Here is a 142,091-nt window from a genome sequence, read left to right on the forward strand (position 1 = left end):
ATCCCTCAGATCGCTCTTGAGGCTGGAAGACGGGAGGGGCAGCGGTGGGGTGGTGGCCTCCATTACCATAGCAACAGGTCTCCATGTGGTACCGTGTTATGGTGTTTTTGGCCCTGTGCCCAACAGCCCCCCCCCCCCCCTTCTTTATGTCTCGTCTTTCACTTTCTGCCGTGTTCCCTGTAAAGCTGCTCACTATGTGAATCTGATTACACGATGACGAACAAAACACTCGGGGTCCAGGGCGACCGAGGAAGCTCTCTGATTGGTTGACGGGACTCAACCTTGTAAGTGTCTTACATAAGAGGTAAGGTCTCCTTCACTAGAGAAGAAAGAAGTGAAGGCCCCCTTCAGGGGGATCTATGTTTTTGTTTGAAGCCACATGCCCCTCCTGTGCCTCTTCTTGGAAAGCCTCGAGACGCACAAACGGTCTGAAAGTTTTGGACACGTTCTCATCTAGTCATTCATTCACGTGCGTAAACGCGAATGAAAAAAAACAGACAAACAAACTATTGCATTTCATTAGGATTTTCACCAGATCCCAAAATATGTTTCATATATTTATTTGAAGTGAAATAGACATGATCCCCAGATTCGAATTTAAGCTTCAAAAAGTCAGTGTTGACAAGTTTGATTAAGGTACTTTGAGTCCTTTTCCGTGCGGTGGTGTAATGTTCTCCTCGTACGAGCGAGCTAAACAAAGATAAGAGATTTGTAATTTTTCCCTCCGGCTGGAGCGAAAAAGAAGAAAAAAAAACAGCTGCACATTTCACATTCAGAGAGGCGAGCGTGCTCCTCGGTCCCGGCGTCTCACCTTACTCAACACTGAATTCAGCTGAATCAAACAAACTGGGCCCGTACCCCTCGCCCCTCTAAGCTGCCTCTCTGCTGGACCGCAAAACAACAACAACAAAAAAAACCTCACAAGGTCACCCAGCTGAAATTACTGACACAGAAAAATGGAGGAAAGGCTGCCATGCATGCGGAGGAAAATGCTGCTCTCTGGGTTCCAATTTATGATCCCATTTGGTTTCGATAACGCAGCAGCTGTGCTTTAGTGCCTGTATTGATGTGCTGAGACATTTCTCTTGTCTCGGCTTTGCGCGTAAATGTTCTCGCTGCGTTTTTCTGCATTAGAAACTGAAACATATATTCGATCATTTCAGGTTAAATACTTATAAACATGCATCAATTAGAGGTAAAAAGAGCCCCCTTCAAAAAAAAAAAAAATGCAGCTCATTCTCATTCACAACTGTACAAAATGGTTCCTCATACGTCAGCTCACTCTTTTCTCCTTTTTCCATGTCATGTGATCCTACTTGGGCTTTTTACATGATTCTCCAGCACACACCCAAATAAGGATATGTTTAGCAAATCTTTTTTTTTTTTAATTTGCACCAATTATGGACAAAATTATCCATTTCTTTTCATCTAAAGTTCTATTTTACCACATAGAAATCGCCTTGCCAGCGCCGGCTCTGGCTCCTAGTTCAGACAGCACAGTGTCAGCGGATGAAGACATTCTCATATTTCTCTTTTCAGCATTGAGACCATGGGGGTTTCAGCTTGTTCAGAACAGAACGCAACCCGACACTCCATAAAGGTCAAATTTAACATTTCTATTTGGAGGTCAATTCTGCAAATTACAAACTTTACAGAACGCACACACACCCCCCCCCCCCCCCATCACTGTAAGACAGACTGCTTATGTAAATGACAACTCAATAAGACTCACTGCTGTTGCTTTGACAACAGGGCCGATCAATCCCTTCACCATTGGCTCTTTACAGTAAACCAAACTCAGGATCAAAGAGTTCACAGCGGAACTATAGGACGTGTTGCTCGTCCAAGAGCTATAGTTTCATACCTTAATCCCAAAAATAAAAAGGTCAGGCAGATGTATGTGGAAAAAAAAAGTTTTTATTTTCAAAGCTGAGATTGTAACAGCACAGAATGAATCACCCGATGCGTCGCTTTTATAGAACGTTGAAACACGGAAAAACCACCGAACGTGGTTAAAAGTACCCTACATGTGGCGAACGGTGTCACATTTCCCCTTTTTATGCATTACAAATAAATCCCATGAAGTTGATGAAAAAAAAAAAAAATCTTAACAAAAACCCAAACAAAACACTGAAGTTTTTAATGCTTTCACGTGAATAGACAGAATAAATAAAGCTGTGGAATAAACAGAAGAACAATTCTTTGAGATGTATTGTGACGTTATCACCCCCCCCCCCTCCAACAACGTAAAGTGATTAGGGTTGTTTCCATGTCAGTAATTTTAAATAGAAATTCATCTAAAGTGCATCAAAAAGAACACAATTTATTTTTCCATACTCCCAAATCCAAAGTCAATAGTCTCAGGAGCTTTAAAGGCCCTGAATTTAGAAAATCCTTTGCAAAAAGAACCTGGATAGATTTAGATTTCCAAAGACAAAAAGCAGTAGAAAGGTTTTGCAGAGTCACAATCCTAAATTCCCCCCGCCTGTTTCACTTTTGTTTGCTCAGAAATTTGGTGTGGAATTCAGCAACATGCAAGTCATCTTCCCTTTCAACAGCCACATCGAGACACATAGACGTATATCCCTGATAACGACCTTCCACTAACAGACTGCTGCTCTTCACCTAAATCCCCCCCCCCCCCACTAGCAGAAAAAGGCCAGGAGAGTAAAGCCGGGTTGATTAGACAGGAGCAGGGAGGGATTGTCTAGCCCGCGTTGACCGTTTACGTCCTTGCACACGCAGGGCAAGCAGAGCCCTTCGGGTTTACAGAGAGAACGACTATGTACAGACCGTGTTCCTCTATTCTCTTTGGTCAGTCTTTACATTATGTACAAAGAAGAAGTGGCTTGTGCCGACTCAGTTAGCTCGGGCCATGAGCGTCTCTGTGCTCAAGTAGTTCAGCATGGTCTGGACGAGCTCTGGGAGATCGTAATCGTGCTTCCAGCCCCAGTCGTTCCTCGCGTTGGAGTCGTCGAAGTTCATTGGCCAACTGTCGGCTGGAAGAAACACATACGAAGACTTGGCTTCAGCTTAAACGCCCCCACCGCTAGCCTGTTCTTTTGAAACGACTGTTCTCCTAAAAACTTACCGATGGCCTGTCGGACGGGGTCGACGTCATACGTGACATCCACTTCGGGCATCTGCTTCTGGAGCTCCTGAGCCAGTTCCTGGGGAGTGAAGCTCATGGCGTTGATGTTGTACGTCCTCATGCTCAGCGTGTCGGCCGGCGCCTCCATCACCTCCAGTGTGGCGCGCAAACAGTCGTCGATGTACATCATTGGGAGCCGTGTGTCGGGTCTCAGGTTGCATTCAAACTTTCCAGTCTTGATTGCATCGTGGAAAATCTGGACGGCATAATCTGGACGGAGAAAATTAAGGATGAGCAAGTCCAAAATTAAAATCGTGTAAAAAAAAAAAAAAAAAAGTTACACAACAAGTGTGCAACATGACAGGACAGCTACGGGAATAGATGTGTATTAATGCTGGAACCTGGTGTGTGTGATATCAGCATGTAATCCCTCTCACCTGTTGTGCCCCCACCAGGCATGGAGTCAGCAGAGATGATTCCTGGGTAACGGAGACAACGGAAATCCAGGCCGTATCGGTGGTGGTAGTACTGCGAGAGGAATTTATCCTTGTTATAAATGCGGAGGTGTCATTTTTGGAGGGACGACAGAAAGAAGTTGAGATCTCACCTCTCCCATGAGCTCGGCGTGGACTTTGGAGACGCCATAGATAGTCCGAGGTCTCTGCACACAGAGGTCTGGTGTTGGGTTACGAGGAGACGTGGGTCCGAAGGCGCCGATGGTGCTGGGGACGAAGAGCCGCAAGCCGTGCTCAGCTGCGATGTCCAGGATGTTGTGAAGCCCTGAGGGACGGAATGGAAGAACCGCACACTTCAGAAACTCTTCATCTCTTTCCCTGCCAATCAACCTCAGCACAAATGCTGCCAGACTCTGGAAACCCCCCCCCCTCACACACACACACACACGTGCACACCCGTACGCTGAGCTCTTGTTACATAACTCAAAACCCATCTGTTTAAACTTGCCTACTCACTTTAACTGTAGGTTGTTGTTTTTTTTTTTCAATAGATCTTTGAATTTTACCTCATTTGCTGAACTTTAATTCTTTGTCGTGACGTCATTTAAATAGATAAAATGACTTACTCGTAAACGCGCTCTTTTGTGTGTGTGTGTGTGTGTAAGCAATCAATAACCCACTCACCGGTGATGTTCACAGAGCGCGCCAGGGCCACGTTAGCTTCTCCGACAGCACTGAGGAGGGCGCTGTAGTGAACCAGCCAAGTAATGCGGTTGTTCACCACAATCTCCCGCAGGTTTTTGTAGTCCAGGATGTCGGAGTAGATAAAGGGGCCTGATAGAGATAAGGAGAATTAAAATCTATTGGTACAGGTCAAGTCAAATTTATTTATACAGCGCCAAATCGAACAAAAGTTCTCTCATGACACTTTACAAGGAGAGCAGGTCCAGCACCACGCTCCTTCAATGAATCTACACCCAACAATTCTCCATGAGCGAGCGCATCCTGCAACAGCGGCGACGACAACCTTCCTTTTAACAGGCAGGAACGAGTCCAACAAAAATTAACTTTGGATAATGGTTCTTTTTTCTTTGATTTGCAGTATAATTGTAAAGAAGAAATCTGGCTGACACAAAGGTTCATTTTAGGCAAAGATGGTTAAAAAAAAAAAAAAGGAACAAGGAACAAGTTAACCATTCACACTGCCAAATACTGGAGTTTCAAAAGTGATTATTAGTCACAGCTGCGCTAAGGGAGAAAACTTTGTTCCTAAGAGTGTAATCAGGTAACTCCCCATCATGAAAGCTGCCGCCAGAAACTTGACTCACCACTGTGGAAGACATTGCTCGGTGGCTTCCTGATGTCAGACAGAATGACATTGTTCTTTCCGAACCTCTTCCTGTAAAGCGGGAAGTCAGTATTACATAAGGTGAGAAAAAGAAAAAGAAAAAAAAAGAAGAAGAAGAAATGAACCCAGCAAAGAAGGTCACAGGAACATATTAGAACCTGCAGGCGCATCAGGGGTGAAGAATTCTTACCTCAACAATTTGGCGAGCCCCACCCCGAGCTGGCCCAGGCCGCCTGGAATAGATAAAGCACACGTTTGAAAGAAGCAGGAGATAATGATCATCAGTGCTAGTCGCCATGGAAACTGAAGTTAGTCTTAAGGAAAATGGGCCCCAAGAAGAAGAAAAGAAAAAAAAAGGTCAAAACATTTTTCGCCTACACTTGTTTTAATGGCAATCTGATAGCTGGAAGAGCTGCCTATGTGGTTCATCCCATCTTAACCAGCAGGAATGTGAACTATGCTTCCTACAGCCGCAAAACAGGTGCTGCTTACCTGTAATGAGCACCTTAGGGTGGTCTGTTTCTGAGAACGACACAGAGTGGAAGCTGGCGTCGGATGTCACCTGACGAGGGGAGAAGCTGATGTTTCGTACGGCAACGGTGAGAGGTTGACAGCTGCACCCCGGAGCGCTGAGCAGAGCCTGCTTGGCCACCTTGCTGAGGGTTCTGATGACAGGCATGTTGGTACCTGTGGGTGGGAACAGGGCACCAGAGTTGGTGGAATTCAGTGTTGTTTATAATCAATGGAGCATTGGAGTGGAATCAGGCAGGTTTAAGTCAGCCAGACTAAGACTAATATTTGCCTGCCATCATCTACATTTTTTTTAGGGGGGGGGGGGGGGCGGCGGCGGCAGAAAACAAGTTTTGTGTCAAGAAATTCCAACTCTTTTCCAGACCTCTGACGCCAGACAGACAGACAAAACTGGCCATTCATGAGAGTTAAGATTTAATTTGGGCCTGCAACCAAGTAAAACTGGGAATAGTGACCAATCCAGAGAGTGATTACAGAATGAACTAACGTGTCAGCAGGGAAGACACGTAGGCGCAACAACAAGAAGCTCCGCAGCCCCAACAACCAAAAATCACAATGGAACGTTACTAAAAAAACCTGTTTACATCCTGTTTTTCTCCCTTAAAAAACAACAACAACCATACAAACACAACACGGAACACACACAGCCTGAAGGCTCTTAAAATAAGTCCTTTTATGCACCCGCATCTTTAGCTATTCCTACAAAAATGACAGCTTTAAGACGACATTTTAAATCAGAGGAGCTGCCACGACTTTTACACTTTTCTTCTTCTTCTTGCATTTCATCACTTTAGAAGCGTACTTACCGAGTGCTACAAGCTTCCCTAAAAAGGAAGGATCGAAGTAACTTGAGGGTACTTATACTGCCCTGCCTTCAGCTAGAGCCAATCAGAGAGAGGGCGTACTGACGTGCAGCCGCAGACGAAAACACTGCCAACAATGCTAACAAGATTGGAGACCTTTTGCGTTTAAAAATGATATACATTTTAAAGATGATATCTATATATATCTATATATATCTCTATATATCTATATATATCTATATATATCTATATCTATATATATAGTTGGACAATTTTAAGTTAAGTGCATATTAGTCGAATTTGTGTAATAAAATGCAAATTCATCGTGCTTTTTAGATAATTGTGTTATTTCATTGTAGACACCATCCAAGTTTACATAAGCAGAAACAAAATAACTTGCGTAAATCCCCTTTTCAACATTTCAAGCCCCCCCCGCCATGTGCTCGCCAATGTTATGCCAACATGGCTAAACGTATACAGAAGTCAGTTGTGTAACAGGGGGGCTCGGGCTGCTCCCCTCTCCGTGCGTCACAGTGGGTCTTATGTCTTAACTGTCGCCTCCGTAAATACCCGCCGGGCAGCGCCCCTGGACTCAACGTCCTCCAAGCCTCACGGACGACGAATGATTGAATCGATATTTGACTTATTTCACAATCTGAGGGAAGCGAACGGACATCCGTGTCAGCAGGCCAGTGTGCTTGAGCGAGGCTCTCTTGGCGCCCCGCCTGACACGTTCACAAGCGCCCGTCTGATAACTAGGCGCCCCCACGCGACGTTAACTGAAATCCGCCCGACCAAAAAGGCGAGAAAACGTGCGAGAAAACGGCTCCTCCTTTCCCTGAGAGTGAGAAATGTGTCGCCGTTTGATTGTGTGTGCGTGTGTGTGTGTGTGTGTGTGAGAGAGAGAGCAGCGCTTCATGAATGCAAGCAGGATACTACGGAGGTGAACGATATCTTAAAGAGCTAGCATCTACAAGGCTAGAAACATGTTAGCTTACTTACCGGTAGATTTAGTGTTTTACGCAGAAAAAACTAAATCCGTTAATGAATAAATAAGAAGCGGATCCAGTCGCCTTCAGCTCCGTGGAGTGATGCTTGTGTTATCTCCGGTAAGTGTTGCATCAGCTGCGTCTTCAAGTTATATATCAGCGGCCATCTGGCTGCTAGAGGAGCCGGCTTTCCTCGGATTGGCCGAGCCCCGGAGGTGCGGTGCTCCTCCACAGACCACGCCCACACGACGTCACCGCTTGCCGTCGCACGGCAGCTCACTGCATCCATTCACCCATGGCTTTTACTTGTTTACTCCCCTTAAGAAGTTGTTTTAGGCAGAAGTCGACCGAACCATGTGATTAATACTGCGTTTCGCCAGGGTGTTGAAATAAAGTACTCACCACGCTGATGAGATCATTCTGGGAAGAACTTTGCAGTTTCATTATCCGTGAGATTTTAAGATATGCAGAGTTAAGTAAGAACGGGTTATATATTGATAAATTACATTCTATGTGTCGGTTATTCTTCATAAATTGTACTGCAAAGTACAAACAAAATCCAGTTTGGTTGAGTTTCTGAAATACGTGAACACTGTTTGAAACTGTTAAAAGCATACATAACTGTATTCAGCGTAACTTTGTTGTACACATTGTATCTTTGGCTGTTGGTGGTTTATATTCTGTTTAAATACTGCTTACATTTATACATGTATGTTCGTTCATTAATAAAATACCAAAAATTCCTTTAAAAAATTATATGATATATAAATTATATATCACTGATCTCTCTCTCTCTCTCTCTCTCTCTCTCTATATATATATATATATATATATATAAATTAGAACTATTTTCTGCATTTGTAAGAGGCCAAAGGGTTGCTAGCTTTTTTTTTTTTTTTTTTTAAATCAGGCACTAATTCTAGCTTCAAACAGTGATGACCAGGACCCCCCGAGAGAGGGAGGTGAAACCAGATTATTTAAGAATTTAACATGTCGTGCAGATTAATATTTATACACCTCTGTGCAAGTATCACCTCTTGTTGCCACCAGTTGGTGCTGGCGAACACAAGCTTACGATATACTTCCCTTTTTTCTTTTTTCTTTTTTTTTTAAAAAAAAAAAAGAAAAACCCAAAAGAAAAACCTCAGTCTTCACAGTAACCCGCCACCTAATTATTAAGACATTTCTCACCAAATTTGAGCCGGTCACCTGGAGGGAGGAGCACATCAAAGTGTTACAAAAGTGTCGTTTCCTGTGGCCACTAGGAGGCACTGTGTCGAATCTGATCTGCGGTGTAACAGGTTCTTCTTTGACCCATTTGAAACCCCTCTACCATGTTTGGTGAAAATCAGCCTCATAGCTTTTGTGTAATCTTGCTAAAAGATAGTCAAAGGAAAAACAGGAACTCTTTGGTGGAGATACTACTCCCTCAGATTTTCTAAACTTGTGAAATGTTTAGGATGTTAAATATGGCTCTTGAGCAACCACAACCGTACCCACATTCAACTGGACATATGTAGAATGTATTCTGTTGCTGGTACTCTGTCCGTGTCCTCTTCACTTTTGCACCTGCTAACGGCGCCTAGCTTCTAAACTAGCATTCTTGCTAACTCCAGCATGTTTACACTGATATTAATTCATGTGTTCTTATGTGCCCCATTCAAATGCATTAAAAATCTAAATCGGCAGTGAGTAACTGAAGCTTAGCAGTTGATAAGCATTCGTGTAACCAAAACTAGTTCCGTGATTTGATGAGTATCTTTTCACACACTGGAACCATTGTGTCGACACAGTAAAGGGCGGTGAAACACTGCCTCTGATTTCAGTTTAAACAAGTATGGATAGCTGTGACTGGAACAGAGGGCTCAAGGTTGTCTTCGCCGTTGTCATCGCGATAATGCATCAACGAGCTTGGAATGTGTAGATAAAAGTATGTGATAAAACTGAGTGTGCTCGTGCAACTTTGCCAGACTTCCTGCAGTGCATCATTCTGAGTTCCCAGACTTAATTAAACTGTATGAACATAAATTGACAGCCTGTCTGTCCTTGTCTCTGCCCTGCTCTCTCGCTCTCTTTCTCCCCAACGGGTAAAAGCAGACGTCGGTTCCCATCGCGCCCCGATCTGCTCGACGTTCCTGCCTGTTAAGAGACAGTTTTCGTCGCCGCTCATGGAGAATTGTTGGGTGTAAATTCATTGAAGGAGTGTGGTGCTAAACCTGCTCTACTTGTAAAATGTCATGAGAGAACTTTTGTTGTGTTTTGGCACTGTACAAATAAAACTGACTTGACAGCCTGACAAACTCCACTCAACAAAGACATCCTGATGAGGAAGTTAGCTTCTTTTCTGTGATCACATGGTTGACACTCAAGAGCTGAGATGCTAACTCTGTAATGGCGTGGAGTTTGCCTGGCGGTCAGGCTATGTTCATTTCATTTGGAGGACAGGGCTGTGAAAAAAAAAAAAAAACGACAACGTTGCTTTCTAAAAGGGATAGTTCACTCAAAAATGAAAATCCAGTGAAAACATTGTGTCCCGGTTGGGCGCAACAAGCCACAGTGATTCTAAAAACATGGCATCAGGGACATTTGTTCAAAACAACCTGGCATGTTGAAGCTTCAGGTGAGCCTTACGGAAGCATTTTATGGTTTTAGTAAGTAAAGTGACGTTTGAACAGTAGGACGTTATTGCAAAATAAAAGAAACTAATATGTTCCTTTGATAAAGGATATTTATCAAAGGAACAAGTATATATACGCCTTCTGTTTGACTTTGATGGTTTGTTTGCAGTAGATAGAGGAAGGCCGTATAGGCTGACAATGTGTACAGCAGAGGGTGGGCTTCAGGTCCGTGCTGGTGTGTGAGTGGTAGACTGGAGCACACCCCTACATCTGTCGTCACTGGGAAGGGTACGACTTCCTCAAAAACAAGTTAATGTGTAATCTGACACACTTTAACTTAATAACAAAGCAATGATCTATCGGGGAACGGCTCCATATCTTGTGTGTGAGCGTTTGTTTGTGTTCTCGTTCAATGTCAGTTATTTAACAGGGATAAAATACATGAGTTTGATTCAACAGTGTTGTAACCTTCATCGCCACTAGGTACTTAAGCAAAGGAACACACAGTTCTTCATTGTCTCCCGAGGCTTTCATGGCATTTAGTGTGATTAGTGTGAGCACAGCTGACTGCCAAGAATCAGACGAGTGACAGACAACGCTGCATTAATATGGGGACAAAAGAGAGGCTGCACTGTAACACCGCGCGCTATCACGTTTCCTGGTAGCAGCTGATGCTTGGCTATATATGACACAGTCAGATGGTCGGACGCTCGCTTACATTCCTTGTCCGGTTATCTTTTGCGTCACAGCATTGACTTTATGAGGTGGCTGGCTGCTAATCGCTGGGCGAGCCTTATGAGGACACCGCCACCGGCCACCGCAGAGGAGAGCCGCTTCTAAATCACATGCAAAGAAAACCTAGTTTGTTTTGGTTGTTTTTTTTTAAGTAGTTACACTTGAGGGTTAGCTCATGACAGAACAGTCGAGCAGTTTAAGTCAGCACATTTTCACATTTGATTGAAAAAAAAAAAAGCACAGACATTAAAGCTGCATGAGTTTACTTTTTAAAATGAAACATTCTCATTTTTCTTTTGATGAGTTTATGACGTCTTTCCAAGAACCCCCCCCCCCCCCAAAAAAAAACCCATCGATTGCAGCTTTAACATTTAGATTGAGAGCCAACCCAGAGTTACACTGCATCATATACCGTATCATTCTGGTTATCGTGTCACTTTTATTTATGACACATTAACATTAGAAACATTAATCTGATGAAGTGTTACAACACGAAGACAGGGACTGATCCCTTCGATCAGAGCTGCCCAAAGTGGTGCTGGGGGACCAGATCAGGCCCACAACAGTTCAAAAAATAAATACCCAATTAAAACTATTATTTTAAATACAGGTGTAATAATAATGAAAAAAAAAAAAACTTTTTGTGCGGTAACAAATGCTCTTTGAATATGAAGGATCCCTAATAATCTATTATTTCTGTATAATCTGATCAGGCAGCAGAGGGACACTTTGCACAGGACATCAGTTTTGCATGCATACTGTTTGGCGACAGTGGCGTTATTATTATTAAAACAATACAATTAATTTTTTAAAAATTAAAAAGTGTTTGCTATTACACTGCCACAGCACACACAACCCCCCCCCCCCCCTCCATTTTTGGCCCTGTCTTTAGACACACTTGAAATAACTACTCAAACATCATTTTGGGTTTTACAGATTATTTTTAATGCCTTTTGAACTTAAAAAAAACAGCAATGATTGATATATGATATATCTTTACAGATATCTGGTGAGTACTTACAACTTGTCATTTTAACATACAAAAAAGATCAATTTTCTTCAGTGCCAACAAGCGTTAACATTGACAAGAGATTGAAAGACGACGCTGCCTAATGCAAGAAGAGGAAGGCTGTACAATTACACCACTACCTTGATGTAACTGGCTTCTAGTCATGCAGAAACACAGAAGTGAAGTAAAGTGCCTTATTTGGGCCAAACAATGTATTTAGTGCATAATTGACATATTAAAATTTCCCTTTCTCATGCAGTTTAATGTAGTGGTGAGATTATTACATCATTCGTGAAGCAGAATTGGCGAGGAGTTCTAAGAAAATGAGGTGACGAACGGATCAAAGCGTTGAAATGTGGCCGAACATTGTAGAACGCCACCATTCAGCATAAAGTGTCGAGATTTCCTCGGAGCGTGATTCCACAGTGAGCACGCTTGCGAGATGATCCACGCGTCTCTGCGTCGGGATCGTTTTGATTGTGTTGAGTTTAGCGTCTGTGGCTCATTCTTCAAGGAAAGAACATTCAAGCGTTAAGTAACACCATGAATGATTCCACCTGCTTCTCCTGGCTGAGCTAATGGCTGAAAAATTGACGGTGATGGAAGATTAAAAAAAAAAAGCAACAACCCTCAAATGAAAAGTATTTCACCTGGATATATTGGCAAATATTCACATATACATTAAGGCATTTATTGTCCAATATGGCAGCAACTGGTGAGTACGAATAACAAGAAGCTAATTACAAGAATATTTTAATCGCATATAGATTTGCTGAAATGCCTGTCATTTAATCTTTAACAACAAAAGAGCAGACGATCAGTTTGTTCAACATGTAAACACACTAAAAAGGGCTTTTAGTGCTGTATGTATTTTCTTGAAGAAGACAACATGGCCAGCATAACCATGGCAACAAAACGCTCAGCACTGACCCTACTCTTTCCCCTGCATCACAATCACATTTCAGACTCCTCCACGATTATGAAAAAGCAAACATAACCCGGCGAGATGATGGGTGTTCCCGTTTGAAATGAATGTGTGATGTCATCTCGCCACGAGACTTCCTGGAATGTCAAGTAATGTTCAGATAAATGTAGCAACATGTCAGTTTATTTGGTCCGATCGCAACCTTGATCAAGCCTCCTCTCTCATTGTACTTGACCCCTACCTACGCTTATTATGTCACCTCAACATGGAGCGGAGTCACATGCTACCGTCCAGCCCCCCCACCCCCCCACCCCCATACGTTACCATAGTTACTCCGCAGTGCTTCAGCAGCCTATATGTTCAGTATAGCCTGTAGGAAGTGAACAACACTTCTCCAGAACAAGATCAACGTCCACAAACGCTCAGGCCTTTTAGCATCAGTTTGACAATCAGCTGATCACATTTGTTTGGTTTGAATGACGCATGGCAAAATAAGTAGGAATGTGTGTATGTGTGTGTGTGTTTGTGTTTCCCACCAGCATGTAAAGCTTTATTTTTCTATGTTTTGAGGTCAAAATAAGGGAGAACGCTGTGTCTGACAAGAGCAAGACCACTGCAACAGTTCAAGAAAAACAAAAAAGGCATGTTTTGGCCACCAACAGGCTCAGTTTGTTATTCTAAGTGTCTGACGTGATGGAGAGGATCCTTGCTTGGACAGACGTTTATTTAACATGTAACAGAAATCTGGCTCAAGATGAAGGTCTGGCTGCGAAACCTGGTAGGAGGTGAGTTTACGCTGACGTCCCATTTACTGAAAGACGAGATGGGAGTGAGTGTGCGAGGGAGCCGTACGAGTCAAGAGTACAGTTGAAGCTTTTACTGAGCGGTTTAGGTATTTCCAAACTGTTGCAACAAAATGATGTGTCACACGTTGCAATGCTTTCCTTGACTATCTTTAGGGAACGGGGCCATGCTCCGCTAGTTGTACTGCACAAGAATGAAGATCATGGTGTCAGAGACCCATGAGACTGTACAAAAAAAATTAAACCCTTCATTCCTGGAGAAATAAATACTCCAAACAGGAGCGGAACATGAAGGTTGTGTTATTAACTAAAGTTAGCATGTTGGCCTGCCACAAAAACATGACCAGATAGCAAGAAAAACTATCACTCTGTGTACAAAAACGCTGACCTGGAAAAAGGAAAACAAAAAAAAAAACAAAAAATCTCTGTCCATAAATGTTGTCAGACATTTATAAAAACGTTGAGCCAGTAAATGTCAAACCCGAAAGAGTTTGACAGACTCCTAACAAAAGCCATTTCGGCCACATGAATACACAATGTCTTTCAATATAGAACCGACTCCTATAATTGTTGTCCCTTTTCATCTTTAAGACCTCAATACATAGCAAAATCGTTGAAAAACAGCATCAGTAGTATCCTTGAAGTACTTCTGGACATGTAAACTGTGAGAGTAACTGCACGAGAGCAGTCCAGTGAGTGATTTTCAATTTCATTTTCTTCTGAAACAAAACACGTAGTAACAATCGTGTTTACAATCTTTTTCTTTTTTACAACATTTAATATCAAGTGACAATGATTTGCTCAACTAAAGCTTGAAAGATGTTCTACCTCCTTCCCCCGCAGCTCCCTAGGGTGCTTGCAGCAGCGGGTCTTCTGTTTCCAGCTGGGCTAGCTGCCTACGCAGGACGTTGACTTTGTTCTGAAGCTCCTTGTTGTACTCAATTATATGCACCATTTCCTCATAGGCCTCATCCAAACACTTTGAGGAGCGATTCCAGCGCAGGAAAACTCCTGTAGCAGAAGAGGGGAGAATTCAGTTAAGAGCATATCGCAAGGAAGTGGCTTCCTTTGGTCCCGATCCGTTCCAAATACAACACCGAGGACATCTTCCCGATGGAGGTGGAAAATACAGGGCTTTCATATTAAATACAGTGGAAGAGAACAGAGGAAATACCAGCAAGTTGGACTGGATCAACAATGTACGTGGCTCTTTGATTCAGTTTCAACATCAGGAGATGACAAGATGATGATGATGTTGAAAAGACAGTAGCGACTATCAAACTCTCCCTGATTGGGATGGTTGGGGGATTTTAAAAGAGGAACCTGTGGGTCTGGTAGACTGGATATACCCATATGTCACAGGAATATGTGACAAATACAGAGTTGATGTACAGGTCACAGCTGGAACAACTATGAAATAACCAGAACGCTGATTCATCGAAGACCGAGAAACATTCGTTGATGTCTAGAATTGCACTTAGTGTCCTGTGCTTTTCTTTTTGTTCGGATCATTATGTACCATTTTTGGATGTTTGGGCTCAAATGTACTTAAATAATAAAGCTCAAATTCAACTACAGTGGGCAGCAAAGTAGATTAAAAAGCCTTTTTGTTGCTGGGTGACATAGATATGATCACACAGAGGTCGCAGTGAGTGCCCCTAAACAACAAAGACAACACTCATGGGATCGAAGCATCTTTGTCTCTGGATTACACAGTAAATACCCAGCAACTGAGAGCACCGAAGCTCTCATCACCAGGCATGGAAACTTGTCCTGCAGTGACTTCAAGCACACATCTGTAGTTGTAGTCAGTGTCAACAGCAGCAGGTTGGGATGTCTGTGGGGTCCTTCAGGTCAAGTCAGGAGTGCGCGTCATTCGCGACGTCGTATTTCACGTGCCGCTGCCCAAGTCTGTTTAAATATGTTTCTGTTCATGTAGATGGAGGCGAGGGGGAGGGCACTGAACTGCATGACCCCTGAGCAGTCTTCACACCTTCACTCTTTTTTTAACATTTCTTTATATTTTAGTTTTTTGTTCTTTTTTTTCCAACCACATTCCAAAAAACTGACTTTGAGGAGATACTGGGTGAGGGAAGGGTCTTGGAAATCTGTCCCTAACCAACAGCGCTAATAGAGTCAAGTTATTCTATTATCTTAGCCACGTCCTGCCAATGTCTGCTACATCATCCTTTATCCTTATTTGTCTTTGTCTTGAATTGTGTAAATGTGTGTTTAAAATTAACATTTAAATTATTACCCGTGTGCCTCGATAAATACAAGAAGGAAAATGTAATGTAACTGATTGAATGTAACCTCTTTTTTTTTTTTTTTTTAAATGACTCCAATTATTTTAATATCCAGAAACAAGGGGCAAAATTTAAATATGTTTTCTATGACTGACTAACAGAAGTGTGCCACAGGTCTAAGATTAGCATGCATATGACTCTTAACTCATCTAGTAGTAAACAGTCCTACATGCCCCCGTGTCAGGGGGCTCAGGTGTCCTGGAGGTTGAGTGGTGGTGGTTGGCGGGGGGGGAGCCTATAATAAGTCTTGCATGCCAGCTGAACACATGACCGACAGGGAAGAGAGAGGCAATCCAGCAATGCCAGAGAGGCAATCTGAGCTATTCTGAAAATGAAAGCCAAAAAGTCATATGAACTGAATGGTCACAGGCAGAATTAGACCTCCATGTTATGTAGTTGATGAGAGTTAGCGCGCAAAGAGAGGACATAGTCGATGAGAGTTAGCACGCTATGAGAGGATATAGTAGATAAGATTTAGCACAATATGAGAGGATATAGTCCATGAGAGTTAGCACGCTATGAGAGGATATAGTCCATGAGAGTTAGCACGCTATGAGAGGATATAGTAGATAAGATTTAGCACAATATGAGAGGATATAGTCGATGAGTTAGCAAGCTATGAGCAAAGGCGTCATCGTCCTGTTAACTTCCCTGTGTTCGGGACTTTGAACTTTCATTGTTCTTTACCAGTAAAAAAGAGAAATCCAGAGTGGCGTTAGCTTGAAAGGTTATTGAGCAAAGGCATGAGTCAATGCAGCACCGCCACACGGAGGCCATGTACACAAACAGTGTTACTCAGCGAAAATGAAAAAAACAACAACAGACAAATGGACTACCAGTTAAGCCTAGGTTCATTGAGTCTACTGTATATATCCCCACACACACACACACACACACACACACACACACACACACACACACACACACACAACAAACCAGCAGCACCAATCACAAAGCCCTTCTTGATGCTGTATCACATAAAGTAAGAACATTCATTCCTGCTGTCTCACTTGCAGCCACATTGACACAAACATCCATCAGCAGGGGCAGGATAGGCCAACTTTTTGGCAAACATGCTTCAAGTATTTCTTATTTGCAGTCCTCCCCAAAGCCACTTACAGATACACGTCTATCCTCTGTGCATTCATTAGGGAGCCGACACCCACAGACACCAACTGAGCGCTAGATAGCTTAGCGCAATGAATGGCAGTGGATGAGCAAATGTAAAAAAAAGTCAAAATTCATCAAATATACTTTTTTTTCCCTCCACACTAACAGTCACTTTGAATAAAAAAGCAACAACATGTAATTACAAGACATTATAATTTGAAAGGCGTCAGGTTCATAGTGGGACGACTGTCCTGAGTGGGTGCAGTGATTCAATGTAAAACTTCAGAAAAAAATAAAAAGCAGCAACCTCTACTACTAATAATGACTGTCTTTGTAGAGAGGATAAGGAGGATTACCTTCGTAGCAAGATCCTGAACCTTCTTGAACCAGAATAAACACTAGGAACTACAGGATTTAGAAGCTTCTTTTCTGGCTCTGGGGAGGAAGGCAAATACACTTCCATCATGCTACAGAACGTTTATGCTAACTGAAGGTGGTGACATCTGTGTTTAGGGTACGTTGGCTCTCACCAGGTTGTGTTCGTGGGACGAGGGGAGGGAATTGAAAGGCAGGAAATTGTATCGCAAAAGGTTTTTGTTTTTTTTTGTTTCGTTCTTCATGTTTCCTTTTAAAACAAAACGGATACAGTTTAGAACACGGCGGATGTAGCTTTGAAGTTGTTCTATATATAGAGATAGAGATACATGAGAGCAGTGAAAGCCACTGGTGACCTCTTCTGGTAGAGGTTCACAATGTCAGTCAGAAGTCAAAGGCTTGCACTTGATAACTAACAACTGCTTTAGACATTAGTGCTGCGCCTCAGGCGTTACCACACTCAAACCCAAAATATCAGACCAACTCTGCCATAAAAATACAGTCTGGCATCTAACTGGCTGATACACAGACACAGGTTTTTGAAAGTGGCTGCCAGTCTTCTGATCCCAGTCTGCTTGGTGTTTACTCCGACCCACAAAACACAGTCATCATGCGCTATTTTGACATTTAATGATATGTTTTGCTCCTCTTTACGTGTGGAAACATTCCATGTAAACCCTGGAATTATATGATATAGGCACTTTATTTTGGAAATAAAGGACACCTCAAAATACAGCTGGAAGAGGGAGCGACTTTGACCTAACCCTGTTTTTTCATCCAGTCCGACGATTTAAAGAAAAATACAGTTTACTGACACGAAACATTATTTCAACCTACTCGTACTCACTTCTTGCCTGAAACCTGCATCAATTTATTAGTCAGTAAGTCTTATTTGTAGTCTTTTTCCAACAGGATGAAATAAATACAGGTTGTGCACTTCCACGCTCGTTTTCAGTTTCTTACCTTCCCACAGCAGCAGGCTCTGAGGGGCCACGGAGGGCCAGATAACCAGGCTATTGGACTCGTACAGCGGGTTTGTCAGACGTTCCAGCTCCTGTGGCCGATTCACCCAAGACCACAGCGACACCGTCTTCTCGGGTAGGGACAGTTTAGCTCTGTGACGGGGTGAGAGGGTGTCAGGGTTCTTCAGGAGGGCAGCGGTAACCTACAGCTTGTCTGAGCGTCTCTTGTAGGACCAGATAATGTTTCTCTACCTAGTTGATTGTTTACATGATTACAGCGAGCAACGTCAACATTACCAACGAAAACAACTAGCTTGCGTTATGAAGATGAATTTACCGGGAGGTATCATTTCATGTCACAATAATCTGTGACCAGATTAACAATGAAGTGACATCTTAGGTGCAACTAGCTGAAGAAGCTTGATGAAATATATGTTTACATAGTGGAATGAAAATATCAAACGGACAATAACGTGTGATTCATTTTGTTCAAGCATTTTGCTGAGTGGTAACTGCATTTAACTGTATTGGCAAATGCAAGTGGACGTTAAATGGTGTTTCCAAGATGCTTTCAAAAGAAAATGCCATATTTCTGACAGAAATACTTCAGGTTTACCTCTCAGCAGCGCTGTTGCCCAAGAAAGTTCCAAACTGAGAAGCATACGCGTGCTCAAAGAGCAGCACCAGGAAGCTCTCGTTGAATTCAAAGGAACATGGAAACTGGCGAAGAATCTGCCACACGCAGTCCAAGAAAAGCAGGAAGACTGGAGCCTCTTGGCGAGGTTTGTTGTTTGAGTAGGCTGACTGGGCGCAGCGCTGCTGGAACTGGTGACCAGCCTAGAAAGATGGCAATTACAAAGGGAGAAGGAACCGTGAGGACACCCCACACATAAAAAAAAAATAAAATCTAATGGGCATCAGCTCAAGGGAGGTGAAGAATACTTGCAGAATTAACTTATAAATACAAACAACTTCTACTGTTTGAAGGAAAAAAAATAAAGTGCCTTATCTTTTAATCGTGTAAAATCAGATCTACTCATAAAGTTCCGTAACCGAGGCAATCAAAATGAGAAACAAGTCTGCTTCAAAGGTCAGAGAGGCTCACCTGGAGCCACTCTCGCTCCACAAGACCCTGGAATCCTCTGATGGTCCTGCAGGCTGGATCAAGGATGATCTGAGCCAAGGAGGTCACCTGCAGGGTGGAGTCTGTCCCCTCCGTACCGTGAACGAGAACAGACGCTCCCTCCCTGACACAGACATGATAGTGGTGAAAATGATATCTAAGGGAAGGCGGTACCGCGCTAACAGGCTGATGATCAACCTAGCGGGAGATGAAGTGTAAAGCAGATACAGTGGATATTCATGAGCTGCAACATCCTACACGCTGCATTTACATCGTTTAATCCACGACCACAGCAAAGGTCTTTTCCTGACCTGTCGATACACTGAGCAGCCAGGCAGGCTGTGGTGAGGATCTCCTTGACATGAGTCTGCCAGCTGGAAGCTTCAAGCTTGCTTAGCCAGCGGTCCATGCTGTGGGACTGGTCGTTACACGCCTCCACCAGTTTAATTAGGCTCTCCTGCAAGACACTGGACCTGGAAATGACACCAGTGTTAATAATCAGTCTTAGCAAAAGAAAGAGGTGAAAGGAAAGGCACCACAGCCCACCTCTCAATGGCCTTGTGGATCCTCCTCCACTGGGGGTAGTTCGCCTCCGATTCAAATCCTCCTCCTCGTGCTTTGGCCTGCTGGGCTATGTTGATGGTGCGTGTGTCAATGATGTAGCCACGTTTGCCTGGCCGCAGGGTGGCATTGATCAACTTCTCATCTTCCTTGCACCGCCGCCCGTTGGTGCCCGTGAGAGGCTGTCCTGCTCGCATCATGACCTGAGAATGGATGACTTTTCAAGTGTCTGTAGTGCTGTATTATATCACCAAAAACTACCAGCCAGTTAATAGAACAATAACAGAGAACACAAGGTACTCACCATGCCATTCTTCTTGTGGTAGTAGCTAAGTACGGGGAAATGACCACCATGACGGAAGGTAGCTATTTTCCTCAGTGTGTCATCATCAATACCTTTTGGCACTGCCACCAGGGGAGGATACGTCGGACACACGCTGAAGTCCTTGTTGACTTCACTCAGCCTCCACTCATCTGTCTGAGAGAAGGTACAGAGGAGATGGGTGAATTCCTGACTGCTATACAGTACACAGATGTCAGACACTCATTGTTACATCTGAGGCTTCATCTTTCAAAATCACAGCCTAACTATTGTATGACCAGTAAAACAACATTCGTGTTCATTAATTTCACACCATAGACTCCAAGTCTTTAAAGGCATCTTCTGGGCGGAAGGAATTCCATCCATCTTCTATGACTTCAAACATGGGTCGGTAGAAGAAAGGGTACATCAGGGAGACTGAATCAAGAGTGGACAAAGCCTAGAGAGACAAGAATAATACCTGAGATGTATACAGTCTTGAATTTCATCTGCAATTACAACCATTAGTGTGGCCCCTGTCATTTTGGGGCGGGGCCACATGTGCAATCTCATAAAACTTGACCGTCATCTTGACTTGTCACTTAGAATCGTTACTGTCATTATCCCTGCCGCATTTTGCCATCTACCATCTTGACTTTCATCTCAGTCATATAGACTGTCACTCAGACTGTCATATCAGACTGCCATCCGTCATCTGCCACCTTGACTTTCACTCAAAATCATGGCTGTCATCTCAGTCAGACACCTGTCCTCTGAATCGTCATTTCTTCTTGGCTGTTATCTCAGATTGCCAACCTTCTCTCATCTTAGTCATCCTCTCACTCAGAATCTAAACAGCCATCTCAGTTTGTCATCCCTCTGTCTTGTGACTACCACGCAAACCTTGCGACTATCATCTGCCTGTCATTTTCCTGTCATCTTACCTGCCAATCAAGGCTCTATGATATCCTTCATATCATAGCAGTAAACATCCATCCATCCATTTCCTTCTGCTTATCCTGTTAAGGGTCATGGGGGGCTGGAGCCTATCCCAGCAGCCTTCGGGCAAGAGGTGGGGGTCACCCTGGACGGGTCACCAGTCCATCACAGGGCCAACACATAGAGACAGACAACCATTCACACTCACAGTCACACCTACAGTCAATTTAGAGTATCAATCAGCCTCGTCCTCTCTTGATGTCTTTGGGTTGTAGGAGGAAGCTGGAGTACCAGAGAGAACCCACACAGGTACAGGGAGAACATGCAGACTCCACACAGAAAGATCCCGTGCCTAAGCTGGGGCTTGAACCCGGAACTTCATTGCTTCTTGTTGTGAGGCAACAGTGCTAACCACCGCACCACCATGCCGCCCTGCAGTAAACAATTTTCAGTAAATATATTTTAATTGTATTCTTACCTCAATCGAGCTGGCAATGTTGAGACACTCCTCCATACCAGGAATGTCTAGTTGGATCACTCTCAGGTCTTTGCATTTGACTATGATACTACCTATAGACCCCACAAATCTGAAAAACATTGGCAAAAAGATTTGATTCAAAAACTATGCTTGGTAGACCTCAACAATCCCTGGCTGTTGGAGCAGACATTGCATATTCATCTGAAAAAATCTACATGGACACGCAGCAGGCGACCATTTGTTTGCATATAAATGGAGCAACTGTTTTTTTTTAAATCTGCTCTGCATAATGTTTGAGCAGATTTCTAGTCCCTTGCACATCTCTGGGAAGATCTCAGCAAAAAAAAAAAAAAAAAAAAACCCAAAAAACCCACTACATTATCTTGCCAAGAATACATAACCAAATGGGTAACATTTTGGATACATAAAATGCAAAGCAACTGTGAAACAAGAAAAAAATTGCAGGATTATTTATTAAGAGTCTTATCACCTTTTCTCAATAGAGTCAATATTTGAATGAAGCAACCACAGCTCCTCTGTGTTGTCCTGTCTGGAGGAGAGGATGAGGTGATGACCAGTTAAACACAAAGTCCCTTCTACAGTGGGCATGAAAGGTCGATGCAGGACAACCCCATCCACCCTGGGTGTCTTTATCAGCTCGGCGAACTCCATGGTGAGACCTGAGTGAAGGCAGCACATAAAACAAATGCAAAGGCGACAAAACAATGACAGTGCGGTTTACATTTAATGTGGACAGGCTGATAGCTACTGCTATAAAAGACTCACCCAGGCCTCACTGTGGTGAATTTGTTTTACAAAGCTACACCCAATTCTGAGCTAGCTACACTTCCCTAAATCCTTGAAATGAAGTGGCTAATGTTAGCTGGCTACCTACCAGAGGCGGAAACAGGAAATTAGTAGCGCGTCATTAAAAAAAAATTCATAAGAATGTTAAAATAACAAACACTATAAATCTGCAATACACAAATACATAGGTTTATTCGATAGTAGAACGATTTTTTATGCAATTACCTGCCCGTTTTCGATTATTGCTTTGCTGGGTGAGTCAAGTACGTCCACAAAAACACGCCGACTGGAAACAACTGACTTGCGAAATGAATATATCCGGGCGTTGGCAGAAAATTCCCAACTTTAATTTTTACTTACACCGTAAAATAAAAAGGAAATTATCCATTGGATTAAAGAAGTTGAAGACATTTTATCCAACATCCACAGAATGACATGAACTTCATGAAAATATGTTCAAAGGTTGTGCTGTATATATTTTTCTCTTCGCAGAACAACAGTGTAGGATTAATGATTTATAATTAAGCCACTGCTCACATGAATTATTTCGCGATAAGCGAAGGCTACATGAAGTATTTGGATACTTTTACTGTTTGTCTCTATCTGCTTTTTTTGTTTTTTGTTTTTTTTTTGTTTTTTGTTTCTTAACTTAACAGTGCTTTCAATCCATCTTTAATCACGTTACGGTAAATGAAAACTAACCATATCTCAGTAATACCAAAAATGACCACTAGGTGGTAACATTGCAATTATTCAAAGATTTGTGCTGTTGTGAGACGAAACCGTGTGGATCCGAGTTTCAATATCTCTTTGATTTCCGTGGTCTGGAAAGTTCTGAGTCATGGCGGAAAACAAGTCACTTTGATGGTCATGCAAAAGAAACTGTGTATGTAAAATGAAAAGAAAGTGGGAGACTCTAATGCAAGTAAAAGGGACTGGGAAGTAGAAAGCAGTGATCAGGAAGTCATGCACCCGATAACAAAATGAGGGAAGGGAAATGCATTGGTGTGTCCTACAGAATTCCAGGACTGATGTACGTTTGCAGAACAACAGAAAGACATCGTGGAGTAGAAAATCCTTGATTCCTTCCTTGAATTGAGTTTAGGAAAAAACAAACATATATACATATAGTTAGAGGTAATTAAAAACTGCAATGTTGTTAAAGTTATTTGCAACATTATCCAATTCATTCCAAGACATTTTGGTGTTGAAAGAAGAGGTCAATGGAGGGTGTAGCTTAGAGGATGAGGAGTGTGAACGATGTCAAGGTAGGGTAGTGAGTGGAGGACAGGGTAACTTGAAAGATGAAGGACTTGGGGGGGGGGGGCTGAGAAGATGTGAGGATAAGGAGCAAGTAATGCACACAGTGGCTAAAGGGAAAGACCATAACAGAGAAGACTAACCAGCGTTGTAAATACTCTTATTAAAAAACATGAAAACGACGCACACTGGAGATAATTAGGATGTTTTGTGTCTAGATTTAGAGATCAGAGGAGCGCCTGCCTCCCTAACAGCAGCTGGGAGTTTTTCCAAAAAACAAAAAAAGGCACTCCTATAGAAAAAAAAGGAAAACATTCTGTTGCCTGAGGGTTCTGTCTTAGTTTTCAGCATAGCAAGGAAACCTGCCTGCCGAGATCTTAGAGCACGCAACGGAACAAACGCTCACGATGGCTCTAAACAGGAGATTCCCTAAAGACCTGAACACTTTTGGAGAGAGCAAAGAAAGAAATAGGTGTGATGAAGGCAAGAGTGGACATATATTTGTGTTTAGTGTGTGTGTATATATGTGGACCTGTGTGAGCTCAATATTTGCTTCAGTTGCAGTGAGTGTGCACTTCACAGTAGATGATATGCTCATGTTCTTTCCAGCTCACATCGCGTATCGATGGCAGAGCTCATGGTTGAAATCCGCCGTTGCTTTACAAACCAAATAACTGTCTCTCGTCTGAGGGAAAGATGCTTACAGTGCAAATATTCATGTCACTGCCCCATGCGGGGTGCAACAGTAACCAAGATGTTTTATTTAACAGGATACTTATGTGTGTGTGCCGGGGGATTATTTTGATTTGGATTCAGAAAGAAAGGAAATGTCGTGACAGTTGTTAAATGATGTTAAAAGTCACTGAAATAAACTTTGCCAGAGAGTCTTGCGGAAGTCTGGAGGATGAAAACAAACGTGAAGTGGCTCAGAATGACAGAAGTCTCTGGAGCTCCACTGGAGGGATGAACAACATTCCTCCTGGAGGTATTTGATGATGCTGGTGGAGAGAGCTGGGACACATTTGGTCCTAAATCTCCCGCATGCTCGCTTGGATTGAGATTGTGACGATAATATGACTCATATCGTCTTCATAAATTTATGATTCACACCGTTTTCATCCTCAGTGGGATCTCACATCCCGCGTCTGGAGCTTGTTTCTTCTGCGCTGAAGCATGTGTTGGGGGGGGGGGGGGGGGGGGCAAATACCTCCGTCACTCACACTAATTTGATTTTTTTTATGTTTAAAAGGACTGACAGTTTGTTCACACACCTACAGAATTCTTACTCACCCGCGCCATTCATTCACTTTCAATAAATATCATCCATGATTCATTTCTTTCCTTTAACGTTCCCTTCTGTTTCTGTTTTGACAAAATAACAAGTCAGTGTTTATTTTTGTGCTGCCGAATTACAACAAAAGATATCTGGTGACACATCTCAGACCAAACATTTCACTCACCAGCAAAGACACGGTGACAGCGGCCTGACGAAAAACTGCCTTTAATGAGAGGAAACATGGGTGCGGACCCCAGTTGTACGTGGGTGGCCATCTGCCTTGATCAGCTGAAACAGGGAGAGAGGGAGGGAGAGAGAGAGGGAGAAAGAGAGAGAGGGATAAGGAGCGACAGTGGAAGAAAGAGGCAGGCAGGGGACAGGCGGAGAGAGGGACAGCGACAGAGAGAGACAGAGGGACAGCGACAGAGAGAGACAGAGAGACAGCCAATGGGATAGAGACAGACAGATCGATAGAGAAGGATGAAGATAAAGAAGGACGAAGGAAGAGATAGATAAAGAGACAGAGAGAGACGAAGAAAGAGACAGAGAGAGACGAAGAAAGAGACAGCGTGAGATGGACTGAGAGGAGCAGCAGAGGAAAAGGGCATGCAGAAGGAAAGAGGGACAGCAACAGAGAGAGAGATAGAGAGACAACAAAGGGACAGAGATGGATTGAGAGAGAAGGATAGAGATAAAGAAGGAGAGAGAGAGAGACAAAGGGACAGACACAGAGAGAGAGACAGAGACAAATTGACAGATAAAGGACAGAGAACATGATACACAACAACAAATGCCTATAGAAGCTAATAAATTATAGTTTGACATTTTTTTTGGACATTTCTTTACTTCATACAGCAGCATTATAACACTAATCTTCATAATACTGATGCTAATAGAAATAGCACTAAAAATGCTAATCATACTACAAATAATAGTAATGGTAGCGTGGTCATCCTCTGAGGGTGGCAGCCCAGGCAGGAAAATCTTTGGGTCTAAATGCTGGGGAAGTGGAGAAGTCAGTAACATGCGTTTGGATATGGATTCATACCAAAGGAAGGAATCAGAGCAGGCAGTTGTGGCAGATAATGAGAGGAGCATCTAATAGAAAATACGTCGCGTAATCTGTCCCAGAAAATGTCATTATTTCTATTCTTAAAGCTCCATCAGGTGCGTTAATGACACATCCAGCAGATGAATTCATTTCTTTCGAGAACGTAGCCTAGTTGACTAATCCTGGGAAAAAAACAACCAAAAAAACCCACATTTCATGTGTTGTATTACTGTTTATTGTCTGGACACACACACACACACACACACGTATATACGCACTTCTCACAGTCAGTGTGAGAGTAATGTGAAACACTAGGAAATAGAATAAAGACTCCTGAAGGATTTGTCGCTAATTGCATTTGTTGCATTATTTAGTGCCGCGCCAACACGCGTGTGCTCCTGTGAACTGCGTAAGCCTGAGAATTATGCTTCCCTATTTGTTTTCATAAATGTTTTATACGTCTTCAGAACTGGTTTCTTGTGTGTGGTGGTGATGGGAGGATTGCTGGGTGACGGTATTTTATGTAAATGCCGAAGAACATAAACTAAGCAGGGTTAATAGACTTGGTCTCATCGCATATATTTTTATTGCCGTATATCATGTTGTCATGTGGCTCATGAAATGTTACTTCATATGTTACATTTTCCAAAGCGTCCGTCATTAGTCTTCATCAACACAGCCAGGAAAACCAATGTAGGGCACCTATTTGTTGCTTGAATTTCCATTTGATTAGTCAGCATTTGTGTTGCTCAGAATATTCAACAGATTTAATCCCTCTCTGCATGTTAATTGTAATTTATTGGTTAAATCTGAACGTATTTTAGATTATTAGAAAGTCTGTAAGAAAATGTTTAGTAATTACTGGCTTGTCACTTGCGGTATTCTCACTCATACCTCATCTTGAGGTTAAACTCATGAATTTTGGCACAAGATTTTATTTGATTAATATTTCTGCGCTATCACCACTGATGTTGGACGTACTTCTACAGCTCAGTTATTCTAATAATCTCAAGTGATTTCTGTGTTTCCAGTGTTTGATATGCAGCCAGTTACTTTTCAGCTTCACTTTAAAAATCAACCGACATGGGATTAAGTGTGCGCGCGTGCACACACACACACACACACACACAGATTGTTTTTTCTTCCACCATCACACCTTGTTGTTGCTCTTTCTCCTGCTGTAATACCGTTAGCCATATTGACAAATGGTGGCAGCACAAAAATCTAACACAAACTGGCTTTATTACTTTCTCGTGTATTTGCACAAACTTACACCACAACCTTACCTAAAATGCAGTATCAACTCGCTTCGTAAAAGCAAGGAAAGGCTTGAGGGAATGCCTTCAACTTTCCACTGGGATTCAAGGATGAACCGACAAGATGTTGGTGGTCAGAGGTCAAAGGGAAAGGTCACTATTCCTCCATATGTAGGGGCGGCAACACAACCAAGTCCAGTCCTCCTTCATTGGGTATCATGGAAGCCAGAGAAACCCCACCCCCTCCACCCCCATCCCCCTGCAGCTTCCTGTCACTGCCTGGAAATCACAGGCTGACTATCAGATTTATTTAGCCTACATTCCCCTAAAAAGCCTCGCTTCCCTTCCCTTGTATTCTTTTAGAGCTGAGTTTAACATCCGCCCCCCCCCCCCAGTCTCACGTACACTTGAGTCACATATAATGACCGCCATTTATTTTTCTTTTGTTTGAAATGACTAATTCCCATTTATTCCTCATTAAAGCAGTTAGCGGCCAATTGCTTAAAAGTACCGTATAATTCAAAAGGATGTGCTGTGATTTGATTTGTTTTCATTGCTGTGAGGCCTTTTCCGCATTATCGTCTCCGGTGAACATTAGAGCTGAGTGTGCATCCAGTGTGCCACTCAAAGGGCATTGTGGAGGCCGAACAGCCCCGAGGAGGGAGAGAAAATGAAGGCCACTCAGATGAAGCAGGTTTTATGATGCGCCAACCCCGTACACACACTCTCTGGTGGGCATTCGATCACATTTAAATAATCTGGCCCAGAGGAGTGGCCGTGCCCTGATTCTTTTCACCCAGCATCGGTGTGACTTTTCCTGCTATTCCATCCTCCTGCTCTCCCTCCCTGATATTAACCCGGACGGATAAAAGAAGCAGCAGTTCAAGACGAAGCAGCACTAAAAGCAAACTTCATCTCACATGATGCAGAGACGTGAAGGGATACAGATCATTTTTGCGCTACAGTTTTTTTCTGATAGTTTCATTTCGAAGTGGCGGAACAGAAGCTTTACATGTGGGGTGGCCAAAGCTTACGTCAGGGGAATCCTGGACTTGGACTCCAAATATCTTCAGAAATCTTGTCTTAGAAGCGTGAAATAAAGGAGTGAAAAAAACAGTGTGTCTGCCATCATGAATCAGCTAAATTAAAAAGAAACATATTTACTCCAGAAGCCGTATGTTCTGTCAACTGGCTGAGTCCGTTTGACGTTTGCTCATCTTGATATAGATGTTAAACATTTTGATACAATGTGGATTTTCAGATGTTGGAAAGTGTCGGTCAGCTGAGGTTCGGCCTTGAACTGACCAGGAGAGGGGTTCTGTTTGTTTCTGGTGCAGCAGTACATTCCCAAGTTCAACTCAAGGTTCCAGCAGTCTTTGTTAGTCAAACCGAGCAGGGTTCTTCCAAAGTTAGTACAACTCTTTATGTATTCAGCCTGAGTTTCCTCCCTCCGCTGCTGCTGGGGAGGAACAGGAACACAAAGAGGTGCAAAACTTGTTCTAGTCAGACTCCTCATACTTCAAAATGAAATTAAGAGAGGTGTGTTTTTTTTGGGGGGGGGGGTCCTCCATAACTTGGGGATGGAGGGGTCAATCAAGAACAAAAGCCATGCCCCCACCCTCAGCCCCATTATCAAAACGTCAATTTGGAGGTTATTAGGTGATAGACACAACAATAATTCCCCTAAGAGAGGGAACTATGATGCACTTGCTATCGTTGCTCCTTTATTTTCTGTTCATAATTTCAACTTTTGATTACATAACACAACAAAAAAGAAGGGGGGAAAACACAGGTTAGTAGCAATACATGCAAATACCCCAAAAGTGACTGACCTAAATGTAATGTGTACTTGTACTGCTGTTCTGGCAGGGCATTCTGGAATAAAAAGAACACTTTGACTGGTCCTCACCTTCTGAGAGACATCTTAAAGGGCAGTTTGAGACGTAATTTAGGAGTTAAGGTTAGAACTGGATTTAGGCTGGGCTTATAGGGTAAAGGGCATGGGACTACACAATGTCAATGTGTGTCCTCACTAAGAGAACTGCACCCCTTATCAGGACCCTTAGTCCTGATGGGGACCAAAGATGTGTCAAAAGGTAATGTCTGAGCTCCCGGATGAGATTAGCATAAAAGTTTAATTGAGATCAGGTCAAGCTTAAGGTTGGGCATGCATTGGTTTGGTTGGGATTAGGATTAGAGATTAGTTTAGGCTGTCCATATGAATGGAGCTCTACAAGGATAGCTGCTCTGACCTGCATGTTTGTGTGTGTGTGTGTGTGTGTGTGTGTGTGTGTGTGTGTGTGTGTTCTTATGCTTACTACATACTGAGGACTGAGAGTGAGGACATTATTTTAGAATGTAATTGTAAAATGACATTTTATTTGGTCCTCACAGCATTGAAGAGTTGTTTTGTAGGTCAAGACTTGGTTTTAGGGTCAGGTTTAGGATCAGGTGATGTTAGATTTGGAGTCAGTGTGATGGTAACCGCTAGGGTAAGGGGCTAAGGCATGCGTTCTGCCTATGAAGGTCCTCACAAAAGCTATAAGTACAGTGTGTGTGAGAGAGAGTGATTGATAGAGAGAGAGAGAGCGATTGATAGCGAGAGAGAGAGAGAGAGAGAGAGAGAGAGAGAGAGAGAGAGATGCTGACGGGTTCAGCACCATTTCAGCACCGGACAGCTCCCATCCCATCGGGCGGTCCGGGCATGGGGAGCAGCAGCGGGGTGACGCTGACATGATCCAATCAATCTCTCGCTGGAAATGACCCTGCTCGCCTCTGCCTGCAGCGGATTCACCAGCTCTTTGCTCGCATATGCTACCAGAGGCGAAAGCGTCACTTTCAGCAAATGTTTAACCCCTTGATTGCTGCTGAAAAAATGCGGCAGAAAGGAGAGAAAGCCCAACACGTTCCTTAGCAACCAATCTAGACAGAGGTCTATAGATTCGCCTATAGATCCGGTCTGTCTATACCAGGAGGGCAAAGTGTGTAGAACATGCCTATAGCCGGTCGTGTGTGTGTGTGTGTGTGTGTGTGTGTGTGTAAGGGTGAAATTGTTGTGAGAAATTACTATCTCACAAAAAGAATCAGTTTTCTCAAACGTTCCTGTTAATAGAGGCATTACACTCACAGCAGAAGAGAAACACCAAAAGCACAGTCGGGTCAGATTAACAGCGTTCAACCTGCAGGATACTTTCCTTCATCAGAGGGAGCGTTTGTTCCGCCTCCCTCCGTCTAAAGGGTCCTCACACTGAGACAGATTGTGTTCAAACAGCGGGAATTTGTTCCTTTGCTGCTCTGGAAAAAAAAAGCATGTTGCATTACATCATGTGGTCCTGTATGTTTTGGGGGGAGGGGAAGGGGGGGCTTGAAAACAAGACACTAGATGGCAACCACGTTGAGCCGGAGAGGCAGTAAACAGTGAGTGAGAAGGGAGGGAGTGAGGGAGGGAGGGATGAGAAGGAGGAGGAGGGGGTGAATTACGTCGGCATGGGACAGTGAAGGGACGGTCTGCTCATGGCTTGCAGCTGGAGGAGAGCTGCAGAGAGGGATAACAACTGAGCAGCGGGAGGGGGATTGTAGTACAGGTAAAGAAAATGTCTGCTCAACGTTAGATGCGCTAGTTAGTATTAAATTGTTGGTAGCGCAGGTATAGATTAGGTTGTCAAGTGAAAAGAGATCTGCAGAGGAGAGAACGAAGGAGACAGACAGACAGAGAGAGAGAGAGAGAGAGAGAGAAAGAGAAAGAGAGAGAGAGAGAGAGATGTGCTGCGTCCGTGGTGCCAGTGGCGCGCTGCCTGGACACAGAGTGAGCAACGGCGACGCGCTGACACCCCGCTTTTAGATGGCTCCAACATTTGGGGTGCAAAACAGGTGTCAGGGAAGTGTCGTCACGAACCGCGGAAGCCGGAGGAGGTGGGAACATCAGAGGGAAAGATGGCAGCGAAATCCGATGGTCGCGGGGTCGTCACCGGTTTCGCCCAGCTGCGCAACCTGGACGAGGTGGTGGGGACGGGAGAGGACGACACACAGAACAGCAGCTCATTCCACATCTGCCACTGCTGCAACACCTCGTCGTGCTACTGGGGTTGCCGGAGCGCCTGCCTGCATTACCTCCGGGGGAAGGGGAGAGATGCGGCGCGGCCACCGCAGGAGGAGCGCCTCTGGCTGGACTGCCTGTGGATCATCCTGGCACTGCTGGTCTTCTTCTGGGACGTGGGGACCGATTTGTGGCTGGCCATCGATTACTACCACAAGCAGGACTTCCTGTGGTCAGGCCTGACCCTGTTCTTTGTTCTGGTGCCCTCGGTTCTGGTCCAGATCCTGAGCTTCAGGTGGTTTGTGCAGGATTACACTGGGGGCGGACTGGGCTCCGTGGAGGGGCTGAGTAGTCGTAGAGCTACAGCCAGTTTGCAAAGAGACAAGTGCTGCCGCCTGTCTGTCTGGGTCTGGCAGACCATCCTACACATCTTTCAGATGGGACAAGTTTGGAGGTAAGACAAACTTTGAGTTTAAAAGAGCCAGCTAGAGCTCCCTGAGCAGAGAGCAGCCAGCTCCGTTCACTCAGCCTTGTAACCTCTTCCTGACTGTCACCTGGTATAACCCGTCTGCGTGTACATGACTGGAGTGAAAATCAGCACCCTGGTGATGCCATCACCCGCCTCTCACTCTCCACTCTCAGCAATCGTAGCAAGTCTATTCGTTCTCGATTTATTCAAATAAACGTACAAAAAACAGCACCAAAAAAAAAAACTTTAACGAATGCTGCAGACAAACATGCACTCAGACACCTTGGAGTGTTTCATCACAGTGCGCCATTGCGCTTGTGTGGGGAAGGAAGAGGGCTATTTGTTCAAAGATGGACAGGTAGCTGCGAGCCTGTGCCTGTGTGTGTGTGTGTGTGTGTGTGTGTGTGTGTGTGTGTGTGTGTGTGTGTGTGTGTGTATGTGTGTGTGTGTGTCTGAGTGTGAGTCAGGCGCGCCGTCACATCACAGTGCACACGGTCGCCTCGATTCACCCTCTCCCTCCCCTTCATCAAATACTCCAACTCTGCAACTGGAGGCCAGACGAGCATCTGTTTTCACAGCTCACAAAACTACCCCCCCCCCCCCCCACAGACATGATGTCATCGATTCTTCTGCGACATCTTTGGTCCCGCAAATCGCTTCTTTTCTTTTCTTTTTTCCCCCTTTTCTTTGCCAAACAGATGGATGGACCGCGGCGGCTGGTATACCGGCGCACGTCTTTGCGCGTTATCTGCTGACATGTAGAATATGACTGTGGTAGTAAAATGTGAGTCTGATAGGGGCAGTTTGTCCTCCCCCAGGCAAGCGAATTGTTTTTAGCGCAGACGGACGCATTTGCTGGCATTTAATGGGGGGGGGGGGGGGGGTCACGCGTGACGGCTGTTGTGAGAGGACCGCCAACGGCTGAGAACATGTACAACAGCACTCTGAGATTCAGTGGACAGGGTCCAAAAAAATCTTGGATTTCTAGCTTCCAGCAGATGTCTTTGTGCTCACTGCTCACTGTGAATTGTGTTTGTGACTGACAGCTCTGACTTTGCCCCTGTATCAGTTTCATGGATTTTTCAGCCAATTTGTTGTCGAAGCTACATGCTACATCGGTCACAGGGAACTGACCACAAGGCTTCAAGCAGTACTTTAGCCAGAGTATTTTTTGCCTTTCAAGTACTAATGAAATAAAGGTAACCAAGATACCCCCCCCCCCACACACACACACACACACACAACCTTCATCACATCGATGGAACGCCAGCCATGCATCTAGCTTGAGACTCATGACGGTTAACCACACTAAGACTGTCATTTAAAAAAAAAAGCATTTACAAACTCTAAAGTGCATCTTTTGTTATAATTCTGTTGTTCTTTATCCAGCCAACATGTAACACAATTTGATTTGTGCTAAAAGTAAACACATAGCACAACACAGTGGCTGGAGCCAAAAGTGTTAGCTTGTTTTTAGCTCAAATCAAAGTGATTGTAGATTGGTGAGCATGATATTGGATAAGGAAGATTAAACCAGACCACACTCGTGAGAATTGGAATTTTTAAAATTTTTTTTAGCTAATTTCGCCGTTGTTAGCCGTCACTCACCATCGGTTTCAAGCTAAACATGCGTGGCTGGCTCTTTCTGCATTCTGGAGTCACACAGAGGCAGTGGAGAAGGAACAAAAAATGTTTTTGTGAGCTCAAGTCGCTCACTAAGGTGGAGTACACATTTTGGATGAAGTATCAGTTTTAATCCATCTATTGTGCTTCTCGGTTTATTCTCTGAAAAGAGGATCTTAAGTGTTTCGTTCACGTCTGTCAAGCTCACGTTTCGCCAGCGTGAGACGATCCACTCTGTATCACACTCATTTTGAGCCGCACTTGAAGGCTTTTTATTATTGATCAGCTGCAGTTGTATTGGCTCAACTTTATTTACTCTGGTGTGGTTGAGCTGATCGTTTGCTCATGTCTGTAGCGGAAACTGGCATAAAGAGTGCGGGTGAACCGGTGCACTGTAAACAACACTGCTGGCTACGGTGGTTTTACATCCTTCGTCTTATGGATGCAGCACTTCATGTGTCAAGGTGAAGAATCACAAGGTGCAGCTAATGTGATGCTGTGTGTGTGGTGTGTGTGTGTGGGGGGAGAGAGAGAGACAGACAGACAGACAGACAGACAGACAGAGAGAGCCTAATAATATTATGAGTTTGATTAACAACAGGTTGTTTGATGCTTTATTGGTTCCGGAGAAGCATTTTCAGATGTTTTCCGAGACAACAGACGGAGCCAGGAGAAAACCTTTGGACCAGATTCAGCTTGCATCAGATTTGACTTCACCTGAGATGAACTGCACTGAGCTGAAGGAGAACAATGAAATGTAGTTACAAGCAACACAAGGAAACACAATGTGTTCCTGTGGATGTTGTGACAGCCCACAGCCTGGGGTGAGGGATCATTGTCAGGCCACCATTTCCCCTCGGACATCATCCGCCTGGCGGCTGGTCTGGGGCGGGGGGTCAAAAGCTGCTCTTGTCAGCTTAGTACGGGTTCACAACCTCAGACCCGAAGGCTAACAGTTGATATGGAGATTATTAGCCTGTGTAAGAGGCCATCCTGCCAATATGCTGGTAGGATATTAAACTGTATTATGGGATGATTAATATATATTAAACAGTATTGTGGGGCTTTGAATTGAGATTTGAACTTTTCTAATCTTGCATCTTCGTCTGATATCTGTCTTAAACGGACGGTTACGGACGACTGGATTTCAAAGTATCACGGCCTTTCTTTAGCACCGTTAACAAGATGCCACTGTATCAGTTTGTGAAATATCTCTAACTCGTTATGGTGGGGACACAAGACAAAGTGCTGACAGGAGTCAAAAACACTGCCTGATCATGTCTCATTACTCAGTTCTAGCCTCAGATTCAATTAGCGGCTATCCCTGCATGCATCCGGTGAGGATTGCGCTGGCGACAGAATGGCCGAGCTTGTTTTGCAGTTATCTCCTTGTTAATTTTTGACAGAACGGGGAGGGTCCTCCTCCCATCTGTAATCTCAGTGTGTCATTGGCTCTCCACAGCTCTTTCATGTTGTCCTCCCGGTGAATCCCCGGCGCCGCCGACGGTGTCTCCTTAAGCTCAGGGATTCTGCTCAGGCACACAGTGGCTCACACATGCACAGAGGTCTCCCGGTGCTATGATGGACAACTTAATCAGTGTAAACCCAAATTAGTGTCTGGCTGAAAAAGAAATGCATCCATCTCTGCTCCCGCAATTAATTCCAAGTAGAAGTTTTGGAACCTCTTTGTTGTTGGAAAATCCCAGCAGAACTGGGTGTCATCCTTTTCTTCCCTATTAATTTCTCAGAACTGGTTGAAAACACTCCATAATTGGCAATTATAGGAAGATTCACATAAAGTGAACGAATCTTCATGACTAGAATGTCACTGAGCAGTGAATGCCCAACATCACATCTCTGCTGTAGACGGCTCCAAATGTTGCTAACACACACACACACACAAATATTTGCAGTTATTAAAATGTATACATGGTTAAATATAACACAATAACTGGGTTAACACCTGATCATTCCCTAAATGTGCGAGCGAGAACAGGTAGCTAGTCTGCAATGTCAGGTCGGCACATTAAAGCAGCTGCACTGGACCGTTTGTGTGTGTGCCAGCCTTGATTCAACTCCTGATTGTCGGTTTCACTTATTTGATTGGTTAAAATATGAAATTTGGTTATCATATATTTACATGTATGTATAAAAAGAACAAGGGGGCTGTTTTGAGTGACCTGAGTTCATTTTCTTTACATTTTTAACTCCATGTTGCCTATAATCAAACATAATGTGCGCAGGAGAGTGTGTTGATTTATTGGGTCGGACAGTCTCCGAGACAAATGCAAAAAAATGTTGAAGACTGTCATAACCACAGTAAAGATTATATCTAGATGGTTTGAAATGATGAATTATATATACTTATATTCAATATTTTATTCAGAGTGCATTTCAAATGCAACTCGCTTCAGTTTTGACAGTTAATTATTCAAGTGTCGTACAATGTGTTGAAGTGTTAGTAGGATTTGAGTAATTATTAACAGTGAAAAGGGGCTTCTTGTTGTTGTTTTTTTTGTTTTCTTTCATGATGCTGAATTAGAAAGTGTGTGGAAAATGGGAAATATTCAGCCATGAAATGAGCTCTGAAGATTAGAGGAAATATTTATAGGTGTCAGATCAGATGGGACCAGATTTAGGCTAAATTTACATTTATTTATATATGTATATATATACATATATATATATATACGTATATATATATATATATATATATATATATATATATATATACGCACATATATATATATATTATATACACATATAAATATAAATAAGCATCTTAGTTGTTGTTGGTGTGTTGTGCAAGAACAAGGAATTCCCCATTTCTCAAGAGGCCAAAGTCGGGACTCCCTCCTTGCAATTGTACAGCATGTTTTCACACCACAAATCTGATGCTTGGATTAGGCTTTAATCCAGTACAAGATTGGGCTCTCCACCGAGCAACACGGTTGACATCTGCCTGTGTTTCCCAGACTTGTAAATATTAATACAGACTGGAAGGAGTCGACAAAAGCCTCTCTTGGCTGACTGGGCTGCTTGTCGTTGCCAAAAAAGGTTTGTACATGCGGCGAAGCGAGACATTGAGATGATCCAATGCAACCAGCTGCCCTATCAACGAAAAAAAGAGCTGAGGAGGTGAAAGAGAGAAAAGATGAAGGCTTGGATGACAAACCATATAATCATGTATAGAGAGTTTAGAATAGTGAACGATTGGGACATCTTGTTCTCTGTACAGTGGAAGCAATTGGAGTATTTTTGGAGCGAAAGAAACAGCTGATAACAGCTGGATCATACTGGACTGCTTACACTTGCTATAGAACATGTCAGGGAATCTGCCTCAAATTGAATACCTGTAAAGGTAAAATATACATTTTGATTTTCATTTCCAAAAAGGGAAACCCATTTGAAGCTCTAGTGCATAACATGACTCTCTGGACTCCGCTGTAGGCTACTCTTTCGTTACTGTTGCGGCTTTTAAAACGGTGGTTAAGTTATGGTGACGGTCACGCAACCCTCATGAAATGAGAGAAGGTTGATTCATTTGGTCTGATAACTTTTGAAAAGTTTGAAAACCCCATAATTTTTCTACATTTAAATTAGCAAAGTGCCAACTACAAGTAGTCGCCCTGGGCCTGGCCTATTCTGCTGTTACTGTTTAACATGGTCTCACCCCTATTCGTCAAAGACCAACGATCGGTCAACTCCCCCTGATGTCCACAGCCGACGTCGAGGGTACCCCCCTCTGTGTCACATGTGTCGCTAACGTTCTCATCCATTTCAACCTGAAATGCAGGACTCAGTATTAATATTTTCTTTGACTAGTTAGGGTTAGGGAATAGGGCAGAGACCGTGTGGCCTGGATGGCTAATCCCCTTTCGTCAAACTCCAAAGTTGAGGGATTTGCATTCAAATTTATTGGATTGCCCTCTACATTGCCAAGTGACACAGAGGGGGTACCTTCAATGTTGGCTGTGGACGTCAGGGGGAGTTGACCTAACGTCGGCCTTTGACAAATAGGGGCGAGACCACGCTGTACTGTTGGTACTGTAAAACATTTGATAAATTGTTCTTAACTATCACAACCAGCACAAAATGACTTTTTACCACAGACGATTGTGTCCTACAACATTTGTGAACTCTTCAAAAGCCCCAGAAATTACATTCCACATTTATGTTAGCAGAGAGCCAACTGGAGGAATCATCATCCCAGCCTTAGCCTCCGCTTTTACTGTTTCTGCAGTAAAACTGAATGTAAAGTGTTCTGAGCATCATCTAACCGCTGTAAAATGACTGTTTTTACTATCCCAATTTAAGCAATTTAGTCCAATAATCTTTTTGAAGTCCATGAGAGCTGCATGATTAAAGTATTCAGCCATATTCAAGTTAGCACAGCGCTAACAGGAAGTAACCATTCCAGTTGTGGTCTGCTTCCTTGTTCAGACTTTCAGCTGTAAAACAGTGGATAAACTGTTCAAAGCTTGCAATGCAATCACCACACTGGCAGCAATGAGTTTCATGAGCATTGTGTGACCTTATTCATCAAGGATTTAAACGTGAGGGATGTTCTTTTCAACTTGAAAATGATGCACCAACATTCACCTAAGTACAGTCTATTTTCATATTACGGAAGATGAAAACTGCTACAAACAGGAACCACTTTATTAAGGTGCACATCTAACTGTGTTTACAGGCAGCGTCGCACCAGTCATTTTCTCATTACCACTGATAACAGGGGACAAAACTTTAACACCAGTGCACCAAGCAAACCCCCAATTATGTGACAGAGGAGCCTTTCAAAATGCAAGAAGAGGTGGCTTTCTTGGGAACGTGTCACCGCAGGGGGTAAAGACCCAGAAAGACATAAATGACAGCAAAATATGAGGCTCAGTTAGTATGAAGAGGAAGAGGAAGAGGAAGAGAGAGAGAGGGGAAAAAAGGGGGAGTCATTGAGTTCAAGATGGGTTATTGAATTAGAGTGAATTTGCAACATGTTTGATTTGAACAGACAGATGTACGATTAAACAGTTAATCAACGAGGTGGTAGACAAGAGGGGGATTTCTGACCTTGCCTTGATGGTAAAATCCTAAACAGATGAGTAGCTAACATGTTAGCTGATTGCAAACCTATTTCCACAGGCGATAACACCCGCCGTTACTGCAGAGAGCTCTTACATTCAGTGCAGCATGAATGAATGTGGATAAACAGCCTGTGATGATTCTTGATTTAACTGTCTTTGGCCTGCCTCCGGAGCAAAATGATATTTTGTAGTAGAAGCCTGAAGGCCCCTGATGTTACATCCATGCTGCCTCGCAACACCGGTCAACAGACAGAGACACGCCGGCGCACATGAGGGAATATTAAGCACAGAGGCAGATGGGTTACCAGAGACACATTTGCATGCATATCACATACAGAATGTGTGCAGGCGTACACATACACAAACCACACCTCAGGGGAGAAGAGAGTGGCTCCTTTTTTTTTTTTTTTTTTTAAGAATTACCTCCTTATATGCAGTCTCACATCGCAGCCCTTTTTTCTTGCTCACAGACACAGAAACACACACCTTGGCAGAATTCTACATTTCCATGTCCTGTTTCTTTAGGCGCTCAGATCAGAGAGAGGTGGTGCAGCAAATGGACAATGAACTCCCCTGCAGCCCCCCTCTCTCTCTCTCTCTCTCTCTCTCTTCCTCTCCCTCTCCCCCTCCTCTCTCTCTCTCTCTCTGCAAGAAGAAACTCCACCCCTGGAGTGCATAGGAATAAATATGCCTCATATTTCTTACTTTCATTTTTCAGTCGTGTGCAAGAGTTCGGACTGTGTCTATATGACGTTTGAATTGAAGTCACACCTTTCATTTACCGAAACTATGAGAACAAGCAGGGTAAAAGTCAGACTTAAATGATTCTTTAAAGTGTCAAGAAGAATCCCATGAGAACACCAAAAATGAGCCTAAAACCTGATATTGTTATGGTAATGTCCAAAGATGCATACTGAGAACAGTTTAACAAGTACATTTCCCATTCATTTCCCCCATTGATGTGTCAGGCATTCCTTTGATAAAAGGTTTTACGGCTAGTGCTAAGTTAACAGACGAGAGAGGGAACCCTCACCACAAGATATTTGATTCGGCACGTCAGGAAAACCAAGAAAAAGGCAAAAGGTACAAGACTGTGTACATAGGGAGTTAAGGAACTTCTCACCCGATAAGCCATTGCAAACTAGATTTCTTACCCTGCATTGTTTAGAATAAGCACAATTTTCTTATGTAGATTGAGTGCCACAGTCGGACTAAGTTAGAAAGCATTAGCAGGGAGGCTAATGCGTAATTGGATTTATCTTTTTGTTTTCATGGTACTTAAGCAAAAGCTGAAGTTAATCCAGTCTCATCCTAAAAAAATTGTGTACATCCATATTTTCCGTTTTCCTCTGTGTATCGTAGCATGTTTACATGCCTTGCTACAATTGTGCTGTAGCCGGCGAGCTTGTGGAACTTGTAATGATGGAGGATTTATTGACTTTGAAGTCTTGTTGTTTGCGCATTGGCACGTGTGTCTGTTGGCAATTAAAAAGTGGCTGCATGATTGAAACTCTCAAACCTCCCCAAAGCTGCCCACGCACTAAAATCTACGTCTGCCATTGAGCCGCTTTTTCCTTTGGAGCCGTCACAAGAAAAGTGACGCACATCACTAAGACTCATTACCTAAGCCCACTGTGGCTTAAAATGCGTGCACAAAAGGCTATTTTTCAGCTGGACTCCCTAGCCTAATAGCCATATCCCTAATATACACTTACATGTCGCTGTCTCCAGCATAAAGTGAGGCCTCCACTCCCAGTAGTCCTATTTGAGATCATCATGTGTTCTCCTTGTAGATTCTTTAGTACTCCTTATAAGCTCCAGCCACCATATTACCATCTGTCCTCCCTACAAAGTTAACATATGTTTTTATTTTTATCCCCCCCACCCCCTCCCCTCATCACTTACACATATTCATGTTCTTAGGCTCCTCACAAAGCCTTTTATCTCCCTCCATCCATCCTAATCTTACTCTACCCTGTCTTATCCTCTCCTTATTATCTAAAGTTTGAAGGACTGGGAACTCTCGGCCGTGCCAGCTCTAATGCCGTATCCCTCACTGCTAGTTAAAGTCATCATGGCACATCTTTGCCCTCCATCTTTCTCTTTATGTCTCTCCCTCTCCCTATGTTGCCTTCTCATAAAGCTGCACTTGACCTCCATTTCTGTCAAGGAAACTGGAGCATCTGGCTCCTGCCCCAGTACAACTGCACAGCTCCTCCTCCTCCTCCTCCTCTTCTTCTCTTCTATCCCTGGTTCCTTCATCCTGCCGTATCACCCATCTTTTTCTACTATGCTTTAGTTCATCTCTCTTTGACAAAATGTCCGCACGGGAAACCTGTCAATTGACTGTTATGCCCCTCCTTTCGATGCCTGGATCTGCAATTCATGCAGTTCGACACTCAAAATAAAGCAAACCAATATCAGATGCATCCAACAGTGAGAAGTTAGAAGTATTATTTAGAAATACAATCTTGATATTAGTGTTGAATTCAAGTCTTCCTGTGCTGTGAAAGGGTTTTCGGGCTGTTCAGCTCCTGGGTTAATATCTCAGCAGGATCTTTGAAACATGCACAGACAGCTGACGCCTGTTTAAAGCATGTGCACGCCTCAGAACACCGATCCCTACCTGCAGGATCTAAGTCTGTTAGTTGGACTTTGAAAACATTGATTTGTAAGATTTCAGTCAGACCAACGAGTTTATTTCTACAATTTTATTCTGCAGACACTTTTGCCCAAAGCGATGTACAACCCAAGCAAGAATTTAGACCGGAGGGAAAGCCTTTGTAAGGACGGCAAAGTGCTTCAAGTTTGAATCTTAAAAGTCCAGTTTTAATCAGACTGACAAATGAATCCAATCTATTCTGACACCATGCAAACATACTCACGGCTACATGTCCAGAGTGAAGTAGAAGAACACAGGTTTTCCCTCAAGAGCTGCGAGTCCTGAGATATGAGGTGACTGTTACAAAAATTAAAAATCGGATGTAGATTTAGAAGATAGAAAGGTCGAGAGTTTCAGGTGTTGCGACACCAAACTCAGGTGCAGGTCTTGAACATAAAGTGATAATTAACAACAAGGATCAAATCTGGTAGCGGCGACAGCCCAGGAGGTGAACAGGCAGTGTGAAATCCATGTAAAGGTCCAGGTTGAGAAAATATGGAAAATCCAGTGATGAGGCAACCAAAGAAAAATGAAATAGATATAAAATGAATAGTCGTAGGAAACACAATGAAACTCCAGGGAACAAACGGGAGGTTCATCACCAACAAGACACAGCTGAGACCCATTAAGGCCCGGCATGCAATCAAAAAAGAGCGGAAAAATCAAAGGAAGTCAAGCCAACGTCAACACAACCGGGGCAGAACTACAAAATAAAACAGGAAGAGATTAAAAAAAAGTCCAACACTGAAACATTAAAAATCAAGGTGTAAATATGCAATTATTTTCCAAGACACCGTCAGTAATACACTGCTCTATACATTAGTTTAAGTTTTTTTTAATTGGCCTACAAAAGTCAAAAGTTGCCATAATGAATTACTAAAAAAAATTTGTTTGCACTGACACCAGATCAGACTGTACACTCTGGTTGGTACAAGGGGTTAAAAAAAGAGCCCAGCATATATAAGAGCACTCATCTTAGAGGGCCTCTCAAACATCAGACAGCAGCAAGCAGCACATTGGTGATTGCAGGTAGGAAGCTAGCAAGCAATCTCATATTTGTTACTGTATCGTTGTCTCTTGACATTTTGTCAGGGCACCTTTGCTGAGGGTCTTGGTGTGGAAGCTTGAAATGCTGTATGTACTGCACTCTCACTCCTAGCTGTCACGAGAAAAACAGTAGTTGGCTGTTAGCACCGTTCACAGACCAGTAATAAGAGTTCAAAGTGACAGGGACCACAATGTGAGGGTAATTAGAAGGTGGGAGTTGGAGGAAAGGGGAGAATTCAGTTAAAATGCTCATAGTCTTTAGTATTATGGATGTATGTATTTTGGGGCACACCAGGAGAACTTAGAGTACATTAAGCTAATGACCATTATTGCCTCACTCATATCAATAAAAAATTTCAGCAGGCTAAAGCCTCTTTTACGCATAGTTCCCAGTAAATGCCAGGCATGCTTTTCACCACTCAAAGCTGCAGTGGAACTTTCCTGTCTCGTGTCTGTTCACACGTGACATGCCGGCACCGGTCCGGCGTCTCCTCATCCACCTCCAAACTGGTCACATGAGCCACGGGGCTTGTTGGACAGCTTTAGCCTCGAATTGATAAGCGTTTTTCAAAATGCTTCCCGCTGTCACTGTCCTCCCATAGTGGTTTGTTTTTGTTCTGTTATGATGGAGACCTTTGAGCTCGCTAATGCCAATCGTAATGATTCAAGCTGCATGAGCTTGAGTTAGTTTAGCAGTCGAACGAGATAAGAATCACACACACATGCACACACACGCGTGCACACACACACATACATGCACACAGGCTCTTAAACCTCAAGGTGCTAAAATAAGTCATTGATTAAAATATCGCAGTCTTTCATCACACAGGTTTAACCGTTTGCGCGCCCTTCCTATTAATTTAGCTGCTTTCATTCACGTCAGACTCACTGCGATCTAATGTTACATGGCGTTAAGGTGGCTCCCATTCACACGTGAATTCTCGTAAAAGATGCTGGAACATTTTTGGAAAAGGCTGCATTAATGAAGCTTAACTTTTAACGAATTCTAGTCATAGATCCATCAGAAATCTGAGCAAAAGTCAACTTTCTTACACTGAAATCAATCCGAACTGGCAAACCCTTTGAAGTTACTATCGAAAATATTGATGCAGAGGTTTCAGACTGGCACAAATTTGTACCATAAAGCCATTTCAGACCTTCAAACCCTTAACTTACCTGAAACCAAGATTTTGCCTTCAAGCAGCCTTTTGAAGACGTGAGGGCCAAAACCGAAATTGGTCCTAAGATGATAATTAAAGGCACAGAGCTCTATTTGATGGTATCTGTGTCTTCATCCTATCTATGTGGCGTCTTGGAAGCTGCATCAGCAGTGCTCAGAGAAGACTCCCATTGTTTGAGTCTAATCATAGTTGACGCTCCGAGCGTCAGTTTGATAAACAGACAATCTCTGCTCATAAATAATTAAACAGCCCCGTTAGTTCTCTCACTCTCACAGTGTCACACTCAAAGGGGTTTCACAGTTATCTCTTCTCATTCTCATATTTGCATGGTGATACCCTGTGTAGTGAGCTGTTACCCTCTCTGAGAAAATGAGGACTATGAAGATATGCTGCCTGCAGAGTCAGAAGAGCGCACTCCTTTCAAAAATGTAAGAGCTGTTGTGCAAAGTGTGCATTATGTCTAAGGTAACTAAGCGGGGTGTTAAATCCGACAATGAGAAAGAAATGACTCAAAAACCTTGCAAATGCTGACAAAGTCAAAACACAAGCTGTGGCTTTTCTCAGAAATAAAACATTAACTTGGAAGAAACAAACATAAATATTAACAAGGCAGAATGAAGCAGTAAATACCAGCAACACAACAGGCTCTTGTCGACTGTCTAGCTCCCTGATTTCTTTTTTTTTTTATTCAAATCTTACAGTTGTCTTCCTTTTTGATTACACAGTGAATCTCTTTAACAGTTTATGTAAGGTGGTTGGTGGGTAGTTGAATTCATTTAGTCAGTTGGTCAATTAACTATTGTTTCTTTTAATCCGTAGCCAACAGAGACAAACTGAGGATTTACATACAGTAGGAACTTAAAGTAGGCGATAACATTATTTAATTTTCTTTTTAAGGCGTTCGCATGTAAAAAAAAACAAAAAAACAAAACAAAAAAACAACTTTTTCTGTTGTCATAACTAGTTAATATTGCGTCAGGGCTTTATTTGTAGCGCAAGATTACACATAATGATTTAGCTTTTCTTGATCAGTAATCATAATCTAATTAAGTACTCATGATCTGATAAATTATATTGACATTTATATCAATTTCAATATTTAATATTCAGTAAAAACAAGTCCTATTTTACCAAAAACGCTCCTTTAAAAGAGGAGGAACACTTGTTCACCATTCTACCCAAAGCCTGACAAGAAGACTGTTATCTTTTTCTCTCCTCTCTCCTCTCCATTGGCTGGATGCTAGTTAGCTTGGCTCAATCAATGGTAGTGGATGGTAAGTCTTAGCATAAATCAGTCAAAGGGTTCCAGATCTTAGTTCCTCTCTTACAAAGTCAACTATGATTCGTAGTAGGAGCCACTTGCCTAATTTTGTTTTTTTGTTGTTTGGTTCTGAGGTTGCACCCAGTTAGGACAGCAATTCCAATTATGTGATCCTTAACTAACTGGCGACCTGTCCAGGGTGAACCCCGCCTCTTGCCTGAAGCCGCTGGGAGAGGCTCCAGCCCCCCCCCCCCCCCCCCCCCCCCCGCGGCCCTTAATAGGAATAAACAGAAGACAATGTATGGACGGATGGATGATCCTTAACTATATGTCTGGCAATTTTAAATTATTTCATGATAAATATTGTGCACAAATTTACTTGTATCAATACAGGCAAAGTTTATTAGATAACTTTTGACAGAAGCGTGCTTACCTTCCCCTCCACTACCATTCATGGTGCTAAGCGAACTAGTGGTCTGCTTGGATCTATCCTCTTGTGTGGTTCCTGGTAGGATGAAAAATCCTCAAAAGTTGCCATTATCGTTAAAAGTGTGCAGTACATGTGTGTATGTTATGAGTCTGGACAAAGATGAATGTCAACTGCAACTGAAGTGGCTGGCGGTGGCATAATAATTCTAGTTGAATGCATGTGTCCTGTTCCTTACAGTCTGATCCCTAACAGAGGAGAAAGCGATCTGTCCCACATAATGTGAAAGGCGTCCTCATATATTTAGGACAGCACATATTCAGGCCTCCCTCTCAGCAGTCCATCACTGCTTCGTCGGCGTCTCCATTCTTGATTGTATCCTGTACTCTTCAGGTAAATGTGTCAAGCCCCAGCTGCTAAAATGGGTTCTTGAGGGTGAACTTAAAGTATTGAGGTAGAGAGGTCATCAGCTACACATTGCTACTCCTTCAGGCCAGACAACGAGTGCGTCCAATGAAAAGTGGCCTTCAAAATGTTGAATCTTAGACAGTTCTTTTTTTTTTCCCCAGTTGCTCTTTTCACAACCCTTTACCTCCGTCTTCTTCTCCATTTTTTTGGCGACATGTCTCTTTCTTTGTTGAATTGTTTCTGCTGTGTTTGCGCTCCCGGTATATTTGCACACCGAGTGAAATTGCATACAGTGGCCTGTGAGGTGTCATTTTGCAAAGTTTGCATCAAAAGTAAAGTAAGCTCACTCACAACACTTGTCTGACATTCCCCCAGTTACTATTCATCATCGACCACCTGCCTCTAACTCATACTGTGCATGTGCAAATGTCAGTGTACAATCGCAAGTGCGTGTGTGAGCACATGCCTCGAAGGTGTGAATGTTCGTTTGCCTTATGTTGTGTCGAGAGGCTCTTGACTCATCTCATATGGTACAGTGTAAAACATGATGCGCTAACGTTCCACGACTGCAGGAGGACATGGCGCGGTGTTGCTGCCGTCGTAAAAAAAACTAAATCTGCTGCCTTGATGCAGTCATGCTAAGCCCTTGCCAAATGAGCTCACACAGTTTTCATCTTCTTGTCATGCAAGATGGTGGCAGTGCATGTGGTGACGTTTCTATACAAGCTACCCGCTAGCTGCTAATTCAACACTACCTAGCTCTAGCAAACTCCTCTGAGCGTTGCCAGTGCCAGATAGATTATATTTAAATAGTTATCCAGGTAATTTCACATGCTATGCTTCACACTCTGAACAATATGTCCCATTTTACGGGCAAAATTTGTGACAGCAGTTTAGGCGACTAATGTTGGTTAGCTCTCTGCTAGCTTGATGGGGGTAAATAATCTGTCTTGCTTTTTAAATGTTGTAGATTTCGAAACAGGAGTCACTTTGTTTGTTTTTTTGTGACTAAACACTAAAGTCAGACTCAATCTAATAATAATCACATTGACTAAAATCAAAATTGGGTAAAAACTTTAAAAGCTTTAAAAGATTTTGTTGACGACAACAAAACTCAAATGAATTAGCGATAATCCAAAACTATTCACAGTTTCACTCAGATGAGATCGGAGTGCTCAGACTTTTAGTCAAGTGAACCTTGACTGCACAAAAACAGGATGAGGACGGCTACATATGATGAAAATAATAACTTGACCAAGGAAAAGCAAAATGAAGAGCACCTGACAACATCAGATAAAAACACATATTTCAAGACAATTTAACTGCAATTCACCATGACAAAAATAAAAATGAAAAACATAGTGTGTCAGTGTGTTGATTTTGAATTGCAGAGGAATGCTATATATATTACAGTTTCAATTTTTTTTTTCCTGCCCTGATGTCAATTCGGGCTAAATTCTCATTGTGTACAACCATACATGATTCCGTATGGAAAGCAAATATATGTACAATATGATTAGCCGGTGTGGGTCCAGCGTGTGGATAAATATTGTTCCACTTGATAGTTCCTCCACTGTGGTGTCAGGATGAAATGGAGTCAGAGAGATATTTTCAGCCACCGTGTCTGAGTGGATTAGTCCAGTGTTCCTTTAAGGGACATAACAGTTCACAAACTGCTGCTGCGATTCCCTTGCCTCCGTATGGATCTGAGACGAACAACAAATAGAGCAGCATCTCGCTTGTTATTGCCGTATTTTATGTTGTTTCATTTGAAATTAAAAATGTGCATGGTGTGTTCTTGCGGACCTCTAGCGCATGGAATTTAACAGTCGTTACACTGTCTCTTTCTGTCATTGCCCGTACGGTATATTTACACATTTTAACCACAATGGGCTGTGACATGAGAAACACATTTCCTCATACGTCTTTTTTTTTTTTTTTTGACCCCAATATTGACAGCATCCCCGAAGTCTCTATTTGCCTCCGCTCACATTTTTTGCCACCAATGGATCTATGCTCGGTGGAATTTTATGTAGAACGGGCCAAGATTAGCGGGATGTTTAATCACAGAGCCTTTTGAAATAAGCTTAGCATTTATCTGAATGCCCCCCCCCCCCCCCCCCCCCACAACCCTTCCCAAAAACCTTTTTATTTGCAGTGAGGAGAAAGGAAGTTCCTGGGAGTACAAAATCAAACTATCTAAAAGGTCTGAGTGTCTCATCTTGGACTTATTTGAGTTTTTTTGATTTGTGTTTTCGACACAGGACTTTGAGGGTTTTCCCAAAACATTTATGACCAAGAAAGAGACAGAAGGTTTTTTTTGTTTGTTTTATTTTTGGTTTTTGTTTTTTTTTTGCGTTTGATTGTTTTTTTTCATCCCACGGGAGAGCCTACAATGGTCTTTGTCTGGTCTTTTTTTTTTTTCTTTTTTCTTGGCATTGCCAAGCTCTCCTCTCCCTTACCTCCCCACTGGGCACAAATCTCTGTTTTTTTTGAAGACAAGCAAATGTAACAAACAACAGCTCTGTCGTGCTCCACAGGCTGGCAGCATGCATAATACCCCCCCCCCCCTCCCCCTTGATCAGTTTATGCTTGTATCTTCAGTGGAAAGCTCAAATTTAAAGGATTTTAAGGTAGCTTCCTATCACTTCACATTCCCTCTTAAGTATTTATACCTAGGGAAGGTAATCCACTATAAACGATCACTTCTAAACGAAATAATTATGAACAAGGAGGCATCTATAACGATTCCCCTGGTGATTAAATTGATTTTAGCGAGACTTTTATTACTTTATTGACCAAAACCATGATCTCTTATTAACCCTGACTGAGTTTTTTTTTTTTTTGCCTAAACCCAACATTTTCCTCAAATTCTGTGTTACTGTATTCCCCAGTGGGAACAAAAGGAATGACGGGTACTTTTTGCTTCTCAAGTGCGCATAACTTTTCGTCCGATATCATACGAGTGTTTCATGAGAATATGTTGTCCTACCAAGCTTTCACACCAGAGGATTTTTATTTTATTTATTTTTTTGGACATGCGCTAACACAGACACGGATGTTTTCTTACTCTCGTAATATCATTTTCGAGTTTTGCAGAGCCGGAACCGAAAGAAGACATAAATCCTGGATGAAGATTTCTTTTGAGGATGATGCGAGCTTATATCCTCCACCAAAGAAGTCACATCTTCAAGGATGTATGTTAATCTGTTTGTACGTCCGTTGCCAGAATTATGCAACCAGTCCTTGGGCCTGCTGTCACGAATCTTGGTGGTGGGGTGGAGAGTGGACCGAGCAAGAATGCGTTTCATTTGGGGGGCAATTCAAGATGGGGGGGGGGTGGACGACTCCGGGCTATGATCATTGAAACTGCAGATCTGCATTTCTAAACAAGAAGCATTTTCATTCATTCGAGGGGAACGTTACATTGCATTCCTTGAAAATTTCAGGCGTGATAATAGTTACGGTGGATTTGAAGTATGAGGTTTCGTTTACAAATGTGCTCGCCCAAAGACGCTGAGAAATTAACTCACCCAAAAAAAATTATGAGCTGACCCATCCATCCATCGTCTTCCACTTATTCCTTACTAGTAAGGGTTGCGGGGGGGGGGGGGGGGGGGCTGGAGCCTGTCCCAGCATCTACAGGCGAGAGGCAGGGTTCACCCTGGACAGGTCGCCAGTCCATCACAGGGCCAACATACAGAGACGAACAACCATTCACACTCACAGTCACACCTACAGTCAATTTAGAGTATCAATCAGCCTCGTCCCCTCTTGATGTCTTTGGACGGTGGGAGGAAGCCGGAGTACCAGAGAGAACATGCAAACTCCACACAGAAAGATCCCACGCGCGAGACGGGACTCGAACCCAGAACCGAATGGCTGTGAGGCCACAGTGCTAACCACTGCATCACCGTGCAGCCCATGATGACTTGACATTTTCTGAAAATGTCCAACGACTTATCGACGTGCCTCATATAAAAGAGAAAGGTGGGTTTTCGTTGTCAGTTGTCAGTTTTAAAAAATATATGTATGGAAGATGTAGAATCTAATATCTACAAGATGTGAACATTTTCTTTTGTTTGGATGCTATTTAACACAACTTAAAACCAATCTCAGCTGCCATCAGCGCAGTACACTCACACCTACGGCCAGTTTAGAGTATCAATCAGCCTCGTCCCCTCTTGGTGCCTTTGGACTGTGGGAGGAAGCTGGAGTACCAGAGAGAACCCACACAGGAACAGGGAGAACATGGAGACTCTACACAGAGAGATCCAGTGCCTGAGCTGGGGCTCGAACCTGGAACCTTCTGGCTGTGTGGCGACAGTGCTGACCACTGCACCACCGTGCCGCCCACTGTTTTGTTTTGTTTTGTTTTGTTTTGTTTTATCTTAATTTATTTTGTGTGTGTGTGTGTGTGTGTGTGTGTGTGTGTGTGTGTGTGTGTGTGTGTGTGTTTGACTGAAGCAGAGAAAGACGAAGAGAGGACAAAGGGATCCTAAGAAAGTGCCGCTGTGTACATTGATTATGGAGTTGTGAAAACACCAGCAGCTCCGTCTTCTGCTTCTTCTTCTTTTTCCCAGAGACTTTTCAAATTAATTTGTTCTACAGTGACAATTATTAAGTAGATCATCTGGCGGTACAGTAATAATGCAATTAATTATTCCCCGCTGAACTCCGTCTGCAGTTTTAATTAGCTCTTTACACAACATCTGCCCATCAGAATTACACAAAAAAAAAAAATCTGACACGTCATTTTTCAAGAATTACTGAAATTTAACATAACCGCAGTGTAAAAGAAATTTTCAAAATAAACGTGAATGAACACTGTCTTTTGGAATGTAAAGTGGTTTTGTGTGTTTTTAACTCAATACTTCTGAATTTGATTTGACTCAAAACTTCAATAGTGAAAAATTACTAGACTCAATGAAGCTGCTGAAAAGATTCTGAGGGGATCTTTTTTTTCTGCAGAGTCAGCCGTCGGTTGGACGGAGATTGTGTCAGCGAAGGCTGAATCTGTTGTGTTGTAACTGAAGAACCATGGCTGTTCTTATAGATGACGTTTCTCCTCCCTCTACGCAGGATTTAACTTAAATAGGACTAAAAAAAAAATCTGGTAAACCGGAATGGACCTGGAAACACACTACCTGGATGTTGGACCAAACCTGTTCATCACCATGGACATTTATAATCCATTTATCATTCATAATGAAGCGCATGAAAGCTGTTTGCCAACTACAATTAAACATCTAAACAGAAAAACTACAAAAAAGAAGTGGTTCCATGTTAGAAGTAAGAAGAGGCAAGAACATGACTGCAATTCAGATGATCTGGGTGAGGTCGGAAGCACCTGCAATCTAACGGCGCCGTGAACGAGACACAGGAACCAAAGGAGGGAGACGATGCCGCTGCCGCCGTGGATGCTACAGCTCCGTAGTAGCAAGAACTTTTGCAAACTCCTTCTTGTGACCAACACGTCTGCTGAACTCCACACATCAACCTGATTTTAGTCATTGTCTTCCGGATGTTTAGCTGACGTTCAGCCCCAGCCGGGTTAATGAGGAAGAGCCCGGCTGACCCACTGGCAGCACTCTGCTCTCATTTAAACACAGTTCACACTCAGCTCCAGCCATGCATAGAACAGAGTGAACGCAATGCCTCCCCCCTTCTCTCTCCCCTCCCCTTAATCTCTCCTGCTCCCTCTACCTAATTTCACAAGTATGTATTATTCAAATACATACCATATACGTGACTAAACCAAGCGTTGCAAGAATCCAAGACGAACTCAGATAATGGGTTGCTAAAAGATAGATAGATCTATCTGCATGGGTATTTATAGCATCGGCGGTATTGATAGACTTCCTGCAATTAGGGCAGTGCAACAACGCAACACTTGATATTTACACGCACATCAGTAGACTCACAGCAACATTAGCATTCTTTTGAAGTTTTTTTGGTGACCTGATGAATTAAAAATGTTTCGAATTTCATCTAGTTTTGTTCTCCACCAGAACTTCAGGCTCTTTAGGCTGCTTTTAACTCACGTGTTAGTGCATGATGGCTGCCTTCTCCTTCCTCTGTGCACCTCCTCAGAAATAAATGCTAAACCCCTGCAAGATGTGATACTCAAACAAACGGTGGTGGCAGTGTGGACGTGACGGTAAATTAGTGAAAAACAGCGGAGGAAAGTTTTGAAATCAGCAGACAAAGTGTCTGTACTGTATATGTCATTTCTGTTTCACTGTGTCAGATATGCTTTTCAGAATAAGAGTCCCAATCCAAAAGGGCTATGCAACTGTTCCCTCTCGTAGAATCCTCCAGAAACACACAGCGCTTGACTGTAGTTACATTCGTACATCTGTTGCTTTGCTCTGGGACTCACAGTCTCCTATAGAAAATTGCAACTGCACATAGGTTTTGCTCATGAGGTAAATGTAATGCTGATATTTTCTACTAACGCCATGATGAAATGTTGCCCATAGTTGATACTGTGTCACCTGTCAAGGGCGGTTAGATTGAGATTGAAAAGTCGCAGTACTTTCTTCCAGGCAGTACACCGGACTGCCATTCCTACATGCAGTCAATGGTCAGACTTTGAACGGTCTTGATCCACATCGCTAAGAGGGAATGATGTAGTGAAGACAACATCAAACAGCGCGTTTGTTAAGGTGAAAATGGAGATATTTTAGAGAACGTCATGGCAAGGGCACCCGTGTGTCCCTTGTTCTGTCCGGTGAGGTAGAAAACATTGTCCGTTCACAGCCATCCACCTGTCTGACCTGCTGACCGTGATGCTACAGCGTGCAGCCTTGTCACTGGACGACCTCGGTGACTCACGCTAGTCTGAGCAGTCTGCCTCTGCAACACACTCAGCTCTGGCTCACCCACTGACATAAGTTCTGTCTCACTAGCCTTGTCTGCTATGCTACGGATCCCTCGGACGACCACTTTACCATCTTTTCCTTAAATTTTGGGCTTGAATTGTCCTTTTTTTTATTCTCTCTCTCTCTCTCCCCATCTTTGTCTCATTCCTCTGCTCGCTCTCACAGACCTACCCTGGTGGGCCTCCGAGGACTGCAGGCGATGACAGTTGTATTATCAGTCGATTGTGAGGTCACTTTCACTCAGCCCCACTGAGACGTAGCAGCACTGTCTGAGCCACAGAAACAAAAGAAGGAGGAGGAGGAGGAGGAGGGGGATGGAGGGCGAGGACATGCAAAATACTGGAGAAGGAATATAGAGAGGGAGGGGGGGAGCAGACCAGTAATGAGTGAAAATATTTTTAATAAAAAGGTAAAATAAATTGAACACAAAAATTCAAATGCTTTATTCCTGCGGTGTAAAATGAAAAAAAATCCATTTGGCTTGGATGATTTTTATGACCTGCTTCATGATCTCCACCTACATAATGTTTATGTTTATTTGCTGTTGTCCTTTCCCTTTGAATAAGGCGAGTGTGAGACTGAGCGCCAGCACATGTGGGTGTAAAATCTAATTCAGAGAACCCCGCCATCTCTTGATTGACGTTTAATCGCCATGGCAACGAGTGGGCTGAGAATGACTGCTCCCCTGAGAGATTTTAGTCACCAGGTTGCGAGAAAGAAGGAGACTGAGGACTTTCTAACTCAGCCTCGGCGCTGTCGTTCTTCAAGGCTTGTGCCAAAACCAAGCCCCCGTCCACCGTCGAAACTCACCCCAATGCAGATGTTAGTCCCCTCCCACACACACACACACACACACACACACACTCCCCTCCCTCATCCAGCTGTTGACCCAGTATTCAAACACAGCAGCAAGTCAAGATTAAGTGTTAGATGACAATCAGCACATGCTTGTTGGATTCTGGTGGTCTGGCTGCCGCGGAGTTTCGGTTGCTAAATCCCATCGCTCACTGTTTCCTTTCTGGATTGGAGTTCGGTTTCGAGCGACATCGTGTTGATTACAAGGTTCTGCGGTAGATTTCATAGACACCGATATAACATCCCCTGTCTTACAGATGGCGTCGTGGTCTGTATTCCCACAGTATCCCAACCTTTGTTACCATCTCATCTCAGAGGTACTCGCTGTTTCGCAGGCTTTGCATAAGGTGTAGAATCAGTGAGCCAACAGAGATATGAACGTTGTGCATGGAGAGATTGAGGTGGGAGGAGGGGAGTCCCTAAGAATCTAAAATGTAAGACAGTGCTTGTTTTGTAGATCTATTGCATGCAGACAACCGCCTCTCTCTTTGTCAGTGTTGTCACACACACACACACACACACACACACCTTGCATCTTGCCACTTAATTCCTCTCCAATGATCATTAGAAACAGACACACAAAACTCTAAAGAAAGTAGTAACCATAGCATCCCTTTGCAAGCACAAACCCTCCTGCTGAGGCCCAAGTGCGGGGGCATTCTGAGCCCTCTTCAGATGATGTCACTCCAACATGCCACCCAGCAGGTGTCCACTCAACTTACTGGAGAGTCACGGTGGGTGGATTCTAGGGTTGTATAAGATGTGTCTGATTATTTCTACCTTTAAGCAGAAGACAGAGAAACTTCTTTTCCAGACATAAGTGTCCTTGTGCGGCCCCCCCCCCCCCCGCCAAATGCTAATATCAGTATTTATATAAGATAACACTGTTGAACATCCAGTTGCTTTATGAGGTTGTTTATTTTAAAAGATTTTATGTTACACACCTAAAATAAGGTTAACACAAACTTAAGATTTTGTTTTTGTTCACATGTATAAAATAATAATTTCATGGCTCTTTATGTATCACTGATTGCTAACAGGGCAGCTAAACAACGTTACTGAGGTTATCAGGGACAAATGTCATTTTTAAGTATAATGTCAGCTTAATATTCCTAACAACTGGATTTTTCTGCTTTAAAAGTCAAAAAATGGTGTTCATTTGGTACCACAGAGCGGATTTTCAACAATAGTCCAATCCTTTTAGTTACGGAAATACGAAGTGATGCTAACTCCTGGGTTGGCCAACAACAAAATTCATCATACCTGTAGCACTCAATAGCCCACCGCCTATTAGCATGCTAAGTGCTAAGATATGCTAATTTGCACAAAGGCAGCTGTGGATGGTAGAGAGATCAATAGTTTGCTGGGTATTTAGTGATGAACTTGAGGGTTACACACATTTGAATATTGACCTGACACTGAAGTCATGAAGGCGTTTGCAGGAAAATAATTCCTGTCTGTCTGTCCTTTAGACAAATTAATCGAGTACGATTCGTATCCACGCAACTTTTTGTAGATTGGGTCACAAAGTAAAGCCTAAAAGTCAGTGGGATTCCTCCTCTGGGAACCATTTGAATCAAATATGCTTCTTTTTTTCATGGGTGACAAACCATTGGGTTGGTTGAAGTGATGGCTGAGAATGCAGCCCCTCAACATCCAGAAAAAAAAAGACAAAAAAAAAAACTATCAAGGAATTTCTGAGCAGAGCCCAGCACCAGTTCCAATACCAAGTGCCTTTGTCTCTTTAATTTAACCCCTACAGCTTTAGGAAAGAAATACTAAATTTATCAAACACATAGACTATACTTTGATGCTAGTTATTGCTCCCTTTGTTCCACTGAATCATGAAAGTGTGGGAAGTATTGCAACATTTATTGGCATAGTGCTTGAGACACTTGGTTTGAATAATTTTATCCATTTTGAGAGGTCCTATTAACACTGGGCATGCCCTGTATTAATGTAAGAGTAACAGGCATGCATGAGCTGTATGATTTATTTCCAAAAGTACTGTGAAACCAGAGCTAATAGGTGGAGGGTACACACGAATATCTTGCGACAGAACCACTTAGAGTATTTTTGGGCTCCTCCCTCCATTACCCACCCTCCCTTTTCCTTTTTGACTGTCAGGTGTGGTTAAGTTTACAGGCAGGTCCCCTGAGAACTGGGTAAAGGAGCCTATGGTGGAAGCACCAGGCTGCACCGCAACCGAGCCAATCCACTTCCTCTCCCTGGAAATTAGAGAATCTCTCACACGGCCTGGTGGAGACGGGAGACTGACAAGGGACGGAGGAATCCGGGGATAGAGGGAGGATGGTGGACTTATGGCACAAGCTCTGGAAGTAGTACACGCAGTACCTGGGAGGAAACGGTACACTGATCCAGGGAGATGCCATGATATGTAACACACTTGATAACTTTTTAATAATCCAACTTTAATTTTCTGGTTCACATTTTGTTGGATGAGACTCCGTTCTCGTAATGAAGCTGTAATTAACTTGCCAAAAAAAAGTTATAGATTAATGAATAATTTTCTCCTCTCCTTTTTTTCATTCCAATTTTGGGTTTTTTTGGTGTTTTTTTTTAAAGATTCGGCCACATTTCAGAGGGACCACATGCCCTTCATCTTCGTCTTCTACTACACACTTACTAACTGAAACGGCCTTGGCTCTGATCACCACCCGACGTGACCGGCTCCCAGTTTACTAGTTCTGCTCATTGTATAGTTTTGCTGTCCAATAATCATCAGTCTCCTGTAGCTTCCAGCACCAAATATGCCAATTAGCATTTTCTGATTCATCACGAAGTCAAGCACAAAAGAAAAATAATTTTCATGAACTCAAGATGTCTATGAGCAAGTACCCGAACCAAGTTCGAGTTTTGTGGTGAAATATTGCTTTTATAATCTTATCAGAAAAATATTCAAAAAAATATTTATCCACAGCCCAAAATGACATTTTCAAATAAGATTCAAGTCTTTATCTTCCAAAAATGTCACTTTCAATTCTGAAACGGAAGAGTTTTAGAGCATTCATAAAGCCAAAATTGTAACAGCGGCCAGCAGGTGGTGCTGTGCTGCGGACGTCGATGCAGATGCACGATGCCACTGCCCCTGGTTCTAGCCCTCTTTGTATGAGCATCAACTCTATTGTTGAACTCTCTACACAACGCATGATACAAAGTCACACAACAACAAAATAGGCACATTTTATAACATGAAAGGGAAATTAAAACCCTGTTAGTGAAATCTCCTCAAACCTATTCATGCAGGTCGCAAGAAGCTAAGGCTCCATTTCAGAGCTGAATCTTGTTAGATGCACAACACTACACCGCTGTTGCATTAATTGGAGAAAGTTTTAACTAATAAGCTGCTACTCGCAAAAATAAAGAATGAGTAAACATAACACCAGCATCACTCAACTTGGCTTAGCAACACTGAAGTTTAGTGGACTACAAACACGTCGTCTGTCAGCAGTCATCTGACTGCCAAGTTGTGGAGAGGTTCAAGCCAATGCTGCCTGTTATGATGAAAAAGGGCCACTAATGTGTTCCATTGTTGCATCATCCAATAGTAATTCATATTGGCAGAAGCAGCATTTAGTGAATTGCCTTATGTTTGAAGAGCTAATTAAATAAGATATGAAAGACACGGGTTCAGAACGTTCATTCATAAAGGACGCGACATGAATTCACCACAGCTTTGTCCGTGTTAGTAAATGCAAAAAAAAAAAAAACATGGCAAAATGTATCAGAGCTCTTAAAGAATGTGCACAAAACCTTCTTATAGAACATACTTCCTGAACAAAGTGTCTGGGCCATGGCTACAAGCTCCGATTTATATTTAATGTCCGTGTGTTCATCTACAATGCGCAGAATTTGTATGCTGTCACAAAGATGTTTCTCCTGTCTTTCTTTAAAGACCTTGACAAAAAAAAAAAGGGAATAGGAATGACGAGGAATGAGAGACTTAAGGAAAAAATAAATTACAGACATGTTCAGAGTGGGTAAGAACAAGGAGAGCCATAAAAGAGACTTCCTGAAGCGTCTCCCCATGCATAGTGCATGGGGGTTTTGATCTCCGGCTGCAGACCTTATAAACGCCTACTGATCTGGCTGTGAGTTTTACTTTTAAAACTTGCCTTCACATCGTTTTACAATGTCTACATATCTTTACTTGACCTGATTCAAGCTTTTCCCTTCTTGGTAGTAGAGTTGAGTTATTTATTCAGTCTGTGGCCTTCAGTTGCACTTGGAATTGTGAGGATTTCACAGGGGCAGACAGAAGGTTAGAAAAGATGGCCGTGTTCGTTAATGGATGCATCAGAGGTTTTTACATGAATGCTTCAGTGGGTTTATAGATATACAGTATATGTGTATATATGTGTTTATCCATCCATCCATTCTTTTTCTACCGCTTCTCCTGTTAAGGGTCATGAGAGTGGCACAGCCGTGCAGTGGTCAGCACTGGCGCCTCACAGCAAGAAGGTTCCAGTTTCGAGCCCTGGCTCCAGCACAGGATCTTTCTGTGTGGAGTCTGCATGTTCTCCCTGATCCTGCTGGGTTCTCTCTGGTACTCCAGCTTCCTCCCACAGTCCAAAGACATCAAGAGGGGACGAGGCTGATTGATACTCTAAATTGACCGTAGGTGTGAGTGTGAGTGTGAATGGTTGTCTGTCTCTATGTGTTGGCCCTGTGAGGGACTGGTGACCTGTCCAGGGTGAACCCCGCCTCTCACCTGAAGGCAGCTGGGATAGGCTCCAGCCCCCCCGCGACCCTTAACAGGATAAGCGGAAGAGATATAGAGATATAGATATACCAAATCTTGTCAGACCAAATGAATCAAATTATGATATCAAACCATGTAAAGCAAAACTATTTATTCATGTATTCAAGGACTAACAGCTGAGTTAGTGACAATGGAGAATAACTTGGCTACACTGGAGTCTGAACACACGATGACATTTTGTTTTTTTGTTTGTTTTTGTAACAGCAGTCACAGTCAGAAGATGGAGACTAAATGCAGCGCAATAGCGTTACATGCTAGGTGCGTACTTGTGAAACTTATTTTAGCCAGCTCTTAAATGTTGGCATGAGTGTTCCTGCAGCGTTCAACTGAATAAACCAACAATTAGCAGATGTCAACCCCTTATTTTTAAAATGACAGTAATGCACTTAAAACAACAGGTTAGACACCATTCTTCAACATATCTTCTTCAGCTCTGTCAGTCATACTCCGGGCAGTAAGCCGGTCGTCTTGCCTCTGACTCTGGGTCAGTGCACAGCCTCACAAGGTGAGCAACTGCCATTGAAGCCTCCACTAATGACTTATTGACCGGGCGCCACTGAGCATGCTCTATCCAGGATGCTTCAAAGGTAGAGCTGGCTCGCTGTGATGTGTTTTCAATGGGACAAGACCGTTTGAAGTCAACTCTGCGTTGTCTGCACTCTTGACACACACACAGATACTTTGCCAAGAAAGCAAATCTAAGAAAATAAGAAGAAGCTCTGTGAAATCCCTGAGCGTCATTTTCTCTCACGTAGCTGATGGAGGATATTCCTTCATAAAAGCCTCTATTTTGAGCTACATTTAGCCTCAGACTGTACGTGTTGTTTTGTGGCTTTTCTTTCAGAGTTTTTGTGTCACGGCATGCGCTTTATAGTCCTGCATATATCCAAGCCTGCTGTAGGAAGGCAACCCGACCGTAACATATTGAACCTTCTGAGGAGATCTCTCTCTCTCTCTCTCTCTTGTGTGCTGCCTTTGATGAAAGTGTGTCACAGATTTGAGATGCAACCATTTGATGTGGTCTGTTGTGAATTAGGGAGGTGACCTGGGTGAAAACACATAAGTATGCAAACACAAACTAAACTAAGCTAATTATCCTCTCCCAGATGTTTAGTTTTGCAATGCAAAGGTATCCATATAAAGAGACACTGGTGACAAAATAAGGCTGAAGAATCGTTCGAGAAAAAAGAAAAAAAAAGACACACGAGAAGAGGCTGACGAGAAATATAGTAAATAAAAGTCTGATTCGTATAACAGCCTCATTTAAACATTTTGTGTATGTAGAATGAATGACAGTCTTGATTCAGGCCTGATGAGTGTTTTCTCATTCAGAAGCTTTGCAGAATTTTCAGATATTCTCAGGGATGCGAACACGTGATCCAGAACATCCAGAAGACATTTCATAGGAAACATATCAAGGGAGATTTTAGCTTCCAGAAAAATAAGTGTGCGCAACCTAGCGACACGAGGCCGAGCGTTATTACGCTGTCAGACAAATGACACCACAACTGCTTCACATGCACGCTAATATTCCATTCCAGTATTATTTCAAGTTACGATATTGAATTGGATAAGGTTCGTGTAATGACTGAATATTCGGGTTGGATTTTTTGGAATCCAACCTCTGGTTGGTTCCTACGCTGGACAGCAGGCAGGCCTCTGATGAGCCAGCTTCACTCAGGGCGTTGTGAACCATCTGAGATTCTGTGCTTATTCAAACCTCTCTGCTTCATCGGAAGCACATGTGCACACAGTCGCACATGCAGCAGATGCAGCAGCTTCGACCGTCCCCATCCTGAACCAGCGCTGTGATTAGTCCTCTGCCAGCATGCAGTCGATTGGCTGCGGTGTCAAACTGCTGGAACCGTCGTATGAGGCGGCTTATTGTTGAAAAATGAACATTTACAGCTGCAGCAATCTGTCGATTTGACATGCCAGCTTGTGAGGCCACCACACGGAACACCTGTGTAGTGATGCTTCTCATCAGCATCTTGATATTCCGCACGTGTGCGAAGAGGTGGACTGTCACGACAAAGAGGAAAGGCTCACGAATCTTGACATTTTTATTGAATGTTGTTCATAAATATCATCCTCTTTACGATTAAAAAAAAACAATTTATCCGTAAAAATGTTTGGTGAGAAAGTAAAGTCATACTACAGGTTTGTATGACAACCAGCGAATGTAATCCTCCATAAATTAGAGAACATAACTCCTTCAGAACATCTGACACAAACAGTTGTCTGGTACATAACAGATGGTGAATGATGACTACATTCGGTGTGGTTCGTTCTTGGGCGTATCAGAACACACACTCCCGTAGGTTGTTTTCCTTTAACATGGGGGAAAGTGTCATTTTATCATATAGTCCAACTGAAAACTGAGTAAGTTGAAAACTTTGTAGTCAACCATTTTTGCACTATAAAAATATTTAAAATGGACTTCATTATTCATCCCCCACTAGGCACAATTTGTTATCATTTCTAGGAGGCATCTGCTGTTTTTTTTTGTTGTTTTTTTGGTTTTAATTTGCCAGAAATTAAATGAAATCAAATTCTGCACCAAACCACGACACAATTTGCTGGAGGGCCTTCACGATCTGTACCAGCATGACATGACACACTCTGTTCCTTAGACCGTTGATTCTGGAGCAGCTTGACTTTGCAACTAATAACCAGTTATGACTAATATGGTACTGGTTAGTGGTGGTTACAGCGACTTGGAGGATTTTATTTGGCGTGTGGAGAGTTTAAAGTCTTGTCTCCACACTGACTTAACTCAGTCAGACCCCGACTAAAATCTTTATTCTACAGGAGACAATTTGGGAACATTCTGTTTATCTCCCAAATGTGCCATCTGTAATGATGCAATGTCACCATAAAATAAGCAAAACGGTACCGCCCCCCCAACACCACCACCACCATTACATCTTCTGCAGCACTGTCACAGCCGAAAGAAATTCAGATTTTCTGTAAACCTTCTGGATGTTCATCACCTTTCCAGACAGTTTCGAGAACCTCACAAACATCCTGAAATTTTTATGATATGACAGTACGATTATCACGATAATTCCTTCTCATCAGTCTGTTCAGGTCTGTTCAGACATCCCATCGGGTTCGACATAAAAGGTATATCTTTGTCATCATTTTATCTCAGCAATGATGCAAATCAGTGGAAATCACTGTGAAACTGCTCATTGTTACCAGTGAGGAGACAAAGGAGGGACGGCCAGGTCTGTGAGACGGGAGGAAGGACAAGGGTTCAAAGGTGGATGCGTGTTGTCTAGTGGAGTACAACACTTTGGTGACCCCGGCATGTCCCCGGAACTATACTCATTCTATGCTGGAACTACGACTGGCACTACTGGCCACTTCCCTCCACAAAAGTCTGAGATTTCAGTTCAATTTAGGCTGAAAACAAAGGTTTAAAGTCACTCATGGGGCTCGTATCCGTCCCTAGTCGGCAGTAAAGGTGGGCTGGAGGCATGACGTTTTATCTCAGGAACACAAGATTCAAGATTCCTTTTATTGTCATTCAGCAAAGATGTCAGAGACGCGGAGCAGAACAAAAATACCAGCGTGGCCTTGTTTAAAACAGGGATAGAATACAGAAATATGTACTCACACTAGCACGTTCACTTTCTGTGTTTTTGTTGTAAGCCAGTGCGACCACTGCCAACACGGACGCCGCCATGCAATGTGCATTGATACACCTCAAGGAATTTCTTTAAATTTGGCACAAACATCCACTAAGACTTGAAGATGAACAGGGGCGATTCTATTTTTCAGAAGACCAAGGTCGCAAGGTCACTCTCCCCTGACATGTATGCAATTTCTGTAACATTCCCATGAATGTGATTTCTCAACTTCAGCAAAATTGTCTACTTAGACTAAAGGAGTATAGTTTATTGATCCTGGGTCAAAGGTCAAGGTCACCTCATATTAACATAATATCTGAGGAACACCTTGAGAAAAATGTCCTTTAATCTGCCCCAAATGGCTCACAAATTAAACTGAAAAAGATTTGAGTGGTCAAAGGTCACCGTCACCTCACGTGATCATGATATGTCAGGAGGGGCTTGGACGAAAAACAACTACCCGGATTTGAAAGCGAAGGGAAAAGTTTGGTTGGGGTCAAAGGTCACTGTGACAGGCACAGTCACGGAGTCATACAACTGCAATGTGATATTTCTTCTTTTCGATATATTTGAATGTCATCTCACTCTCTCATTTTCCAGTTGCTAGCTAGCCATTCTGTGGCTACTAGAAGGCAGCTGTTGATATGTGTGACGATGAGGGTGTAGGGCGGCGGTCAAATGGGATGGTTTTCCAAAGCATTTGCTGCCAGCGTGTGTTAGATTTCCCCCCTTGATGTTAAAGCATTAGTATGGTTTTGCTTGTCCTCCCTGAGAGAAAGCAGCTGCTCTCTTCTGATTAGAGCCATCGTCCTTCCAGAGTCAGGCCCACACATCTCTGTCCTACTTTCTCTCCCTGCTCTTCCCCTTTTTCTCCATACATCACCACCAACTCCTACAACTGTGCTCTAAGCTGCTGCTTAAGAATCACAAAATCCTGCAGTTTTGTTTTGTTTTTTTTTCCTCTATGCCTGTTCCTTTTTGGTTGTTCACCCACCCTTAACTTCTTATCCTGTGAGAAAATCTGTGACTACTTTTAGCTCTCACATTTAAAAAAAAAAAAATCACATTCATACGCATTTAAGAGATGCACAGCAGACTAAAGTCCAGTTAACTAGGGATGGTAGCATGGGGACAAAAACGGTTTCTCAGATTGTTAAAATGAGGAAATGCAGTTAAGTGAACATGTAGGCGTATGATAGGTATTTCTGCAATGTCTTTGGCGTATCTTTGGCATTTTATTCCCTCCTCTGAGTTGTGTTTCCTCGACCATTTTGCCGGTCCAGTCATGTCTCACGCTCTACGCTGTGCTTTGTAAGATGGAGAAGGCTGCATGGTGTTTGGGAGCAGAAGAAAGGTCATCTATGTCTCAGACAAAGAGCTGTAAGGTATAACTACGCTGGGTTGTTTTTTTTTTGTTTTTTTTTTCCTTTTGTTTGTTTGTTTGTTTGTTTTGTCAAACCAGACAGTTCGTCTGACTCAAACGACCCCAGCCAGCAATTTCAGCCAGATAGTGCATTGTTTGTCTGGAGCGGTTAATAACAATCCCAGGTAGCAGTCAAAATCTATAAAAGGGGCAGTTAGGGTTGAGGTACATGTACGTATATATTTTAATAAATTTCCTTGAAAAAAAAGCTTATTTTGCATTCTAAACTGTCATTCTCATTAGAACTGCCCATGGTTATTGAACGGGAGATACAAATGAGGGAACTATTTTATACTTTAATACAATAATACCACAAATACTACTGATGAGACAAAGATACTTGGGTATGGACAATAATTATCAGTGACACAAAATAATATTGGTACCATCCATCCATTTTCTACTGCTTATCCTGTTAAGGGTTGCGTGGGGGGGGGGGGGGCTGGAGCCTATCCCGCAGTTCATATTGGTACGTCATTGTTATATTGCTGGTTTTCTTAAATCACCATCGACTGGATGGCCGACATTTACATCAGCTCAGCTTTGCTCAAGTCGTCTTTTCTCATCATCGCTGATGAGAAACGATGACTAGATTAAAGAGAAACGTGACTTTTTCTCAGATTCACCACGTCTACGGGTGCTTCTGTCAAAATGGAATAAACTTGTTTTCAAACACAAAATACAAAGATATGTAAACAATTTTGTTGATTTCTGCCAAAACCATGAGCTCAAATACTGGCATATTGGGGAAAAATGTCGAATGTCTTTCAACTAAAATAATGAGGAGGAATGCAGGTATGTCATACTTCAATTATAATAATGAGAGTTGCAAATTAATTAATAAACACAAAAATGCTTTTAAATTTCGGATGGAAAAAAAACCAAACAATGTCCCCTTTTAAATAACCGATAATAATCACATTTTCATGAATATTCAATTATTACAGGGTATCCAATTTATTTGGAAGGTCCCCACATTTTTGCCTAGTTGCAACCCCCCCCCCCCCCAACTGTGCAAAAACCCGTAATACAAAACAACTTCACAATTATTCTAAAACACTGATATCATTGATATTCTCAGAAAGAGTAATCTTATAAAATGAATGGCACTGATGTTGAGAATATATAAATAGAAAGCTCGGGTATTGAAAGAGAGAGAGCGAGAGCGAGCGAGAGAGAGATGCTGTATTTAGCCTTCCATCCCCTCCTTTCCTGTGTTGGAGCACATTGTATAGCAGGGAGGGGGGTTGACATGCTTGGGGGTTTTGTGAATGAAATGGACCCCTTGGCACCCTGCCTGTACATTAGAGCTTGGTTTTCTCTCGTCTTTATTCCCATCCCTCTTCCTCCTCTTCCTCCTCCTCCTCCACTGCCCTCTCTCTCCTTCCAATTCATCAGGAGATTTCCCAGACTGCAACATGTTGGAGTCCAGTTACCATCACTTAGCATCTCCCAGGAGTCATCATCTACTCCCTCTCACTCCAGCTTCAAAGAATTGTTGTGGTGTTGTTGAAAGGGTACACCACGTATGCAGTTACATGAGGCCTGAAAGGAACGGGCCGAATTATCTCATTCATCTCGTAAATCTGTGAGATGTTATGAGGATTTACATGAGCCTCGTCTTTTCACCGTCTACTGTGGATTTATATGGAGAGTCACATATTTAATGTAGCTTGAGTGAGAGAACCACATGTTTTTGTTAAAGGGCCACCACACAAAAGACATATATATATATATATATATATATATATATATATATATATATATATATATATATATATATATACACACACACACACACACACACACATTACATTGTCACCATTACTTACTGCTTACTGTCTTCTGTTTCATGCACTCAGCCCCAATGTGCACACACAGACACACTCATTAAATTCATTCAGACAAACACAAAGTCTCCCTCTCTCTCTCTCTCTCTTTCTCTCTCTCACCCACGCTCAAAGTGCTCTGTAATGGCCATCCTGTGCATCATCATCATGTCACATGACATGGAAAAAGCATTAATGGAAGGGGGGGGGGCTCCATTCACACTTACCAGTGTGTTGTTTTAAGTGTAGGGTACGCATGAATGGAAAACCATGTTGACTTTAAAACATGACACTGTTTAAACAAAGCTTTGTAGACATGAAACTAAATTGCTGAATGAAAAATTTAAATCCCCCGAGAGTGAGTCACCGTGTTTTGTTTTTTTTTAACTGTGGTGACTAAGCATGGAGACTATCTTTGGCGAAACATAGCGTGCCACTGTGAAATCACGATTTAGGATAGATTACCTGATAGTGATCTCGAGACTGGATGTCCCAGAGGGAGACAATCAGTTGAAACTAAAACTAAAAAGGCTCTGCTCAGGCTGGAAATACAAAGATGACAGATAACCACAACACACGTGTTGAAAATGAACCTCATTTATTTTTTTATATAGCAATTTCCACCTCAACCAGACTCAAAATACTGTACAATATTGCCTCATTCACCCATTCACACACACAGGCCTCCACTCAGAGCCGAGCTGCTCATCAGGAGTGGGCACAAGGACCCTCCGACGTGGTCTCCAGGGGAAGCAGGGATCAAACTAGCACCCCTTCAGTTACTAGTCAGCCACTCTACTGCCAGAGTCATGCTGCTCCCTGCATTTTGAAGATTTGCCGAACAGCAGTGACCTCTGGTGATATAAGACGGTAAAATACAGGCACCTTCAAATACATAAATCTGAGAATTGGCAGAGTACCACACTACTGTAGCATCACGTGATACAAACCGCCTGATTTTGACAGCAAATCTGAGACATGAAGACGAAAGCATTATGTAACTTAATGTGACAAGTTCCTCCGGGACTGCTGATCTGGACTCACCGCGGTTTGTAAAAAAAACCTGCTGTTGCTAACAGCAAGCATTACACTGACTGAGCTACTAGCAGTAAGTAAGGGTCTCGTTTTCTCCTTAGTTTCCCCAATAAACTTCCTTTTCCTCTCTTCTTTCAACCTCTGGCTCAATGTCGGTGCCATTCTGAGCTACTGAACTACAAGCTAGCATGAATTTCCTGCCAGTCAGCTCTGATTATGGAGCTCAGGAACAGAGGCCCAGAGCTCGGAAGAGGGACTTAAAAAGCACCGTTCTGCTTATTCACAGTCCGTTTGAATTAAATTGAAAGTGTTTGTTTAATTATCCTGACATAACTACCTCAGGCCTCTTGAAAGTTTCGTTATAAATTCAGGGTATTATCTATTATTTTAATTCTCAAAAATGCTGTAAATTGTTTTATTTATAACAGTGAACTTAGATATGAAGCCAAGGCCATTCGAGTATGCTAATTCATGAGTTACATTGTTCGATCTGTACTGCTGATGACAATGCTAAGGGAGGTTAACAGGCTATCCGCTCATCAAAACACACGTTTTAGCTGTTGCTTGATTGTGCATGCTATTAGTGTTGTAGCGTTGTGCATGAGAACAAGACTTCTTGCATCACATTGAACCAGCGCATGAACTCCTGCAGGTTTACATCTTTAAATGCAAGTTTGTAGCTGTCATGGTGTTTCTGATGCCCTGTCTGCATCACTTTAAACGGTTACATATAACACCCGCCCCTCTTGTTATTTTGTCAATCATACACACCACAGCAGGTGTACTGTTTATTAAACGCACTGTGTGTATCTTATCACGCATCACAGCCCTTCATTCTTCACCCTGAGGCACAGACATGGAAATATAGCTGCATGCGCACACAGAAACACACACAGACACACACAGACACACACACACACACAAAACTTGTATTAAAATGACAGGTAACACTGTATAAAGCATGTTTGCGCCTGCCTCATTTACTCTGCTGAATCCCCTTCAGAGTGAGACAAGACAGCGTCCCATCTTCCCTGCATACATTGTTGGAAGAAAGGAGGAATAGAACAGTTCCCAGGATACCTTTATTGATCTGTCCCACCCCCCATCTCTTTTTCCCTCTACCTTCCATCTAGCTAGGCCCAGGGTGCTCTCATCCTTGTGTGTGTGCATGTGTGTGTGTTTGTGTGACCGTGCGTGCGTGTGTGTGTGTGTTTGTGTGACCGTGCGTATGTGTTTGTGTGACCGTGCGTGTGTGTGTGTTTGTGTGACCGTGCGTGCGTGCGTGCGTGCGTGTGTGTGTTTAAGAGCTGGAAAAGCTGACACCATGAATCCAGGCTTCTGTCTCTGAGGATTTACATCATATTGTGGTAGCCAATGTTTTGGTGATGGGAGGAAGCTGTTTTGTGAGATGGAAAATGCTGGAATGGGCGGAAGAGAGTTTGTGAGTATGTATGAGAGAGACAGAGAGAGAGACAGAGAGAGGGAGAGAGAGAGAGAGAGAGAGAGAGAGGGCAATTTTACATTTAGATTATTCCATATCAGAGACATCATCAAATAGATGTTTTCAGGTTATTGGGTTTCGGGATAACTTGAGGTATGTTGTGTGATGGTCAAGGTCAGCATAATTGTGATACCTCTTCACAAACACAGCATCCGAATGTGTGTGTGTGTGTGTGTGTGTGTGTGTGTGTGTTTGTGTGTTCCCTAAGGAAACTCTGATGACTCTTAATTTTGCCTCATCGCCAGTAACCGTATCTCTTTTAGTCTGCTGTGCATCCCTGCTGCACTGCTGCCTGTCTGTGACCTCAAAGAACCCCCTCGCAGCTCAGGCATCTCTGCAATAGTTTATACGGTGGCCACTTAATGTGCCTTTTCTCTCTTTCTGCCTTCCTCTTTTATCCTCGCTTCCCTTCCCCGCGCCTGGCAGGCTGATATTTTGATCTGTCACAACAGCTTTTCTTCTGTGGGCCTTTCACTGACTAGCAGTCGCAGGCTCACACATATGCTTTGTGTCACTGGATCCCCTCAGGTTAGCGTGGGCCTCGGGGCTTTCCCATAGTGACACAGACTGGTGGTGTGAAGCCTGGTGTAAAAATGTGATATGTCTGTGTGTGTGTGTGTGTGTGTGTGTGTGTGTGTGTGTGTGTGTGTGTGTGTGTGTATCATTTTCCATTTTTTCACTTCAAAGGAAGGGAGGTTACCTATTCGGATGTCTATAGATGTTTGATGGGTGATTTCTATTCATGGCATGAGATGAAAATGTAAAGGCTAATCAATGCTACAATGCTACATAACGAGGACAAAAAACATGTTTGTTTGTGCGCGTGTGTGTGTGTGTGTGTGTGTGTGTGTGTGCATGTGTGTATGTGCGCACGCATGCACATTTGGTGTTTGTTACCTTGCTAATATTTTTTGTGGTATTTCATTAATCTTATTCGGACCCTTTTTTTGGGAATCACTCACCACAAGGCAAGGCAAGGCAAATTTATTTGTATAGCACCATTCATACACTGGGCAATTCATAGTGCTTTACAGAGGTAAAGAGAGAATTGAAACAAATTCGTGAATTAATTATATTAATATTCAGATGTCATTTAAAATCAATAAAACAGTTTAAAATCAATTTGACAGCAGACAAATCAATATTAGATCCAAATCACCCAGATCAATCCCAAATCAATACACTATAAGAAGGCTGCAGTAAACAGCAGTGTTTTCAGCCCTGATTTAAATGAGCCGACAGTTTGTGCCCCCCTCAGAGGTTCAGGGAGTGTGTTCCACAGGTGTGGACCACAGAAGCTGAAAGCAGCTTCACCCTGCTTGGTTCTGACCCTGGGGACGCTGAGTAGACCTGTCCCTGACGACCTGAGGGGTCTGGATGCTTCATACCCAGTCAGCAGCTCTGACATGTATTTAGGCCCAAGCCCATTCAGTGACTAATAGACCAGTAACAGGATTTTGAACTCAATCCTTTGACACACAGGGAGCCAGTGCAGTGATTTAAGGACAGGTGTAATGTGGTCCATTTTCTTACTGTTGGTCAGGACTCTGGCAGCAGCATTTTGGATGAGCTGCAGGTGCTTGATTGATTTTTTACTGAGACCTGTAAAGACACCATTACAATAATCTAGCCTACTCAGAATAAATACATGGATGAGTTTGTCCTCATGGGGACCAACAACTGGTCTTAATGTGGCAGAATGACATTTATGAGGTTTTGTTGAAAGTTGTAGTCAGGAATAAACCAGTTAGGGTGAGGGTTAGGTTAGAGTCGGGGTAAGGGGCTAAAGAATACATTGTGTCAGTGAGGATCCTTCAAGATAGAAATACAGAACAAGTGTGTGTGTGTGTGTGTGTGTGTGTGTGTGTGTGTGTGTGTGTGTGTGTGTGTGTGTGTGTGTCGCAGACAGCAATGGAGAAAATGTCCATGCTGATTCAATTTTCAAAGACTAAAAATTTGATAAGCTTGATTAAATTGATCTTGTAAGACTGTATGTCCTTTGCAATTGTGTATGCACGTGTGAGAGAGAGGGAGAGAGAGAGAAAGAGAAAGAGAAAGAGAGATAGAAAGAGAGAGAGAGTATAAGAGTGTCCTTATTAGCCTCAGTAGTGACAGCGGTGTCACTTATGATGGATGAGGTGACATATACTGCACGTCAATAATGAGCCAGCTCACTTTCCTCTCATACATTCTCAGACTGAGCAGCTTCCATCGTTCAAATTAGCATGTTGCTAATCGCTCCAGACAGTGCGCTTGAGAAACAAACCACTTTTGAGGCTGCTGTGTGTGTGTGTGTGTGTGTGTGCATGTGTGTGTGCGTGTGTGTGCTCAAAAGCTTTTTTTGCATTTTCCTGAGGGCATATTACCAAAAGAGAAAAATGAATATATCATGGGATGGCTTGATCATAGTCAAACATACACACGTGCTGGTGTGTGCGCCTGAGTGAGAGCATGTGCTCAGTTCTGGGGAGCCGCCTCCTTTATTTGCATGTCTGGAACGAACATCTATCATCATCATCAAGGCGCTGCAAAATAGTGAGGCAGGCAGGCAGCGCCGACGCTCTCGGGAGCGAGACTGAACATTTCAAACCTTTACTGCAGCGGTATCAAATGGCTCCTAAATGCCGTCACCTCGGGGGAAGCTACACACAGTCACACAGATGCTGCTTGCTTTCATTTTTGCTTCCTTCTTCTTGCTTTTTGTTGTATTTTCCCATTATCCACCTTGTCATACTGCATTATGAGGATATCACACGCACCGTATACTAAGACTGATTTAAACAGCATCAGTGTAACCCAACCATTCAAACTGCCTTCATTTTTAATGCTGATAACCATAGTGGCTCGATCCATTTTTAGGAGCTGGAGGGGATTACTGGGGCAGTACTAAAGAGGAGGAGAGGGGTGAACTGAAATGGTATAGCCTGATAGATAGAGGAGCGGGAGACAGTGTTTGTGAGCAGAATAGTAAAAAGAGCCCCCGAGACGTGGAGGGGATGCATGGTGGGTGGAAGGGAGTGAGAGCGAAGGAGGGAAGAGTACGTTGGAGTGGAGGCACAGAGCCAGAAAATTGCATTGCGTGCTCAGTGATTAGTTTACCTCCTGGGTCTCATTCCCTCTCACTCCCCTCCTTTCACTCTCCTGTCACTCCCCAGGTCTTTTCTACCTCTAGTACATTTTCTTTGTGTCTTTGTCTTGCCACTTTCGCTCCCTCTCACCTCCTTCCACTTCCTCTGTCACTACATCACACTGTCACTTCTCTCTATTCTCTCCTCCCCTTGCCCGCTCTACGCCACTTTTCTTGGCGGTTATCTCCACTGCCTCCGCTCTCTATCTCTGTCTACCCCCCCTCCCCTCCCTCCATCCCTCCACCGCCTCCTCCCTCTTCCTCCTCTTTTCCTCCTTGTGTGCTGACTTGGCTCTCACCTCCATTCTTGTGTTATCTTCAGGGCTTGAAAAATGCATAATGCCACCTTACCTGCAAGCAAGCAAGTGGTATTTATTTTGGGTTATTTGACAGTAAACACACACACACACACACACACACACACACACACACACACACAGACAAAGGGGATTTACGCTGAGAATTTTCAATCAGTTGGTTAGTCAGGGAGGCATTTTAAATAAGTCAGCCCTGCTAATTATAGTTCTAAGAGCAATAAACATGAGCTTCAAGTGTCCCACACAGTACAACACAAGTGCTGACACTGGATGAATGCCAGCCTGCACGTGGTCCTTTTTGGTTGTGTGCTCTTTGAAAAGCAACTGGGTCAAGCCTTTTCTTCTTAATCTGCACATAATCTGGCCCTTCCTCTTGTTGAAGAGCAGCCACAAAACTGGACTAGAGGGAAGGAGGACTTCTCTCCGGGCTGTCTGTTTCTCTCGAAAGCAAATTTCAGGTAGTAAAAGGCCAGAGTAACCAGACGCTATTGATGTATACTGTAATACTAGTATTTTAACTCGTACGCTTGTTTCTAAAAGGAAGCCAGATGCAGCACATTTTGTGTGTGTGAGCGTGCCACGAGTACATTCTCTACAGTACATTTGATGCAAGGAGCTGTGAGAGCCGCCGTAATGTGCAGTGTGTTTGCAAAGGTAATTCAGAAACAGCTCTGCGTCTGACACCTTAACCTTTCTAAAACAAACAGCATATCAAAATCTATCGCCAGCCGTGCCCTTAGAAAATGAGCGTATACGGAATGACGAGCATATCCCAGCTCGCACAGACCAGCAGATATTGGCACAAATTAGTAATCAAGTTACAGTACAATGTTTGTTGTTCAATTTTGCACCTCATTTGAATATGTATGCAGGTGTTAGACTGAAATAAATTTGTGCATCTTACTCTATCATGGAGGCTGCAATGCTATCAGAATATGAAAATCACCAGAGTCCTCTCATACATTTCTTCTTAACCACCAAAAATAGGTCTTCTGGGTTACCGATCCAGATCAGGATCCATACCATCTCCTGGAACTTGATTTGTCTCTGTAAAAGGCATGGCCTGGTTACACTTTACAATTAGCTACACAATATCCATTTAGGTAGCACTTCCCTAGCAGCTAGGTAACGGTTAGCTAACAGTTAGGGAGTGGGTAGATCATGGTTAGGCATCTGATGGTCTTAGGTTATTAAAATTATAGCCTAATGATAATAATAATAATAACAATAATAATAATGGAAATTTATGTCGTGCTTTTCAGAGTCAAAGTCACTTAACATGATTATGAAAAAGCAAACCAAAGTCAACTTTTAATAAAAGATGATAAAACCAGTAAGGTAGCTGCTTATTTTCAACCCATGGCTTCAATCAGTTTCATCGAAATACACTCACATTTTCTCAAGGATATCAACCATTTTTATTTTTAGATTTACAAGTGAAGTTACTTTTCTATATTTTAGGCAATTTTTAATAAAAATAGATCGAAAGTGTCTATGTAGTTAATCACTGGCACAGTTATGTTCACAATTATTTACATGTCTACAAATATACAACAGCATGGTTGAAAACTGAAAAAAAAAAGGGCTTGCTGAATTTGCCTGTGTGATTCTAACATTTACTTCAGTCCAACTTTTGATTGGTTGATGAAGGCTCATGTGATCCCTAACGAGGTAGTAAAACCAGGAAGTGGCGTTTTTGAGGTGTGGAGAAGTAAACTGATGCTTCAGAAAGACACCTCTCTCGATCACGTATCAAACCCTCACGTTACAGTCATTTTCTACTGTATTTCCACAGATCTACAGTAGATCCACAGATCTACGATCTACTGTAGATCCAAAGTAACAACTAAACCAACCAACTGATAAACGACAGACATAGTGAAGAATGGCTGTTGGATGAAATTATGGACCTAGAGAAGTAGCAGGGAGTATTACTGCTGCAAGAGGGAAATGTTCAAGTCAGGACTACTCCTTAAATATCTTTAGATTAAACGCAGACTGGTTTGGGATCATATTTTTTGTGTTTTGTTTCTGTCTGCATTTTCTCCTTTTGATACGATCGATCAGAGCTGCACTATCCAGTTTTAATTTCAACAGTTGAAGGAAATCAGTCATTTAATTAAGCCTGCCCTTCATTTGATTACCCGTCTGGATATTGGATAGTGCTGACCCATTGCTTTTGATCGCTGCTAATGTCCAGCTGGAGTGATCAATAGCCTTTTGTGTCTGAAAGGCAAAGGAACATCCCTTTTCTTTAGCGCTGATACACACTCTGCACCTCCTTATCTGTATCATGCCCATTATTGGAGAATGGTCTCAAATTATCTTCGACCAGCTTGAATCTCTGGCTGCCGTCCATCTGAAGACAGAGAGGCCTTGATCACGTGACTTGTGTTGTCCTCTTGCCTGTATTCTATTTTACAACTTCGGTGAGAAATGGCTCACGGTTCAGACAAATAATACAGAAAAGGGTTTCAGTGAATAAATAAATGAAATAGAAAAGTGAATTAGAAATGTTTTACCAAAAACAAGACTGAACAAACATATGTGGAGGTAACAAGGGGCAAAGAAAAGCAGCTTTCTGGCTATAAAAGCTTTTCAAGGCAGCGTTCCTAGTGAAGCTCGTGTCTCTCTGCCTGACTTCCTGTAAGAAATCACACACAATCCAGGCAGGGAAAGAGAGAACAAGCAGGAAGGGTCACCACACTTCCAATTGATACATCTTCTCCATCGCCTCCCTTCCCTTATAGCCTCTCTGCTTTTACCATCTTAGGGATGCCTTAATGTCACGTGACTCCATGAGTTAGGGTACCTGAGAACCGTTGCTAATGGTAACAAATGAGTGGCTGTGCAGGAAGGGAAGGCAGAGGAGTATGCAGCAAAGGGAGCCACCATGTTGGCCGGGTTTCAGTGTTTGACTCGGTTCACTAAAAAGAGATATGAAAGATTTGCGTGATAGCGACACACGCTCTCGTCATTGAACGCTTAACACGGTCTGAATGATACGACAATGATCACACCACCTCATTTCCTATTTCAAGATCAAAATTACAGCTAAAGAGATCTTTCATTCCATTGAAATTCATTTAATGCCTTTTTTTAGGGGACATTTTGACCCGTAGCCAAACAGTGGGGAAAGAACAGGTGTTAATTATAGCATGACTAAATGTAGAAGGCACTCAGATGGCGCCCCCCTCCCCTAAGGCTACCTCAGCCAATCACGGCATAAGAAAAAGACTATTTTCACAATGTTGAACAGATCTCACCTGAAACTGAATGGGTCTCTACTTTGTTAGGTGGCGGCGGTGGTGATGGCTGATGGACCCAGAGGCAGGATGAATAGAAAAAAATGCAAATTTTATCAAATAATCTAAACTAAATTTACAAAATAACTCATTCAACAGACAAAAAAAAAAAAAAAAATAGCAAGACACAACTAACCAAACTGATCAGATGATCTAACAACAGCTCAACCTGACGACACAACTAGAAACAGGTGGGAGAGCGCGAGGGCTGACGAGACGCAGGAGATTCACTTGAAAAAAAAAGGGAGGGAAAAAAACAGACAACAGGAAGAACAAAACACGCAAAAGAAAGAGAAATACTAAAGAGGGAAGCCAAGAAACATGGAGTGGAAGAGCTGAGCCTCAAACATATTTAAAAAAACAAACAAAACAAAAACATATCAAAGGAGTTCCAACTGTCAGACAATCAAAACTAGATCGTGCCGTGGCTCGTGCGACACCCTTTCACCAAGCCTGGTGGAAATCAGTCGGTTTCTTTCTGCATAATCTTGCTACCAAACAAACTCCAAAAGCATGACCTCATTGGAGAAATATCAGAAATGCTCTTTGTGTCAGCTAGCAGGCTAAGAGAGAGACGTCTACATTCAGCTGTTACACAAACTGTCATGACCAAAGATGTTCTAATTAGTTCTGAAAAACTTCTTTTTTCCTAAATTTACCCCCCAACTAATTAAGATGCTCGACCATGCAACAGCATTGCAGCCCTCGGATCTGTTCACTCCAGCAGAGAACGTTTCCCAAGTAGGTCAACCGTTTCACGTGGACACGGAGTTGGAAAATTCCTGGGAGGAGTTTAACAACTGTTGGGAAAACTTTTAAGGAGCGTAACACTTGCAGTGTTGATACCGCCGAGCAGTATTAGTCATGTGACAGGCCACACAGCTCTTTTCTCACTGACACACATCACAACCCCCCCCCCCCCAGTAGGTCCCACTGACTACACCAGTACATTTGAACACAACATACCACCTCAACTCACATCTGTATTCCAGGTTGCTTTCTCCAATATTTGACTTGACTTTTTCACCATTTGTGGTCATTTTCCATCCAGCTCCGCCCACTTTATCTGCACCTGCGTTTCCTGCGGCCTCCCTGATTGTCGTCGTCTCCCGAGCGCGCGTACGATTTCCAGCCTCCCCCTCGTCTTTTCGTTCGCCTCCGTTGGCTGCTTTTACGACCTCTTTGGAGCATGTGAGATTTGAACAGGAATCAATCCCACAGGTGCTCACGTCTGTCATAAATCTATTTCTGTAACAGACCACATGAGATCATATGTGCGTGTAAATGTTTTAATTGCAGTGTTAATATTAAGCCGAGACGTCAGAGGTGGTTAACCAGTACATGAGAACTGACAGCGCGGAGCAGAGTTGACGGACCGTCTCTCATCTCGGTTTTGCCGCTCCTCGCCTCCTTCAGCTTAGATCATGTCAGCTCGCTCTCATTCAACATTCCAGCAGCTCTCGGTGTAGAAATCGCCCAAAGGCACTGGTCACAGATCGTTGTGTGTTTGTATGTGAGTGTATCTGACTTGCCTGTGGGACTGAGATCTCAGCTCAGCCAACCTTTCATGTAGGACCAAATCACTGCCATAAGGAGGATAAAGATATATCTGATGTAGGATCAGTGGTGCACCGTTAAAGGGGGAAGCCCATTGAGCCACAAAAGGTTTCAGGAAAGTGAACAAATCCCCGCTTTTGACATATACAAGGTATTTTTTTAAACACCTGCCATGCTATATTTTCTATTCTATTTCTCCAATAGAAACTGAAATGCTCACTTCAGGAAATGTTTGCAATACATTTTTTTTTTTTTTTTTTATCACTGTACAAATTGGCGAAGCAAACACAGCTCCCTCTAGAGCTGTGGCACTTCCGTTCAGTTTAAAGAGGCTATTTCTCTTTAGGTGGCCCTCGCTACTGACCTCGATGTGGTTGAAAGGATGACTTTCTCCCACGAACATCAACGCAGTCCTACAAAGTGTTAAGAACCCTTACCATCATGCCAAGAAACAATTTATTTACTGACATTTTGTTCATGTTCGTGGGTTTACAGAGAAAACGCAAGAATGCCGGCATGTCAGGGTGAGCGGGTGAATGAGAAAGAACAAATATAGATAGTTGAGATCGAACGCATCTCTGCTTTAAAATATTTCAGAATGGTAGCAAATTTTAAATTTTGATATTTTGACCTGCCAGTAGATACTCAAGAGTTTGGCAACAATTCAATTTTAGAAGTTAGAAGTTAGAGATTAAAAGAAAAACGGTTTATTATTGTTGTGTTATTCACAGCGCTTACAGTTGCTTTGGTATTTTTGGCACAAAAAAATAACTATTGTCCCAATGTTTTTCCTCGTATTGGCGGCCATGTATTATTCCTGTGAGAGAAACTCTGCCACCACTGCTAGTTTTCGTCACATTTTTTAAAAAAGTGATTAATCATAAGACAGAAAAGAATGAACACTCCAGCTAGTGTCGTTTCTATCTTTAATCAGTGCAAACAGAATCATTTCAATCGACCGAGGCTGTGCTGGTGCACTGGAAAGAACCAGAGCACCCGTGGCACTCGCTATAGGGAGGTGCTAGGTTGAAAATAAATACCTCAGTAGTACTGCAATATATATTCATATGGGATATAGTGCATATGTGAGACCCACTGGTCCTAAAGAGCAAGCTTATAGATATTGTGTATCTACCAGCTTGTTTTTGAAAGACTTAGTTGCAACACTTTTTGATTTCTCATTTTACAGAGGGCTTTTCTGCAGTCATGATCGATGGTATTTCTCCCACATGTGGGATAAGAAGTAGAGATGGACAAGGAGCAGAAGCTGCTACCCCATCACCCCTCACATCCACACACACGTCCTGACACTTGAGTTGAATAAATCAGAAGAAAACTGCACCCTAAAGCAAGCTAGATTTCCAGAATCATAATTCCGTATTGAGGTAAAGTGGGATGTCAGGGAGAGGTGAGCATATGTTATGTGTCCTCCATGCAGTGTTCTGTCAGATTCCTCCTGTTACAGGAGATGGATAAGCTCTGCTTCACGCTGCTGTAATAGTACTGGTGATCTTCTTATGAATCAGCTTATGACAAGATATGAATGCAGTCTGAGCTGCTGAGCCTTCCCACAAGCATGAGTTAGAGGGCAGATACTGTTAAATTTGGCCAAGGTGTGTGTGTGTGTGTGTGTGTGTGTGTGTGTGTGTGTGTGTGTGTGTGTGTGTGTGTGTGTGTGTGTGTGTGTGTGTGTGGTCCTCCTAACCACCCACTCAAGGGATTAGTGTAAGAGTGGCTAGATGATCATCGGTCAATGACTTTGGATGAGAAGGAGGAACAAGATGGCCAAGCAGCTAGTCATTCACATGCTGTGTGTGTGTGCGTGTGTGTGTGTGTGTGTGTGTGTGTGTGTGTTGTCATTCCACCTGCCCATCACGGCTGCTCATATTAAGACCTCAAGATGTCTCCTGGTGCAAACCTTGTCATTACAGTTAGCAGGTTCATACCTGTATTTATCTGTGCTGTAGAGCAAACATCATCCTTGGTTGTTTAGCTGTCAAATTTTGTGTTTCTGTAGATAGTGTGGAATGGATTTGAAGGGGGGGGGCGGCGGAGGGGGGCTGTGTCTCAGAATGGGCAGACGGCTGGCCTCGGAGCACAACCCTGCCGCAGTGTTGAGCTGTTAAGCCATGCATACGCTACTTAATGGGCCATGAGCGATCGCTACAATCTTGCCACAAATAATTCATGAGGAGCCTCATAGAAGAGCCATGGAGGTAAAGGTATAGTGGGGAGGACCATAGTCTGAGTGGAGTAAGGGTGGGAGGCAAGGAGTGGCAGAGAGAGAGAGAGAGAGAGAGAGACTCCCTCTCCCCCATTTCATTCATAACTGACAAGCATACTTGTGTGTACATGTCTGGCTGCTTATTTTTAGGGATCTATTTGTTTTACTACAACTGAAAAGGCACAGTGGGAGTGTTAACAGCATGCATCACAGTCATGGGATGTGTGTGAGATTGTTGTGAAAGCATATGCTATGTGTGTGTCTCGCGGACATGATGGAGTGAGTTCGGATTTTTCTGACAGCCTTGAAAACCAAGGTGTTTAACTGTACAAGAATTTTTTTTTCTCCTTGAAACCAAAGGAAAATGAACTAAAGGGAAAATCTGTTCCCTGAGGAATGTCAGTTAACTGCACGTGCTTGAATAGCAGAGCGTATGTGTGATGTAGCCGTTTGCGCTAAAGGTTCAGCTGGGTTGGGTTTAAGATTTCCACCAGGTCTTTTCCAGTGTATGCCAAATAGAGATATAAACCTCACATCAGTATCATCGGTTCTTTGTAGCTGCTGGCCAATGTTAGCATGGCAGCAGGAGGCTGGAGTACATCACACACTTAGGTCACTAACAAGTCTGGTTTTAAACATTAGCCTCAGGCAAGTCTTAAGCTACTGTGGCGGGAATCAAGTGGTTCAAGTCCCTGCCATTAGTCAAGCATCTGATGATCTCCCTCAGCCCCTGACTGTCTCTGTAAAATCCACTTTTCTAGTCTAAAGCCTGACGAGATTTAATTTTACTTTCTAGCTAATGTTTACGCAGCTCACAAGTTAGCTAAGGATGGCACACCGACGTACGTTTCCTCTTGGGTTTTTGTAATCTCTTGTGCCGTGGCCCCTGTTTGAGGGTCCGTGAGTTGTGTGATGTGATCAGTAACTTGGTACAGTGCCCGAAATATGTCTGTTGTCCTGTCATCTTTGATCTTTGACTGCTTTGATCACTACACCCCTGCATCCTCACTGCATCACGGCTGTCTATAATACTTTCTTTCATCTCTAAAGCTCTGTCTTCTCAGTCTGTCATCTCAACGGCTCTTGTCATCTCAGACCCCGCACCTCCTCAGTCTTCACACTGCACTTCCTCTGGTTGCAAGCAATGCACATAATAAGTTTTTGATATCTGCTTGCGCCGCTGTTGTGGCTCTCTGCTGCTGTCTTACTTAGGTTGCTATTCTTTTGGCACTAACATATCCTCTCAATAACTAGAAAAAGTTTCATCCAAGAACTTGAGACGTTTCAGGTTAGCTGTCTCAAGTTGTGAATACCAAGTCAAAGACAAGTTTTAAAAGTCTTAATTTAGCATTTAATAGTCCTCAAAGTTGCTTACCTCTTTACCATCAGTAAGATAAAGTTGCTTCGTCTTTATGAGCGTGTTTAGCATTTCGCTCGTGGCTTTGCAAATCGAGGCAGCATCAGAGGCCATGAAGATTGCCGTCCTGGCAAAGATGCCACACACCACTGAGACATATCTGTTGAACACCTGAACTAATGGAAATTGGTAGATGGAGACAAAGGGCCCATGTAGGTCTCGGTGGCATGTCATTAGAGGGGGGGTTGACTTGCTCCATCTGACATTTACCAGTCCAACAGAAAATGTCACAGAATACCAGCCTTACCTCTGCATGTAATGGTGCCTCTCACAGCCCAGAGCTATTGATCCCAAAAAGACTTTTGCCCATTTCCACACCCTTTGGTTTGACCCTCGCCCGCTATCCCATCAGCATTCCCATGTTCCCACACTTCCAGTAGTAACAACAACAACAACAAAAAATCTTTTTTGCATCCCTGGCTCCGGTGCTCCAGCTCCCTCCTCCTGGACCGACAGTTTTGCAAGCATAATAACTTTAGCTTCTGTATAAATTCAAAATGATAATATTTCAGTGGAGCATGAACATTTTTGTGGACAAATACAAGAACTGGACTACAACATCTGCTAAAATGTACCTTCTGTTTCTCAGGTCTTGCCATTGATCTTATTGCAGCAAGCTACGTTTTTTTGTTCTATTGTTTCATTTCTTTGGTGCCCCTTTTTTTTCCTTTTGAGAAACTGGAAGCTTTTTCAGTTAGCATATTGACTGACTGCTGAGGTATTTTGTAAAATAATAATAATAAAAAAAAAAGAATATGAAGGCAAAAAAAGACCAATCCATTATAGCTTTCAGGCTTTCTAGTTTTTACACTTTTGTATCTTTATTCTTTACCATGGCAGATGGGTCGAAACTAAAGGATTTTCCTTTTTTTATTAGTTTCCACTCCTCCATATCTACCACATGCAATGCCTCAATGTTTTATCACACAAAGTTGAAGTCAGGGGATTTGCACCTATTGTGTATTTTGGGGAAAAGGGACTGCAATCTCAGCCAAAACAATAACCAAACACAATCAGACCCTGTTAGACCTTACAGCCTTTACACTGCACTGCACTCGACCTCATTTCAAATTAAACGGTAATCTCTTTCCCAATAGCTATCGAGGCGCATAATTATGTTGAAAAACACTCATAAGCATTTTCTGGCTTTGTTTTGTTGTGAAGTATATTTGTGTTTCACATTTAGGACCTGAATTTAGATCCGTTGCCTCTCAATTTGTTTTGGGTAGTATCACTGTCTAGTCTATTTTTGTCCTTGCTACACTATTGTCCTCGGTTGACTGCCTTCACATCAAGTGCTGGATTTATTTGGCCACTCTGCACAGCTCAGGATGATACACCCTGCAGCTACCACCCAATATGCAATGACTGCAATCACTGTTGGGATAAACCAGTGAGATAATGATTGTTTTTCCCTACATGCTGACCTGGGTAGGCTGAAAGGAACACACCAACATTCTGGGTGCTTATTTGCCATCCTCCCCAGAGCCAGACAAAAACATAGATATCTTTCTCTGCTCTATGTGCATTAGGGAGCTGAGATCCACCAATGCTAGTTAGCTTAGCACAGTGAATGATGTTATAAGGGCAGATGAGCAGATTCGTGTCTTGACCACTCAGCTTCCAGAATGTGGTTCAAGTATCAGGTACAGGATTTGGGTTTGTCCAGAGGTAATCCCCCCTGATCCTCTCTTACAAAGTCAGCCATAGTAGCAGTTGCTCCCCTCATCATCAGCAAACATGTTTGAGGTCCAGTATTAATTATAAATAGATGTTTCATAGAGAACTTTAGACTTTTGTCTGAGTGATGCTACACAGCTCACTCACGTCCATTCATTGCACGAAGCTAACTAGCAGTAAGCCAGTCTCTACGGGTCTCAGCTCCCTAAAGCACGGACAGAGTAGAGAATGGTTTCTATCTTCTTGTCTGGCTCCGGGGAGGATGACAATCGAGCGTATTTCCCAAAAAGTTGTCCTGTTCCTTTAAGTTCTTTCACAAGTTTTCCCTCTGTCTGGCATCTTGATTTCTTTTGTTGAATGGACTGATGTTTTTACACTGGAGTTCAAAGCATGTGGCCCAGCGACTACTTTCCTTCTCATTGTTTACTGTCCTCTCCTGCACACGCTAATTGGCAGCTCTGACTGCAGTGTTACATTTCAAAAAGGAACCCAAACCAAAGAAGATTATGATCTTAATTAGCCATATCACAAGTCTGAGCATATTACATTTTGCAGAACACGAGTTTCTATGTCGTCTTTTAGAAAAGAAAAAAAAAAACAGCTGTGTAGCTTTGATTGCAACAGGAGTGTGATCCAATTAGCTGCCACTGTGCTGCATTACTGACTATCTCACTGGCATCACCAGTCACTTCACTGTTACAAAAACTCATCAGTCATGAAAATTAGCAGCAGCTGACCATAGCAGTCATGTGGTGCACTTCAGACAAAAATAACAGCCTTGCTTACTGTATAGAGTAGACAACAAGTTCAGGTTATGTCAGCGATGTCTGACTTGATCCACGGTGTTCATACTGTGCAGTAAACCTGTTAAGAAAGCACAGCGAGGGAAATCCTTCCTCTTTTGATGATGAGTTCCCTACAATTGGATGAAGAATAAAGGGAGGAGGCCGACGCGGGCTGGGTTGTTGGCATTTACAAGAAAAAAGTTTCTTGATTTTCCTGTTTTTATCTCTATTCATCGGTCAAACGTCTTCAAGTCATTGTTAGGTATGATTCTCCTCTCAGAACCCAGTGAGACGTATTTGTTATTTTCATGAATGCAGATGAATTCATTCTACTGTATATTTAAAAAGTGTAGCTAAGCATGCCCTCTAGTGTTGTCAAAAATCCCTCATGTGCAGGTGTGCTGGAGCCTTTCTCAGAGTCAGGAAGATGTATTGACGTGAGTGTCAGCTCTGATGAATGTTCTATCAGCACAGTCAAATATTAATTGATGGATTTAGACAACACTGCAATGTTGGGATTAACCCCCCCCCCCCCCCCCCCCTCTCTCAACAGGTACATCCGCACCATGTATCTTGGCATACAAAGTCACCGGCAGAAGGAGAACCAGCGGCGTTTTTACTGGGCTATGATGTACGAGTACGCAGACGTCAACATGCTGCGACTGCTTGAGACCTTCTTAGAAAGCGCCCCTCAGCTGGTGCTGCAGCTCTGCATCATGATCCAGAGCAACAAGGCTGAGTGGCTGCAGTGTAAGGGGTTCCTGAACACCTGAGAGTTACATTATTAATGTCATTTGAGAGATCCTTCATTTATTATATGTCATACAGTTGGAAAGTCATTCTTCTGACTTAGCTGTGTTAATGAACGGGAACAACATGGACGCCGCAAAGAACGATTTGTTAACGTTGAGAGCATTTACACTGGTTTATCATTCCAAGTTTGACTATAAAGAGCAAAAAAAAAAGCCTTTGACAGTCTTGTCAGGCTAGTAAAGGATGCTTATGCTTATTTAGCTCACCCTTAATGGAGAGCAGGTACCACCAATACTATATGATGCATTATGTGTGATCACACCTGATATTCAATACACAAATTAATTCAAAATGACTGACCATTTCCAAATATTGATTTTTTTTTCCTGCCTTTGTCAAATCTCTCAAGATCTCAAGTTGTGCATGTAAAATTTCTCTCAGAAACTTATTACGACATATTATTTATATATATTACTTATTATTATAATTATTACATGAATGTAGTACAAAACCTTTACATGAAGTATACCTGGTGATCGACTACTGTGGGGCTCATATTATCTTTTCTTATTCTTATGTGCAACCTTCCACGTCATTATTTTCACTTCCCAACATTTACCATTGTTATTGAGTTCCTTTTTTTTTAACAGTTGCCCCATGCAACACAGTTCCCCAAGGAATGCAATTCAATCACAACAAGTGATATCCTTCTCTGTCGTGTTGTCTATATAGGGGCCATCAATACATTTGCCGAGAGGCACCTTGCTTCTGCTCCTCAGATAATATTTCATGCATGCACTGATATAGCTGCTGCATTATACACATCTTAGATGAATTGGTGCAGTGAATGGAGTCTGCTCTGACTGAATGACCCATGATATAATAATAATAATATGACTTTCAGAAGTGTGCTGATTGCTTGAAATATGACGTGTTGATCTTTACCTCGGGCTTTGACTGGATCCTGTTTTCTCTTGCAATTGTTTTTACTAATAGTTTCAGTGTATCTATATATGTTCTTTCACTCAGTCTTTATCCTTTCTCTCTGTCTGTCTGTTTTCCCAGGTCTTTCTGCCATGTCCTCCCTCCTGTCCCTGGCCTGGGTGCTAGCATCTTACCACAAACTCCTGCGGGATTCACGTGATGACAAGAAGAGCATGAGTTACCGGGGTGCCCTGGTGCATCTATTCTGGCGCCTTTTTACCATCTCTTCACGGGTTCTCTCCTTTGCCCTGTTTGCCTCAGTTTTCCACATCTACTTTGGCATTTTTGTGGTGCTCCATTGGTGTGCCATGGCTTTCTGGGTCATCCATGGCGGCACTGATTTCTGCATGTCAAAATGGGAGGAGGTACTGTTCAACATGGTGGTGGGCGTGGTGTATGTCTTCTGTTGGTTCAATGTACGGGAGGGCCGGACAAGGTATAGAATGGTGGCCTATTATACAGTAGTACTGTTAGAGAATGCCATCCTCAGCTCACTTTGGTTTGCGTACCGCGACCCCGCCACCACTGACGCCTATGCCTCTTTTGCCCTCTGTGGCGTCTTCCTGTGCTTTGCCTCAGGTGTGGCCTGTATGGTTCTCTATTATGGGGTTTTACACCCCATGGGCCCCCGGCTGAGGGTGTTGGCCAGCTCATGCTGTGCTGAGCTGCTGTGGGGCCTTCCATTACCCCCTGAGGCTGAGCCCATGGCTCCCACACCAGGTCCGCGTGGCTCCCAGGCCACCCCAACACGGGGTGTGGTAGGGGAACATGTGGAGTCCGATGAAACAGCCACAGACACCTGCCTTCCAGTTTTCCAGGTGAGGTCCACAGAGCCTGTTGATGCAGCCGGCAGGCACATCCGGCCCGAAGGTCCTCTCATCAAGATAGACATGCCCAGAAAACGCTACCCAGCCTGGGATGCACACTTTGTGGATCGGCGCCTGCGCAGGACCATAAATGTGCTGCAGTACATTAGCCCTAATGCGGTGGGCATCAGGTATAGGGACGGTCCGCTTCTGTATGAACTCCTGCAGTACGAATCCTCCTTCTGAAGGCATCCTCTCATACACAACCATGCATTTTCTTTCTTTCATTCTGCTCTTCCCTCTCTCCGGGTACAATCTCTTTCTATTTGACACTTCACCCGTTCCTGTGGTCCTCAACAATCATTCGATTATTCTGCCGGAGATGTATGTTTGATCGACTGAAAACCTGTCGTGGCAGTCAAAACACACAGTCATGATTTATTTTTGAGAAAAAAGAGATAAAAAAAAATACAGTACAGAGAGAATACTATGAACCTACAGTATCTTATGTGATATATACAGAAATCTCATATAAATCCCTCTACATTGATAGAGGAGGGTTCTGTATGAGTGTGTAGATAACATATGAATGTTTCACTATGAAATGTGTTTAATGCATTACGCTGTATTGGTGATTCAACCTGTGAATACTTGTGAAGGGCATATTGTATGTCCCTGTGACATGGGACTGGCGCAAAGCCTGATGGGAATGATGGAGGAGAGTCTCAGAGGGTGCAGGTCTTTGCACATCCCAACATTTACTGCCATTATTTTTGTAAATCATTGAAATGTATGATAATGTTTACCAAGGTCTTAGACAATGAATAAAAGCGCACTCGGTTTTTTAGCATGGTTCTGAATAGCTGTGTTGAAGAGAAGCAGTTTAAAATGGCTTTTCCCTCCGTGAGCTTATGTGACGTGTATCCCGGTTCCTCCAAATCCTAAATCATAATTGCATCATGTATGGAAGAAAAAAGAAGCACACTGACCTTCAATTAGTTCCACCCATTTGTTCAAATTTAACAGTGCAGACTGCCCTCCAGTGAAGGCAAGTGGTAATAGCATGCCTTACTTTGTTATTTTTAGCCCGTAGTTTGTGACAGCACAAAGTAAATAAGACAAGCACTTGAGAATACAATGATAAAAATGTAGAATGTAGCTGAAATGAGCACAAAGTTTTCTAAATTTGTGGGTACAAAATAGGAAAAAAAAAATCATTGTAAAAACATTCCAAAGACTTTTTTAAAGATTGTAGGTGTTTAAAGGGGGAGAAGGGTACTAAATGTGTGCACGTGTTTCATAGTGCAAAGACAGCCTTCAATAAATCCTCCACCATTCCCCTCTGAATCTAAGAAAGTACTCCCTTTTCCAAAACTCCTTATTTTGTTTTATTATCCCCAAAAGCATTAGGTTTCTGACTATATACTGGGTGCAATGACTTGTAATAACTTCTTGAAAAAAAACTAAATCTAGGAAGATATTTCTATGCTATTATACTTCGGTGCATATTTGTGTCCACACTATATTTTGCCAGAAGCCACATTATTTTACATAACAAAACAATATTAAAAGGTATATTCAACATCAGTATGCCCTCAAAGGGGCTGCTTAATGTCACATGGGTGTACAGGACACCTGCAAAACCAAATCACATCCTTAAAGTACTGTCTTTTCCCCTTGAACCAGTAGAGTCTGTGCAAAATGTGTGCCATCAGCCTGCTGTGCAGCACTTAAATACATCTCCCAGCTGAACCTACAGGAGCTTCCCCTCTATCCTGCTATTTCACTTATGAAGGAAAATGACATAAACCCTGCCTTCTGAGTCAAAGGAGCTCGCCTAAAAATTCCAGTGAGGGTTTAAAATGAATGCGTGTCCAATTATTCACCCCGATCGTTCATCTAAATATAGTGTGTTTTTTGTTTTTTTACATTGTGGTGTTCAGCATGACTTTTAGTATGAGGCAGTAGTGCAAACGTACCCAACAAGGGATGCCCAAGAGGCCTACACAGAACAGAGATTCCTTTTTCCTGGCTCACTGGCTCTCTGCTTAGCTGTGGCCACACGTGCCTGTTAACATCGTACTGTAAAAGGCAGATGCCACGCAAGTTTGGGCTAAAGGGAAGAGGGGGTTTTGCCAGGGTTGGAAAAGAACATGAGCACAGATTGTGTGTAAAGGGCCTGACTAGAGGTGTGACTGATTTCTTGTGTGATAGAATTGATTGTTTACCGGTTAGCTCTGTGTGTGTGTGTGTGTGTGTGTGTGTGTGTGTGTGTGTGTGTGTGTGTGTGTGTGTGTGTGTGTGTGTGTGGTGAGGGGATGGATGTATGCATGTGATTTATTTTGGGCCAGTGCTTGTGTGTGTACGTGTGCGTGTGCGTGTGTGTGTGTGTGTATCTCTTCAGCCCTTTCCCACAGTTCTGTTCTCTTGCCAATTGTTCGGCTCCATCCTCGGTTGCTGCTCCACCCTCTTACCCATCTCTACGGTGCTGGGACTTGGTGTACTCCGGTGAAAAACATTCTCTCACACTCTCTGGTAACTGAACAATGGGGTTGAGGCGAAACAACTGGAGATCCTGACATGAGAACATGCAATGAGGTATACTGCCATAACCAAGAGCTTCAACATCCAGGGTGTGCCGCCCTTGAGCTTCTAAGTGATGTTCAGCCCTGAGTAATTGAGAACTGTTGGGTCAGCTTGGGTGGAGCAAACATCCAACACACCATATGTATAGATATACTGTATAAGTGTATGCAAACAACTTGTTTACCATAGTAGCAACAGTAGTTCCTCTTTGTTGTTGTGAATGAACAGCCATGTGAATAGTTAGTCTATGAATGAATGAATTAATAATAATAAGTTTAAAAAAAAATAAGCAAAACAGCCAGTACAGGGGTTCCTCAGGACCAACAAACAAGAACACTGAACCAGCTGACTCAGGGGTGTCTCAATGCAGTTGTCATCCCCAGGCATGTCCTCAAGGGTCTCCATTTTTGTCCTTAACACATCGCATCCTGGACCACTCCTCGGCTGGGACTGTATACCACTAGATTATAGATTGCACATTTTTTTTGTTTGTTTGTTTGTTTGTTTTCACAATCTTACATAAATGGCTGTGGGGTTGGGAAGTTGTTTTTGTGGTGGTTGGCTGCCTGGCAAACGGTGCATCCTTTCTAGATGTTATTTTTTGCAGATACATGTACAAATCAGGTGCAATTACACTGTGATTCATTCATTTGTGTGTTGGCTGGGGTAGGGGGTGGTATTATATAGCATCGAAACCATGATTATGTGCAACTGGGCTGCATTTACTCTAGTGGTGCTTAGTGTCGAATAACGCAGAGTATTTATGCTTGCGTAATTGTGTCATTAGAATAGTCATACTGATTGATTTTAAGTCTAAGTAAAAGTCTGGATTTTTATGAAACATGCAGTATATTTTACATATATTTCTAAAGTACAATCACCATTTTACCACATTATGTATCTATAACAAGGAGTCAATGGGTTTCAGTTTTTTAATTGTTAGTTTATCTAATTATAGGAGGGTTTAAAGAGCTAAGCAAGAATATAAGTTTAAAGCCTTTTTCTATACTGTACAGTGTAGTACTCAGGCTACCAGACATTACACCACATACAAGGTCACAAACAACCATACAGAGAATTGCTTCTGTCAGGTTAGCTCCCCAATTCCACATCCCTTGACAGCCACAACACACAGCAAGTGCGTCAGAACAGCCAACTTGTTCTTCTCAGTCCTTGTTGTGCCTTGTTATTTTGGGTGCTTCAATCCCAATCGCCATGGCAGCCAGGTCCGCAAACCACAATGCCAATATCTTTCTTTACTTGTTTAAGGTGCCAGCACACTCACCAAAATGACAATACCAAACAGTACGCCCCCCCCCCCCCCGACTCCAAATCAAGCTCTCGATTCTCTCAGCTAACACCTCCGTCCACATTACCTACTGGACTTCACTGTTAAACCAGTTACAGCTAAACAGTGTGGCAAAACCAACAGATGGGTGCTCTGTTCATGGTCCTTTCAGACGTAGAAAAGGAGGGTGACTACTTGAACATATTTTATGTGTAAGCAAGTAGTAGTTTGGATGGTTTGATCAATAGTCTTTACCAGATGCCAGCCACCAATTATTTTGGTCAGTGATTATTTTGTACTTTTGTCCGTCTATGCCTTTTACATCTTCTTCTGTCTTGCAATGATGAATGATTACAGTGCCAAGACTTTCTGTGTGGTTTTGTTTTATGTGAACATTATGTCCTCCAGCAAAAATAAATGATTACTCCTGTCGGAATAAAAAAAAAAAAAAGATAGGTCAAGGATGGAAAATTGCGCAAAAATCCCACATGGTGCGTTTTCTTCAAGATGACGTGATGTACATGAAACAGGTCCAATCACTTGCTCGCTTTTGAATAACCTCGTTTCCTGGTTTTCGCATGTATTTAGGACTCATTGTGAGGTGACCCTCAACATTTCGCATGTAAGTGCTCTCAATTGCAATGACCCCTTCTGATTTCTACATTTATGTGTAGCAGCTGGCTATCATAGTGACCCACTTGGTTTACATGTCACGACCCTCCGTTAGACCACTGGAGCAGTATGTTGAGATGATAAAACGGTGCATTTCCTTCTTTTACTTGTATTTGATTTATGTTAGTAACCTGGTGCTGAATAAATAAATGTAAAAGGTGCTATTACTGTGGACTGTACAGTCCAGTTGTTGGCTTTCTAAGAGCATAGCCTTCCAGAGAGCCTGCGCCCCAAATCATTGCAGACTCAAAGTGCTCAAAAGCTTGCACCTAAAATCCACACAGTTTACAGCAGAACTTAACTCCCAATGGTGCCATTTTGATTTTCCAATCTGCACAAAAAAACCCACAGTTGTTCACATTGTGTTCATTATTTTGTTTTCAGCATACAATTCAGTCTGCACTAGGATCTTTTTCTTTTCTTTTTTCTTTGTTTTTTTTTTTTTTTTCTTTAGAGATAATCAAATGGCAGAGGACAAAAACGCATCTTTCTGGCACAGGAGCACAAATGTACTTCTGCTGATGGAAGTCGGGTTAAAAAATATATATATATAGAACGTGATTGCTGTGTTGTAAATTCCTGTCATTATATGTCCTTTATCTGTGTGTATCTATTTTTGTTGTTATTGTAGAATTGGCTGTAATATTTCTTTAAAAATGGATTTGATATTCAAATGAAGCAACTATGGTTGTCATATTAATTGCTGCTGATTTTCCAAATTGTTATCAAAAAGGTGTTGGGAAACATTGCTTTGTTTATATTCAATCAATTCTAGATTGTGTTCACTTGTTGGTGTATTTCACAAATCTCTCCCCATAGGTTATGATTTATTATAACAGTTGGCATGTCAGCTAGCAAATTTGCTACAATCTGTTGCATCTTTATGAAAAGGTACAGATACAACCTAATGTATGTTGTGACTGAGAACATAAGGAACACTTTCTTTGTGGTTGTTAAATATAAAATGTAAGTAAATTGTTTCATGGAATCCCCAATCTTCAAAAAAGCAAAACTGATGTCCAGTATTGTACCAACACCCTATTTTTGGGAAGAATATGAATATTACTAATAACATATGGTGCTAAAGTTCTTTTTGTATGTTTTGGTTTTTAGATGAAAAGAGAAATATTATGCTGAAAATGTAATGTTAAGCCTTACTGTAGATTCATATATCAGACTGTTCATCCCAGAAGAGAAAAATAAATATAGTATTTGAAAGTGCAAGAAATCAGTGCTGTATTCACATCGCAAAAGACGAAAGTGGCTGCACACAGAGGCCTGCAAAGACTGAAGCCTGGCTGCACATTTAGACCTGCGCCTAAGAGTCAAGTTAGACGGAAGGATACACACACAATTGTAAACAGCGAAAAATCAAGGGTATTTAATCAGAATTTCACAATGCACAAAGACCATTCCGGGGAAGCCAGTCTTGCGGTCTTTAAATGCTGAGAGGGTGTGACTGGTCTACCCAGTGGTTGAGGACATACGTGAGGCCCTGGGTTTCACTATCGTTTGAGACACATGAGAGTCGTTGACCCCGGCGGTGGTCACACAGACATGTAAGAGGCTAAAAATGGTCAATCTGAGACTGTTCTGTAAATAGTTTCGTTTTCTGATCATAAATATTAATCAAATCGATCTTAATCTGAGATGATCTAAAATAGGTTTTTGATTAGAGTGCCACGGTGCTGCAGTGGTCAGCACTGTCGCCTCACAGCAAGAAGGTTCCAGGTTTGAGCCCCGGCTCCAGCTCAGGATCTTTCTGTGTGGAGTCTCCATGTTCTCCCTGTTCCTGCGTGGGTTGTCTCTGGTACTCCAGCCCCCCACAACCCTTAACAGGATAAGCGGAAGAAAATGGATGGATAATAAATAGTTATAATAATCGAATAAATATAACAACTATTGATCAACCTTAATTTACAGGTTGAACCACACTGACTTCTGGTTGGAACCCCCAACCCACTTCTGGTTTGAACCCCAACCCCCTTCTTGTTTAAACCCCACCTCCTCTGAGCACTGATATTGATACGGCGCACAGTGATCCTGATTTTCCCCTCAAGTCCAAAGAGGAGTGATCTCTGCTGACCAGTCAACTCAGTCTGTCATCTTGACTGTCATCACAGGCCTCAGTCGTTGTTAACCTGAGTGATGTCACAGATGAGGGCAGAACCCTGACGATACATCCTGTCTCAGAGCCCAGACTACAAATACGAGTAGTGAATGGATCGTGCTACAGTTGGTGCATCAGCAAGCAAATCTTGTACAGTCTGTGGCATCTTTAGAAAATGGAAAACATATGGAACCGGTTCTTTGTGTCAGATGCCCTGTATTGGCTTATTATTAGGGAACAATATGAATCTCACAAATAATATGGTGCTAACGTTCTCGTAGCATAGTTTGGAAATGTTAGACATCCATCCATCCATCCATTTTCTTCAACTTATCCTGTTAAGGGTCGTGGGGGATGGGGGCTGGAGCCTATCCCAGCAGCTTTCGGGTGAGAGGCGGGGTTCACCCTGGACGGGTCACCAGTCCATCACAGGACCAACACATAGAGACAGACAACCATTCACACTCACAGACACACCTACAGTCAATTTAGAGTATCAATCAGCCTCGTCCTCTCTTGATGTCTTTGGTCTGTGGGAGGAAGCTGGAGTACCAGAGAGAGCCCACACAGGAACAGGGAGAACATGGAGACTCCACACAGAAAGACCCCTGTGCCAGAACCAGAGCTCAAACCTGGAACCTTCTTGCTGTGAGGCGACAGTGCTGACCACTGCACGGCTGTCAGTTCTGATAAATCTGTTAATCAGAATGTAGACCACAAAATAAAAACACAGTATTTCATGTAACAAAAGTATCCACATTTCGCCGGCTGAAAGTGGCCACATAAGAGCTTGCATTGATAAGATGCATGTCGTGAGCGTTCACCCTTTAGGTTAGTATGTTAGGTTTATTAAATAAGAGCAAATCTAAAACCTTAGAGTGGATATCTTAGCTTGTCAGCATATCTTAATAAAAGTCCACACACGCACACTGTATGTGATGTAACTGACACAAGGATGAGCAGATGTGCACACAAATGTCAGTCAAAAATCATCGTGGGGTGATGTCACTGCTGTAATGGCAACTACCAACTACAATCCCCCACCCCAATCCTTCTCTCCCCTCCCCCTCCTGCCCTGTTATATTAAAAAAAAAAAAAATCATACAATCAGGATGATAAGTAAACTTAATGTTTTTTTCAGTGAGGCGCAGTTCTACCATCAGCAGTTTCCAGTTTCTGTTTGCATTTTAAAAACACTGAGCGGTATCTTGGGAAGTGACGTCATCCAGAGGGGGGTTGCAACTGCAAGTCACTTGTTTCTGTCTACATCAGGTAACTTGAGGATTCCTCTGGTCAACGTCACTGCACAAGTAACTGCTGAAACTTTTTTGATGCGGCCAAACGATGCTACGGCACTACCCTACCTCATCCAGCCTTTTCAGAGATGTGTTTTGTGTAATGAGCCGATCATGCAGGAACTATAGGTGGGCACCATGTATTTGATATTTATGAAGGCATGTGGTCCACCGTGGCGCTCAAGCATTTCGAGAGTTTCCTTAATCAGGTCGCCAATATTCTCCCGTTTTTGCTGGCTGTATTCAATTCCGTCGCCACAATTAGTGTTCATATTTTTGAAAATGTTAAAAATTGGGAGGATCTGTCTATAATAAGGCACCAAGGCCTCTCCCACTCCCTCAGTGCAAATTATAAGATGCTGCAAGACCTTTAAGGTGGTGCAGATCACTTTCCTGTTCCTGGTGTTGAGGGCATTTTTAATGGGAATGACGAGCTGGTGTATTACATGAAGGGTCTTGGGGCCTCCGTGCGCCAGCATGTCATGGGCCCCCTGACAGGCAAAGAATTCGTACGGATGAACGGTCTCACATAATCCATCAAAGAACAAGGGTAAGTAGTAGTTGTAGTCCAGCTTCCCAATGTCCACCTTCCAAGCAATGCAGTTGCCTTTGGAGTCACAGTCCAGTGCCATTGGGAACTCTCCGCGCTCGTAGGCTGCTCGAAATGCCGTAAATTTGGAAGGGCGTTCCTTAAAAGCCCCTGCAGATGGTGGACCCACAACCACGGCGTTCTTCATAGTAGACTTCACAGTGAAGCCTAGTGCTTTTATCTGTTTCGTACCCTTCGACATATCAGCCACTTTTTTGTTTTTTTCCAGACTACAGAATAGAAAACCCTGGGGGTCCGGGAGCTCTTACACTCCATCATAGCTTTGCTGTCAGTCATCACAGCTCACCTTTCAATCAACATCATTGAAGAGCACAAAGGCCAAGAACATAACTGGACACTCAGAAGACGCTCTGTGATCCACTGTCATCACAGGCCCTGACCACACTTGGTCAAAACCGACAGGTGATTCCATATCCGGCCCACAACTTCCTCAAAGGGAGAAAAAATAAAATGCTACAAAAGGGGCTGCATCCTGTGCATCGCACCGCGTGCATACTGGTCATTCATGGTACAGCAGCCAACTGAGCAGAGCATGTAAATGAGCACGCACGAGGAAGTATCAGAAAGATGTTGCCGAAATAAAGCGTGCACCTCCAAGGTTTCTTTTCACATACTTAAGGATGAAAAGCTGTTTCACGCTCATTTTTCGTGCTGTTCTGACTCAACACTGAGAACTTCCCTTTTTATTTCACAATTAAAAAAAAAAGAGGGGATGCAATTCTCAGCATATAGTAAACAAAAAACAAATCTTAAACTGAACAAAGCAAAAACTTTCATGGGTACATGTCTACGGGCCTTTTCGGCTCACAAACTAGGTCACTTAACTCAGCTCAAGTATCTAGCAGCTGCATTGCTGGCGTTATAGTTCTGCCTTAAATTAATCCAGCCTCCGGTCAGAGAGGATAATTACAATCATGTTACCTCGTTTTATCAAACCTGGAGACCTATATGACTCTTAAATGTTGTCTTCATATTTTAACAGAGTTTGCCCCCCCCCCCCAAAAAAATGTCGATTACAGATCAACATGATCAAATAACTACTGAGTCTAATAAAACAGTGGCAATTTTTTCTCACCCTTAAAGAAAACTGATATTGCTTTGAATATTACATTGCCATAGAAATAAGTATGTCTGTCCTACAACTTGAACACCGACAGCAAGCAAATTTGCAAGAATTAGACAACAAATTAAAAAATAAATTATTTAAAGGGAAGGTGTGCGTGCTAACAGCTTAATAACTTAATTAAAATAGTATTATCTATCAAATATCTGGATACAGTACACATATATCTATAAAAAAAATCCATATCCCTTCTTATATTTGTAAAAACTGTAATAATGAGTATTGCAGTATTTGTGTGTAGTAACGAATATATATTTTATATTGCGTATAGATTTTTCTTTTATATTTTATCTTTCCTAACCAGTTTTATTCATCTCCCGTTCGTTTGGTTTGTGATTTGTTTCGTGTGGTGAACCAGGCTTACCTGTACGTCTTGTCTGTGTAGGACTTTCTCCGCCGCGGCAGCAGCTGTTGTGTGCAAAGCATGCTGGACCTCAGTTCGACGCCCAAAATGGCGGCACGGTTGAAAAGTTTTCACTGTTTTGTTCGAGTTTGGTTTTTCCAAGAGAATATGTCCTTAGGTGACTAAGTGGCATTTCAACACGCCGTTTTCAAGTACCAATCATACCGGTGTTTTCCCTTAAGCTTGAGTTTTAACGTTAAAAAGAGGATGGCAATTCGCCATCAGCTAAAATTTAGGATCACTTCCCCAAGGCTAGGCTAGGCTAACTTAGGCTATCAAGCTAACTACTGTCGGATGAGTGTTGGTTTAATACTTGAGTAGTTATGTCTCGTCTTAATTGGATCACCACGACGAACTGACTATGAAGAAGAGGACCTTTGCATAGAGATGGAGGAAGATGTGAAAAAAGTGAAAAAGGCAAGTCTAACGACTAACCGTACTTTTTACACAAGTTGTTAGGCTAGCTTGCTAACGCACTAGTTTAGCCAGTCAAACCGTGTTAGCTCGTGTTATCTGATTTAGTTTACCCAAATATCAAATGTAGATATTCGGGTTTAGCACAATGGTGTACAGGGGCCAAACACTCACGATTATGTAAATGTTGTGAATTTCCCGTTAAATTGCGTAAAATTAAATGGTTTAAGTATGTCGTTCATCAGGTGAAGAGTTAGTTGCTACAAGGCGTAAGAGATAAAACCAAAAAGATCCATTGTACTTTGAGTAAGCATAGATTAACTTTTATTCATTGTAGTCCACTATTATATTCCGATGCTGTAGGTACTTTTCTTTCACCGAAAAGTAGGCCAGTTTATCAATAGTTTGATACTTTTACCATGGAGGTGTTGCAGGAAAACATGTCAAATTTACATGAAGCCCTCAAGTAAAGCCAGGCTTCTTGGAGTCATCTGTGTGTTCTGGGATGACTGCAGGTCAGGGAAGAACAGTATGTCAACACCAGCTGCCAGGGGCATCATTGATCACTGTCAGGCTCAAGATAATGAGCACTCCATGGTTTTTGAGCTACCCTGCCCACTCTCACTCATACAGCAGATACATGGTCTTCCTAATGACTGCAGATTTTTATGATCAAGCACATATTCCTTTTGTCCTCCATTTCTATTGTATTCTTCTATCCAGAGCGTCTTGGCGCCGGAGGATACTGAAGGGCAAGCCCTTAAATGCCTGAGGTTGCTGAAGTGATGTTTCATACGTGGGAAAGGAGCAGAAGAGTTATTCATTGCTAGAATAGACAAGTGTAAGAGTATCTTGATCCCGACCCATTTTTGTGACAGTAGCAGCATGATGTTGTGTGTCTGGCAGTATAAAGACAAGCATTAATGTGCCATGGCTACCTTTTATCCACTGTGTTTTCACACCGTTCACATACCTACCTTAGCTGCGGGAAATGACTTCACATCAGTATTATAATTCTTTAATGCATTATAATTTGTGACCAGTTATTTTGTACGCTTTTTTAAACTTCCCTTATACTTCTCTGACAAGCTCTGTACTGTAAATATGACGAACTATTACAGGGAAGGTGTTAACCAAATTAACATAAACAAATTCTTCCTTAGCAATGGCTATATTGAGTTATATCGTAATTGCAATAATCTCTGTTAATCTCCATTTCGATCAATGTGCGATCAGGTGCCTGGCCTCAACCTGTACGTAACAATTGTAATCCTGTTTTAATTGATTAAAGAGTAAAATGGATCTGAAAAATTAATTAAAATCGTATTGATTCCCGTCCTTATTTATGATAAAAACATGGACGTGACATTCCATCTAACCGTTCTTCCTCCTAACGGCTGACATGTCTGTTGTTATAGAAAGGAGGTGTTTTATACAAGCGATATAAATTCAAAGTTGGCTATTATTGTGCTCATACGATTCAAAACTTGAACTATCTTCCCACATGTAGCATAGTTTTTTCTACAAATAAAACATTTAAACTGTTGCTTTTTTATTGAAAGGAATAAATAGCTTTTTTCTATTGCTTTTGGATGTTGATGTAACTAGGTTTTGATGGTAGTCATGGTGATTTTAACCTATTCGCGCTTTCACTGCATGCATGCAGTTCTTTTTTGAGCCACATGGTGGTGATGGTGAATCGTTTTAGTCCCTGATGTTTTTTTTTTACATCAAGTGTTCAAAGAGCTATGATAATTCTCAAGTGAAATGTCTGCCCCTGTTCACTGAATAACTTTTTAAAATATCAAGCTATGCTAATGATTAACAGGGCTGATTATCATTTTGATACTCTACTGTTTTATGCACATAAAACATGAAAGTGGCTACTTGTATTGCTCTGGTTTTCCATATTGCTCTGCATTGACATTTTAACATCTACTCAACTCAGTATGAAATTCCTGTGTTTTTCTTGTGTGTGAGGAAGTGTGAAAAGCCACCTTCCTACATTCATCATCCAGGCCACAGCAACTACAAATGCACCATATTTTTAAGAAGACTTTCACTGGAAAAATGCATACGTGCCCCTTTGAGGCCTTTCGCAGGGGTCAACATCAGTTGCTCTGGTCTCATATTTCATTAGAACAAGCCATACAATGTTAATGGATTTGTGTCATGGGGCTACGAACTGATAAATAATGCACTGGTCCGACTGTGCTGCTCTCCAGCCTCATAAGTTTGTGATCAAATGTCAGGACAACAGGCAGCCACCAAAGTGTTGGTAGGATATAAGATTGAGATGGTTGCTGCATCTGTTACTGTTGCATGGCTCTGGATTAAGGTTTTATTTTAGCCATTGAGACATTGTAGGGTGGTAACTTGTGTGTCACGTGGAGTTTCTAGTCTTTTCGTTGTTGTTTTTGCTGCTGACCTTTTAAATGAGGTGGTACAGACTCGATCAGATTTAGCACCGTGAATCTGCAGTGTAATTGAATACAAGTTATATATCTGTGATTTAGCTGTGTATAATGTGTCAAGATAGACCTTAATTTGTAGATCTTGAGTGTGGGAAAGAAGGTAGTGGATCATCCCATCAAAATACAAACTAATGGCTCAGCATAAAGGTGTTTTATCCTCACACTCTTGTTTGTGTCTGTGTCGCTGAAGTCTGCAGCAGCATATGATGCATTTGGAAATTCAAAGCGCAAATTCATGCACCATATCATCACAGGAAGTTGTGGCAGGTCCCTTTTTCCTGTGGTAGTGTCTGTGTATAAAGAAAGAGCCACTTCCTTTCCTTTCTGAGGGGTCACATGCACACTCCTCACCAGCTGCATCGACACTAGTGGAGGCAACAGGTGACTCGTGTAGATAGTGTTAGTGGAGCATGGATGAATGAATACACAACCTCTAGTTCATGGAGAACGAGGTAGGCGTTTGAAATGTTCAGAATGTGCATGCACTTGATCTCAGGGCTGTTTTAGAGCAGTTAAAATCTAAATGTGTCTTTTAAGGTTACCTTTAACCAACTTTCTTTTATTATTTGTCAATCATTCACTTTGAGATTTGGTTTCTGAACGTTCTTAGTGGCCAGGGGTCGTCCTATTGGTTTTCTTGTTTTTACGATGCATGTTTTTACTTGACATGTATAGGTGTATTTCTGCAAAGCGGTTTGTGTTGCTTTGTGCAGGTCCAAGATATGGTGCTACATAGATATGTTTCACCTAATTGTACTTCACAGTGCCACAACATTGTACCACTTGACTGAAGTGTTAAGTAATCATTCATGCTGTGGATTGATTCCCGAATATTTTTTGAGAGTAATCTTTTTTTCTTTCGCTGGTTTCAACCACTAAAATATTGCAAAATACATGTTCTTCTGCACATGCTGTTAATGTTTGAGCAACAGATACACAAAGAGCATCAGCAGTGTTCTGTTTAACAAGAGAAAACAGAAATGACTTCGCATGCAAGTGCAACAGTCAGCAGAAGTTCAGTCGAGCTTCTTGTTTTTTAGGAGAAAATTGGACTTGTAGCAGTGCAGAAGTCAGTTGCTTTCCTGTGTTGCTAGTCCATTGTAATTACACATGCTGTTGGTGGATATGTAAATCTCACGATAAGTAATAATATGCTTTTGCAGAGATCATTGGCTTCTAATTTAGAGATCCTGCCATGCGAAACTTAGTCTTTAATTTTGTTGAATTTATACCAAGCAAGTGCATTTTCTATAGTCAACTCCATACTTTAGGTTGTCACCTGACACACTGAAGACCTCTTTATGAAGTTGTAATTTAAAGTAAAAATATCCAAACCATTAAGAAAATGCCCTGAATTGGAGGATCTCAACCCGAGAGCCATACGCTTTTTAAGATGGGTCGTTTAAAATAAAGCTGAGACAACTATTTTTAAAGGTTGTGACCTAAAATCATCCAATGAATCATTGTGTTGTAAACTGTAACCGGTTCCTCGTTGGTCCATGTTACACCCCTAACGTAAGTTTTTCAAAATAGACGAACCAACAAACCTGGGTGAAAACATGGCGTCCTTCGCAGAGGTAAGCAGGAGTTGACCACAAAAGCAGCGACAGATACCACAGGAACAACAATATTCTAATTTTCTCTCCTTGTCTTTATTCATTAGCCTGGTATCGTGTCTCCCTTCAAGCGAGTCTTCCTGAAAGGAGAGAAGGGGAGGGACAAGAAGGCCCAGGAGAAGGCCACTGAGCGTAGGGCCCTTCACACCTTTTCACTCTCTCAACCTGACCACCGCATCGACCCTGACATCCTGCTCAACGACTACATTGAGAAGGAAGTGAAAGTGAGTATGAGAAAAGGGGCTGTAATGCCTCTAACAGCATGTTTGAGAGTATGTGAGTTTTAAGTGACAGACAGCTGAGGCGAGTGGTGTGCTTCTGTTTCTGATGAGGTGTGTTGTGGCACTAATGTTAGAAGCTGCAAGTGTCGTAACCTTCTGCATGTGGTCGGAAGAACAGTGATGTATTTCACCGCTGTTCGCCACATTTTACAACAAAGCCTTCCACGTTGATGTCAAATCTTCCTTTTCTACCGACTTTTGGAGGAATGAAGGGCAGAAACCGGAGGGATGGGGGCACTTGTTTTGTTTGAGTGAGAGAGCAGTGGCAGGTGCAGCAGGAGAGAGTACAGACCAAAAAAAAAAAAAAAAAAAGATGGATTAATGTTCAGCCCTCTGATGAACTGCATGGTGTGTCTCATCCAGTACTTGGGGCAGCTGACATCAGTTCCAGGATACTTGAACCCATCTAGTCGGACAGAAGTCCTCCAGCTCATTGACAATGCAAGAGTAAGTATCGGAGGAAGTTCTGTTCACACAAAGAGAAAATCGAGTGATTTATCCACGGAGAATTCAATATTTAAGTTGTCATATGCAGGAGTTAAGGTTTGAATGAAAAAAAACAACAACAACACTGCGTCCCTGTTCAGAAATCCCATCAGTTGGCGGGCCAGCTGACATCAGAGCAGGATGCAGTGGTGAGCTTGTCTGCGTACAACATCAAGCTTGTGTGGCGTGATGGAGAGGACATCATCTTGAGGGTGCCCATCCATGACATTGCTGCCGTGTCCTACATCAGGGATGACTCTTTGCACCTTGTTGTGATCAAGACAGGTAAACAAGAAGAAGAAGGTTGCTTTAGAGTTGAGACGCTGATGAAGTTGTAAACTCGCTACTAAAGTATCGACTATGACAGCAAGTTAAAGTCTTGTTTTTGGTTTTGTTGTCTTCAGCCCAGGAATCAGGAGGCTCTCCTTGTCCCAGCTCATGTCCTGATCTCAACAAATCTCAGACCCTGAGCTCCTTATCAGAGAGCGGAGCTGTGCTGGTGGAAGTCTGCTGTTTGCTTGTGCTGGCAGTCGATAATAAGGTAGTTAGTGGTCACGGGTCCCCAAATGTGCTGCACCATGGACTAATTTCAAATGTCTCATATATCTCAAGATACAGCTGACGTTTGCTCTTCCCCTTATGTCTTGTAGGCAGCAGCAGAAGAGTTGTGTCTTTTGCTCAGCCAGGTCTTTCAGATAGTTTACACCGAATCAACCATCGACTTCTTGGACAGAGCCATTTTTGATGGAGCAACTACTCCCACCAGACATCCGTCCCTCTACAGCGGTAAGCAAGAGGATCCTCTAACGGCTCCAGTAACGACCAGGGTCTTGTGGTTTGGTTCTGTCCGTCTAAAGTGTCCCTTGAACGTACAGAGACTTTTTATTTGAAGATACTAAAGTTTGTTAGTTTACTAGTAAATATCTAACTGCTTTGATTGGTGCAGATGACTCCTCAAGCAAAGTGGATGTTAAGGATGCCTTTGAAGCAGAAGCCGGCACATTGTAAGAACTTCTCTTTTTTTGTACTGGTCAAGAAAGACTTTGACACCCCTTTTTAGGCGTTTTACTGGTTAACACGGGGTACCTGCCTCTCTCAGTCCTTTCCAGGCCTCTCTGGGGGCTGATGGGAGCTCTCCATCAGCTTCCTCTCCAGCCCCCCCTCAGACCAAGACTGCAAGTGAAGGAGAGCTCAGTACCACCGCTGCAGAGCTGCTTCAGGACTACATGACCACAGTACAGCTCGTCTCCCGCTCTCTCTCCTCATCCCTTCCTGTTGTGATAAAATAGTAAAAGCTTTGCTAATTTGCCTTTAAATATCCTTTTTTCTCTTTTATCCTATTTAGCTGAGGACAAAGCTGTCCTCCCAGGAGATCCAGCAGTTTGCTACTCTTCTTCACGAATACCGTAACGGTTCCTCCATCCATGAGTTCTGCATTAACCTGAGACAGCTCTACGGGGACAGCAGGAAGTTCCTTCTACTTGGTACGGCCACTCGCCAGTTCTCCAAAAATAATAGCTGTGATGTCAGACTTTAGCAATAAAAGACTATGAACTCCACCCACATGAACACATAACCATAAACTACATGTTTTTATTTAAATGTGGTATTGTCAGTGGCAAAATGTGTTGAAATCAGTTTTTACCAATTAATGATGAGAAGTTTTACACCTAAAAGTAATAGTTTCCTCCCTCCCCGCCCCCGCAGGTCTGCGTCCCTTCATCCCAGAGAAGGACAGCCAGCACTTTGAGAACTTCTTGGAGACCATTGGCGTCAAAGATGGCCGAGGTATCATCACAGACAGCTTCGGCCGCTACCGGCGCACTGCGAGCTCCGCCTCCGATTCCACCACCAATGGCAACGGAGCAGCGGGAGGAAGCGGCGACAGCGCAGCCTCAGACGAAGGCCACGAGAACTCGGAGGGTGACGAATGGGACCGAATGATCACGGATATCAGCAACGACATTGAAGCACTGGGCTGCAGTATGGACCAGGAGGGAGTGACGCCCTGACGAGGAGGACAAAGGGAGGCATTTTAGCCAAAGCTGAGGACTTGAGCTCTTCACAATACTGCTGTGACCAGAAGATGAAGGTTGTCCTTTGCACTGACTTATCTTGTAGTTGTCGATATTTCCCTCTAATTGTCGAGAGGATACGTCATATTCCCGAAGCTCTCATGGAAATTAACTTATTACCACAACAACATGAAGTCACAAATGCACTTATGCAGACCCCGCCGGTGACATGCAGTTAATTGGCTATTTTAGCATATAAGAGAGATTCACAGACTGATATATTTTTAAGATTTTTTTTTTTTTTTTTTTTTTTGGTTTTGTACTCATTTATAGGCAGTATCTGCCACTGCTGTCAGCAATGTAGCAAACATCTTTGAGAATATTTCTGTTGAATTCCTCCAAAGAGAATCCATCAGAAGACATGTTTTAGATGTTAGAGACTGAGGCTTTTGTATTATTATTATTATTATTGTTAATATTATTATTATAGGTCCATCAGCTTCACCAGGAGAATTTTGTTTCCTTTATTTTTTCACTTTTTTTTTTCTTGCTGTGAGTGTAACATTTTGCTATATATATACTTTTCAGTAAGACTTGTTTACCACTTCATTTTACAATCCTACATGTTTACTCATTTATGTAGTTTTGCCTTATTCAAACTGACCAAGGAAATGCTGTAAAACAAATTCTCGCTCAGTTTTAAAGGAACACACCAACTTTTTGGGAAATGCACCCGTATGCTTTCCTCCCCAGAGTCGGTCAAGAAGATAATCTTCTCTCCACTGAGTGTCTATTAGGGGTCCTTAAACCCACAGAGGGCTTAAAGCTAGCTTAGCTTAGCACATTGAATGGTATTGGTGGGATGTGTTAGCATAGCATCAGCCAAAAGTGTGCAAATACTCAAAATGTGTCTGCGTTAATATAACTGGGATTCAGAATCACATCGGTCATGAAATTATTGCAATTACGAGATATTTGCTGCAGGGATTTTACGCAGCTTCCTCGAACTCTAGCTAACAAAAACAAACAAAAAATTAGTTGGAAACGAGAGGAGTGACTGCTGCCACCAATCAAGGCCGACTGTGGAAGAGAAGTTGAGCATGAATCCTTGTGGACAAATCCAGATCATGAGCTTCATCCATCTGATGACCCTTCATTTTTTTTTAAAGTATGCTATCCTGCCCTTCTACTACCATTCATTGTGCTAAGCTAACTGGCAGTCAGCTGGTTGTAGCTCGAATGTACTCACAGAGGCCGGATGGCATATATCTTCTTGTCTGGCTCTGGGGAGTGTTTTCTTTTGAGTGACTGAGCGGGGACTGTATTTGACAAAGCCAGTTAGTTGATGGCTGATGTAAATTTGTAATTGTAGTTTGTTTGTTCTTTTTGTTTGTCTCATGCAGGTCATCTTGTTTTCTTGTGACGTTACATTTATCTGTCACTGTGCCTTTACACTGCAGTACAGCTGCCAAAGGTCTCACTCACACATGAACTGTAACTACAGTTGAGGAGATGGTTATTAAGTAACAGCCACTTTTCACAGTTTGTCATTAAAAAAAAAGAAGTTTTAATGACTACTTATGTAATCCCACTTTCTTTCATTGAAGCAGACTTAAAAAAGCGGGGGGGGGGGGGTGTCATCTGATTGTGATCCTCTCTGACTGATCATTTGCTTGGATGCACCTAAGCCTCTGTGGAACTTCAGTCATTAAAACAATCAAGCTGGATGTTGCCAAACGCCATCAGTGTGAGGGATGAGGAACTGGTACATTCCATTCTGTGAGGTCACTCACCAGGTTCTTGTTGCATTTCCTGTACCCATCGACTCTTATAAGGTTTGCTTCAGCGAGCTGAGGAGTCCAAAATGAAATCAATCGTGCAAGTTGAGAAGGGGTATAGATGTGTGTGTGTGTGTGTGTGTGTGTGTGTGTGTGTGTGTGTGTGTACAAGCTGAAACCTTACATCTGGGCTCAGATGGCTTCTCTGGCTTGAGACAGTGTCTGCATTGAACAAAAGGATGAGGTAATCACAGAGTCTGATCTCACACTGCAAATACCAAGTCTTTCTCATCAGACGGTCGGTCCGTTCTTAGTCACCCGTACCTGTGTGGAACAGTTCTGCTTTGTTGTTTGGGGGTGGGGTGTAAAGTGGAGATGCAACAATTAAGATTAAAACCTTTTCTCGAGGTTGTAATATTTCAACCCAATAATGCAGGCAATCAACAAACTGTTGGCGGGTGGACCTGAAAACCAGCGGGATTCAATGAGGAATGTTTTGTTTTTTTCCACAGACAGAAACACCCTGAAGCTCCCTACGGTCCGGAAAGCTCCACAGATGCTTAAGACAGCATTGACCCGTTGACTTGTGACATCTGCGATGATGTGGAGGATTCGGGGTGACATTTGAATGACGCCAGCACAAAGAACCCCCGTGTAGCGATTTTGGCTTTTAACGTCTTCATGTTCGACACCTCGGCAAAAGATGGATCATCTTGGAAAAGAAGAAACGCTGGCTATAATAGTCAAGAACAAGTATTTGAAGAATTGCTCAAACATACTGAAAACGGCTGCAAAAACAACTGCGTTTATGCGGTCTAATTGTTTTTGACGTGACTTGAGGGTAATTGAACTATGTCTCGCTTTTCTCGCCGTACTTGAAAGAAACCTAATTGGCTTCCTGTTAAGTCTCATCGTAATCCAATTTTCAGCAAAGGTCATTATTAAATAGATCAGTTGATTTAAGGGAGTCATTAAAAGATGTCATGCCAATTTACAGAGTTTGCCAGGTCTATTCTTCAGTGGCTGGAACCCCTGCGGCGCCTCGCATCTCCTGGCATCAACATTGCCAAACAGACTTGTGCTAGCATGCCGAGCTCAAGCTTGTTGTCTTTTTCGCTGAAAAGACCGATGTAGTCAAAAATGTCTCTTTAATCCCATTGGATTATGAGGCTTTTTTTTAGCCGTAGCAGAAGTTGGAGGTAAAATCAAATTGAGTTTCAGTTGGCTTTTTTTTTTTTAGTTTTTCAGCTGATGATCACCTATCAATCCAGTAAGAAAAGTACTTCAACCTGGAGTTTATCATAAATCCAGATTCTCTTACTTCTTTACGATGCCACCTGCAGCTTTTCTTGAGTTTTGGTAAATTATGTTAAAAGGTAAATGAGCAAAAATGAATATGCTCGCTAATGGTAGATATATTTTAAAATGAATTCAAAGCTCCAATTCATGTGTGGAACATTTGCACCACTAAAGTACGCTGAGGACATGATGTCTTTAATGGCACTATGAAGATATATACAATTTTGATGAGAAATGCATTGTCATATATTTTCTTATCATTTGATTGTAATGAATTAACCTTTAGCATAATTCTATTGCATAGCGTTATGCTAATTTATGAGTCGTCTACCCATGCAGGTACAATAGCTGACATCATATTTAATTATCCGGAATCCATGATAAAAACAATCATGCAATGAGGGTGTTGAACATTAACAGCAGCGTAACGTTAGCTTGGCGGCTCAAGACGCCACAGAGAAGTGACGAAATGCAATGACACTTGAATAAAAAAGTATATATTTCTTTGCTTTGAACACCCTTTGGAAACATCTGAATAATATAGTGTTGCAAATTGGAAAGCAGAAATGTTACATAACAGACCTTTAAATAGGTGTTTTCAACGGTGAATCTTAGATGGCTAAAACCAAAGGAATATCCAAGCCGGGTGCTTTTCCCTGAATGAATACCTCACTTGGCCAAGCTGCTTTTCCTGTCCAGTTCTGTCATACATGAGAAGAAAGAATAAGAGAGCTTGTCATCACACCATCTGAAGCCAGGATCCTCTCTCCTCTTGGCCTGCTGTGTTTTAGTCTTTAAATGTCTCACCCTGGCAGTAAATCTTTGCTGCGACGTACCAAGACACTCCTACACAAAGGCTCGGTGTGAGATGAGGTCTGGGATCCTGGCCAGTCTCCCTCTGTGGCTCACCTTGGTTGGGTTTCTCTCTCTCTCTCTCTCTCTGTCTCTCTCTCTCTCTCTCTCTCTGTCTGTCTCAGACATTTTACAGCTCCATCACTTTGAGTACAGCACGTCCATGGTGTCACATCTGTTACAGGCAGGTTTATTTCCAGACGTGAAAAATCAGTGGAAAAAATAAACGGCTGATGTCAACATTTTGTGTTCTGAGACAAACTGAAAAATCGAGAGGAAAGTCTGTTTGAATTAATTCCCTGAAGGGAATCAGCATTACAGAGAGTTCTGTGTAAAAAAAAAAAAAAAAAATGGATGTCACCCCACTTACACCAAGCCCAGTGGGAGTTTGAGGCCTCTGATACAGTATCTGGCCTGTATGAGGCAACAGCAGAGATAACATCAGATTTCATGCTTGTCAAGTCATTTTGTCATGGAAATGAGACGGTTTAGGCGTGAATTCCACGAAATGGCGCGCTGGAGGGACAGCTGCCGGGCAGAACCGAATCTAAAAAGCTGAACGTTTCGCTGTTTTCTTCTTCCTCCGGAGCAAATGTCGCTGGACGCTTGAAAGCAAGGTGGAAATAACACGTACAGCATGCGACGGAAACTCTCTGGCAAAGGTTCTGTCAAAGGAAGACGCGGCTTTCAGCAGCGATACACCCGCATAAAGGTGGAGCTCATGCATGAAAATCAGGCTCAGGAAAGTCATTCATAACAGGCCACTTCTGATGGAGAGGAACACAAGAATGAGCAAGTGGGCTACATTTGACCTCGCACGCAAAACTCGTGACCCCCACGCTCGCGTACTCTTCAAGTTCATTTCATTCAGTAAAATCCTGAAAGTTGAAGTATATTCACGAGTAGTGTACTTGAAACTGTACCAGTCAGTGCTTGACTTTCTTTGTCTTGTAAAACCAAGGTTTTCTGAATATTTTACTTAGAAAAGAAGTAGAAGCAGGTAGCTCACTTCTTCACTATATTCCTATCTAGCCTAGTGAGTCCCTGTCTTCCTGCTACATGAGCTCGCTTGGTTCTGACCCTGCCTTTTTAGTATCTTGGTTTTTACCTTAGGATTTGGTACTTAAACCCAGTAAAGCATGAAGAATATTTCCCTGCTTACTACCTCATAATCTGTGTCGAGTCCTTCTTGGCCTGTGACACCTGGATTTGTCGTTTTTCCTACACTGAAAATAGAGATCCCTTCCTTAATCCTTCAGGGAAGGAAAACTGAAAATAGCTTCTGCAGTTTTTGTGCAGCTAAAGCTTAATAGTTGAATGTAGAACCCCCCCCCCCAACCTCAAGACTGCAAAAGATTACAATGACATGCTAAAGGAGTATAACAGCACTGTCTCCAACTTTCAATGGATGCTGCTCCACCTGTCTGTGGTTTAGTGAGCTGATCTTAACACAAGAAAACAGAAGATGACACTGTGGAACACTTTCTTATCAAATTAAATGTACATTTTTTTAATTATGCTCAGTCTGATTATTTGCTCCCAGTACAATAGTGAAAACACTAGCATTTACAATGCACCATCTAAGATACGACGTTTTACCAAACCAGTATTCAGGTACACTCTTATTTAATGATAGGCTTGGTAACAAGAGATTAAAGTTGACCTAACAGCTGTGCCTCAATTAGTGGGGAACAGTGCAATCTGAGACTAAGGCTGCGTTACGTCTAATGTTGGATTATATTTGAAAAGTTAGTGCAGGAATGTGTAAATATTGTCATTTCACTGTCTGGTATCCACATTTGAAAATACATTTAATGGTTAAAGGAATACAACTTTTTGGGAAATACTCTGGTATATATCGGATGGCTAGTTAGCTTAGCACAACAAATGGTAGGGGATGAGAAGTGATGGCACACCTCTATAAAAAGTCTTTAAGGTTTTGGATCCTCCTCATCACCCAAAGACCAAAATTTAAGACGGTTTAGGAGAAAAATGTTTTTGATTACCTCTGGCAAAGGTATGCTAACCTGCCCATTCATAACCATACATTGTGCTGTGCTAACTAGCAGTCCAAAAAGTTTCTGTGGGTCTCAGCTCCCTAATCAACACAGAGGAGAGAAGGGTGTCTATCTTCATGTCTGGAGGGTGAAAAATAAGTGTATTTCCCAAAAAGGTTGTGTATTCCCTTAAGATTTGTGTTTATGTGCATAGTGTAGTGCATCTGGGCCAATAGGAGTGGCATCTCACAGGAGTCAAATTACATACAATTCAAAGGTAGACCTTCAAGACCCCATTTCTTGTCCAGAGGATTAGCAACAGTTGCTCCTAATGATATATGCCATTATAAATGCCAAGGGACCATTACTGTGTTATGTAGTGCACACAGACATCTAAATGAGTCATAATTTCATGTTTATACACGAACCGACACTGTGTTTTTCTGTCAAACAGACAGTGAAATCTCAAGTGGTTACTTTCTGGCTGGAGGTCAACAATTAGAGCACAAAAAAAGGCAAAGCTCCAACCCAGAGCTCAGGAATGTGCAAAACATCCTTATTTATAGGTAGCATACTTAAGCATAGGCCTGGAAACCATCATATGTTGGCCAACAAGTGCAATGTGACAGTCAATTACAAAGAATACATCTTTCATATTCTACAAAACTGCAACATTTCAAGTCACAATAGCTTACAGGTCTAGGATTGTTGTGGGTTTAAGACACATAGACTGCAGGATTTAGTGTAGCTGCCATGTAAAGTTTAGTAGCAAACAGGATTTTTACGCTAACTTCAAAGTCTTCTAGCTAAACCTCTTTGATTACAGGATCTCAATTCATCATCACAATGCGGTCAAACCCCAAATGCACAATTTCACTACAATCTAAAATGTGCCCTGGCTGGCATGTTTGCAGCGGAGCAAAGATTGTCTAAGACAGTCCGTTTGTAATTCAAGACTTCCCCCGCCTGAAGCGCTATCACTGCAGTTAACAAAGCGAGAAACGGCGAGAGTTAATGTTCATCTTGGTGACACCAATGAGTCGTAGCGGGGCTGAGAGGCCGAGGCCCGGGGTGACCGGGCATTCACACAGCAGGTCGGACAGCTCGTCGCGCTCCTCCAGGCCAACGGTGGCGTCGTTGAGCATGCGGCGATGCAGGTGGCACGTCTGCTCGATCTTCAGCTTGTTGATGTCGTTTCGAAGCCGCATGAGCTGCCTGGCTAACTGCTGGTCCTGTAGGCGCATGTCTGTCTGCATGAGAAGAGACAGGTGAAGACAAAGATGAAAGCAAGAGAGAAATATCTTTTCCCTCTCTGCACTAGACTTGCACGCAGCAGCGTTTCCAAAGGAGAGCTCATGCTTACTGAACACACAGGAAACCACATCGTTGCTGAGTTTCTGCTGTTGCTTTTTGGCTTTGTTCTGGGACAAGGTTAGCTTTTTATGCATCCAGCTAATGCTAACTACCTAAACATGGAGTCAAATATGCTTTTGGGTACACTTGCTATCTTCAAAGTAGCTACAATTGTAATTATATGAATTTTGAAAATGATCTTGCAAAAAAATTGAACAAGTCTGAGAAATTTTTGTTTGCTCAAAAGGTTTAATTTTTTTCCCCGCAATCATCCAAAATTCAATCCCATCGGTTTTTGGTTGAGCGAACTCACAACGGCGCTACCTACCGGATGGGTTGGTCCATAAAAATACCTCTTTCAGCACATTAACCTGGTTATATGTTAGTTGTGCTGTTCGCCATTTTATAAATGATTTACAGGTTAAATTAGAAAAGTTAAAATAATGACTAGAATTCAAATAATGACCATTCGCCATCCTGAAGCACTGAAATGACTTTGTTTTGAACAAATTCCATTTCTGCAAGCTGTACAGATGAGCATTATCCTGCGTGACATGTCGCTATGGAATGAACATGTTCATCTATATTCTCATGCAAGATATTTTCCCAAAGCTCCAAGTAGGATTCTAACGACAGATCACATGTTCCCCGTCTCCCTGCAGACCCTCCGTACTGAGTGACAGAATCTACAAAGAAAACTCCCAGTGGGACGTCCACAAACTCAGCATCAGCTCCCCCAACATGATCTCTGTCTTGTCCACTGTGTGTGTGCGGATATCTGTCAAAAATCACAGTCACTTCTCATGTCCGCTGTCTTTGTGTCCTACTGTGTCAAGATAAATCGTCCTCTGCTGGTGCCTCTTTGCGTGCTCGCTCCAAGCTGATGAACCGCGCATGAATGTGCAGTGTAATTGAGCAGAATAAAAGTGATTACCCTTGCAGAAACGCTAAGCAATATATGGCGCCGTTGCCTGAGTCCTATTAATCTTCCTTTACTAATTCCTGGTTGTTGGAGATGTTAAATTCTAATTAGCTCGGGAGCAGGAAGTTATTTCCTTTCAGGCCTTTTAGGGGTCAAAACCATTTTTAAGGATTAAAACTTGAACAAACTTCCCATTGCCAGAACAGATACCGAAGGACCAAAGCTTCTCACCAGCTCTCTCCTGAGCCAACTGAGAGCCTCGTCCATGTTCCTGAATTCCTTCAGGACACCTGAAGGCAACTTGCGCTGGATCATGTCAGACTTCACTACAGTCTCTTCCAGTGTGACTCTTTTGCCTTCAGGCTCCGCTTGGATCTGGACTTTTCCAGTAACTGACTTTTTGAAGTTTTCCGCTTCCAGTCAAGCTTTCCATTCCAAGTAAGAGGGTCTCCTGGTCTCAAGCCTCAATTTCTCAGCTAAGGCCTTTAAGGTGACCAGATGGTCGTCTGTGGGTAGCTCGTCGCCGCAGTCCTCCAGGACGTTTGTCCCGTCCACCGTGATCTGAGGGGCAGAGGCTGGATCCATCATCAAAGTGGCTCCTGAAAAATGACAAAATAAATCAGGAATGAAGATATCTGGTCTTTAGCTGGTGTCTTTCGTAGGGGTTCAAGAAGTAGATCACACACTTGCTGACTGGACCGCAATCTTTCATCATGTCTCCATGCAGTGCAGCTCGGTTCCAGCAGCGCAAAGTTTGGTGTGTTAAAACCGTATCCCTGGAATGTCTGGAAGGAAGATGTCCAAATTTGGCAAAAAAAAAAAAAGAAGCCCCCTGGGACTCGAGGATGAACTGAATAATTACGGTGGTCGAAGGTCAAAAGTTACTGGGACCTCAAGTCTGTCCCGTACATGATACACCTTCTTCCTGATGGAGAGGTCCTTACCATCATCCACCACTTTTTATTTATGTACAAGACAGCAAAGATTGTAAAATAGAATTTTTAAGCAGATTGTTCTTTTATCTCAAATAAATTAAAAAGTACATTTCCATTTTAGTACCTGGGCACCGCTTCCAATTATCCAGTTACATTCATCTGGTATTTTTTCCCCCTCTCTTAACACTCTCAACTACGGCCGCAGCACACGTTTCTCTGCTTAATTCATCAGGATTTCGTCCCTTCAGGTTATGTAACAGGATGGATTATAGCAGGAAAAAAGAAAGAAAGAAAAGCAAACAAACAAAAGCGCGCTAATTCAAGTGGGTAGCCGGCCTCTCACGTATCAAATAATAAAAGATCAGCACGCTGAGAGAACACACACCTCCAGGACTTTCCATTAGAACACATCGCTCCCTCAGGAACACTACATGAATCAGCGAGTTTCCACCTCCTGTCCTCCGAGGCTTAATGCCTTAACCAACCTGAGGCGGCTGGCAGCGAGGAGGACTGGCTCGCTCACAGCAACCCACAAAACCAGACCGATCCCGGCGCTTCATAAACGACTTTAACAGATCCAAAACACCGGGGGAATGTTTGAGTTGACGGGGACGAGCAGTCTTTCCTGCGTGTCCTTCAAGGAGCACGCTCAGTTATTCCACAGCAGACCGGCAGGGAGGTCCTCGCCCTCGCATCTAATGACAGGCTTGGCTACTTTTTGTTTTTGCGAGGTGGAACAGACCTTGGAGTGAGCGGAGTAGCCGAGAATCAGGAATCAGGACCCCCGCAGGAGACCAAGAGGGTGTATTTGAAGACATTTGGGCCTCATTTATAAAATGTAGACAAAATATGCGGGGATTTTTTTTTTAAGCCCTCAATCTGGTTTTACAGGAAGCAAATGTTACATGAGGTAAACAACAGGTATCAGTAAGAAGGTGTACTAGCCCCAAGGGTTCCCTCCCTCTTCCTCAGCTCAGGACCTCCAAAAAAAAAAAAACCCAAAAACTGTGCCAGATGAATCTAGTGAGGTAAAAAAGTACAACAATTCAGTCTGACACGCAGCAGAATAACACGGTGGTTAAAAAAGAAAAAAAAGAAAGAAACTAAAGTACAAGTTGAAGTACCTCAGATTAGGACTTAAACAGTGCCTGAGTGAATGTAGGTAGTTGCGTTCTAAAACTCAGCTTTTTTAGAAGGAAACGATCTCATTTGATGGTGGCAACACATTCTTTACATCACCCCCCCCACACACACACACACACACACACAGGCACACGCACACGCACTACCTCCATATATGGTTGTACATGCACTAATACGCCTTGATTTCAAATTAAACTGCTACTTTTCTAAAAACTGGACGACTATTTTGATCGCAAGAAACAATTGCCAGTCGTTTTTGAATTGTGGACGTTGTGAATAAAATGTATCATGTGACCCCACCTCCCCACCCCCCCCAAACACACATACTTTGAGGAATCAGTGGTTAAGGATATGGTGATCTATGTTTAAAATGAAAGTATTACGAGGTTATAGAGTATAAAATCTTGATTGTTGATCCGTAGACTTCTCTTAATCAGGTGTTTCACCGGTTGAAATCGTCTTGTAGGCCGTTTGATCGTTTAAGAAGCAGGAAATCATCGACGGCACTGACACACGGGGGGGGGGAGGGGGGGTGGGGGGGCAGCCTCAGCCTCTCTACTCCATCTCACCACTGCATTCCACAATGGTTTCACTGCTGGCTGCTGAAATCCAACCGCTCGTCAGCATCACGTTGCAGGGATGCCACACCAGTTACATTTACTTTGTGGTGTTGGACGAGGAGACGCCAAAAAAAAAAAAAAAAAAAAAAAAAAAAGTCAGCTCGGGAGGCCTGGCGCTTCTGTGAGGAACATAACGTCACAGTATTTAAGGCTATTTGGAGAGCACATTTAAGACAGTGTGAGATGATGCTCTCAGATATCAAACTTCAGAGCCCTAAAACTAATGAGGAGGAGAGAACATCCAGGTGCAACAGGTGCTCACATGTTCGGCCAACAGCAGGTAAAGATTGGAGTATTTTCACAGCTGGAAGAGGCCAGAAACGAACTCAAAGACACAGTTGGATGTAAAACAAAACAAAAAAAAAATGTGTTGCCACCCTCAAATGAGATCGCTTCCTTCTAAAAAAAACAAAACCAAATCACAACTGTTAGTCCTGTCGTCCAAGCTGACAGTTTTGGAACCCAACTACCTACTTCACTCGAGCACTGTGTTTAAGTCCAAATCTGAGGTACTTCAACTTGTACTTGTTTCTTTTCTTACCACCTTGTACTTCTGCTGCGTCTCAGACTGAATTGTTGTACTTTTTTTTTTTTTTTTACCTCACTAGATTTGTTTGACAGAGTTGAATTAAATATCAGAATGAGAGTTTTACCAAATTAAAAAAAAAAGTTTTGGAAATATCAGGTTTTATTATACACTCAACCACCGGACAGACAGGGTTATACAAGTATACAAGGACCGCTGAAAGGATAAGTCTATTAATCTGCTGGTAAATCATAAAGTGAACTATGATCCCATCACGCTGTTGACATTTGATTATCAGAAGATAGAGACTTCAATCCTGCCTCCAAATGTGATGCAGTTCTCACGACTCCAGAACCTTTCCAAACCACTCCATCAGTTCCTGAATGGAGAATAAACAACGGTGGAACAATCATGAGCTCCAGTCCTGGACACCAACTGAACTACAGCTGGACCGACTGCATGAGAAACACACGGGACATTTTTCTGAGTACTACTAAAGTAATACTTTGATTCCCCCCCGCCCCCCCCCACTCTAATTTTGTTTTCTTTCCGGGCTTTTCAGCCTATAATAAGAATATACATAGATACACAGTATTACAGAACGATCTCTGCCCACGTGTTCTTTCTCATATGTAGGATTCCCAATTGCTGTAAATGGAAGCAATGACTCCTAACGGTGCCTTCCAGCAGCAGCAGCAGCAGCGGCAGCAAGGTGAGGCGCATCACCTGTAACATCCTCGTCTACATCTTATTTACCTGATCGCGGTTCTCCTGCAGCATCACAAGCCGCTGTTCGCCTCCGGGATCATCGGGGAAGACCAGCAGCACACGTCCGCTCCCTTCCTCCCTCTCATATATACATACGGATCCCCTCCTCTGCACCTCGGTCGGTCCACTTGTTTTTGAGCTACCAGGAGGAGGGCAGGGCGGGGACGGTTGCGTCAGGTCCTGGTTGCTTAGAGACGCTCCAGGAATTCCTCCTCATGAATATTACCGCAGCACGACGCGTCTGGTATCCCACACACACACACTTGTCATTTATTATTACTCAAAAAAACAAAAACACAACTTACTTACATCCAGCAATAAAAACAGACAATAAGTACAAAATGTGACGAATATAGAAAATAAGAATGCTGCTTTAGAGTATTGAACTCTACAAGTGTAAGTACAAAACACCCAAATCTGGACGACAGGAATATTCGTTTCTCCTACCGATTAAGCGGAGGTGCATTAGGAAGTTGAGTAAGAATCAAATCACCTTCACATGTGACCGTTTTACCTGTAAATGTGTCTTATTTACCACAATGTACATATTAAAACAACCAAAAACAAAACAAACAAAAAAAAAACAATTTTTGACAAATAATAGCTCAAAATGGTTTGTTATACTGGTGCAGTTGTGAGTGTGCAAAGGAAGTGACGGAAGTCCAGAGGTGCCAAAAACTCACCAACAAAGCTTTTTGTGTATGTCGATGAAAGAGCAATAAATAACTATTCACAATACGTGACTGTATAGTTTATATATATAGAAACAGCTTTAAATTAACTTTCTCATGATTTCTTAACACTCAGGATTAGATACTAACTTTTCTAGGAAAACATGTCGCTGTAATACACTCGAAAGAACACAGCTGATTGTCACACACGGTGAAGCCGAGCAACATGGACTCTACAGGAAGTCAGAGCTCAACTTTTCAGAATTGATTTTGTTCAAATAAATAAATGTGTAGTGGCAAAGCAACCCAAAATATCGTAACTACATAAAGAAAAGCTGCAATCAAACTTGAAATGCAAAAAAAGTGTCACATATCCAGAGTTGTCAAAAATGCTTTTTTGGTCTTGGTTAGTCACGGCGCCACCTAGTGGCAGCAGGAAATGACGCGTTTGATTGTTGTTTTTTTACACCTTGATGTGCTATTTGTGGATCGACGAGATCCAGCTCAACTTTGGTCTGTGACACCTGAAGACTTGGCGGGAGGTTACTGTGGCGTCACCGTGGATATTTGACAGTAGAGCACTGATGTCAGTGGACTCCACGTGGTCGCAGGAAGTAATTAAAATGACACCGTCTTGACCTCACAGCATGTGCAGCCTTCACACAGTCCAAATATGATCAGCCTTCACCTCCTGGGAGGGGCTCCTAAGTGCTCGCAGCTTTAATGAAGGACAGGAAGCTCCCTCGGTGGAGGTATGTGCTCTTGAGTGCTCTCTACATGGATGAATGTTCTGGGGATGAAGATCCAGTGAGTTGTGGTTCTGCTGACCTTCAGGTAATCTGCCACTTTGTTACTGTTATTAGTATTTAAAAGTGCAACAGTCAGAAGGCTCTGTCCTCACCAGCCCAGCGCTGCAATGAATCAAAGAGTCCCTCATCTTCGTCACATATACAAACCCATAGACCTGAGTGCTTCTACATTCAATCATTATTAATGGACACAGCGAAACACAAACCGTCTCCGCTGAGTGAACACAGATGAAAATAGGTATTTATAAGGTGAGCTCCTCGATGTCGTCGTCGAATGAGGCGATGGCGCGTACGGCCGGTCTGCTCTCAGTGATGTGCAGGATGTTCAGGGAAGCTGCTGGAGGTGTGGAAGACCCTGAGTTGAACCTGAGTAGTCCCTCCCTTCTGGAGCGGACTCCGTTGGTGGTTGGGGGACTACTGAGGACCTCCATCTTTTTAGAGGGACTCGCATCGTCACCGACATTTGTTACCAGAGCGCCGAACAGCTGCTGCATGAGATTTGACTTGCGTTCTTTGCCTGATCCTCTCTCACTCTCTTTGTCTTTGTCCGTCTCCACACCCCTAAGACTGAAAACCCCAACCGCCTCTAAAGCAGAATCCTCTTTGGGTGGAGGTGGAGGGAAGCCAGGGGAACCTCGGGAATGTCCAAAAGATGGTGCATAGCTTCCAAAAGACAAGTCGTCATTGGATATTTGGGAGCGCGCTGCTCTTCTCCCCATTGCTGCTGTAACCCCTCCACCCTCCGGCCTTCTCTTCCCTCCTTCCCTGCTTCCAGCACCAGAAAACAAACCTGCTGACTCCTCTGAATCAGTGAGGTGAAAAATGGAGGAGTTCTGGCTCCTCTGCTCGGGAGAACGAGGAGAGGAACGGTCGGTGGGACCCTTAGCGGTTACTGAGGGAGTCAACTCAACCAAAAGAGGCTTCTGGACCGTCCGATTTTGATGGTCTATTTCACGCATTTTTGCAAGCAGCTGTTCTTTTTTACGACGCGCTTCCTCTGCCACATGCTGATTGCCCAGAGCTTCCTGGTTCCACCTCTCCACCTCTTCCTGGACGTGTCCACGCTTCCTGCTGTTCTCTTCCTCCCTCTGATTTAACAAGGAACTTGTCTTCCTTCGGTCGTCGTCCTTCCTTTCTCTCTCCCAGTCTGTGGAAAAGCTGCGTTAGCCTTAAATAAGAGCAACTTCTCATGCATTGTACAGATTTCTTTAAAAAGAACCTTCTTAGGAAATTTGATCACCATCCTCCACAAAGCCAGACAAGACAGATACCCTTACAGGCAGACTTAGCGTGACTGCTAGCAAGCTTAGCACAATTAAGGCTCACTGGAGAGAAGGATACCTATCTTCTAGTCCCACTCTGAGGTGGATACCAAACCCACAAAAAGTTGCCATGTCCCACTGGTTATATGTCTGTGTACTTATTCTGTCTTACCATCTCTGAGTCTCTTTGACTTCTCTTCCATCACATTCAACTCCTGGATGACTTGTGGTTTCTCCACCTGCTCTTTCTCCTTTTCCCTCCCTCTTCCTTTATCAGTCGTCTTCTGCTGCTCCAAGTTCTGATGTCTGGTTTCTGTCTCTACTGGTCTGTCCACTCTTCCCAGCTCCTACACGCATTCAGAAAGAAAAAATGAGAAAAGAAGCAACCAACAGATTGAATGCCGAAGCAATACTTTACTTTGAGAGACAGGTATTCGTCGGGGGCTTGCTCGCTGTAGTCATTTGCATCGGTGATGGAGGAGGGAGGCGTGGGGAAATCCAGACAACTCACTCCATCTACAGTCTGCACAGCCTTGGTGCTGTTCCTGCTGGGGACTGTGACAGACAAACAGAAAGTCAATGTCAGAGTTGATTGAGCTCGTCCTGTTTCTAAGCTTCCCTGGATGCAAACTCCACTGTTGATGCGGAGCTTTTCTATGGATGATAAGATGGAGGATGTAGAAGCATTCAAAATGATGCACGCACAGATGGACTTCAGTGCATTCAAAATTCAAATACATTTAAACATAAATGAAAGATAAAACATTTCCATGCCGGGAAATAGACTTTTTTTTTTTTAAATTCCATGACTTTTCCAGGTTAGTTATGAACTTACGCTTCCGTTTTGTGCTGCTGTCAGTATCTTTCCTGGATGAGGGTTTCCCCATGCGGTTAGAATAAATGTTCTTGGTGTCAAGTTCTCTCTCCTTCTCCTGAGAAAAACAGAGCAAAACACAATTAAGTTGATCTCCTTTTAATACGGAATCACAGAAAGTTTTCTTTCTTTTCGGTTGGTATATGGAAATATCTATACACCTTGAGTTTATTGGTCAGTCGTTCCAGTTCCTCCTGCAGAGCTTTCATCTCTTCCTGGGCGCTGATGGTCTTCTTCCTCTCTGCAGCCAGTTGCCGCTGGTAACTGCTGATGCTCAACTCCATGTTGCGCTCCAGCTCCTTCAAACACACACAAGCACACATTCATATTTTGCAATAAACAGTTGCTGGATGTTTGAATGAGCGACTAATTAAAGTGCAGTTCACCCTGATCTTGCGTTCTGCCTCCTGAACCCGCGCCTTCTCTTCCTCTAGCTTGCGGCTTAGCTCGTCCCTGGTTCCTAACTCTCGCTGATCCACCAGCTTCTTCATCCGGGTGACGGTGACCTGACTCCGGTGCAGCTGCTCCTCACTGTCCTTCAGCCGCCGCTCAGTTGCGCGTTCCCGCTCTTGAGTGCGCCTGAGCCGTTCTCGCAGCACATGGGTCTCGTTGGAGTGGCGGGAAATCAGTTGGGAGATTTCACTTTCTGTGTCGTCGTAGCGCTGCAGGGCTCTCTCTTGACGTACCTGGAGCTGGACCATTAAAAAAATGAAAGAAATAAACACAAGTGATTAAAACAAGGAAGACAGCACAACACACAAACCCTCAACATCTCCAGACCCATCACATCCGGGTCGGCCTAACCTGTCGGAGAACTCGATTCTCCTTCTGCAGCTCATCAATGCGCAGCTGCAGCTCTGCAACAGCATTACGCAACTCGTTGATCTTTAGCAGGCGGGCTGAAAGCATCCTCTTGGTCACCAGGTCCAGGTCTTTGGGAGGTGTGGACTCCTTGCTCTGGGAACGCACTCCCCTACTACGATACTGCTGAGGTTGGCCACCTGGACGCTGGGGGCGAGTCGTACCACGTCTCCCCACATCCCCTACACCAAGAAGAAAACACATAAAAAAATGTTTTTGAGGTAATTAAGATAGGACAAATAGTTTAGACTGTAGCTCATAAACGTTCAAGTCTTCATCTACAGAGGACGCTCAGAAGTTTAAAACCTGTCTAACGCTGCCCCCACCTGGACAGTAAGAGGAAAATTAACCAATAAAGGTTAGACTTCTGTGTACAACTTCCTTATGTATCCATTCACATCCATCCTTTCTTTTTTCTCTCTTCTTTTTAAAACATACCTGTCTTATAGAAGGGGCTCCGAGAAACCCTCTTTCCATGCACCCGTCTTTGCGGGGCAGGTGATGGAGTCCGGGACTGGGAGTACGGTGAGAGGGAACGCTCTGAAACAGACCCGTTGTCATAGTCGTCTGAGTAAAAGGAGCCGCTACTTCTCCGTCCCTCTCCATCTGATACACGGTCTCGATCAGGATCCGAATGGCAGATTCTGGTTCTGGATCTGCTCTCAACACAGCCCTCTTTTTCATCCTCATCCCGTGTCCTGTCGCGGACGTTCTTGTTGTGGTTCTCTTTTTGAGTGGATGATGCTCGAGAGTTTTGTTTTGTACTCCTGAGGGACTGCCGACTTAGATCGGCATCCCGGTTGTCTTCAGTCTGGTCGGTTATGTTATCAGATTCCATTTTTTTCAGTTGGAGAAATGTTTTCTGGAACATAAAGGATGGGGCGGGGGATAAAAAACAGAGCAGACTCATCGTTATATTTTTCATGTGTAACAATTAAACAAGATGAAATGTCTGAAAATGTGTAAAATAATAATAAGAAACCGGGCCAACAGGTTTCTTTCAGGATTTCTGTAATGTGTCTCTGTCACTAAGCAACAACACGCATGAGGTGGAATGTTCCAGGGAGACAGAATATTATCACTATTCCACACCACCGCTGCTGCTACATACAAATTACCAGACAGATCCCATCTGCTCTTATTAATCAGACTGCACAAAGATACACTTGATTAAACCCTGAAGATGACTTTGGAAAAAAATCAATGCTACGGTCATTAAATCGTAACAGTACCTTAAAGTGATGCTTTATCCGAAGTGTTTTGTTTTTTTTAACTTTCAAGGACTCAGAAACTGGTGTCTTAAGCTGATAAAGACCTCTTTTTTTTCCCTTTTGCATTACTTTGCAAATTCATTACGCAAGGAGAGCCTGTAACGTAAAATTTAGCGTGAGGCTAACGGCGACTGACATCTAAAAAAATGCATACGAGTCCAAAAATGTGTATATACAGACTCTTAAGTGCATGATCCTGTATGTGTGTATACATGGAAGTTATTGGACATTTGCTGTTGTTAGCCATCAGTCACAGTTAACTTTAAGCGAAATATGTGTTCAGGAAAAACTCATTCACCAATTCAATGTGGCTGACCGAAGATAATTTTCATTCATAATGTTATATAACTTAAAAAGAACTATGTTAACATCATTCTCTGACTGAAACTGCTGTTATACAACATGAGACACATCAACATCTATACATACAGGTCAAATAAATTGCATTGGAACACATTGAAACCGAACGCATTTGTGCCTGAATTAAACTTAAACATAACGCCGACACAATGACAACAATGAAATAATATTAAAGAAAACAGAAATCCGATCAGTATCCATATCATCAGATGTGTATTCGCATTTTCTCAGAACCGAACAAACCTTGTTGTTGAGCATAAACATTTGCTTTCATAGCAAAGAAGTAGTCACAAATAGTAATAAAAAATATATGGCGTACTGAAATACACCAATTAAAAATAATCCGATTTGAAATGATGGAGGATCCACACATATTACATTCTAATGTTTGTTGTGATTTTAGGAATCTAGGTATACAGCATGATGGGTATTTTAACACTTGCCACAAAGATAATCATAACCTCAATATTTCACAAATATCCCTACTGGGAGCGAAGAGACCAACCAGCGTTTATCAGGGGCTCGCTCTTGCAGTCCGAACTATCCGGCCCTGCCCTCTGGCAACAACAGATTGGATTAGGAGACGCCGTCTGTTCGTGACAGGAACTTAATCGTTTCACTGCCTGACAAAGTAACAGCAACAACAAACAGTAACTACGAGCTAGCACGTTCACTTCAATATAACCTTAGCTTTTCAATACCACTGTCAAATAAAGGTATTTTATTAAGTCGGGTAGCTAAACAAAAGCAAGTAACGTAACAAGGTATTACAGCGTAATGAACCGTAAGAGCTAACTGTGCTGGACAACTGACAGTAATGCTATGCTAGCGCAGCAACACAAAACTAAAATCAACAGGTGTCATTACCTTTCGGTCTCCGCAACAGGTTTTATCCGTTTTCCACCTTTAATGAAATGTTTGCGCATTTTCTGGTTTAAACTCACAGCACTTAAAAGTTCTTCGTTTCGAAACAACCGTCTAATATTAGGTACATTGCCGCTTCGGCTGCTATCAAGCTAGCATGAACTTATGCTAACTCTGCTATCGTATCGACAGAGGGAAAATGGTCGTCATCCTCTCCATTTTTCATAAATATAAAAAGAGCGAGCTTCTCAAGATGGACCGTCCTGTAATCATCCACAGAATGCATAGCGAGGAAGATGCAATGCCGGATAAGCATTTGGGTTCATGTGCTATTTTTTTTTCTGTCCACGCCTTGAGGGTTGCTCCAGTCCGACCGCTGATGCCGCACCATGGCAACCGCACCACTTCCTTGTAATACCAGTTTCCTACCAGAGTGGCGCTGTTGGCTCGATGTGAGTACCTCACTACTCCTTCACCAAACAAATCACACCCGTGAATCACCCAACGGACAATTTTTTTTTAGCCTAACCATAGTAGTGACATTTCCATACCAAGAATAACATTCTTATTAAAATAATTCTCTTTACATTTTTTATACATTGTTTTACACCATCGAGTCAGTGCCCATTTACATTTCAAGACTTAGACAGTATTTATTCAGTTAGGATTTTCTCATGTTTCTTGCAATACACCTTTTTTTTTTTTTCAAATAATCAAGCGTCCGTTAAACTCAGGTGCGGGTGTTTTGGAAAATATGATTCCAGCCACAAATGTTTCTCTCTCAGTATCACAATACATTGATCATAGTGATGTTCATCCATCTGGACTTTCACGTTCTGACAACAACAAACTTAAACAATAACGTTCCGCTCGCTCTGTGTACACAGCTGTGGAAGAGTGTATCTATAAACAACTGTGCAATCTGCCACATTCTAATCCACACATAAGGAAACACAAACCAGATAATATTTGCATAAACAACTCAAAAAATTGAATATTAAATGAATTAATTAATCTGCCCTCCAGCTTTTAATAACTCTCTCCTGGTTATGGAATCCTATGAGAGCACCATAAATATTTCTGTAATGCACTTGTAGGAGATCAAATCCAAAAATCTAAAGCATGAAATGTGATCATTCATTTCAAATTTGGAAAAAAACAAACAAAAAAAAACGATTGATGCAAGCCTGCACACAGAGAAGGGCTGGAGCCCTGGAGTATGGCCACAAATTGGGTTTGTGATCACTTTGATCATGAAACGACTTGCGATAGGACTCTAGCCTACACAGGCTACAGTGAGTATTTATAATATATGTGTTAGATAAATATTAGGCGGGCATGACAGGGGGGAAATGTACATTTACAAATCAGTCTGCTGCTTCAGCACCATGGACAGCACTGTGATATTTTTATCAATACACTGACTGCACAATTAGGCTCGGGGTGTTTCAGAGCCTGGTCGCAGCCAAATTGAACAAGCCTCTGTCAGATAAAGGATCGATGATCAGACAGACCGAAATATATTAAAACCTGATCTAACACACCATGATCACGCACACAAATCTGGTTCTACTGAAGAAATAACAAGTATGCAGTAGGTTATTAAGGGAACCTGTGGTACAGTTGTTTTTCTTTTGCCAATTAAGAGGATGTGAGCGAGCAGTAATCGACAAATAGTTGTGTGTTGAATGGTTTTAGGACATGATGTGGTGGTAATGTACGAATAAAGTTAACGAGACATAACTTTATAGGAACAATTCGCATCCAGTTCAGTTTAGGTGATGTGGTGCGGCAGGGTTCACTGGAGCGTCTGTGATACACTAAATATAAGAGAAATAAATGTTGTCAGTTTGAACTGGCAAAAATCAAGTTTAGTCAATTATGAACAAAGTAGATGTTGTGATAATCACTGGATACTTGCCCAGGTTTCTATTCATGTAAGCTATAGACTTCATAAGAAGCTATCTAATATTATCATCATGTTGATAGGAATTTTTTAATCTTGCCTGTGTCTCGTCCTTGTCTGCAAACTTCTCTTCCCCCAATTTTTGTGCTTTCTCGCGTTTTCTCTCTGTAATTTTGGATGCATTGTTGTGTGTTTTTTTTGTCTTTTGATTTATTCTGCGTTCTTTTCATCTTTTTTGCTGGCAATTTTTAGTTCAAAGGTTTGACAATGTTAGGAGGGAGGATAAAATCAATCAATAAAACAATCATTCAATCAGTCACTCAATGAATCAATCAACCAACCAATCAATGTAACTTACAAAAAAAACCCCCAAACATTTCAACTGTATTTACTTCGGCTTTAAATGAAGCCCATCCATTCCTTGGTTCACAGTGCTCGCGTTTAGTTTGTTTGTTTTGAAAATCCCCACCGGAAGTGGAGTGCTTCCTCTTGTCCGGTGCATCCCGGGGACAGCGGCGATTGAATCGCGGTCAGCAGCACGAGCGCACGCTGCTTTAATACCATGGCTCAATTTAAAGACCGGAGACGTGTGTCTTCTCCCATCATCTAAAACACAACTTGTTGTAACAGAATCTTGATTTTATGTATATATTTTTTTTATTTTTTGTGGAAATATCCGGAATTGACAACCAGCAAAGCCTATACATTGCCGCCTGTCAGACATAAATTTGGGATTAAGATGGTCATCAGGGTTTACGTCGCTTCGTCAAGTGCATCTCTTGCGGTGAGTGTTTGGGGGGAAAAGAAAAAAATCTTGTTGACAGTTGCGTGTTGTGTGAAACCCCGGCGCACTGGGAAGCTGCACACCACCGTGGAAGAGTAGAACGTTGCTCGCTGCACGCGTCTGTGCACAAACAGTGAAAGTAAGCAGCGTCGTTCGGGATTAGCACTGCCGCACTGTAGGAGATGCGCACTTCAGCGTTCTCGTCTATTTGGAATTCATCTCATCGCAGTCGCCCGCAGCAAACCCCGCTTGGAAGTGAAGGAGCCAGTCAGAAAAGCTTCTCCTCGCAGGACAGGAGTGGGCACCCAATCATTCGAATCTATCAAATGTTAAGAAATTTAAAAAAAATAAAAAAATAAATGTTGATTTAAGTCATTCAACCAAAAGTCCAAAATAAAAGTGCTCTTAATTTCTAAATGGCAAAAAAAAGCAGAAAATCCTAATGTTGAAGAGTCTCAAGCCAGCCGATATTTCATATGTTTGCTGAGAAAACGAAACAGAAATGATTAAAAGTTGGTGATTAATTTCTCCTGGGATGGAATCACGACTGTTTTGTGCAGGTCGAACATGAAAGCTGGTGTCAGATCTACAAACTTGTTGGATTGAGCTTCAGGAGGTGTTATTTTTGTTCAAGGGGGATCAACATCCGCCTGTACACTTGGAGGAGACATTTGTAGTTCACCTTACATGTTAAACAGGCCGTAGAGAAACACGCCTGCAGATATTCGCAGGAAGTGATCAAGCGGTGCTCCTGTGCGAATGCTTGAAGTCTGAGGTAATGGGACAATGGAGGAATGTATTGATGTTAGCGGGATCCTGCTCTGCAAGAAGAACAGCTCAATATCTGAGAATTTGTAAAGGAGTTATTTTTAACCACATGACACATACATTCACTCTCTCTCTCTCTCTCTCTCTCTCTATCTCTCTTTATCACACACACACACACACACACAGAAAGCACGCTTGAATTGGTTAACCATTTGGGTCAGTTATGCGAGTGTCGAGGCTCATGTGAATGTTATTCGCCCTGAATGCTTTTGAATTGAGTTACGTGTGATTGAATGAAGAGGAGAGTGAACGCTCAGCTGATAGAAAGTGAGGAAGGTGCAAAAGACAGAGAGAGAAAGAGAAAAGTAGTGTGTGAGAAAGTAAAGCCAGCTGGGAAGTATAAGAATCAAAGGAGTCCCCTTGAAATGAGCAGTTTGCAGCTTAACAGCAGCAGATTAGTGGGGCGGAAATCATCAGCGTAGAGTGAAAGTGCAAATTAGGTTATACACACACACACACACACACACACCATCCAGCACCACCAACTCTCCTGGGAAATGTGTATTTGATTATATTAGATTTCCTGATAATCGTTACGAATGCCGCTTTACAATCAGTGAAACGGAATTGTTACATCATCGGATCCGAGAAATGTTTGGAAGCTGTGGAGACGCCTCCTCCTGACACAGCAGGTGCACTCTAAGTTATCAGTTCTATCAAATTCCGTAGCGCTGAGCCGAAAAACATTTCAAGTCATGACTCTGGTTTGAAGAGGAGACGTGATAGCACTCAGGTGGGAGACCTTGATTGATACCAGAGTTATCACACGTTACGTTACGAGTCCGTCCTCTTAGATCCTTTTGCAGTTCCACAAAAAAAAAAAGCACAGTTTCATAACATATGTGTGTAAAGCAATTCACCAAAGTTAGGTTTCACTTAATTTGTCCCTTTCTGACCTTTACTTTTGTTTTAGTTTGGCATTTTTTCTCTGAAAGCTGTTTTACAACATAGAAAAAGCAGATTAAAACATGCATTTGTTCATGTGCGCAACTCTGCACAGCTGTTGCAGAAACGGCTTTATTTATGAATCGTTGTTTTTTTTCTGTTAGTTGGAGTTTGTATAGTTTAGTTGAGCATTACGCATTTAAAAACTATCTGTCATTTGTTTGCATTTCTTCTCCATAACTGGCAAGAAGACTCATTATTTCTTTATTATATTGCACAATAGTGGACGCAGCGATATGACCTTTTTTAGCCAAATGCAGAACAATTTGATATTCAGACCTCAAGAAAATACTTCCAAACAGCGTAGTTATTGTGTGAGAGTGTTGTACTTAAGGGACCAACTCATTATTTTTTATTTTATTTTCCAAGTCCTATTTTTTCCTGTTTGTTAGTTTGGGACTGAAGGATTTATTCCGTCTTTAACCTCCCAGTTAATCTCCAGCAATGCCCTCATATGCTGCTGTGGCTTTGTTTAGGAGTCCTGCTGGTGTAATTTGTGTATGAGTCTTTAATCTGACACACACACACACACACACACACACACACACACACACTCAGGCACACACAGACACACTCACACAATCAAAAAATCTGGACCATCTCCTGTCACACACCCGCACACACCACGCACATGCACACGCACACGCACACTCACTGGGGCACCTCTTTCATTATTTAGACCCAGGCTTCCTGCCCTTCAGCTCAGAGCAGCATTTATATAGTGTGAGTGTGTGTGTGTGAGTGTGAGTGTGTGTGTAGGTGCTTGTGACATAGACTCAGAGCAGAAACCGACAGCAATTAACCTTTAACCCGCAACAACAAACTGTCATTTTTCTCTTTAAAACAGCCTTTGTTCTCGTCGTTCATTGACCTTTTTGTTGGTTTCTATATGAAGCCGTTTTATAGAGAGAGAGAGAGAGACACACACACACACACACACACACGCGCGCGCGCGCGCTTGTTTGGGTGTGTTTCTGTAACTCAATGTAACAGAACAATCCCTTAATGTCTTTAAGGGGAAACAAAAGCTCCATTGTGGCACGAAGCCTCCCGAAATGCGCGTGCACACACACACACACACACACACACACACACACACACACACACACACACAGACATCATCCGTACTTTTCAGGGCTCCGGATCATGTTGATAATATTTTGCCATCAAATAAACATGGAATTATTTAATTACACTGTGTTGCCCCAGATACAGTTTGTGATAAACAACAGTGAGAGTTCAATCCCACATATTCGAGGCATCAGAAAGCGTGTAAAGGAAGTGGACGTAGCCTCCGTGACGTCACCCGTGTCTTCCCGGGCTCCTGCTGTGTAGCATCGGGTGATCTGATCAGCTAAATGTGACTATTTACTGAGTTAACGAGCTGCTGTTTAGAGAAAAGGCTTGAAACCACCGATTTAGATCATAAACTCACGAAGAAAATATAGAAGTGAGTTTTTTTCTTCTATTTCTATACTGTCAGACTTCTTTTTGAAGTTGGTGGAGTCGCCCCCCACTGGCCATGTCTGAAAAGGCAGGATTAACACACTTCAACGTGTAGGTAGGGATGGTAACAGTAAAATTTTAAAAGTGAAATACTGATACGCTGTGAATAATATACACCCATTAAAATAGTAGTTATCCAGTTATGGTTAAACACTCTCCAATCGACCACACTTGGATTTTGAGTTTAATTAATTTGCTACAAAAATGAGACAAAATACAAATTATCAAATCGGATTTTGCTCTTACCAAGCTCATCCCGCTCTAGCTAATCACACTTATATACGTTTTTGTGAACCGACGCGGTTCTCCAGGCATTTAAAAACGACAGAGACTCTATAGAACCGGCTCCATCAGTGCAGTCTAAAACCCCCGCTGGCATTGTGGACGCCCCCGTTGTGTTGTAGTCGTTGTAATTAGTCCTTTAAAGCTCTTAAGATCAGGACTTGAAATTAAAACTTGGAGGAGCGCAGCACTGGTCAGAGAAGAACCCGTCAAATTGTGGGCCACGTGAGGGAGATGAGAAAACATCTTATAGTTGACTTGTTAACTGTTGAGTGATGACCCGTGGGAGTTTCCAGTCTTATCATTTCTTTCCATGGAGTCACTGTCATGAGAGTAGTTTCAGTGTCCCAGTGCTCCTTGTATTTTATACCACAGGGAGCTACTGCTTCCATCCCAGAACGCAGCTGTGCAAGTATATTTAACTCTCCTCAGGATTTGCTCCTAAATGCATCCTTGTTTACTCTGTTGATTTGACAACAACAAAAAATGTTCAGCATGCAAAAACAAATGTACTCCCAGATTTGTCAAGAATTTAGTCAAAAGTATCAATGCAACTTAAAAGTCCTAGTAGGAAAAGAGCGTCACCTTCTATGATTTCCAGTCTAAGCTGCTCCACAAACCAATAATCCCTCTTAATGTGCTACTGAGCTGAGCAATCATTACATGCAGTGCACTGTGTGTGCGTGCGTGTGTGCGTGCGTGTGTGTGTGTGTTACCGCTATTGCTAATGCTGTTGGGATATAAATCAGTTTTAATTATACACCCCCCTTAAAAACAAGGCTCCATGTTAAAGTCAAACAAAGAAAGTCTTCCTTGGTGTCATCTTACTGTTTGTCAGAAGTATATGCAACAGCCAACATCTTGGCTCAGACTAGTACACACAGGCAATAGGGAGGACACACACACACACACACACACACACACACACACACACACACACACACACACACACACAAAGTAGCAGCATCATGAGTTCTGTGAGTTGAGTGCTGCAGGAATGAGGCATATCTGTTAGCTAACTTGGACGTTAGCATCTCCACAGGTTTCCGAAATCCGATGGGATTTTTTTCAGTTAGCGGTTCCGGTTAAAAAGTGGTTAGCGGTTAAAAATGGAAGCATTTGTTATTTTTTTCACCACTTTTTGGCAGCTAAGAGTGGAGGCTGCTGCATGGGTCATTCTCCACATCCACTTTGTGAAAACTGAGGTCTGGTTCACTGAACTCAGGTTCTGTTGTTATGTGGTACACAGTCTCTGTTAGGACAACAGCTGCTTCCAACACCAACGTGCTTACATTCCTGATGCAGAGGACGTCTGTGTGGACTCACCGGGAAAAGTTCAGACATCACCAGGCCCAGCAGCCTGAGACATAGACCATACGTGACTGGTGAGTAGGTGAATCACTCCGAGTGAGAGTGAGTCAGCCGCCTCTATCCAGGCTCCCTGAGTGAGGCCATGGCTGCCTTTGTGCGTTTTATAAACATCCTGGAGCTCAGTGACGAGCCAGAGCACTCGTACTCTGAAAGGCCAGCTGGAAATACTTTTATTGTGGAAGATGAAAGACGGTTTGAAAATGAAAGGACATTACGGAGTGAAGGCGTTTCCTCCCTATTCTACCATCAGTGAGCTAAGAGCTGTATCCTCTCTCCACCTCTCCTCAATCATCCCTCGCTTTTACTGTGTGCAGGTAAAGAAGCATCAGCAGGCAGTGGTGGGTTTCCTAGAGGCCAATCGAATCAGCTTCCAGGAAGTGGACATCACCATGCTGGAGGAGCAGAGGCTCTGGATGTACCGTAACATCCCCCGGGACAAACAGCCAGAGAAAGGCAACCCTCTGCCTCCACAGATCTTCAATGATGACCGTTACTGTGGGGTATGCTGGATAACACTTTGTTTCATTTGATATCTTGTGTGTCTGGTGTTTGGTGACTGTGGCAAGTTCGGGACGGAGTTCAAAGCACAAAGGACCAGATAGAAGAACTTCTTCGGCTGTTGATGAGCTCATCGCTCTGTGTTTCCACTGTCATGTGAAAGAGGGCGCTGTTCTGCACTTTGTCAAACACGCCTGCATGTCCAGATCCAAAAACAAGGGAAGACAGTTCAGGAATCTAGGAGATGCCACAGAGAGATCGATGCCGTGGTTCTCCAGGGGGCCTGTGGAGCTGTACCAGACTGAATTAGGAGCACTTGGGGGGAGGGGGGGGGGGGGGGCATGCAGCTCCACCAGGTTGATTACTATTCATTATTTTTATAGCATACAATTGGGTAAGGATGGGAGTAAGAAAAAACAACCATAACAAATAAACACAAATATCAAATCAGATTTGTACTTGAAAAGCACAAGAAAAACCTTTTTTTCTGCCTGAAAACTACAGTTTTTAATGAAACCATCCGTCTTTCACATGTTGATTGGAAAAAAAAGAGAGGATGAGTTTACAAAGAAATGTTTTAGGGTTTTAAAAAAAGGAAAATAGAGTCTTTGTCAGTTGTATCATATCCAGAGAGCAAAATATTCTGCTGCTCTTGAATTATGAGGGATAATGTTGAAAAATGCTGGCGGGAAAAAGGGTTTTGTTTTTAAAAGCTGCTCTCGTAGAGTCCCAGAATAAATGATGGAGCTGGAAACCACTCAGTAGGTCATCTTAGTCATGCAGACTGTGCGTCTGAGTTTTGATATAAATGGATGATTGTTATTCTCGAAGCTGTTTATGCCAGAAACGAGGTCATGTCTGTTTTGGTTAGTTGGAGGTTAATCTACCTATGCTGGTGAACCAGTTTGATCACTCAAAGCTTGCCAGTTTCTGTCCTCCACTGAGATTGCGCGCTACTCTGTAATCCCGTCGTAATCCAGTTTCATGGTTGGGTCAGATAATCGGCTCATCTCGCCGTCACTCTCACTGACTGAGGTAATCCAACATTACTATCCAATCACATGGTCACTTATGTTAAAAACAGCAAGGGGAAGACATAAAAGCATATTTCATACTTCCACAGGTTACGTAACATTGCCACCCCCCCACACCCCCCCCCCCCTCTCTCTCAGGACTATGAAGACTTCTTCCAGTCAAAGGAGGACAACACTGTGTTTGCATTCCTTGGGCTCAGCTGCAAACCCTCAGTGAAAGTAAGAGAAGTCCTGCAGAAACTCTCCTCTCTTTACTGTGAAAATCTTATTTTGCTAAGTCATTTTATGAAGATCCATTGCCCCGCCCCCTTCAATCTGTCTCACAAATATCAAGATTTATGCAACAATCCTCTTAGACCATCAGTTATTACATCAGTCATCAGTTAATCACGTGTTTTGTTTGGATGAAATCCCCTGTAGCTGGTGAAATAATGATCCATTTTCAGATAGGAAGTGCACAATGTTTTAAATGGCAAAAAAAAAGAGATAAATACAGGAAGTGATTAATAACTCAATTATCTAAATGTCAAAGAAGCTTATTTGCGTTCATCACTTAAAGGAACCCCCCAAATTTTCCTGTCTTTCCCGAGACAAACAGATAGATACCTCTCTCTCTCCTCTGTGCGTGAACTAGTTAGCTACAATGCTAACCCTTCCCATACACCACCATTCGTTGTGCTAAGCTAACGAGTGGGTAGCCTGTCTGTGCTGGTCTCTGTTGCACACACAGATGAGAGAAAGTGTGTCTAGCAGGCGTGTTCATTTAAGAGGAGCTATTTGATTTTCCTCCAGTTACACTGGAGATCTCCGAGGAGATCTGATGACTCATGAACCAGACGGATATAGCAGACGTTCCCTCAGGAAATGCTCCAGGGTTTCATGTTCAGCAGCGACACTGGGCTTGGCGCTGTACTGTGTCTGATCCAATAATGGTGCGCAGATTGTATTTCAGATGACATAAATCTATTGACAATTAAGCAATTTTTCAAATTTCCTCTCTTCTCCTCAGGATTCTGAGTCCTAAAAGAAATTATCGGTCCGTGATGATCCAGGGAACAGAGAGTCAAGAACTGCATCACTTCCTGTTTACACCACCTTCCTCTTCCCTGTTTTTTTTTGTTTTGTTTTTTAATTTGTTCTGCCAGGATCTGTTGCCAAACATCAGACCGCATGGATTTTGCCTTGTTGGATGTCACCCGACTTAAAAAAAAAAAAAAAAAAGTACAACATTCCACCATGATTGAAGACTCCACGGAGTGTGTGACTGTCAAAAGCTCACAGACACTCGGTGACACTGAAGGGACGCTGGCGGGTGGATGATGCATTTGTGTTTCCACGTTAGGCTGAAAACGCTGTTTCAAAGTTCTGTAGCAGGAATTCTTTTGTGCAGTAGATGATGAATTATGTAGCAGCTTTTACATCTACAGGGAAAAAAAATTGGCTGGAAAAACAAACAAACAGACAAACAAAAAGTCACCTAAGACACACGTATGTTGTGTGTTTGCCTTGGTGTGTGTGTGTGTGTGCGTGGGTACCTGTGTGTAGTTGTGTTGAGCAGCAGCTGGTAATGATGGTGGCTGAGAACTGAGAGGTGGCACTACCTGAAAAAAGCTGCTGTGTGTGTGTGTGTGTGTGTGCGCACGCACGCGCACTCTCACAAAAATATGCGTACATTTTCAGATGTAACGACCCTTATATCAAAACTTAGTGGCCCATTCTAGTTGAACTTTTCCAAGTTCTTGATGTCACACGTCCTAGTCCCTGCTCACCGCCTCAGTGGTTTTGATTATGAACCCTTTTACTCCCCCCCCCCCCCCAACTTCTCAACTCGAGTTTAATCACTCTCACTTCCCCACTTCTGAGGTCTGAGATAAAAAAAAACAAAAAAAAAACAATGTGGTATTTTTCTGCTGAGATGATTACTGGGTGCAGAGGTGTTCTTTCAACCATTTCACCAGTACTCAACGAGTAGGATGACAGTTTGGCCATGATAAGTCCAGAAACATGCCGCTAACAGCGAAATCCTGCCACTGGCCTAGAACAGTCCAGCATCCAGGATTTGATCTGGATCACCTCCATCTAAAAAATTCCTCCAAACTTCGTCGAAACCCGTCCATTAGATTTATCCTGCTAACAGAAGTTACTGCCTTCAAGTGAATTCATAAAAATGAACATCTAAATTCCCCATCAACATTTGTTTATGACTATTATAAAATACTACACATTAGGACATATAGGAATAACACCGTGTAGATTATTATTCCAAACTGTATCCTACACAGATAGTAGGAGCTAAGAAATGATTCTCAGGGATTAACAAGTGGTAAAGCTCCCAAACTCTGTCGAACAAGGCTTTGCTTCACCTGCTGTATTTCCCCCTTTTTTCTATATATTTCTTAATAAATAAAAAGACATTCAGACGTGTTAAACCTGCTTTCTGTGTTGTACGACTTGAGAAATGAAGCTATGTAGAAAACCCCTGTCCCAGCAACATCGTGTCACACAATCACATCGTCATATTCTTTGCTGATCTGCTGCAGCTTGTGACCAAAATGATATGCAACTTTTAATTCAAATCAAATGAGGAAGGTTAGAATATTTCTGTGACTGTTGACACAGACAAGATTCCTTGTTTTGCTGATGCGTGTCCTCTGTCGAAACGTGTTGCTGGTGTCGAGCCCACAACAACCATATTTCTGGTGTCTTTCTTGTGCTAATTTCTCATTATTTTTAAAGTATTTGCTCCAGTATAAAAGTGGTACAGTTTAAAGAAGCAGAAATGTACCAGTTTGTACCTTTTTATTTTGAAAGGAGCATTCCTTTTTTTTTCTTTTTTTTTCCAGTCATGGCGGTGGGGGTGGGGGGATTTTTGGTCAAAAGTCAGTCTTAGAATACACACAAAGTTGACCAAATCTTGCAAATATTGATTGAAAATGAGTTGGAACGAGTTGCTCCGTGTTGGCTTGGCGCTTCTACTTGTCTTTCAACCATAGAGAGTGACATGTTCTCATCCACAAATGTTTTTATTATTGCATTATTTCTGAACTCAAAGTCCCACGGCAGACAGATCCATAACAACTGGCTTTTTTAAACTTACGCAGTAAGACGGGTGCACGTTCTTAAGGGAACCCTCTTGCACAGAGATGCTGAATCATACACGAGCTGCTTTGAACCTAACAGCAAAGCAAAAGCATGGTGAGCTTAACAGTTTTGTTAAATCTCCCTGGGGGCAATTTTGCTCAACGTGGCAATAAATAGTTACACGTAAAAGTTATGAAACTGCTGAATAGCTGTTCTTCCAACATACATACAGTAGCAATAGCATTTATACCCTCAAGTGCTGCTACGTTTCATTTATGTGACGTTTTATCCTCTTACCCTACAAACAAAAAGTTATTTAGTCTCAGCAGGAGTTTCTCAGTGGGATTGCAGACTTTGGTGTAATGTCTAAGTTCTAGACACAGGAATTCAACAGTAATACTGTTGCTACTAGAAGCTTTTATTTTTCCAATCTTCCCCGTAGTTGAAATTTACCTCCTTGTTTTGCCTCTTGCCCCAGAGAAGTAATTTCCCATCAAAATGAAGCGGGTCTTTAATGATTGACCCAGAAATCAATATGAGCTGTCCTCCCCAAACATCAAAGACACTCCCGTCATCGCCGATACGCGGGTCAGGTCGCACGCTCTCCTACTCCTCTCCTAGTTTTATGTCCCTCAGTTTTGTCCAGAGGAGGCCGGTGGGGTTTAAGGGGTGGAGTTCCGGTAAAGACGTCCCCATATCGTTTTACATGTCCAACTGAAGCAAACAACTAAAACATATTCCATATTTACGGAAGTACATATGTATTCAAATCGGGCACATGTGGTTTCAAGCGTGAGCTTAGTAGACTTTGGAGGTCAAAGGTCAAGGTCAGTGTGACTGCACAAAACAAATTCAGGTCCAAACTCCCGTTTAAAAAATAAAATGCTGGCATTTTTTATTCAAAAGTTCCAAAGCCAACTTCGTTGCAGAAAGATTCTTTTTTTTAATGGCCATTATTCAGCATCCTCTTGGTAATACCATGAAAGTATTGCAAGTAGAGTAGTTTCTGGAGGTACTTCTAATTTCTAAAGGCCTCAAAAGACACCAAAGCTGACTCGGAAGAAAACCAAAAGAGGAACCAGCTATGAATCAAATGTGAATCAGTTCAATTTAAGATGGATGAGTATGTACAAATAAGGCCCGAGTGTTTATTTTCTGGTGAAATCATGAAACCAAATAAAGGAGAGGGAAGTTTTAAATGTTTGTGAAAAGCATGACCAGCTTTAACCGGATGCAAACTAGGGAAATTCATTGTGTGCAAAGAGATCAAAACGCTGACTGGACAAGTCAATCACATGCAGGATTTACATAATTGAACATTATGTCCCCATGACCATGACTGTACAGTGGGCCTGTACACCACTGCAGCACAACAGATTTGTAGGCAAAAAAAAAAAAAAAGATGAAGGAAGTATTTCACCATGCCTCTGAAGAAAATCAGCAAGTACATATTTCAGGGAAAAAAGTAAAAATACCCAGAAAGAAAGGCCGAAGTTCGTAAAGGGAAATTACATTTGTTTGACATGTGTGCAATTAATCTTATTTTCTCATTTTATGTGCAGGAGAAGAAAAAAAAACGAAACTGCAACCAAGAAAGAGTTCCCCCTAAATGTCCTTAAAAGAGAAAACAAAAAACAACAGCATTTCCACGAAACTCCGGAAAATATGAACGCCTACGCAAACAGTGAATCCAAATCAAATGAGATTCAAATAAATGGAATAAATGATGAGGCTACTTGGTTAAAAAAGAAAAAAGGCGTTCGTGGGAGAAATTATGGGAAAATTTGCAGAAACTGTCAATGGGAACGCAAACCCACAACCGCACAGCTGCATCTACTTCTACAATCCCACTTCCAGCAGCAAGTAGGGCTCCAAAAAAAAAATTTCACCTGGAAAAGCAAACAGATGCAAAAAAAAAAAAAGAAAAAAAGAACACATATGTCATAAAACAAACAAAATAGACAGGAAATAAAATGAAATTCTCCAAAAGGAATTGATTTAATGCAACAATACCAAGAGAAAAAAAAAATCCTCCAACTCGTGAGTCACAAGAGGGGGTGTTAACCACCTCTTACCAGTGAGGTCTCAAGACATTAAGACGTGGAACTGGATTTTTGAAGTGCAACATTTGTGAATGAACTCAGAGACAGAATTTCTCAGATGAGACCAAAGACTCGCATCCACCTCCATTTTTTTAAGGTAAGAAAAATGATTTGCAAAATACGTCACCGCAGTTGCAGAAGGATAATTTTAGGTTTTGGTGCATCTACAGGAGTTTTCTTATCAATACTGTGGACGCAAGTTAAAAAAAAAAAAAAAAAAAAAAAAGAAGTTAATTCATGTGTTTATTTATGTATTTAACAGACATTTTTCAAAAGTGCGTCACAGACACTCCGGCAAATGAATGAATGAAATGTGCAGATTATTTAACAGCACATGGAGCAAAGAACAAATATCCTCACCTTCTTCAAATAGCTGCCTAAGTCATCTCTTGACTTTTTTTTCTTTTCTTTTCTTTTTTTTTTTTTTTGTTGCTTAAATCAACTCCTTGGGATGTTTCGTCTCCAGTTTTTTTTTTTTGTCTTTTCTGAAAAAATGGAATAAATGACTTGGGCAATTATTTGAAGAAAGCGACGCTACGCAACACAACATCCACACCAAAAAAAAAAAAACCCAAAACAAAAACAGTCTGTAAGGAGGGGAGTTTAAAAAAAAAAAAAAAAAAAAACCTCACTGGAGAAGTCGCCTTCTGATAAAACTGCAAATGCGGTTTTTGTTTTGCAGCGTGGAGTAGATAATAGACAGAGATTTGAGCAACGCAGCTGTCAGGAGGTGGTTTGAGGAACAAGGAGATGGGAAATGTAACTGGCCTCGCCAACAGGTTCCTGAAGTTAATTCTTAATTCTTTAAGAAGCCAGAACGGGGCTGACACGGAGCCTCTGGCAAGTTCTAGTTCATCAGCTGGTGGCTGATTTTGAGTGAATTGAAATGCATGACATGCAAATCATTTATGATATGATAAAGCTGTCATGGAGTTGATTTGATGAATAACAGAGAGTTGAAGGCTGCCTTCAGGGAAACGTGTTTATACCGAGATAGCCAGAGGTGGGAGGGCTCTGAGTTTGGTGCACTGTTGGGGTCGGCGGTCAAATTCACCTCTTGACCAGGAACTGCACTCCTGATCTACTTTTGTCTGCAAGAAAATCATTTGGCTATCAGTTAATGGCCATTAGCGTCATACTTAATTGCTTGCTAGTATATTTTTGCAAGATCATTTTCTGGTGAGTTTTCGATCCTGCTGTCATGCAGATTTTGGTTTGTTTTTTTTAACTCAATGAAATCTGCTGTTTTCCTTTAATGATTGATCAAAGTGTCAACATACGTCCAGGTTGCAGTCCAAGTCCAGGCCGTCTCTTCTATTCAGTTATATTGGGCTGCTATTCTTTGAGTATGTGACTTCTTTTTTTTTCTTTTTTTTAAAATTGGAATTACGATTTTATTGATCCTGGAAGTTTTTCAGTTTTAAAGATTAAAAAGGACATTTGTTTAGTTTTGAAGATTAAGAGAAAAAAATATCGCGTCGCTTGACCGCAAATGAGGTTACAGAACTGAAAAGTAGGAACTTAAGAGGAGTAACTACCTCTATTTTCTGTGTTACTTTCAGGATTTGACCGACATTGAAGCTCCATTATGATCGCTGCCAAAAAACGAGTACTTCAAGTGTCAATTGGTGAGTTTCTATTTTGTCATATTTCACTATAAAGTTCCTCAAAAAACATGAAAGCAGCGAATCTTGGTTCTCACTGGTAGGGATGTTAAAATATGTACTCAATGCAGTACAATACGATCATATAATCCTATTAATTTGCAGTTGCTGCCCATTTATTTAATGGGATCAGTTTTATTCAGATATACATAATATATTTGCAAGTCTACATACAAGTTTTTTCCTGAATATTCTTTCAATGAGTAAAGCTACAAAGTGAATGTGTTGCGTGTTTTGAGAATTAATTGAATGATAATATCAAAGCTTTCCTTTCTGCTTCAGGTCTACTGAGTCTACTGCTGTTTTCAGGTCAGCAAATTATCTTTGGTTGTTATAGAAAATGTTTGAACTGTGTCACAATCCAAAGTAATTCTTGTTTTCGTTTCCAGAATGTGAGAAAGTTCGTCTGGTGGGACCTTCTCGCTGCTCTGGTAGGGTGGAGATCTTCCACAGAGACAGCTGGGGGACGGTGTGTGACGATCATTGGGGCCTCGCTAACGCCGACGTGGTGTGTCGAGAGTTAAATTGCGGTACGGTTCTTGAAGCTAAAAAAAGTGCCTTCTTCGGGGAGGGAAAGGACGAGATCTGGTTGGATGATGTTCAGTGCAGTGGAAGCGAGACCTCCATCCTCAAGTGTACTCATAGACCCATCGGGGAGAATAACTGCGGCCACAGTGAAGACGCCGGTGTCATCTGCTCAGGTAAGAGTCGGTTCACTCCAGTCTTTCTCTGCTTTCACTTAAGATCTCAAAAACACAAACCCTGCATTGCAGCAAGTGCCCTGCTCAGTATATTCAAGGCCAGAAATGTGGAACTGCCAAAGAGAAATTAGGAAGTACATGCAGAGCTGTGGAGGAAAAGCAGCTGAGGCAGCATTTACAGTATCTTTTGCAATGAATTGCGTCTTGTTTACAAAAGTATGAAACTGTGGCCAGTTACATTTTGTGTATATGGTTGATACAGGTGCCCATGATCAAATGCTGACGCAAAAAGAAAAAGTGCAAAGGGCATTTTGCACACACGGGCGATGAGTCACTGTCCGACCAGTGTTTTAAAAGTCATTTGCACAACCAAGCACAGCACCTGTTTTCAATAAATACTACATTTATGATTGAATCCCGCAGTTATCAAAGTGTTTTTGAATCATTTTTATTCTCTGGGCCCCTCAAGTTGACTGCCAAACCTGCACACTCCCGTTCGAAGTGAGATCTGATCAAGCATCATTGATACAATCCTAAAAAATCAAATATCGGTGACCATCTGATGGCCTTTCTGCCAGTTGTCTTCCCTTTTCTTTATTTATTCTAGGAAATCCATATTCTCGTGTATGAAATAAAAATGAACTTTGCGCAATGGTCCAGTCATCAAACTTCCTTCACTGGCTTTGTGCTAATCCTGATGGTGGTGCTGCAGGAACCAGCTAAAGTTGAAAATAATCAGCTGTATGTACAACAGGAGAACATGCGAACCGCATTTTTGACCTGGCAGCCATTTTGAGGTTGTTTTTTTTCGTACATTTTCTTGCAAAATTAACCCCAAATGTGCGCAACTGCGGGCGGCACGGTGGTGCAGTGGTTCGCACTGTCGCCTCGCAGCAAGAAGGTTCCAGGTTTGAGTCCCGGCTCCATCACAGGATCTTTCTGTGTGGAGTCTCCATGTTCTCCCTGTTCCTGCCTGGGTTCTCTCTGGTACTCCAGCTTCCTCCACAGTCCAAAGACATCAAGAGAGGACGAGGCTGATTGATACTCTAAATTGACCGTAGGTGTGAATGTGAGTGTGAATGGTTGTCTGTCTCTATGTGTTGGTCCTGTGATGGACTGGAGACCTGTCCAGGGTGAACCCCGCCTCTCGCCCGTAGCTGCTGGGATAGGCTCCAGCCCCCCCGACCCTTACTAGTAAGGAATAAGCGGAAGACAATGGATGGATGGATGGATGGATGGATGGTCCTCGACTGCATCCTCACGCTGTCTTCAACAGCGATCCTTGCAGATTTTGGATTTCTACAAAACAACTCACCCTATTGCACGATAATGCGATGATTATTTCAGTGTTGTTTCTTTTTCTTTTTTTGGAATTTGCTTGAGTTTGCTTGTGTGAGAACTGACTTGATATCTCTCAAAAACATGGAGAAAAAGCCAGAAAGAAAATAGAGAGAAGACACCATTGAAATGTGATGAAATAACTAAAGGTCATAGTTCGTGCTGCTAAATTGTATAATTTCATCCATGGATGTAATCTAAAATTTTCCCCAGTGTTTCCTGAGGTGGACCGGCTTGATTATTTTTTTTCACAGTTCATGATTGGAAATTTGCAATAAGTTTGACCTATTTCACTTTCTCCCTGCGTCATTTGCAGATAATGTGAGGCTTTTGAACGGAACCCATCGGTGTACCGGCAGAGTGGAAATCTACCACAATGGCCACTGGAAAAAAGTATGCAGCAGCGACTGGGGCAAACTAGAAGGTGAGGTGACATGCCAAGAGATGAACTGTGGAACTCCTGTCGTCAATGCCGAGAGGATATATTTTGGAGAGGGACAGGGGTTGGTCGGAATCAAAACCCACTGCGTTGGAAATGAGAGTTCTCTCTCACACTGCTCACTTCAAGAGCTCAAGGACAACTGTGTGGATGCTACTGTTTCTTGTGCAAGTAAGTAAAACTATTCTTTAAAATTTTCATTTGAGTGTTTTACGAGTAAACATTTTCCTTCAACCTGACAGACAATAAACCAATTCGTCTGATGAACGGGACAAACCGGTGCGCCGGTCGAGTGGAGCTCTATCACAATGGACAGTGGGGGACGGTGTGCGATGACCGATGGGGGTTACAGGAAGCCTCCGTGGCTTGCAGGGAGATGAACTGTGGGGTTGCTCTCGCTGTCAAGTACAAGGCCTTCTTTGGCAGAGGTCAGGATCAGGTCTGGCTGGACGATGTGGACTGCACCGGTCAGGAGAAGTCTCTGTCTGATTGTCCACACAGAGGTTTTGGTGAACATGACTGTGACCACAGCGAGGACGCCGGTGTTGTGTGCTCAGGTAACACATGCCCCTTGCATATAAAACATTTTGCTGTTGCTTTGCCGCATTTGAAGTTATTTAAGGTTTTAGAAACTATTGGCCTACGCTTCCTCATTTATCTACCGTATAATAAATGATTTTTTTGCCTTTAAGACCTGAGGACATGTATGCAAGCTAAGTGCAGAATTGTAGGCAAGACATTTGACACAGAGGTCAAATGTCCAAGAGTTTTGTGTTTTGTTTCTAATTTATGCTTCTACCTGCTATAGAAGCTGAGAAATAATGGTTGTAGTCCATGCACGTTTTCAGAGAACCCCTCAGGTTTTAGGAGGTTGTTTACAACGTTTTAATCTAAATTGGTTCAGACTTGCTGATACAGTAATAACTGACATCTTTTCCTAATCAACTTCATAGCAATAATATTAACCTCCACCATGTTAGAAAATCTCCCCACTGCATCAGCATGATTGCTGTTCCTCTTTTGTTTTGAGCTTATATTTTTTGGTGCCCCATCACAGATGGAGAAATGGAACCACCTGCTCTCTACATACTATAAACCAGATAATTATTGAAAGAATAGGAAGATATGTTACTATTATTATTATTATTGAGATTTGTCTTTACATATCTTGAATACTTTGAATAAAACGGTTTTTTCTTTTTCTTTTTTTTTTTGTGCTTTTCTCTCCAGAATCAATCCGATTGACCAATGGGACTAATCACTGCTCAGGTAGACTGGAGATCAGGCACAATGACCATTGGAGGAAAATGTGTACAAATAACTGGGGTCACAAGGAGGCTTCAATTGTGTGCAAGGAAATAAATTGTGGAAATCCTTCAAAATCCCCTGAAATTCTCCATTTTGGCGAAAACAGTGGACTGCAAGGGCTCATGGGTAGATGCACAGGCGTCAACATCAGCTCAATTGCACAGTGTGTCCTCGAAGAAACCCAAGGGTCGTGTCAAGGGGTTTCTCTCTCATGTGAAGGTAAGATATGCAAAAAAAAAAACCCTCCAATCCAGGCAAAGGAGGGCTAAACTGTAAAGAACATCACATAATCAGACGCTAAATTTACTGTTATCACTAACGGCTATAACCCTGTGTCATGAAAGTGATTAACCTGGGTCAGCTCAGTCAGAAAATCATTTGAATGTCATACAGAACAGTGCAAAGTTTCTTAAGAGTTAAAAAAAAAAAAGTAGCTTTTCCAAATTCCTACGCAAAATTTTCAAGGAATTCCGGAATTTAACGCTATTTAGGATTTCGATTTTGTTATTTTCAACACGTGAGCTTGTGAAAGAGATGAAGAATCTCTATTTTTGTAATAGCAATGAAAACAAAAGCACTGTCAATGTCATGAGAAGTTGTGACGCTTCAAGCTAGGAGCCTATGGAGAATGCCACAGCTGCCCTTGGAGCTTTAAAGTAATTACAGTACACAAAAAGCAGATTTATAGACTGGACACTGGAACACCAAGCAAATACCAGATGATAACTAACTTCTGCATGTCATTTAATTATGATTTAAGAGATGATTTGATTTTAATATGATTCCCTCTAACTTGTCCTCAGGTAGTCCATCCATACGACTTGCCAATGGCACCAACCGCTGTTCTGGCAGAGTGGAAATCCTGCACGACGGCCAGTGGGGAACAGTGTGTGATGACGAGTGGGACATTAAAGACGCTCAGGTTGTGTGCAGGATGATGGACTGCGGGACAGCTCAGCTGGCTAAATCCGGTGCCTTCTTTGGTCAAGGCCAAGGAAGCATCTGGTTGGACGATGTCAACTGTCACGGTAATGAGTCTTCCCTGCAACACTGCCAGCATATGTCCTTCGGGGAGAACAACTGCGGCCACGGTGAAGATGCTTCTGTGGTGTGTTCAGGTAACTGAGTCACCCCGCTTCAAAGATGAAACCAGTGTGTGAAATCATGTAAACATACGAGTGAATCATCTCTGCTCTCTCCTCATAGCAACCATCCGACTGATCAACGGGACGACCCAGTGCTCCGGCAGGGTGGAGGTCCACCATGAGGGCCGGTGGGGAGGGGCATATAATGTCAACTGGGGAATGAATGAAGCTACAGTGGTGTGCAGAGAGATGAACTGTGGAGATGCTGTAAAGTTCAGTGGTGCCTTCGGTCAAGGTGGAGTTGAAAGAGGGTATAAGGTCAGCTGCACCGGTCAAGAGAGTTCTCTCACCCACTGCACGCTGAGAGAATATGACCGCAGGAGCCAGGGCAATATGGAGGAGGTCTATGTTGAGTGCTCAGGTGAGACTAAACCTTGAAGCCGAAGTGAAATTCTCCACATTTCTACACACTAC

At 42.6% G+C, this 142,091-nt stretch overlaps 8 protein-coding genes and 1 pseudogene across 19 annotated transcripts in view; 4 read left to right on the forward strand and 5 right to left on the reverse strand.

The window, feature by feature from the left end:
- Positions 1–1,897: 1,897 nt before the first annotated feature.
- Positions 1,898–7,432, reverse strand: tdh (L-threonine dehydrogenase). Of its 2 annotated transcripts, none has more exons than XM_086190161.1 (9): positions 7,231–7,432; positions 5,387–5,581; positions 5,085–5,127; positions 4,875–4,945; positions 4,231–4,380; positions 3,699–3,871; positions 3,529–3,619; positions 3,092–3,361; positions 1,898–2,999 (listed from the first exon to the last, which is right to left on the reverse strand). In XM_086190161.1, exons 2-9 carry the CDS (start codon positions 5,571–5,573, stop codon positions 2,860–2,862), a joined length of 1,125 nt encoding a protein of 374 aa, XP_086046287.1. In that variant the 5' UTR covers positions 5,574–5,581; positions 7,231–7,432; the 3' UTR covers positions 1,898–2,859. The 2 variants fall into 2 exon arrangements, with proteins under 2 accessions (XP_086046287.1, XP_086046288.1); XM_086190162.1 differs by lacking the exon at positions 7,231–7,432 and adding an exon at positions 6,232–6,291.
- A 6,703-nt stretch (positions 7,433–14,135) lies between these two features.
- mtmr9 (myotubularin related protein 9) lies at positions 14,136–22,584 on the reverse strand. Of its 2 annotated transcripts, none has more exons than XM_086190106.1 (11): positions 22,495–22,584; positions 21,953–22,142; positions 21,463–21,571; positions 20,380–20,505; positions 20,049–20,222; positions 19,730–19,947; positions 19,495–19,656; positions 19,166–19,307; positions 18,677–18,897; positions 18,062–18,213; positions 14,136–14,318 (listed from the first exon to the last, which is right to left on the reverse strand). In XM_086190106.1, the coding sequence occupies exons 2-11, from the start codon at positions 22,132–22,134 to the stop codon at positions 14,155–14,157; spliced, it is 1,650 nt and encodes a 549-aa protein (XP_086046232.1). In that variant the 5' UTR covers positions 22,135–22,142; positions 22,495–22,584; the 3' UTR covers positions 14,136–14,154. The 2 variants fall into 2 exon arrangements, with proteins under 2 accessions (XP_086046232.1, XP_086046233.1); XM_086190107.1 differs by lacking the exon at positions 22,495–22,584 and adding an exon at positions 22,249–22,364.
- An 8,043-nt stretch (positions 22,585–30,627) lies between these two features.
- On the forward strand, positions 30,628–89,969 carry xkr6b (XK related 6b). The gene is made up of 3 exons (XM_086189196.1): positions 30,628–31,602; positions 82,218–82,414; positions 83,483–89,969. The coding sequence occupies exons 1-3, from the start codon at positions 31,046–31,048 to the stop codon at positions 84,451–84,453; spliced, it is 1,725 nt and encodes a 574-aa protein (XP_086045322.1). The 5' UTR covers positions 30,628–31,045; the 3' UTR covers positions 84,454–89,969.
- A 1,472-nt stretch (positions 89,970–91,441) lies between these two features.
- LOC147243056 (parkin coregulated gene protein pseudogene) lies at positions 91,442–92,967 on the reverse strand (annotated as a pseudogene).
- Positions 92,968–94,307: 1,340 nt separating this feature from the next.
- On the forward strand, positions 94,308–103,138 carry ccm2 (CCM2 scaffold protein). Of its 3 annotated transcripts, none has more exons than XM_086189870.1 (11): positions 94,308–94,711; positions 98,716–98,759; positions 98,846–99,022; positions 99,443–99,526; positions 99,667–99,850; positions 99,970–100,106; positions 100,216–100,351; positions 100,512–100,569; positions 100,665–100,800; positions 100,911–101,049; positions 101,273–103,138. In XM_086189870.1, the coding sequence occupies exons 2-11, from the start codon at positions 98,742–98,744 to the stop codon at positions 101,575–101,577; spliced, it is 1,374 nt and encodes a 457-aa protein (XP_086045996.1). In that variant the 5' UTR covers positions 94,308–94,711; positions 98,716–98,741; the 3' UTR covers positions 101,578–103,138. The 3 variants fall into 3 exon arrangements, with proteins under 3 accessions (XP_086045996.1, XP_086045995.1, XP_086045994.1); XM_086189868.1 differs by lacking the exon at positions 94,308–94,711 and adding an exon at positions 94,736–97,634; XM_086189869.1 differs by lacking the exon at positions 98,716–98,759 and having other exon boundaries at positions 94,309–94,711.
- A 3,875-nt stretch (positions 103,139–107,013) lies between these two features.
- fam167ab (family with sequence similarity 167 member Ab) lies at positions 107,014–111,375 on the reverse strand. The gene is given in 3 exon segments (XM_086188907.1): positions 107,014–108,756; positions 110,013–110,380; positions 111,102–111,375. Coding segments are annotated over 3 exon segments (648 nt in total). The 5' UTR covers positions 111,118–111,375; the 3' UTR covers positions 107,014–108,492.
- Positions 110,245–121,156, reverse strand: lca5 (lebercilin LCA5). Of its 2 annotated transcripts, none has more exons than XM_086188904.1 (10): positions 120,749–121,156; positions 118,689–119,112; positions 118,194–118,432; positions 117,776–118,081; positions 117,551–117,688; positions 117,351–117,447; positions 116,934–117,070; positions 116,688–116,862; positions 113,762–116,400; positions 110,245–110,380 (listed from the first exon to the last, which is right to left on the reverse strand). In XM_086188904.1, the coding sequence occupies exons 2-9, from the start codon at positions 119,086–119,088 to the stop codon at positions 115,496–115,498; spliced, it is 2,397 nt and encodes a 798-aa protein (XP_086045030.1). In that variant the 5' UTR covers positions 119,089–119,112; positions 120,749–121,156; the 3' UTR covers positions 110,245–110,380; positions 113,762–115,495. The 2 variants fall into 2 exon arrangements, with proteins under 2 accessions (XP_086045030.1, XP_086045031.1); XM_086188905.1 differs by lacking the exon at positions 120,749–121,156 and adding an exon at positions 120,387–120,506.
- On the forward strand, positions 120,451–134,795 carry sh3bgrl2 (SH3 domain binding glutamate-rich protein like 2). 5 transcript variants are annotated; one of them, XM_086188908.1, is made up of 5 exons: positions 120,451–120,512; positions 121,103–121,197; positions 128,682–128,867; positions 130,038–130,118; positions 130,909–134,795. In XM_086188908.1, exons 2-5 carry the CDS (start codon positions 121,135–121,137, stop codon positions 130,921–130,923), a joined length of 345 nt encoding a protein of 114 aa, XP_086045034.1. In that variant the 5' UTR covers positions 120,451–120,512; positions 121,103–121,134; the 3' UTR covers positions 130,924–134,795. The 5 variants fall into 5 exon arrangements, with proteins under 5 accessions (XP_086045034.1, XP_086045035.1, XP_086045037.1 ...); XM_086188909.1 differs by having other exon boundaries at positions 120,502–120,531; XM_086188911.1 differs by lacking the exon at positions 120,451–120,512 and adding an exon at positions 120,728–120,767 and having other exon boundaries at positions 121,114–121,197.
- Positions 134,796–135,054: 259 nt separating this feature from the next.
- Positions 135,055–142,091, forward strand: part of LOC147243061 (scavenger receptor cysteine-rich type 1 protein M130-like) — a 13,172-nt gene continuing 6,135 nt past the window's right edge. The window contains exons 1-9 of one of the 3 annotated variants that reach the window (XM_086188901.1): positions 135,055–135,179; positions 136,645–136,710; positions 137,029–137,055; positions 137,136–137,447; positions 139,102–139,395; positions 139,467–139,781; positions 140,455–140,751; positions 141,336–141,650; positions 141,739–142,038. In XM_086188901.1, coding sequence (XP_086045027.1) covers positions 136,671–136,710; positions 137,029–137,055; positions 137,136–137,447; positions 139,102–139,395; positions 139,467–139,781; positions 140,455–140,751; positions 141,336–141,650; positions 141,739–142,038 — 1,900 coding nt within the window. In that variant the 5' untranslated portion in view covers positions 135,055–135,179; positions 136,645–136,670. Of the gene's footprint in view, positions 135,180–135,702; positions 136,262–136,362; positions 136,429–136,644; positions 136,711–137,028; positions 137,056–137,135; positions 137,448–139,101; positions 139,396–139,466; positions 139,782–140,454; positions 140,752–141,335; positions 141,651–141,738; positions 142,039–142,091 lie in introns of those variants that run through there. The other 2 variants (XM_086188903.1, XM_086188902.1) reach the window with 2 other exon arrangements.

Source organism: Aulostomus chinensis, chromosome 20 (genome assembly GCF_037954235.1).
Source record: "Aulostomus chinensis isolate RoL2024-O1b breed Wild chromosome 20, RoL_Achi_v1.0, whole genome shotgun sequence".
Taxonomy (NCBI): domain Eukaryota; kingdom Metazoa; phylum Chordata; class Actinopteri; order Syngnathiformes; family Aulostomidae; genus Aulostomus; species Aulostomus chinensis.

What these genes read in the sequence shown, in the direction of transcription:
- tdh (XM_086190161.1), bottom strand. Translation starts at nt 5,573, where the DNA reads ATGCCTGTCATCAGAACCCTCAGCAAGGTGGCCAAGCAGGCTCTGCTC. An exon ending in ACGCCGAGCTCATGGGAGAG is followed by an intron (nt 3,620 to 3,698) that starts GTGAGATCTCAA and finishes TTCCTCTCGCAG; the next exon opens with TACTACCACCACCGATACGG. An exon ending in CCCCGTCCGACAGGCCATCG is followed by an intron (nt 3,000 to 3,091) that starts GTAAGTTTTTAG and finishes TGTTTCTTCCAG; the next exon opens with CCGACAGTTGGCCAATGAAC.
- mtmr9 (XM_086190106.1), bottom strand. Translation starts at nt 22,134, where the DNA reads ATGGAGTTCGCCGAGCTGATAAAGACACCCAGGGTGGATGGGGTTGTC. An exon ending in ATTGACTCTATTGAGAAAAG is followed by an intron (nt 21,572 to 21,952) that starts GTGATAAGACTC and finishes AATGTTTTTCAG; the next exon opens with ATTTGTGGGGTCTATAGGTA. An exon ending in GCTGCTCAGTGTATCGACAG is followed by an intron (nt 19,308 to 19,494) that starts GTCAGGAAAAGA and finishes TGTCTGTGTCAG; the next exon opens with GGAGGGAGCGTCTGTTCTCG.
- sh3bgrl2 (XM_086188908.1), top strand. Translation starts at nt 121,135, where the DNA reads ATGGCAACCGCACCACTTCCTTGTAATACCAGTTTCCTACCAGAGTGG. An exon ending in AGTGGCGCTGTTGGCTCGAT is followed by an intron (nt 121,198 to 128,681) that starts GTGAGTACCTCA and finishes TACTGTGTGCAG; the next exon opens with GTAAAGAAGCATCAGCAGGC. An exon ending in ATGATGACCGTTACTGTGGG is followed by an intron (nt 128,868 to 130,037) that starts GTATGCTGGATA and finishes CCTCTCTCTCAG; the next exon opens with GACTATGAAGACTTCTTCCA.
- ccm2 (XM_086189868.1), top strand. Translation starts at nt 97,601, where the DNA reads ATGAATACACAACCTCTAGTTCATGGAGAACGAG. An exon ending in ACATGGCGTCCTTCGCAGAG is followed by an intron (nt 98,760 to 98,845) that starts GTAAGCAGGAGT and finishes TTTATTCATTAG; the next exon opens with CCTGGTATCGTGTCTCCCTT. An exon ending in TTCAGGACTACATGACCACA is followed by an intron (nt 100,801 to 100,910) that starts GTACAGCTCGTC and finishes TATCCTATTTAG; the next exon opens with CTGAGGACAAAGCTGTCCTC.
- xkr6b (XM_086189196.1), top strand. Translation starts at nt 31,046, where the DNA reads ATGGCAGCGAAATCCGATGGTCGCGGGGTCGTCACCGGTTTCGCCCAG. An exon ending in CAGATGGGACAAGTTTGGAG is followed by an intron (nt 31,603 to 82,217) that starts GTAAGACAAACT and finishes CTCTCTCAACAG; the next exon opens with GTACATCCGCACCATGTATC. An exon ending in CAAGGCTGAGTGGCTGCAGT is followed by an intron (nt 82,415 to 83,482) that starts GTAAGGGGTTCC and finishes CTGTTTTCCCAG; the next exon opens with GTCTTTCTGCCATGTCCTCC.
- lca5 (XM_086188904.1), bottom strand. Translation starts at nt 119,088, where the DNA reads ATGGAATCTGATAACATAACCGACCAGACTGAAGACAACCGGGATGCC. An exon ending in GACTGACCAATAAACTCAAG is followed by an intron (nt 117,448 to 117,550) that starts GTGTATAGATAT and finishes TGTTTTTCTCAG; the next exon opens with GAGAAGGAGAGAGAACTTGA. An exon ending in CAGCAGCACAAAACGGAAGC is followed by an intron (nt 117,071 to 117,350) that starts GTAAGTTCATAA and finishes TGTCTGTCACAG; the next exon opens with TCCCCAGCAGGAACAGCACC.